Source organism: Lathyrus oleraceus, chromosome 1 (genome assembly GCF_024323335.1).
Source record: "Lathyrus oleraceus cultivar Zhongwan6 chromosome 1, CAAS_Psat_ZW6_1.0, whole genome shotgun sequence".
Classification (NCBI taxonomy): Eukaryota; Viridiplantae; Streptophyta; class Magnoliopsida; order Fabales; family Fabaceae; genus Lathyrus; species Lathyrus oleraceus.
Genome location: NC_066579.1, coordinates 450,984,045 through 451,128,223, shown reverse-complemented (window position 1 = coordinate 451,128,223; position 144,179 = coordinate 450,984,045). Strand labels below are relative to the sequence as shown.

General features: G+C 33.7%; 4 protein-coding genes, 1 non-coding gene and 1 pseudogene across 9 annotated transcripts; 5 read left to right on the top strand and 1 right to left on the bottom strand.

Moving 5' to 3' along the window:
* Positions 1 to 19,987: 19,987 nt before the first annotated feature.
* Positions 19,988 to 24,552, bottom strand: LOC127083228 (protein DESIGUAL 2). Of its 2 annotated transcripts, XM_051023526.1 has the most exons (4): positions 24,358 to 24,552; positions 24,067 to 24,272; positions 23,616 to 23,868; positions 19,988 to 20,331 (listed from the first exon to the last, which is right to left on the bottom strand). In XM_051023526.1, exons 1-3 carry the CDS (start codon positions 24,454 to 24,456, stop codon positions 23,646 to 23,648), a joined length of 528 nt encoding a protein of 175 aa, XP_050879483.1. In that variant the 5' UTR covers positions 24,457 to 24,552; the 3' UTR covers positions 19,988 to 20,331; positions 23,616 to 23,645. The 2 variants fall into 2 exon arrangements, with proteins under 2 accessions (XP_050879483.1, XP_050879475.1); XM_051023518.1 differs by lacking the exon at positions 19,988 to 20,331 and having other exon boundaries at positions 23,416 to 23,868.
* Positions 24,553 to 41,361: 16,809 nt separating this feature from the next.
* Positions 41,362 to 41,467, top strand: LOC127116711 (small nucleolar RNA R71). Its single transcript, XR_007801507.1, has one exon. It is a non-coding gene; the product is annotated as a small nucleolar RNA R71 (small nucleolar RNA).
* A 4,522-nt stretch (positions 41,468 to 45,989) lies between these two features.
* On the top strand, positions 45,990 to 59,239 carry LOC127083222 (uncharacterized). The gene is made up of 3 exons (XM_051023507.1): positions 45,990 to 46,069; positions 48,539 to 49,033; positions 58,540 to 59,239. Exons 2-3 carry the CDS (start codon positions 48,556 to 48,558, stop codon positions 59,175 to 59,177), a joined length of 1,116 nt encoding a protein of 371 aa, XP_050879464.1. The 5' UTR covers positions 45,990 to 46,069; positions 48,539 to 48,555; the 3' UTR covers positions 59,178 to 59,239.
* A 14,450-nt stretch (positions 59,240 to 73,689) lies between these two features.
* Positions 73,690 to 75,886, top strand: LOC127083217 (uncharacterized). The gene is made up of 2 exons (XM_051023494.1): positions 73,690 to 73,985; positions 75,338 to 75,886. Exon 2 carries the CDS (start codon positions 75,373 to 75,375, stop codon positions 75,652 to 75,654), a length of 282 nt encoding a protein of 93 aa, XP_050879451.1. The 5' UTR covers positions 73,690 to 73,985; positions 75,338 to 75,372; the 3' UTR covers positions 75,655 to 75,886.
* Positions 75,887 to 76,922: 1,036 nt separating this feature from the next.
* LOC127083200 (BTB/POZ domain-containing protein At3g22104) lies at positions 76,923 to 79,542 on the top strand. 4 transcript variants are annotated; one of them, XM_051023483.1, is made up of 3 exons: positions 76,923 to 77,174; positions 77,488 to 78,445; positions 79,092 to 79,230. In XM_051023483.1, the coding sequence occupies exons 2-3, from the start codon at positions 77,492 to 77,494 to the stop codon at positions 79,095 to 79,097; spliced, it is 960 nt and encodes a 319-aa protein (XP_050879440.1). In that variant the 5' UTR covers positions 76,923 to 77,174; positions 77,488 to 77,491; the 3' UTR covers positions 79,098 to 79,230. The 4 variants fall into 4 exon arrangements, with proteins under 4 accessions (XP_050879440.1, XP_050879431.1, XP_050879414.1 ...); XM_051023474.1 differs by having other exon boundaries at positions 76,934 to 77,174; positions 77,502 to 78,445; positions 79,082 to 79,542; XM_051023457.1 differs by having other exon boundaries at positions 76,934 to 77,174; positions 79,082 to 79,542.
* Positions 79,543 to 90,725: 11,183 nt separating this feature from the next.
* On the top strand, positions 90,726 to 117,185 carry LOC127115258 (neryl diphosphate diphosphatase, chloroplastic-like; annotated as a pseudogene).
* The last annotated feature ends 26,994 nt before the right edge of the window (positions 117,186 to 144,179 follow it).

The window sequence follows — 144,179 nt, the reverse complement described above, 5'->3', positions numbered from 1 at the left end:
TGCCTTGCAGAATAAGTTGGAGTGCTTCGAGAAATGTTTTGCAAGATTAATGGGAAAATTTTGGGGTATGACAGCTGCCCCTGTTCAATATTCTTGAACCGAGAGAGTTAGGATGGCAAGTATGCCATTCGTGGTCTGGAGGTGGAAGATTATTGAACACTAGAATGCCCCACAAATTTGCACTTGTCAATTAGTCTTGATGGAGATGGGCTTAAAGATGCCATCCAGGAAGTTTGATGATGAGAGCTTCAGATTGTGTCGTACGTTAGACGATATCTGAAGACATGGGTGTCATACCGGGTCGTACGTTAGACCGTATAGTGAGTCGCCCATCATGATGTCGACTTCGCTGGGGAGTCAGAGTGTGTTACACGCTGGGAATAAAGGATCAGGATGGATCATACGCTAGACCGCATCTGAATAGTAGAATGAGTTGTCCGTTAGGCGGAGGACTCCGCTGGGGATGAAATACCAGACTGGATCGTACGCTAGATTGTATCCGAGTTGCAGAATGGGCCGTCCATTAGGCAGTATCCGAGAGGGGTAGTCGTATGCTAGGCTACACGTCAGAATGTACCGTACGCTAGGTAGGCTCTGAGAAATGAAAGGTCCAACTGGGTCGTAAATTAGACCGTATTGGAGTAGTTGAAGGTCAGAATGGATCGTCCGTTAGATCGTATCTGAGTGGAAGGAGTCATATGTTGAGCTGAATCAGAATGAACCGTACGTTAGACTGTATCTGATCGTATTTGTAGATGCTGTATTTGCAATAAATGGTCGGGATGGGCTTAAAGATACCATCCTTAGGAGGATAATTAACCTGAAAAATAAAGTTAGCTTCATGCCATGTCATGATGCATGGGATGTTTTATGCTTTTGACAATAAATGCGAACAATGTATGCATGTGTATGCTGTGAAATGATGTAATGAATGAATTATGCATCTGAAAAGTTCTTCCCGAGGACTCTACTGGGGAAATAAATCTCAGTCTTCCGGTTGGAGATACTGGTATCGGTGATCCTTTCTTAGCTGGGGATACTTGATTCTTGTCTGATGGTAGAAATATTCGACAGAGCCTGGCTGGGGATGGAAGAGATGACCAGTCTGTCTAGTGATACCAATTTCTTCTGGGGAATAACTGGTTTTGTTGAGGAATAGAATTAGCACCCGGATTCATTGGAACGCCTGGTTAGACCTTCTCCTCGATCCTGAAGTCTCGTAGTAATCGTTATTGCTATTTTATGTATGTATTTTTGGTAAACATTGATCATATTCAAATGCATATATTAATTCAAATTAAATCAATGGACGTTTACGCAAACAAAACAGACAAAGTAAAAACAAAATCATCTTTTAGGAAATAAAATTGTATTGATTTTGAAAGAGGGCCTATAAATAGGCAATTTGTGTACAAGGAGACAGAAATCCTAGTAAGAGGAGATTGTCAAGAAAACAAAGAAAAAGCTATGCAGAAAAAGTCTTATTGATTTTAATTCCACTATTGTCATTATGTCTTCAAGCCTCTCATCTCCTGCTGTCGGATAGAAGTGATTGGCTTGTTCAGTCCCTTGAACTTGGGTGAAGCTGACCGAGAACGGGACATAGTCATACGCTTTAATCCCTAATTTTTGCCTGGACCGCCTTTTCAGGTTTTCAGTCCACCAGGATACCCTTTTTTGCCCAAGCCGCCTTTTCAGGTTTTCGACTTGCCGGGTGTACATTTTTATATGTTTATCCCTAATTTTTGCCCGAACCCTTTTTGGCTCGCCGGGATGCCCTTACTTTTGCCTAGACACGTCGACCTAGCGGGTCTTTTATGCGTAGTATTTTTTAACTATGTCCGCGTTCACCGGATGCGGGAAATCTTCACCATCCATCGTAGCAAGTATCATGGCTCCACCAGAGAATACCTTCTTAACCACAAATGGCCCTTCGTATGTGGGAGTCCATTTGCCTCTGGGATCACCTTGTGGTAGAACGATACGCTTGATTACCAAGTCACCAATTTGATACACCTGTCTCTTGACTTTCTTATCAAATTCCTGGGTCATGCGCTTCTGATATATCTGCCCATGACAAACAGCCGCAAGTCTCTTCTCATCAATCAAATTTATCTGATCGAGTCGAGTCTGAATCCATTCATCTTCATCTAAGCCCGCCTCTTTCATGATTCTTAGAGAGGGAATATGGACTTCCACTGGTAAAACGGCTTCCATTCCATAGACTAAAGAGAACGGAGTTGCCCCTGTCGAAGTGCGCACTGAAGTGCGATAACCATGGAGAGCAAAGGGTAACGTCTCATGCCAGTCTTTGTACGTTACTGTCATCTTTTGTATAATCTTTTTGATATTCTTATTAGCAGCTTCCACGACGCCGTTCATCTTTGGCCGGTACGGAGAAGAGTTATGGTGTTTTATGTTGAACTGCGTGCAGAGTTCAGTAATCATCTTGTTGTTCAAATTAGTACCATTGTCAGTGATAATTCTTTCCGGAATGCCGTATCGACAGATGAGATTATTCTTGATGAATCGTGCCACCACATTCTTGGTGACAGAAGCGAATGAGGCTGCCTCTACCCATTTCGTAAAGTAATCAATAGCAACAAGGATGAAACGATGTCCATTGGAAGCAGTAGGTTTAATCTCTCCAATCATATCAATGCCCCACATTGCAAAGGGCCAAGGTGCTGTCAACACGTTCAATGGAGCAGGAGGCACATGTATTTTATCCGCATAGATCTGGCACTTGTGACAAGTTCTGGAGTGATGGTGGCAATCAGCTTCCATGGTAGACCAATAATACCCTGATCTCAGAATCTTCTTGGCCATCGTATGTCCACTAGAATGAGTCCCAAAAATACCGTCATGCATGTCTTCCATAATCTTTTCTGCTTCCTTTTTATCCACACAGCGAAGCAGAGTCGAATCATGATTACGTTTGTATAACACTCCATTACTCAAAAAGAATTTAGCGGAGAACTTCCTCAGGAACTTTCTGTCATTGATGGACGCCCCTTCAGGGTATTCCCGAGCTTCTAAATATCTTTTTACTTCGTGGAACCAAGGTCTCTCCTCTACTCCCTCAGTATTAAGTTCATAACAATATGCTGGTTCATCTAATCGTTCAATGGTGATCCTGGGGGCTTCATTATCCCATCTGACTCTGAACATAGACGACATGGTAGCCAATGCGTCTGCCAACTGATTCTCTTCTCGTGGAATATGTTCGAATGGAATCTCTTCAGAGTATGGGATTAATGTCAACACCCGCTCTCGATAAGGGACGAGATTCGGATGTTTTGTGTCCCATTCTCCTTTGATCTGACTGATTACCAAAGCTGAGTCTCCGTACACGCTCAAAAACTTGATTCGCAGGTCTATAGCAGCTCTGAGTCCCAAAATACACGCTTCGTACTCAGCCATATTATTGGTACAATCAAAACATAGTCTAGCAGTGAAAGGAGTCTGGCCACCCTTGGGGGAAATGATTACAACACCAACACCATTACCCAATGCATTAGAAGATCCATCAAAAACCATAGTCCATCGGGATCCCAGTTCGGGTCCTTCATCCGGTCCAGGTTCTTCATAATCAGTAACAAGCATGACGTCCTCATCCGGGAACTCAAAATTCATAGATTGGTAATCATCCACTGCTTGATGAGCCAAATGATCGGCCAACACGCTTCCTTTAATTGCTTTCTGGGTAGTATACTGGATATCGTACTCTGTTAAAATCATCTGCCATCTTGCTATTCTTCCGGAGAGGGCAGGTTTCTCAAATATGTATTTGATAGGGTCCATCTTAGAAATCAATAAAGTGGTATGATTCAACATATACTGTCTTAGTCGACGAGCAGCCCAAGCCAAAGCACAGCAAGTTTTCTCGAGCAGCGAGTATCTTGTTTCACAGTCGGTAAACTTTTTGCTAAGGTAGTATATGGCATGCTCTTTTCGACCAGACTCGTCATGTTGCCCCAACACACACCCCATTGAATTTTCTAACACGGTCAAATACATGATTAGAGGTCTTCCTTCAACTGGTGGTATCAGAATGGGAGGTTCCTGGAGATACTTCTTGATTTTATCAAAAGCTTATTGACATTCATCATTCCATACCATCTCTTGATTTTTCTTCAGTAGTTTGAAGATGGGTTTGCAGGTAGCAGTCAAGTGGGAGATAAATCGGGCAATGTAATTCAAGCGTCCCAAGAAACCTCTGACTTCTTTATTTGTACGGGGAACTGGCATTTCTTGAATAGCTCTCACTTTAGCCGGGTCAACCTCAATTCCTTTACCACTGACAATAAATCCCAAGAGTTTACCGGATCTTACTCCAAAGGTGCATTTGTTCGGATTCAATCTCAGCTTGTATTTCTTCAACCTCTCAAACAATTTGTACAAATGATCGAGATGTTCTTCTTCAGTATGAGATCTGGCTATCATGTCATACACATATACTTCTATTTCATGATGAATCATATCATGGAACAAAACCACCATAGCACGCTGGTATGTTGCCCCGGCGTTCTTTAAACCGAATGGCATTACTTTGTAACAGAAAGTGCCCCATTGCGTCACAAACGTAGTTTTCTCCATGTCTTCAGGTGCCATCTTAATCTGGTTATAACCCGAGAATCCATCCATGAAGGAGAATACCTTGTGTTGAGCGGTGTTGTCTACCAGAAGATCAATGTGCGGAAGTGGAAAGTCATCTTTGGGACTCGCTTTATTCAAATCTCTGTAATCTACACACATTCGCACCTTACCCCCCTTCTTTGGCACTGGTACCACATTAGCAACCCATTGAGGATAAGAAGTAACAGCTAGAAAACCTGCATTAAATTGTTTCATAACCTCGGCTTTGATTTTCTCAGACATTTCAGGACGCATGCGGCGAACCTTCTGCTTAACAGGACGACAGTCCTCCTTCATTGGCAGACGATGCACTACTATATCAGTATCCAATCCTGGCATGTCTTCATAAGACCAAGCAAAAATCTCTACATAGTCATGTAACATCTGAATCAATCTTTCTTTGATACTGTTTCCCAAGCCTGCTCCTATTTTGACTTCTTTCTTGTCTACTTCAGTACCCAGATTTACAATTTCAATTGATTCCTCATGCGGCTGTATGGTCTTTTCCTCTTGCAGTAACAGTCTGGCAAGTTCACCAGGGACTTCACACTCTTCCTCACTTCCATCCTCGGCTTGGTAGATCGGATTTTCAAAGTCATAATAAACAGTAGTGGAACTATTATCAACAGGATCCAGAGTGGGTACGGATCTGCAATTTGTTACGTGAGTGTGTGTAAGAAACATAGCTTGTTTGGAAGATGACAGGAAAGATAAAGAGCGCAATATTTGAATGCAGAAAGTCCATTGATTTATTGAATGTGAATATGCTTATGAAATGACAAACCCTTAACAAATTAGCTATTGTGCCCCGGGCATAGACACAATGCTTTAAGAAGTTCAATTGTAAAACATTAAAATTAAAAATTTTGCAACACTAAAATAGACAATAACAATTACTCCTGACTAAAGGAAATCGGGATAGTGTCTTCAGCCGTCCAATTATTAAGTCCGTCACCAATTGTTGGGTAAATCCAGCTATCCAGGTCGCAATCGCTGTCAGCGTCTTCTACAGCATTAATCTGATCCTTGACTATCTTCTTAGAGCTAAACCCTAGGCCAAATCTATCAGACTTGTACGGTACATTGATCAGTTGACCCCAGCCAGTACGACCACCATCTTCAACCACGGCTTGAGCGTCCTTCAGAGAAATCATAGCAGGAGGAGCACGAATAACCTTGGGCACACAGGAAGTTGGCTTAAGGACAGGACTAGTCGGAGGAACTACTTCAAATGACTGAGAAGGAGTCTCAAAGAATTCACCATCCATCTCGACGTATCTGAAGGCCTGCACACTACTGACAATATATTCTTCTTCTCCACACACAGTGACAACTTTACCCTCTATTGGATACCTCAGCTTCTGATGGAGAGACGAGGCTACAACACTTGCCCCATGAATCCAAGGGCGTCCCAGCAAGCAGGAATAGGCAGGACGAATGTTCATTACGTGAAAGATAGTGTTGAAGACTTGAGGTCCTATCTTGATAGGGAGAACCACTTCACCATGGACAACACTCTTCGCACCATCGTAAGCACGCACCACAATGTCACTAGGCTTCAGTTCAATGCTTTTACAGTCAAGTTTATCGAGCACGGCTTTCGGTAGCACATTCAAAGAAGAGCCATTATCGATCAACACATGAGACAAAGTGATCCCCTTACACTCGATGGAGATATGCAGAGCCTTGTTGTGATTCTTTCCTGCTGATGTCAGGTCAGCATCAGAAAAGCCTAGGCCATTGTCAACAGCCAGGTGAGCAACATAGTTTTCGAACTGATCGACGGATGTCTCCTGAGGTACATGAGCAGTCTTCAGGAATTTTATCAATGCATTGGCATGAGATTCAGAAGATAATAACAAGGATAACATCGAGATCTTAGACGGAGTATGCCCCAGCTGTTCTACCACATCAAAATCACTCTTGCGGATGATTTTCAGCATTTCTTCCATTTCTTGTTTGGCAACCTCTTCGGTAGTAACTTCAACCGGTATCTCTGACTGAGAAGGGTTGACTGGTTCCTTTCCCCGGTTTTCGGGGACTGGAGGTGAGATCTCTGGAGAAAAGATCCTTCCGCTTCGAGTAATTCTACTAGTCCCAACAATGTCAACGTCATCAGAATTAGCAGAATTATCATCTTGCTTTACACCATGGATGTAAACATCACCTCCATAATTCCACGAAATGGCTTTGTTTGAGGAATACGGTACTGGGCCAGGCGCAGTAATGATTAGGGGAGCTACCTTGGGCTCAGCAGTAATCTTCACAGGTACTCTGGTAGCGGTAATCTTCACTGGAACTTTGGACCTAGCAATCACAGATATTTCTTCAATAGGGTTCTCCGCCTTGGGAATCTTTTCGAAGAGAATTGTACGATCATCCATCAGCCGTTGGATACCCTTCCTCAACCTCAAGCACTCATTGGGTCGGAGTATGCAGAGATCGCAATTTTCATCACAACCTGGAAATAAACCAGCTTGTACTAAATTCTTCTTGATGATCAGGAGAGGAGATGCTAAGTCAGCTACATTAGAAATGTGAGAATAGTCATCCACAACATTAACAGTTTTGTCATGATTAGGCATAGGTGCAGTGATGACGTTAGGAGTCTCCGGAGGCTCAAATTCAATTTCTCCAGCTTCGATCATATCCTGAACCTTATTCTTCAATGACCAGCAATCGTTTGTATCATGCCCGGGGCTATCGGAGTGATATGCGCACCTGGCATTGGGATTATAACGAGAAGAAGTAGTGTTGGGTTTCGTAGGAGGATCTCTGAGGGTGATCAGATTTGCCTTTAGCATTCCCTGCAGTGCCTGTGCCAAGGTCATATTGATCCTGGTAAACTGCCTTCTTGGCTTGTCTTGTTTGGGCTGGAAGTTTTGAGATGGCGGTGCTGCAATCGTAATCGCTCCAATGGTATGGTCACGATTTTTCTTGTTACGACCCTTTTGACCGTACACAGCATTTGGTTCATTCCTCCCCTGATGGGACCTTTTGGTGCTTGTAGAGGTAGCCGCCTGTATCTTTCCACTTCGGATGCCGCTTTCAACACGCTCACCTATCAATATAAGTTCAGTGAAACCTGATGAAGAACTTCCCAGTAGATGGCTGTAGAATGGGTCAGTCAGTATGCCCATGAACATGTCCACTAATTCTCGGTCAGTCATAGGGGGTTTGACTCTGCCAGCCAAATCACTCCATTTCTGAGCATATTCCTTGAAGCTTTCTTTGGATCCCATAGTCATATTCTGCAACTGTAGCCGAGTAGGCGCTAGTTCAAAATTATACTGGTACTGCTTGTAGAAGGCTGTTGCTAAATCGGTCCAGGTGCGGATGTCAGAGCTCTCGAGCTGATAATACCATTCCAACTGTGTGCCAGACAGACTCTCTTGGAAGAAATGGATCCATAGCTTCCTATCAGTGGTATGCGGCTGAATCTTTCTCACATAAGCTCTCAGATGCATCTGAGGACAAGACGCACCATCGTACATAGTGAAAGTGGGGATCTTGAATTTGCGAGGAATGGTCACATCGGAGACCAGACCCAAACTTTCGAAATCTAGGCCGGGCGCCTTCTGACCCTCCATGGCTAGCATACGTTCTTCCAGCAACTTGTACTTATCATCTCTTGGAGAGTACTGTTCACCTTCATAATCTTCATCGTCATCCTCAGGGTTGGAGAAATCAACATTCTCCTCCTCTGAATCATTCTCCGTCTCCTCTTCTGGACCATTCGGAATTCCAAACTTGACTCCCGCGGCCTGTCTTTTAAGCCTTCTTCCCGTGTTAATGTAACTCACAGCTTTCTTGTCTTTCTTCTTTTCGAGCAAAAGAGCCTTCAGTTCCTCCTGCCCTTTGGATAAGCTCAAGATCAACTCCTGGAATTGAGCATTCTGAGTCTGGAGATCTTTGACAGTTTGTTCGAGGTCCATTTTTCTGTTTGCAATAGGAAGACCGTGAGAACATAGATCCTTTAGAATACCTGTTATGCAATGTTATGTCATGCTATGCAATGTATGAGATGTTTTCAAGGACTTTTGGAATTTAACTTTGCGTAAACCACCAAAAGGAGGGAAACTTTTATTAATAATTTTTTTAATCAATGTTCATTACAAAAGGAAATAATAAAAATACAATGAAAGCTCAAATCTCCTAGGGACGGCTTCTTTTCGGACGAAGATATGTATTGAGTCTTCGTTCCTCATTAAGCTGGCTGGTGAGCTCTAATACTTTCTTCCTTTCTGCACAGAACTGAGCTTCAAAAGTATCCCTTTCCTCCCTCAACTGGATCCAGGATCTCTTCAGCTCTTCAACATCGGTAGGCATATTTGGATAAGGAATGATCTGAGGAGTACCTCCTTCAACCCCTGGTTCAACAATCAATGGTCCGACCGCAAGGTATGGCATGACAAGTTCACGAGCTCTGGCGCGTACCCATCTGAGATAAGGTTCCATAGGAATAGAGTTTTTCGGTCCTAAAGTACTTCTTTTCACCATGCCCCAGGCTCGTACAAATCTCTGACGGAGACCTTGGGAATCGGTGTCATAGTCAAACACAGTACCTTGAATAATTCTTTCATGTGGACCGTCTCTTCGAGCATAACCAAACTGGCGTAGGGCTAAAGCTGGGTTATAAGTAATACCTCCTCTTATCCCCAGGAGTGGTACGTTAGAGAATTCTCCACAACGGTCAATGATGATAACATTTTCTTTGAGATGAGGACACCAACGGATGTCTGAATGGGAGAGCGACATTATCCTTTGAGACCATTTCAGATTTTGCTCATTCTTCAAGACTGATTGAGGAAGGTGCGAAATAAACCACCTAGACAATAAAGGTACGCAGCACATGAGAGTCCCTTGCCTTTTCATAGTACGAGTGTGAAGGGAATGCAAAATGTCTCCAAGCAAGGTAGGCACAGGGTTATGAGTGAGAAATATCTTAATAGCATTCATGTCTATGAATTGATCCGGGTTAGGGAATAGCACCAAACCATAGATTAGTAATGCTAGGACATCTTCGAAAGCATGGACATTCATAATTTTTAGGAATTCTCGGGCCTTATTTATCAGAAATTTGGCAAGTAAACCCTTAATTCCACTCCTTGTTACCCAATTAGCTTCAATGTCGGACCTCGTCATGTGCAAAGCTGCGGCCACTTCTTCAGACTTCGGAATCTTTTCTAAACCACTGAAAGGTGCTTGATCAAGGATAGGTATCCCAAGCAGCCTGGAGAATTCTTCTAATGTGGGTACCAACTGATAATCTGGGAATGTGAAGCAATGATGTTTAGGATCGAAGAATTGGAATAGAACTCTCATCATATCTTCTTTGAAACCAGTGGTAACCAAATTGAGGAGATGACCATGTTTCTTGATGAACTGAGCATGATCGGGAAGCTCTGACACCAAATCCTTTAGTTGAGGAAAGATTGCTACAAGATTGATCCGGATGGTCTTCCTGGAAGCCATAACCTGTTTAACAGAGCAAAGCTAAATCCCTAAGTCCTTGAAATGGTTAGTACCATGTCATGATGTTATGATGTTAAATAAATAACAAGCACAAACAAGTCACACAACAATCATCCTTAGGTTTTAAGGCTTGCATGAGTTCCATAGGTAAATACCCTCCCCACTGAAGTTTGGTTGGTTCAACCTGTCCTAGAATAGTAACCGGGTTCTAGAAGGATCTCCAATCATTGACCTTCCTTTAAGTCCACTTCAGTGCAACACCAAGTGGTTGACCAAAGCTTCCCTAAAGTCCAATCTCAAAGAGTGTAGTATCGAGTCTCAACCAACCCCAGTCGAAACCGAAGTCAGTTATCTCACTACTTTCTAATGGCTAGGATGAGTCAATTAGGGTTCTAAAGGTCTGGTTAATGCTTTGATGACACCACGCGGAAGCCAAATCTTTCCTCAAGTAAACATGAGGAGCATCAGGACATCCAAAGTGTCGCATCAACCGTAGCCATCATTTTGACCATTCCAGTATACGCCGGATAGTCGCGATGATCTTTTGCTACTTACCTAAGGTACACTAGATCCGGGTGTAGGATCTTTCACTCAAGCATAAAATACCCAAGCAATCCCTTAAAAGTAAATCAGACAATGTAAATAAGTGATCTTGTTTTTTAAGGTAACCTCTCTTTTTAAGGTATCCCCAGCAGAGTCGCCAGTTCTGTCATACGGTGAACTGACTTTATGTGTTTTGCTTTGGAAAGCAAATGTCGCGGATAGCAAGAGTCGCCACCGACTTTTCTTTTATCCAATAAGGAAAGGTGGAAAAGAACAGGAAAGACCTTAATTAGATTTTGGGTTCGGGAGGTACATTGTACAAAGGGAAGGTGTTAGCACCCTTTGTATCCATGGTTATCCATGGGCTCTTAATTGCTTGATCATTTATGTTTGTCTGGAAAAAGTGGTTGTGCATTGTTTAGAAAGTGTTTTAAAAAGAGAATTTAACTTTGTAATGATTCTTGTATGAATGTATACAAAGTGGTTATCTCGTTTAGTTTTGAAAGTTGTTTAGAAAAATATAACTCGGTAATGATTCTAGCATGAATGTATACCAAGTGGTGATTTTCTAAAAGATGTTTTGAAAAGGTGTGAGGTGTGAAAAGTATTTCGATTTGTGAATAAGCAATTAAGAGTTATACCTACCCAAGGTCTTGATGGGCATTTCCTATCCTTGTGAGGGTAAAACCGTCCTTATTATTGAGAAATAAGTAGTTTTATCCTTTGGATGTAAAAGGGTCATCGTAGGGTCATCGATTGGTCATTGAAAGCAACGGTTGTAAGGATACCTTAGCATTCGAAGGGACTATCATCATTTAACCGTAGGCTACACCGAAGGGTCATCGAGGGACAAAATCATATATTCGAAGGCAACATCCGAGGGACTATGATTTATTTGATAGGGACATGATGATTTAATCGAAGGGTCTTTACTAAGCGTATCCCCACATTCGCGGGACATGACCATAATACCGTAATACCGTAAAGCAACAAAGAGAGGTCCAAGATCACATATTCAAAGGCCGTATTTTACAATCAATTAGGTAATTAGGAGGAATCCCCACATTAAAATTAATACATTAAGATCAATTAAGCAATTTAGGGTGGATCTTCGCCATAAAATTAATACATTAAAATCAATTGAGTAATTCAGGGTGAACCTCCACAAGGGTACCCCACAAATAAAGTGGGATACCTAACAAGCAATCTTTTCCTGGGATATGTGAACCTTTACAAAACTCAACAAAACATGTCAGAACACCAAATCAGGGTGCAATCGAGGATTACACCAAAAAAAAAAGATCACAACAGTAAATAGGGTCGGGTAAATGATGCATGGCTATGATAAAACATGAGTGAAAAATCAGAACAGAAAAGTCAGCTACTGTCACGTTCGCTCCTGCCTCGCCTAGCGAAGGCTTAGCGAATACTCGCTGCATGCTCGCTTAGCGATGTGCTAGCGAGCGGCTGCGGATTCTGGTTTTGATATCAGTACAATTTCAACCAATTTTATGCCTTATGGCTTTCATTACAGCAATTATATGGTTAATCATTTAAGGTATTCAGGTACATACTAAAATTCACATGCCAAACTTAAGATATTTTCATAAATTTAATCATAATGCCATATGCAAATTAAGAACATAAGGCAGTAATAGCAATGTAAACCTGTTTGCAACTGAATTGCGACTTCGAATCGGCAAATCGGATTGAATTGGGCAGAGGTAAACCTTGATGCCGCCGAGTTCCTTCAGGGTTTGCCTCCCGTGAGTGTTAGGGTTTGCTTGCTAGGGTTCTCCTTTCTCCGTTTTCGTTCTCCTCCTTTTCGTGACTGAAGTGTCGGTATTTATAGTGATTGTGGTGACCTAATGGGCTCAGAATGAAGCCCAAAAATTCTGATGTTCGCAAGCTTCGCTAGGCGAGCGTGTAACGAAGGTTCGCTAGGCGAAGGAGTTGCTCGCCTAGCGAGCAGGCCAGTTTGGGCCATTTTCTGGATTGGGTCTTTAGTGAGCTGGGCTTTTGTTCCTTTAAGGTCAGTGCCTTGCAGAATAAGTTGGAGTGCTTCGAGAAATGTTTTGCAAGATTAATGGCAAATTTTGGGGTATGACACATTTGGTCGTGATATGAACGTCCCCTTCTCCACTTGTTTTGGGTAGCCAACAATGTTTTTGTCGATTGACACAAAGCTTTTGCTAAAATTGACCAACAAACAAACATTTTCTATCCAAAACTACGTAAGACTTGAGTTCACTATTGCACTCGGAGATACATAGGAGCAAGATTTATAAACCTGGTTAGGCCCTTTTATAAAAAAACATAGGTTTAGTCCCTTTCGTTGCAAAATCCAAAAATATTTTCTCTTTTCTTTTGATCCCATTCTTATTTTCCCTTTTAATAACTCGAGAAGCCTAACATTTCAAGCTAATACTAACACACACAACTAACCTAATGGTTCTCGTTGAGTACAACGGACGTGAGGGATGCTAATACATTCCCCTTGCGTAATCGACTCCTGAACCCTGCTATTGGTTGCGACGGCCGTAATCATTGTCGTTTTTTCTTGGGCTTTATCAATATTTCCCCTTTCCACTTTTAGGAATAAATAAAGTTCGGTGGAGAATTTGTTCAGTCCATTATACGAGCGTGCGATTGCGCTTCGCTAAGTCTTGTTCTCATTTTTCGAGGTACGACAGACATTAATTCCCATCATATTCTGAGGTAGGAAAATCAAGTGGCAGACGCTTTGGCGATATTATCCTTAATGTACCAAGTTCGTTTCTATAATGAAGCCCTGCTCATCCAAATAGAGCGAAGATATAAGCTAGTGCATTGTCAATCAGTTGAAGAAGAAGCCGATGGTAAGCCTTGGTTTCCTGACATCAAAAGCTATATGAAAAATCAAGAGTATCTAGCGAATGTTACAGATCTAGATAAGAAAACTTTAATTAAGTTAGCATCCAAATTCTTCATGTGTAACAATATGATGTACAAGAGAAACCACAACATAGTTCTGCCTAGATGTGTGGATAGTCATGAAGCAACTATGTTAGTCAGAGAGGTTCATGAAGGATCCTTTGGAGCACATGTTAATGCATATGCCATGGCAAAGAAGATATTGAGAGCTGGTTATTATTGGTTGACAATGGAATCTAATTATTTCATTTATGCCATAAAGTGCCATAAATTCCAAATTTATGCTGACAAAGTGCATGTGTCTCCAACGCCACTGAATATTTTGATATCGTCTTGGCATTTCTCAATGTGGGCCATTGATATGATTGGCGTCATAGAGCCTAAAGCTTCCAATGGTCACCATTTTAACCTGATCGCCATTTATTACTTCATCAAATGGGTATAAGTTAATTCCTACACCAACATGACGAGTCAAGTGGTCGCCACTTTCTCAAGAAGTAGATAATATGTCACTATGGAGTTCCAAGCAAGATCATCACTGATAATGGGTCAAACCTAAATAGAAAAACGATGAAAGAGTTATGCAAGAGATTAAAAATTGAGCACCATAATTTTTTCCCATATTGTCCAAAGAAGAATGGCGTCGTTGAATCTGCCAACGAAAACATTAAGAATATCCTGCAGAAGATGGTGAAGGCTTATAAGGATTGACACGAAATGCTAACTTTCACACTGCATGGATATCAAACATCAGTTTGTACTTCAACAAGAGCAACCCCATTTTCCTTTGTATATAGGATGGAAGAAATTCCCCCAATCGAAGTAGAGGTACCCTCAATGAGAATCTTGATGGAGACCAAGCTAGAGGAAGTTGAATATGCCCAGAACAGATTTGACCAACTGAACCTCATAGACGAGAAGCGTATGACCGCTCAGTGCCATATACAGTTGTACCAGAAAAGGCTTAAGAGGGTGTTTGATAAGAAATTACGTCCTCGAGACTTCATAGAAGGAGATCTTATGCTCAAGAAGGTATTGCCCGTACACAAGGATTCACGCGGTAAGTAGACTCCTAATTATGAAGGTTCATACGTTGTAAAAAAAACCTTCTCCGAAGGAGCTCTATTTCTTACAACTATGGATGCTGAAGAGTTTTCGCACCCTGTCAACTCTGATGCAGTCAAAAAATACTATGCCTAACAAAAGCCTACTAAGTAGAAAACTCGAAAGGGAAACTTAGGAAAAAAATGGGTATCCCAGTGGACTGAAAACCCGAAAGGACGGTTCAGGAAAAAGTTGGGGATAAATACAAAAAATATAGCTCGCAAAATTGAAAACTTGAAAGGGTGACTTATGAAAAAAGGAGCGTCCATGGTGGACTTAAAACCCGAAAGGGAAGTCGAGGAAAAAATTAGGGACAAAAGGAAACAAATTCATCAAGCAAGACTAATCGACACAAAAGAGCCAAAAGTGGAAATATATCCAGCTACTCCCTTCAGAAGAAAGGTTTTGTGGAGTCATGGTTAATAGGGATAGTAGTGGTTATTGTGATTCAATGTAAACTCTTTCCCATTGTCATTTTCAAATTTGTAACAATCCATGGAGTTATACCATTTGTATACTAGCATTCTATGAATAAATACAAATTTGCATATCAATGGCTATCATTCATGTTTTTCTCTATTTTTCTTTGTTATGCAAAATGTCATTTATTTGTTAATAATGAAGTTTTAAATTTAAAAAGAATTTTAAACATATTGAAAAAACACAAATTGCTTTGATATGTGTGAGGTTGCAAAAGAACTCATGGATCACCATAACAAGAATCTCCATGGAGAAACAACCCTTCAATCCTCCAAAAGGATCCCCTTGGCCAGTTACCACTGTCAAGCTGACAGATTCTTCTCTGACTGCAACTTTCACAAATATTTGGTTTAATTCTTAGTGTTGAGGAATCAGAACCTCGATAAACAACCTCTATAAACTCCCAGTCTACATAGGTTCAACATTTTGCATATCATGATCATTCATATATCATGTATAAAAGCAAATTAAAATTATGCATAGCCCGAAGTGTGCTTCGTGCTCATTTTGCATTGACCCATGTCTTGTTGTTGATTATATTTCTCTTGACCTTAAAGTCCAATTTTATTTGGCCCCCTTAAACAAGTTTCCAGTTTTCACAAGCATCCTCAAAGTCTAATTTTATTTTGCACCCTTAAACCATTGTCCGGTTTTAGTAGGCATAAACTACAGCGCTGTCTGGCAACCTCCATTGAAGCCAATATATATTACAGATGCCTACAGGTAAAGTCCAACACTGTATGGCAATTTATTTTCAAAGTTTAGCGTCGTCTGACAGTTTATCTTTAAAGTCCAACGCCGTTCGGGATTATTATTCTTTCTACACTTAATTAGTACCTTAATCATCACCATTTTGAATGGAAACTCCATTTATTCAAATCAAGAGTTTAAAGTGTTCTTGAACTTCCATGAGCAAAAGTGATTAACTGTGATTTAATTTTCGTTTATTTATTTTTTTTATAGTTTTTTTTGCAGTATTCTTATTACACTTAATTAGTACCTTAACCATCACCATTTTGCATGGAAACACCATTGATTCAAAATCAAGAGTTTAAAGTATTCTTGAACCTCCATGAAGAAAAATGATTAAATGTGATTTAATTTGTGTTCATTTAATTTTCTTTGCATTACTATTCTTGTTACATTTAATTAGTATATTAATCAACACTATTTTGTATGGAAACTTCATTGATTCAAAATCAAGGGTTTAAAGTGTTCTTGAACCTCCATAAATAAAAAGGGTAATTGATGTTTGTTTTACATAAATAATGTATCCAATAGTTTCCCAGCATCACCCCCGAGCATGAGTCCATGGTTCGTTTATCATGAGGGTGGATAAAATGACTGAATCAAGCAAATATATGTTGCTGCATTTTTGTTGATTTTTCGATTTTTTGTTGTTTATTTGGTGATTCTAAATATATAATTATGTTCGTGAGATCGAGTAGATAAATTTTCATATTTCTTTGCTTAATTCCGTGAAAATTTGAGAAAATTATAGTGTTTTTACGTTTTCGTTGGAACCATTTTCTTCCATTTTTGTTGCCACAGGAATAGTAATCAAATATGAGATTGGGGAATATGAAGTCTCCCTCACACCCCCTGATTGCTTAGCGCACCCATGCGGGGCCCCCTTTCTTTGAGTCTAGAGCATTTTCCTAGCTATATCTCCAATTTTTATTATATTTTTGTCTTTTGTATATTTATTTATTTATTTATTTTTCTCTTTTATTTCTTTTAGTTTTTTTAAGGCTTAATTCATCTTTTAGTCCCTCAAGTTAATTTATGGTTTCTATTTAGTCCCTCAATTCAAAAATGTTACAATATAGTCCTTTAAGATACCTCTGTTAGACTTATATGTCCCTTATGTTAAATTATAGTGGAAAAACGTCAAAAAACGCCAATGTGGCATAGTGAATTAGTGACATGGCATATTGTTATTGTTGTTTCAGTTATTAATACGCATGTTGTTACTGTTGTTTCAATTAGTTCATACTTTTAGAAACATAATGTCAAAACACTAGTTCATACTTCACATTGCCTGAAACCTTAACTGTTGCGAAGAAGAAGAAAAAGAAGAAATTGTCTGAAACCCTAGCTGTTGCGAAGAAGAAGAAATTGAAGAAGAAATCAAAGACGTAACTCATTAACTTTCACCTTTGTTCATTTCCAATCTAAGGTACGTTTATGTGCTTACTATTTTAAAAATCAAACCTTTAACATTTTCTCCTACTTCGAAGATTCACTTCTGCATTTTCTTTTACATTATTAGGTCATGAGTGATATGTTTGAGTGTGTTATCCATCACGAGGGCGTGTTTTTTGAGTTTAACAAATTAGGTTACGATGGGTTAGAGGAGGTTTGGCAAGTTGACCCTGATTTCTGGAGTTATTTTGAGGTGTTGGGTGGGTTAAAGGATTTAGGGTACTCAAAAGTGGAGAGTTTATGGTATTATGATGCAATGGATGATAATGGGCTAGTGTTGTTGAAAGATGATGCATGAACAAATATAATGAAAATGATTACATTGATCAATGGGAATGTACATATATATGTCATGCATCCAGTTTTTGGGGAAGAGTAAATATTGTCTCTAGAAAACAGTGTAGGACCCAATGATGTAGAATAAGACAAATTGGAAGATGACACCTTGGATGATTTGAATAATGGTGTAAAATGAACTTTTGATGATTTGGGGAATTTTGAATATTTGAATAATCTAGGTGACAAGTTTGATGAAGGAAGGACCACTGATATATAAGATACAACTACAGTTGACCAAGAAGATTCATTTGAGAATGTTAATTTAGATGAGATCATTGAGGGAATTTACCAAAAAGATTCATGTCATGATGTTAGTTTGAAGGGGGGTGTTGTGTTTGAGGATGCAATAATGGATATTACTTTAGAGGGGACCACTGATTATATGCTATGTGATCAAGAAGCTGATATATTGGATGGTACACCGTATCTGATACGTGTTCAAAAAGATTTAGTAGCTGAGAGACTTATTTGTAACCAAGCTGAAGATGAGGGTATGGAGTGTAATGAAGAAGATGAAGATGGTGGTAGTGAAAATAACAGTGATTTGAAAGTGAACTGGAGCAAATCAAGGTTTAGAACTAGTCCAAGGTGTGATACTTTGATGAACAACATTTCATAGGCATTCAACTCAGTATTTGTAGCAGCAAGAGCCAAGCCTATTATGACTATGATTGAAGAGATAAGAGTGTACTTGATGTAAAGGTGGGAGTCCAACAGACAAAAGATTTGTAAACTTGATGATAACATTCTATCAAATATAAAAACGAAGCTGGAAATGGAATCACAAAGAACAAACAATTGGATTGTTAGGTAATGCTTCGTATTTGTTTGAGACATTAACAATTGACTTGATATATCATTGACTTCATAATTGTTTTCTGCATTTGTAATATGCGTGTAGGTGAATTTGACTATGATGTTAGGCATATATCATTCAATAGAGAAAAGTTTGTTGTTAATTTATCAAAGCATGAATGTTCATGTAGAAGGTGGATGCTGACAGAGCTGCCATGCTGTCATGCAATTTCATTTATGAAAGATCAGCATTTAGAAGTTGATGATTTTGTGCCTAAATATTACAAACAGGAGTGCTATGAGGCTTGTTATGCACTAGAAATTTATCAAGTCAATGGGGAATCTCTTTGGACAACCTAGTAGACCCAAGAAAAAAAGGAACAAGGAGACTGGAGAACAAGTTAGAAATGAGTCACATCTCAAACGAGTAAAGTTTGGTATCAGATGCAGTCAATTCCATAAGGATGGTCACAAAAAGGCCACATGAAAGCTGCCTACAACTTCAACTCAGCCTACCCCAACTGCTGCTGCTATTGGGCCTAGCCCAATTGTTGTTGCTGCTACTGAGCCTAGCCCAACTGCTGCTATTCAGCCTACCCCAACTGTTGTTGCTACTCAACCTACTCCAACTACTGCTACTGCTACTCAGCCTACTCCAATTGCTGCTTTGAGTCATCCATCACTGCCTTCTACTTCAAGTCAGCCATCACTGCCTTCTACTTCAAGTCAGCCAACATCAACTGGAGGTTCAACTTAACAACCACCAAAAAAGAAAAGGAGACTTCAAAAAGGCCTAAAACATGTTCTTAGTCAACCCTAATACTTATGCTTTATTCTTAATCACTTTTATTGGTTCTGTTATGTAACATATGACTTATAATGCCTATTTTATTGTTTATGACTTATGCCTTGTAATGCCATGTTTGTTGGTTGTGTTCTGTAACATATGGCTAACAATGCCTATTTTGTATTTTTCTGACTTATGGCTTATAATGCCACTTTTGTAATGACTTCTAATGCAATCTTATGTTATGATTTATAAAGAAACCTTTGGTTATGAATTATGGTTATATGGATCACATAGGTGTTCATTAGAAACAAAATTACAAAATTATGTATCTGTCAACATTGTTATCACTTATGATTATGTTCTGATATGCTCTGAGATGCTTATTTGTAATGGCTTATAATGCAACCTTATGTTCTGTCAACAAAATTATGGTTATGTCGACATTGTCACTAATAACATAATGACAAATTCATTTAATTCATAAACTCATTACACAAAATCACATTGGTTCTGAAATGTTCATTGGAAACAAAAATAACATTTCACTAACAACATCATGACAATTTCTTTTCATTCATAAACATATTACTCAGAGATACATTTCATGACGATACACATAAAAGACAGTGATTTCATAGATTGATAAAATCCAAACCTAAAAATACATTGGTACAAATACAACGTTCAACACTAAGCTCAATATTCCAACCATAATGGACACTTTCAACAATCCTCTAGTCTGACTGATTTCATTCTTCAATTTGTACACTTTCTTCTTTTTCCTTTGAATCTTCAGATCCCTTTCATCAATAATATCGTCATCTAACCATTTGAAATAATTGCATCCCTTATGCATATGATTTCTGTAATTTCTACAACCCCCAAATTTCCCCCCAAAATTTACATTGTTTTTGTCACCCACAGTACGAATGACACTTTCTTTTTCGCAAAAACACTCCCTCATCTTGCTTCTACGGATTACCGACCCAATTGTTCCAATAGAAGCAATGCTTGACAACTTCGACATTGGAGAAGATGAAGTTTAAAACCTGGAAACAAATTGAGGAAGAAGGTAAGCGCAAGAGTTTTTTTTCATGATGGGATTGAGGAACAAAGTAAACACAAGAGGAGGTTTAATTTTTACACGATGGGATTGAGGAAGACAATAAACACAAGAATGTTTAACATAACCTAGACTCTAATGCAGACAACCTTAAATAATAGTTTTTTAAATAATTTTGATGAGTCATTAAACAGTTGGCACGTAACATTGACAAAAACTAACGTTTTCACAGCTAAACTAACGAAAGGGGCCAACATCGTTAACAAAACTAATACTACGGGAGCAAACTGTAACGAAGTTTTATTAAGCGACTAAAGCGAAACTTAAAATTAACTTATCGGACCTATGGACTAATTATGCCATTTTTTTAATTCTTTTACCTATTGTATTGATAGTGTGCCCTTTCACTTTTATTATTTCTTTTATCTCTTTTTTATGACTTTGTTTTTTAGTTTCTTTTATTGTATTTTTAAGTTTATGCATAATTGTGAATTCAAAAAGTTAAAATGACCCTTAAAACTAATCTTTCAAAAATACTAAAATCAAAGTTGTTTGATCAACATCAAGTACATTTTTTTAAATCATACCAAAACATTTCTAAACCCAAATCAATCGCTTAACATCTATTAACCTTCACAAATAAAATCAATTCTTTGAAAAAAAATCATATTGGTCAACACCAAGCCCTTTTATTTAATAAGCACATAAAATCAATTCAAAACCATTTTCATAATGAAATTCATCCCTCAACGCAAATAAAACCTCGATCAACATCGAGTTTCTTTTCGTAATTAAATTCAAAATGATTAATTTATACTTTGATCATTTCAAACAAGAATGGAATAAAAAGACTACCTGGGTGAAAGGTCCAGTCATAGTCCTGAGTATTAGACCTAAGTAGTAATTGCTTGTAAGTCATAAATACCTCGTCTTTCACTAAAACTCGAATACGTCTCCTTTTTCGCAATAAAACGGAAAGAAAAAGACTACCAGGGTGAAATGTCCATTCATAGTCCCGAACGCTAAGCCCAATTAGTAATTGGTTACAAGCTCAAGTGTTCGTCTTTCATTTAAAACACTTGTAAATACTCAAACATTTTCGCAAACAAATTGAAAGAAAAAGACTACATGGATGAAAGCTCCAGTCATAGTCCTGAGTATTAGACCCAAGTGATAATCGCTTTTAAGTCATGAATACTCGTCTTTCAAGTCTAAAACATATCGAAACACATCAAAATCTTTTTCTCGCCGCCGTGCGATCGTTCAAACTCTTTTTCAAATGAAAGGTATTTTGTCTCGAGACGATGCAAGACAACGCTTCGTCCACTTATATGTGTGAGTAAGCTAGCGATGTTTCTCACAAATATTGATTTGTAAATCCATTTTTCCATGAAGTAAACATTCACTTCTCTACTTGTTATGGATAGCAAGCAATATTGTTCCATCGATTGAGACAAAAATAGTTTTCGCTAAAATCGACCAACAAAGAAATATTTTCTATCCAGAACTACGAATCCTTTAGTTCCTCATTGTACCAGAGGATACGTGGGAGCGAGACCGACAATCTCATCTAACACATTAATAAAAAACTTTTCTGCATCCCTTTTCTTTTCTTTTACATCTTTCATAATTCGGAGAACAATTAACATAAGCTAACATTCAATCACACGTTTAACTAAAAGGTTCCCGTTGAGTACAATAGATGTGAGGGATACTAATACTTTTCCCTTATGTAATCGACTCCCGAATTCAAATATGGTTGCGACGACCTCGTAGAGGAATTGCTAAAAAATGTTTGCTACATAATTATCATGAATTATTTATGGACAACTACCGTAATACATTACAAGCTAATTTTATAAGATTGAATTATGTCTCACCCAAATTCTAAGATAATATTAAAGTTTTATTTAAAATCCGTTAGATTATCTGTTACTAAGTTTTCACTATTGCAACACTCACCCTTTATAGCTAATTCTTAGGGTCAATAGTGTTGGGCGTAAGGAAGTATTTTAAAAGTCTCACATAACATAAGACAATATATGAAGTGTATATCTATTTATAAGTGGAGACAATCCTCACATTACAAACCAAAAGATTAAGTTAAACTCTTTTAAAAATCTAAGGTGGTATCAAAGTCTGATTAAAGATATGTTGAATCATCTGCTATTGGGTTTTCACTATCGAGTTATCCACCATTTATATTCATGCATCAAGTTAAAATTTTTCACCTTATTACTATCAGTTTTGTAAGATTGAGTTATATTCTACCAAAATTCTAAGATGGTTTGGACACTTAACACAATCAATCAAATAAGTTTTACATGTCTGTTATCGTTTTTCCGCTCTCGAGTCACTAACCAAAAAAGTCAAATGTATCAAACAAAGTCAAACTTGCTTATAATAGTGATCGAGATGTGTATATCCGGACAACAAATTCAATGTGTTCACTTTAAAAACCGATTTTGTAAGACTGAATTTGATCTGTCCCAAATTCTAAGATGATTGAGATTCTTAACACAATCAATCAATTAAAGTGATATACATTTTTATGGTTTTTTAGGTTTCCTCTAATTTTTTATATATACTTTTTAGATAATAGCCTAATCTTTAACACTAAACTTTTTAAAATTCGTTTAAACATTTATAATTGAAAAAAGTGAAAAGTGTTTTAGTTATTTCTTACTACATATTTGGATTGATTTCTACAGCCCAAAAGCATGTCTAGTTCACTTCAATTTGAAAACTGATTTTTTTTTATTTGATATTTTTCTAAAATCAATTATCCTCTTTCAAAAACAATTTTCTTAAAAGCTACAATTTTTAACTTTTGAGTTTAGTATAATCAATTATATATTTATTATGTTTTATTTGTTACAACTCCTTTTGATTTTCCTTTTTTACCCTCTTTAATTTTCTTTAATTATTTCTTTTTTTATTTGTATTAAAATTTATTATTATTTTATTAATTATACATTCAAAATCAATTTTGATAAAGTATTCAAACAACATTAATTGATAACAACTATTTCTATATTATTATATTCAAACATAAATCAATTATATTAAATTCAATTTTATCAAATTTAATTTTTTCGAAATTAATTTTATCCACAACCAATCTAAACACTTCCTTAGTTGTACATATATCACATATTAAAACGAATAGCGAATAAAATGAGTATAGTTTTAACAATAATAAAAAACTTAACTCTTGGTTAAATAAATTTAATTGGAAAAAAAAGTGTACATTTGATAAGTAGCAATTACCAACGTTTTGGCGAAAATGTGATGATTAAATTAAGTGCGTATTACGGCGGGTCCCAGTGTCTGTTGCCTCTTTTCTTCCCTTCTCATGGCGGTGATAGAAACATAATAAGGAAGAGTGAACAATCCATGTATGAAACACAAAATGCCACCTATGAATAGAAACCTGTGATTAAATATTCCACAATATTTTCTTGACCTTGCGTTTGCTAATGTGCCTATAATCAGCATAGAGAATGCAACTGCTAACACAATCCTGTAAACAACACAAACATTCAACATTTAGTAAAAGTATAATGTTTTATGACAACATTATTGTATTCATCAATCTTTGTACAAAAATCTTAAACAACAGTTGATATTTAAGAAGAAGACTCATCAGAAGATTACATCTAACATAATGTTTCAACTTCCAATTTGAATCCAAGGGAAAGTTATAAATAACATGATTTACCAAGAGAAGATTTGAAAAGCCACTGCCAATTGCCTATTAGCTGTAGCTGATCTGTATTGATCTCTAGACCAAATACAAATGCAACCTCCAAGTAAGTTAGCAATTGCGTGAGCAAGAAGCAAGAGAATAATAGCTGCAACTCCTAGTTTAAATGCTTGATGGCTAGGATATCTACAATCAAATAGCCATATCTTCATTGGTTTCTCCTGTTTTCATATCCCAAAACTAATTAATAAAGAATGGCTTCTGAGACGCGTGCGTGGTAGTGTCACAGACGTAGAGACAAAGTACCTTGTTTTGAGCTGTTTCTGCTTGAATTCCTAGTATGCCTGCAATAATATCCATCACCATGACAAGTATGCAAATAAGGAAGCCATAGTTTTTGGCCATGATGCTTCCTTGATAATGGTTTGTGAAATAAAGAGGTATACAATGTTGATGGTTCTAGACTATTATTTAACAGTGAATTCTTAAGCACTTGCTATGAAAGAATATGAATAAAGTTTGACAGCAAATAGTATGTGTGATCTTTCGGGTGAAAGGTGCTTTAATTTGTCTATACATTTTACTTTATTCTTGTCTTTCCTTTTCCTAGATTCTTTTCATGGGAGTCACGAAAAGAAGAGTATCACTAGCAAAAAAAGAAAAAAGAGAGACTTTCGTATATGTGTTTTTGAACTTGGCCATCCTCAAGTATTTCTTAAGAAATTCTATTTTTGAGATATAAATGATATTTTGCCCACACAAATGTTGTTCTATACTATATAATGATGCCATTTTAGGTTTATTGACAATGATGTTTAGTGTATTTTTATACAATATACACACAAAATCAAGTTGATAACTATGTTGAATGTATTTTTATACCTAATACATATACAATGTTAAACTTTTTAACTATATGTTTCAAATAGAAAACTTATCATATTCATTAGTTATTTATACAAATAAATAAAATTTTAGTATTCAATTCAAAATTATCATAATTTATATTAAGACTATGTACCCAACTTTGAGTCGAAAGTAGCTAAAGAACTTCTTAACCCACACAAACATTACATATTAGAATGATCCATTTGGTTTTTGCTAACGGAGAACGCCATGACATTCTCTGATGAAAATACCAATTCCTACTCTATTTTGAATAGAGAAAAAAGATGCAATGATACTACATTTGATTTTACTTGTCGGCAACTTGCTCGACACAACACAAAATCTTACATGAGGAGAGTGAGAGTGATCATGTTTTAGTTTCTTTGCAGCTTGCCAAGATTGGAGTAAATTAACTCCAATGTTAAGAACCGCCCATGCTATTCAACAACATTGTTCTAAACTATGGCGTTTCTTTGCTTTTAGCACAACAATAAAATATACATTTAGAGGTAAATGAAGCTGTAGAACTTTTATAGAGAAATATGAATAACTTTTCTCCAAGATTGATAATAGTAACTATGTTAAAAGTTCTTTCTATCTTTTTATTTTATTTTAAACTAAAAGATATAACATTTCCCCATGATATTTAATAGTAGCCTTGGTGAGAAGTTTCTCCTTTTAAATTAAAACAAAACACATAAATAAAGTCGTGGCTTATTTTTCTTCATAGCAGTTCAATGCCCTAGCAAAAACTCATCTCCATAAACATTTGAAGAATCATTTCTTCACTAACCTTCATCATATCTTATCTAACTTGTACGATGCAAGGAAAGGAAACACGAAAATCACAAGAAGGGTACACGAAATTCATTTCTTTGACTCATTCTTCACATTTCCGGTACGTGAAATATTTCTACTAATTATGTTACAATAATATTGTCATTATTGTTGTTAATACCATAAATCCTAGAGGCTTAATGTTGTTGTTGTCGTCGTCGTTTAGATTGAGATTCAATGTTATAAGTTGTTGTTTTTGTGAGATAAGTAATAGGTTTATTGTTGATGTTGTTGTTGTTATTAAGATTGAATGTTGTAATGTTGCTCTTTTGTTGAGTTGAGATTATTGTTATTGTTGTTGTTGTTGTTGTTTAATTATTGTGACTTAGAAAAGTTTTGAATGTTATATGTTATTGTGATTGAGATTGTTTTTTGTGTTTTTGTGTATTTATGTGGCAAAGCAAGGGTTTATAATATTAGCCTTAAATGTCGATCAATCTTTCATATATCATGGAGGAACAAAAGTAAGAGTTCGAGTTTCTTGGAAATTCATACCTTTAATGCCCAATACCTCAAACGTCATTTCAGATGTATCCTCATTATGATCCCTGAGAACTTTAACACTTGAGTGTCATGTGTAAACAACTTGAAGCGTTCATAGAGTCTATTTCCTTCGTATGTTATCAATGGAAGCTTGTTTTGTAGGTTATTTATCTAGGAAGATCAACTGAAGGCGAACATGCTTTTGATGATGACAACTAGTTCTTGATGACAACAACTAAAGTAATTTATAAAGCGGTTAAAGATGCAAGCAGATTAATAGAGGTTGATGAACTTGTCTATGAAGATGGAACCTAAAAGGAATATAACTCAAGCTTCATTTGAAATTAAAGTTCATGCAAGTTTCTACAAGACTTGAAGTGTGTGAAAGCTTACCCTGACGCGTCTGAATGAATAACAATATAAAAGTATAAAACCTTTATTATAAAGTTATACAGTTAATCACACACGCACACACATACGCACAGATAACCAAAATTTTAAACCTATTTTTCTCAATAAATATTTCTAAAAATGTCTTGAAGTCGTGACAGATGATTTGAGAACTGTTAGAAAAGTTATGGGGAAGTTTTTGTTCTTGTCAATCGGTTGGCACTTCACCCAATCATTTGGGTTAATGCAAAAAATATGACCTTAACTATTAGGAAAAAATATTAATGAATGGTAAAGACTAAATATATTTTCTTTCCTTTTTCACCTTTTTAATCGATTAGTTTAGGCCAACCAATCGATAGGTGCATGATGCCAACTGATTGACTCATCAATTCTGGCCCTGAAATTTTTCATTTTTGTTTCATCCTTCAGCCTTTAAATAGAGGCCTCTTCCCACATATTTTCACATTCATAAACGTGAGATTTCATACCTCATAATCACTCTTTGTAAAATATTTTTTCTTTACTTTCTCTTACTAAAATTAGTCGTAGCGCTTTTAAGAAAGTCGTTTTCTAAGTAAGGAATTTGTAATTCTGGAAGGGTAGTATGATAAATTCACCAAGGGAGTTTTTGTATACCTTATTTGAATGATTCATCTATTTAGGGATTATTTATTTGAGTTTTAATCTAAACCCTATGAAGAGCTTTGGTTTGGGGATTGTGTGGTCATATCTCCATTTAGGTTCAAAAGTTCAACCCGTTCAAAAGAATTCAAAAGTTCGAGATCATCCCGACATAAATCTCAAGTTGGTTGGTGGGTATCCTATAAAAAACCTATTTTTTGTTCTTAAGCTAAGCACAATCAAAATCTTACTAAGGTTGGATATCTTCCCGGTATATAATCTCCTAGGTTCGTGGTTAGATCGTGAAAACCCCGATTCGATTCGAGTTCATCCTGTGATAAAAGCTCACCCACGTTTAAGATCAGTCAGTGTAAAATATTTTTCTGAAGCTTGAAGACTAACCGCTCCAAGTTTCTTGTGGAAAGAAGATTAATCGCTTCGATCCATCGTTTGGAAGGAAGACTCACCGCTTCTCTCCATGTTTGATGTTTTGGTTGAAAATTAGCCACAAACTTCATTTTCATTGTATAAGGGGATTCGAGAGTTCAACATACTAAAAACTCTTAAGACTATTGGATACTCTCAAGAATAAATCTTGGATAGAGGATAATGTCTTTTTCTTTTGGCTAAACGTCTATAACTTTTGGTGTTATTTCTTTATCACTTAACCCTTTATATTTCTTCATCTTACCTTGTATGTGTGTGTGCGTGTATGTGTGTGTGTGTGTGTGCGCGTGTGCGCGTGTGCGTGTGTATGTGTGTGTATGTGCGCGCGCACATGTGTGTGTGTATGTGTATGTGTATGTGTGTGCGTGCGTGTGCACGTGCGTGCATGTGTGTGTGTGTGCGTGCGTGCATGTGTGTGTGTGTGTACGTGCGTGTGTGTGCGTATGTGTATGGACTCACATGTTCAATAAGTGGCATCAAAGTCTAACTCATGTTTAAGGACTAATCGTCTTAGGTGGAAGATGTCTTCCAACATACATTTAAATGGATCCTTTCTAAACACACCTCTAACTTTCAATATGTTTGATTTGTAAAAAGCTAGGTTTAGGACTTTTATCCAAAGTATTAATTGTGAATTCTAGGAAAATATAATCAATGATATGTTTACTCCTACTTAATAAGTAAATGGAGAAGTAATAGATAAATTCGGTATCCTTTGGACCAAAGAAGAAAATAGAAATTTTGAAATAGATTTTTAAACTAAGAGTTTAATAGTAATGCCTCTAGATGATAATAAATTCTTTTATGTTATCAATTGCAAAGCCGCCAAGGAAATGTAGGATACTCTTGAAATGATATATGGAGTTTCTCCAAGTATAGAGCAGGAGGAGATGAATGTGAGTGCACTATCCTCTTAGTTATATTTTGAATGGTGTCAAAACTAGAACGCTAAGTATTTTGTGTATATTGGATCTTATTGTCTATGTATAGACTTGCATTATCATAATAGGACACTTAAAATCAGATTAGATAGGCCATTACAAGTCAAAATTATGATTTTTCATCCCCCTTAAGCAGTTTATCCTTTCTCATTCCCCCACTGAGTTATTTCCTCGTGGATGATGATTATTTCAGTTTCTTCCCCAGTTTATTATCTGGATGGAACCACTCCTCCTGAGTAATATCCTCATTGGGTTGAGTCTTTGATTTACCGTTTTTTCTAGTTCTTACCCAGATAGATCTTTTGGTCTCCAAGAGTCTATTACCCAGTAATTGGTAATATTCTTCTTGATGTTGAGTACTTTACTTTTGCCCAATACCCGGTAAAATGTAATCTACTTCCTTTATTTTCCACAGCAGATTCATTTTCACGTTTCCCCGGTGAGTCTATCCTTGATATGTTCATCCTAACCGATGACAGATATTCTCTACTTTGTGGTTTTCTACCCAGTAAAAAGGTAGTTGTAATCCATACTTTTATTCCCCAGAGAGTTAATCCTTGATATGTTCATTTTAACCGGTGATATATTTTCTCCTCTTTACGGTCTTCTACCCAGTAACTGGTAGATATAAATCCTGCTTTTCCCCTCACATCTAGTCCTTGATATGTTCACTCTAACCAGTGATGAATTCTCTCTATTTTTTGTGTGGTCTTCTATCCAGTAATCGATAGTTGTAAATCCCATTTCCTCTGCTGAGTCCATCCTTGATATGTTCATCCTAACCGATGACGAATATTCTCTATCTTTGGTCTTCTGCCCAATAACCGGTAGTTGTAATTCCTATTTCTCCCTATCAGTTTATCCTTGATATGTTTACCCTAACATGTAACAGATATTCTTCCTCTTTCCCCAGGTGATCTATCCTTGATATGATCGTCCTAACCGATGATGAATATTCTTCCTTTGAGTTTATCCTTGATATGTTCATTTTAACCAGTGACATATACTCTCTTTTTGGTCTTCTACCCAGTAGCAGGTAGTTGTGAATCCTATTTGATCTTTTCTCTCAAGTAGGTTATTATTACCTAGTAACTAGTAATGAATACACCTCTTTTTTCCTCAGCGATTCATCCTTGATATGTTTTCCCTAACCGATAACGGATGCCCCTCTGTCCGAGTGTATTGGTCTTCCCAAGTTGATTTTGAGCACGTATTTCCTCAGTGAAGTCGCCATCCCCTGCAGATAACCTTATCCCTGGACCGAGTCTTTCCATTGATTTATTTTCATGGAAAATCCCTCGTATCTCCAGCAGTTTTCAAGTCATAGCCTGGCCTACGCACAACTTTTATCCCTAGAGTCTCTGTCTCCCTAGTGAGTTTTCCTTACGGAATGCATTACGCTCCTATGGACTTTCAGTCTCTCCGAATTCTTTTCCTTTATGGCAATATATTCCCCACATAGATTATTTTAACATTCATATCATATGTATCATGAGGTCACTTAGGGACCAAAATTTGTTTCTTGATGTTGTTATTTAAGTCCATTCTACTAAGTCGATACGAAGATTTTAACCTTCACATTCTCATTTAGAATATCCTTAAATAGGAGCAGTTGTAAGACCCCAATTTTGACCCTAAGATCCCTCATGTTATCTCGTCATTTGCATTGGCTTTGGGATCACACATTGGTATCCTCCTTACCCCTCATTCATTGGATTTGCATTGAGAGAGATCACCAAGCACATTTGATTGTATCATAATTCATTTTTCTTTGTTTACAAACCAAAATACCAAAAATATGTCTAAATATGTCTATGTATAACTTTGTTTCTTTTATAGGTAGTGTGTGCATCCACCAATACCCTATCAAGCTCACAACTAGGGTTTTAGACCCTTAGTGTAAGGAGATCAATTAAGATATGGTTAAAAATGGTTCTAGACATCCTATATGGATCCCCATGTTTTTCATTTATCATTTGAATCAAAAAATCATCAAGAGTTTAAAGCTTGTTTGCCTTGGAAACCCTAATTCATCAGGGTATCTTGTGTGACTTCCTCAACAAGTTTCTTCAACAATTGGTCCAATATATCAAGGGATACTTCATAATACATTATCTTATACATATATTATCCTCCATGAGTCCAAAAGATCAAGATAACTTCAAGTTTGCAAGTTGGTTCAAAGAGGTTGACCAAAGAAAGTCAACTGGTCAAAACCGGGGTTCCCTAGGCCCTATCTCCTATACTTTTTGTCATATGAAAATAATTCCAAGAGAAACGTTACTCCTTATGACATTCCAAACAACTATCATTTTGGCATCAATAACTAGTTTTGATTGGAAATTCATTTTTTAAGGTAAAATATTATAGGTCATTTTGTATGTGCCTTAGTTAGGAGGTCAACTTCCAAGGACCATAACTTGCTCAATTTTTATGATATGAAGGCCATCCAAGTTTCATGATTAATTTCAATATGTCCTATCAAACTTTTATTCTTTGATAAATGTCAAATTCAACTTGCAAGGGCATGTGCCAAGAGGGAACATTATAGGTCATTTTGGGCCATCATCATTGAACAAGCAATTTTCCTTAACTTATAAAATGCATAACTCCCTCATGCCAAATCTAAATGAGGTCAAATTTGTGATAAAATTGAATAGGATTGAAATATCTACAACTTTTATAAAGAAACCATTTTCATTTGAAACTCATAGAAAAAGTTATTAAAGGTGGAAGAAGTGGTCCTTTGACTTGGTACTTAGAAAATTTTCAATTATGTTTGATTTCTCAATCTTCCACTTTAAAATTCATCATGATACAAGCTTTAAATGGAAACGTGTTCAACATAAAAGTTGTTATCCTTGATGTCACCTTTCCAAAAAGTCCAATATCACTTCATTTGGACAAGATTTAAGGGACTTGCACATGGTTCCTTTCATAGGTTTGTTTTGGCAAGATTTGAATTCATTTGTCCATTTCCTTTTGCATGCTTACATGTTAATGATCCAGGATCCATTTTGCATAAATTGGAGCAAGATTACATCATGAATTGGGCCTAAATCATTGCCCATGCAGCCATGCACCAAAGTTTCTAAAATTGGTAAAGTTTCAAAGTGTGTGAAAAGCAACTTGCTAGGCTATATATACATGACCATTATGATCAGAAGGGGGATCCATGCTTGCCTAAGCTTTGAACCATTGCTTCCCTAACCTCCATTAAAGGATAAACTTGAAGATTTCACTTGAAATCGAGTTTCAAATCTCCTTCTGTTTTGAGATTGAAACTCCAAGAATCCAAGCCCATCTTTGATCCATTTCACTTGTTGCAAGCTTCTAGAGTCGAGTCAAGGCCAATTGGAAGTAAGATCAAGTTGAACTGGAGCTACCCGAAGGTGATTTTTCTCAAACTTCTCTTCTTCGATACTTCCTCATTTCTCAATTATTTTGCTTGACTATTGGTTGTCTGAAGTCCTACCAATGTAGGCAACAAGATTGAGTTGCTTTGAGGTCAAATCAAAGCAACTCAAAAAATAAACCTCAAATTCCAAATCCATGTATCTTTCAATATACTTGGAATTGGATGAAATGGAGGTCAGATTCGAGCTCTTGGGCATTTTTCCTTTAAAATTATGTCCATACTTTTTTTTGGTGAAGGTTGGTGGTGGACCAGTCCAGTGAGGTCCACCAGAGAAGAAGACCGGAGCTAGGGCTCCGGTGGTGTGTTGGCACTCTCCCAACCTCCTGATCCATTTGAAATGTTCTAATCCTGGTCGCTCCTTGTGATTACCATCCCTATGATGCGTTGACTGAGGTGTATGGTGTGAAATGCGTTGGCACTCTCCCAATCTTTAAATATTTTTCTCTTCCATATTCTGAATTAAAATTATTTTTTGGATTAATTTTGGTATTTTTCATGAATTAAATGTTTTTGTGCATATTTTTAATTGTTTTAAAATACTTCTGACTTTTTAAAAATTGTGAATTTTTTTGCCTAAGGTCATTTGACCTTGTTTGACCTATGATAAATCCCTTGGCCATTTATTTGGTGTTTTGAAGGAATTTGAGGTTTTGTCCAAATTAAAATGTATTTTAAATCATTTTAAATCTAGTTTTTAATTGATTAAATATTTAAAAATATTGTTGAGCCATTTTTATGGTCTTGTGATGTTTGACTTTCTGTTTGGGTCTTGGTCATGATTGATTTGACTTTTGTTTTATCAAAACCATTCGATTTAGGGGATTAATGAAATGTACATTTCATCTCCCAAAATGAATGGATGGTATTGATCAGATGAATTTCCTCTCATGATCAATTTGTGTTTCTATCTCCCCTTCCCTCTTCATCTTCATCCCCGTTCTTCCCCATTCCCTCATTTGACCAATGAAATCTCTAATGTCTAAATGCTAATTGATTCATCAATGACCTTATGTAAGATGAATCAATACAAGTCTGACTGAGATAGGTCCTTCCCATTTTCTTTTAATGTGTGGTATGTTTTAGGAGTTTGGTTCTTTGTACCAAATATCTAACATGCATTAACAACTATATTTTTATTGCCCATCCTCAGATAGTTGTAACTTCTACATAAGTCCAATTACGATTGCTTAACATAGAGCTAAATTTGATCAAGAAGTCATATCATTCTAGTAAGTGAGATTATAAGTCTCACATTCTTCATGGCATTGTGTGAGGACTTGACCTTTTTTCCTTTCATGAGAGCTAGTGGCATACTTGTTGAGTTATCCAAGTTGGAGCCCTTCTCATGGAAGATGTATTGGTTTAAGGATTCATACTTGTGAATGAATGGTTGAGTGTTCTCAAAAGAATGACTTAATCAATTAAAACTCAACACTAACATTTGACTAACCATTGACTAACTCTTATTCATTATGCTTTTACTTTCAAGTCTTTTACTTTATGAAATTTAAATTTCAGTCATTTACTATTCATCTACCATTTACATTTCATATAACTTGTTTATGCTTTAAGTCCTTTTCACTTTACTCATTTGAGCCATATCTTGTGATTGTACATATTTGTTTGTGGTCTTAGGACCCTAAAACACCTAATAACAAAAAAAAAACCTAAAAAACATTTGGTGGACTGTTGGGACTTTATCTGAGCTTCTGGACTTAGAATTAGGCAACATTCCCTATGCTAAAGTGTAGCGGGGATTTCGTTACCTTATGGTTTATTGACTAAACCAAAAGTAAACATACAATTCGAGTCGCCACCACACTTTTATTTGTCCAAAGGAAAGGCTAAAAAGCGAACAAAAGCCAAGTAAGAAGTTTTATCAAATCAAAAACTAATAAAAATGTAAGAGATCTAGGTAAGGGGGTTGGTTATGAAATGGGAAGGTTTTAAGCACCCAAAACATCCTTAGTACTCTAAGGGAACCTCTTTTTGCAAATGTGTGTTGTAGGTTGGTATTTGTGAAAATATGTGCAAAAGATTAGGGGGATGAGAAAAGAATAGATTATATTTACAATTTTGTTGTTTGAATGGATGAACCCATTGCCTACGTACCATCACAAAGATAGGATCAAAACCTCGTAGTTCGGGGTAAAAATCTCAAAGATTGGTGAATTGGTTTGATCAAAAGCCTTAAGATCTTTTGTTATCAAAGGGAGAAAACTCAACAAAAACCAACAATCTACCATGTGAGGGAGGTTTCAATATGCTAGTGAGGGGTTAACCCTATAATAAGCATGGAATACTTATAATCCAACACTAAGGATGAGGTGATATTTACATCAACCACTATGATAACTCAAACTTATGGCTAATGTTTATTAAAAAAGTTTTAACAAAGGTGGCCATTGGAACCACAAAAATAAACTTGAAGTGAGTTGTATTTACAAGTTAGATTTATTTACAAAAACTGAAGTCAAAGTTGGATTAAGATTTATTCACAATGAGTATTAATGAAAAGATTTTGAAAAGTCAAAGGCATAAGGCCTAGGTTTCTAATTTGAAACAAAGTCAAAGTTTGCACAAAAAGAGTTTGACTTGGGTTAGAGTGAGGAGAAGAAGAGAAGGGCTAGTCCTAAAGCATACAAAGATAAGAGAAAGGATAAAACCCTTGGAGTTCCTTTTCTTGAGATCATAGAGATGATTAAAGATGCTCCTTTCCTTTGGACTTAGCAAAAAACAAGCAATCACACAATTATAGATTCAAGCTCCTAGGATCTCCATTTGGCTTGTCTCTCTTAACTTGGCTACTCATGACAATGGTCCTTCTTACTATCTCAAGATGGAATCCCTATCACACAAGAGCAAACATCAAAAAGTTCACAACACAATAAGAGGAATGGACAAAGAATGAGTTTAGATTAGGGGTCCTTTGAAGTCAACTTTGAGATTTAGCATTCTAAAGGCATGAGGCTTAGTTGCTCTTCAACAAGTTTAGCATTCTAAAGGCATGGGGCCTAGTTGCTCTTGAACTCCTTTAAGCATAGGTATTGTCCTAATTCTAATTCCTTTCTCCTTTTTACATTGGGTTCACACAAACAAAGACAAAACAACCACAAGGCAACAATATATATATAATAATGTGCTCAAATGAGCAAAAGGAAAATGACATAAGCATAAAATATGTGCTCAAGTGAGCAAAGGGAAAAGCAATATAAATAAATGAGCAAGAAAGTAAATTGCATTAAAGTAAGTTGCAAGGAATTAAATGCTTGAATTAAAGTTAGTAGTTAGTAGTTATGTTAGTGTGTCATAAGACAATTTAGCGATATGTTAAACAATCGTAAGTGAACTAATGTAGTAGTCACACCTATCTGAGACCGGTCAATAAAATTATAGGCAAATAAACACAAGTTAGAGATCATGACTAGTAAGCCAAGCTCCTACAACTTGCCATGCCAAAAGAAAAAGAGGAAAGTCTTGTATGGACTTTAGGTTTTTTGCTTGACCAAGAAGCAACCTATCTTGGACTCAAAGCAACTGACTTGACCATAGATCAAATTGAGTTTGATTTGGATCAAAGAAGATTAAACCTCTCATATTTCAAGACCAACCATAAGACATTAACTCATTGGCCAAAATAAAAAGAAATAAGATGAAGATGAAATGAATAGAAAATGAAATAAAGTGTCAAACACAATTGGTCAAAAGTGAATCAAATCATCATCAACCAATGTTAAACAGAAGAGAAATGAAGATTAGAAGTCAAAAAGTCAAACATATTTTTTTGGTATTTTTGGAATTAAAATAAATGCAAAACTAAAATGGACAAAATATGGTCAAACCTCAAATTCAATTCAAATTAACTTAAACAAGTCCAATTAAATTCTCATAGGTCTAACATGGTCAAACAAGATTTGACAAATTTTTTCAACAAATTTTGAAATCAGAAACTATTTTAAAACAATTAAAAACAATAAAAATAACACAATATGAATTAAAATCTCAAATAAATCTCAAATCAATTAAGAAATTGATGAGATTATTTTTCCTTGACTTATCATGATCCATATTTGTTAAGAAATTATTTTTGGCTTTTTCAGATATTAAAAAGTATTTAAAATGAATTAAAAACTATTAAAAACTAAATAATTCACAAAACATATTAAATGAAGACACAAAAATAATTAAAAATCAAAATATGAAACTAGATTTTTCAAGAAAATTTTTGGTGTTGGTCTCATATTTTTATGACTTCAAATAAAATATTTATGAATTTTTGAAAATAAAAGGAATTAAATGAAATTAAAACAGAAATAAGAAAATAGCAAAAATCCAGAGCGCTTGGATCCGTCTCATTAATTGGCGTGGCATGATCACACGATTCAGAAGCGCTGATGCACGATGCTCCTTGGTCGAGCGCGCAACATATGGAATTAAAAGAAGTCAAACAAAGCAAGGGCCAGGATTATAACATTTGAAAGAGATCCAAGGGACCTGAAGCATCCACGTGGGGGTGGTGGTGGAAACCACCATCTTCTCCGGCCAGCTAACAATTTCCGGCCACCACGCGCAGGTTTTTGAAACTTAACGAAAATAAACAAGCAAGGTATCAAAATGAAGCTGGGGTGATGTACATCACCCCTGTAACCTTGGATCTTCCTCAATGTTTCTATTTAGAGAGAAATAAGAGGTTGAAGATCACGGTGTTTGATCTGAAATGTCATGATTCATGAAATTAAGACCACCACTGACATGCCTCTTGTTCGAGGACTTCAGAAAATAGTTCAAACTCAAGCAATTCACATTGTATTTCAAGATCTAGATCAAAATAGTTTGGTGATATACCTCTGAAATGCAGCTTTGAACATCATGATCTCTCCAAGCTTTTGATCCAAATTTGATCCGGAGATGTAATGATGATGCAAGGCTAATGAATTAAGACTTGAAGATCAACTAAGGATGTTGAAATTCAAGCTTGAAATCGAAAAATGAAAACTGAAATTCCTTTGAGTGAGGTTTGGGTTTTCACTTCTGCAGCATTTCAGATCTCCTTCAGGTTGGTTTTTGAATGAGCAAGCACTTCTATTTATAGCTGAACTTGATGCAATGTGGTGATTTGCTTGTGTGCATGAAAATTGGACCTTCCATGCATGGGCCTATACAGGCGCTTGCAAAGCCCAATAATGAATGGAAACGCATGCTAAGGTCAAGTAGAAATGATTTGGACGTGCAAATGGCTTGGCATTAGCTTGTACATTAAGTTATGAAGTGAAATGCCAAAATGCACATAAACATTCATCTCTTCGAAACTCCCACATGGAAAATCCAAAAATAGTCATGTGAGTAATGGTTGGAAAGTTATTGAAATAAGGAACAAAAGTTATGTTGGGCAAAAATCCATTTGGAGTTTGGAAATTTATGAAAACTGGCTGTGAAGTTTGAGGTACAAAACATGTCTAGGTTCCCTTTGATTTTTTTTTGCCAAAACCAAGCAACCTCAAGCCCTTTTGTTTCAATGATGCAAGCCTCAAATGGAAAAACCTCCAACATAAAAGTTGTATCTATTTTCAAGATGATAAATTTGGACTTAAACTTTGCATAATTTGGATTTTTAATGAGAAAGTTATGGGCACTTGAAGTTAGACATTTTTCAAATTCAATGACTTTGGTCCAAAGTGACCTATAATGTTTTGTATTATCACATGTGTTTCTTTTAGGATTATGAAATTTTGTCCAACATAACATTTTAAGTAGACATCTTAATATTTCCAATTCAATTGGTCTAACCTCAAAAAAATAAAAAACAAGGAAGTTGACCCAAAATTAGGGTTTCAGTCAAAATGACCTATACTGTTTTGAAATGAATGATGACCTTCCAAGTTTCAAATGGATTTTTGATGGACATGAAAGTTGTTCATATGGTTCTTAAGAATATTTTTCATCTTGGGGTAATCTTCATTTAACAAACACATAAAAAGTTAAGTCTTAGGGATCCTCAGTTTAGCCAGATGACTTAACTGGTCAACTTCTCAAGGTCAAACTTCAAATCTTGATGAATGAATGATTGAGGATCCTCACATAGGCTCATATATGCATAAAATAATGAATGAAAGAACTTCCCTTGATTGAATTTGATCATAGGTTGAGGTTTCTTCATGAGCAAGGCACAACCAATGCACAGTTGAATTAGGGTTTCCTTGGGAAACAATCCTCAAGCTCTTTGGGTTATCTTGATCAAATTGGAAAATTGAGATACTTGGGAGACATATATGATGATTAGGAACTTTTTGGACCATTTTCATGCTTGTTCTCACCTTCCTCTAGCCACTTCATTGAGCTTAGGAGCCTCATAGGAACATGGGAGCACATGATTACTTGAGCTTCAAAACAAAAAGAGTTAGTGACATATTTTTGTGCTTTTGGTTATTAAACAAAATAAGAAAAGAAATAATATACAATTCAAGCATGCTTGGTGGTCTCAAAACACTCACACAAGTCCCAACCCCTAGGGTAAAGGAGCCACACATGCTATGATCCTTGAGGCAATGCAATGAACAATGATATGATGCCATGAGGGATCTTAGGGTCAAAATTAGGGTCTTACATAAACGGCTTGGCCAATGCCAACATCTAAGACTGAGTTATCTTTGACAATGACTTTCATCTGATGCAAGACCTTAGATCTCTTTGGTTCATCTGATACTTTGTCTCTGTGTCTAATTATTATTTTGTTATTGCCTATGTCTGATGTTTTGTTCTGAGTTGATCAAGGAATATTTCATCTGATACATTGGAAGATACTGAAGACTGCTAGCTATTGGCATGCTTGCTTGGATATGGTTATCTTTATTTGATGCCTTGATCTTCATGATGTATGGATATTGCTCATTACTTATTGCTTATTGCTTGATCAAAGTCCAAAGGAGAATGGTTTCTATATGACATTTTTGTTTGGTGGATTGCATCCCATTGGTAAGATCTTTTCAACTCTTAACTTTTAAATTTTTTGCTTAGGGTAGTCTCTTCATCTCCTCCTACTTCTTTAATTTCAAAATCTCTCTCTCTTTTCAAAAACTTTCTTTTCTTGTAAGTTCAAACTTAAACATGTTTTAATTATTAGAAACTTTGGCCTTATGCCATTGAATTTTTAAAACTTCTTTTCTTAAATAAAATTTGTAAATAAACTTAACCATATTGACTTAAATTTCAAAAGACAAAAAGAACTAACAACCCCATTCAAAACTTTGGACTTTTGCGTCCTCTTCTTAAATTTTTGTTAAAATCAATTCACCAACTTTCTTTGAAATTTTTACCACGAACTACGGGGTTTCGATCCCTTATTTTTATGTTGGTACGTAGGCATAAGACCGAAGGTTTTGCAAAGCACAAAAATATAATCAATAAATTCTTTTCTCATCCCCTCATTCTATATTTTATCAAACATCATTTATATCCAAAAACATGTGCACACAAAAAGGGCTCCCTAGGAGTACCTAAGACACTTTGGGGGCTAACACCTTCCCTCTGTGTAACTAACCCCCTAACCTGTAATCTCTGAAATTTTATTAGTTTTGATTTGAAAACTTCTTATCTTTGGGTTTTGTTCTTACTTTTCCCTTTTCCTTTGGAAATAATAAAAACGCGGTGGCGACTCTGGTTTTACTGACGTTAAGCTTATCCATAACTTGATGGTCATGAATTTACTACTACACTTAAGCCTTGAACAAAAGTTGTAGAGTAACTCATTAGGAATATTTGGTTAATATAAGCTTGTCAATTGGTTGAAAATTAAGAAGTTATGGGGTTTGGACCAAAAGTAAGCCATACTTGCAAATTAGGTCAAACAAATTTGTGCCAACTTATGAAAACTTGAAATTCTCTTGCATCCCAAGCCAAAATTATGATGGAAGGATCATCCCTTGAATAAAACTTGAGTAAAGCTTGAATGATCTTGAGCATGACTTGAAGATTAGATGAAATGTCATGGAAATAAACACATGAACCACCCTTGAATCAATGAACCACGATTGCATCTTTCTTAACCAAAATTCATGGTGCCTATTTAACAGGGGATTGAAAAACTCCCCAGATCCTTAAGCTTAGAAGGCAACATATTTTTGATTACCGCACTACTATTAACATTCATAGCCACACTTTCATGAACCTCTAATTTTCTTTTGTTAGAAAGAATTTCTTTTAAGAACTTGGCATAAGTGGGCATTTGAGAAAATTTCTCGGTGAGAGGCATATTGATGTGGATCTTTTTAAGATGTTTCACAAAAAATTTAAATTGGGCCTCCACTTTTGCCTTTGCAAACCTTTGTGAGAACGTGATGAGTGGTTTATAAGGAGTAGGAGCAACATTGGTGCTTTCTTCTTAACCTCTTCAACAACCTCCTTTTCAGGTGGTGATGGTTCACTCTCCTCAAACTCTTTTCCTTTCTCATTAGGATCAACCACTTGCTTACAAGTTCTGGTTGTCACAATATTCATTTGCGCCTCGGGATTTTGCTCAGGTTGCCTCAGAAATGACCCTAGAGGGATGAAAGTTGAATCTTGTTGTTATGCAACTTGGGAGATTTGAGTCTACAACATTTTATTATGGGTATCAATATTTACAACTTTGGTGGTTAGCTACCTAAGTACCTCATTATTATGGAGGTTTTGATTTCTAAAATCGTCATTTTGACGAGTTTGCGTCATCATGAAATTTTCCACTTCAAAGTTCTAAATTAGACTTCTTAGGAGAAACGGTCACAAATTTTTAGAAATTCGGTGGTACTATAGCTTGTTGTAGTTAGTTGTTCTTATAAGAGAAATTTGGGTGGTCTCGCCACCCTAGGTTGTAGGTATTTGAATACGGATTATTTTGTTGATTATTGTTCACAAAATTAATGTTGTCTTGAATAGATCCTCCGGTAAGAATCATTTGACAATCATTAGCCATGTGCCAGTTTATTCCGCATATCTCATAGAAGAGAGTAGTGTGGCCAATAAAGGATACATGGATAGGTGGGACAGGTACATAAGGGGTGATGCTCAGACTTTTAATTTTCTGATAAAGAGCATTTACCTTTGTATTCATATGGTCATAGCGGAAGATTTAGCAACGACTTTTTACGCACTAACCCGTGAATGATGATTCTTAGCCATTTCTTCTATTTGATTAGTGGCTACATCTTTGGGGTTGTTCATGAGGGTGCCACTGACAGTCGCATCTAAGGTAAACCTTGTGGTCTAAAGGAGACCATTGTAAAAGTATGAATGACTAACCACTTTTCAATCCCATGGAATGGACACAATCTCAATAGATCTTTATAACGCTCTCATGCGTCAAATAAGAACTCTCCCTCATCTTGCCTAAAATTGTTAATTTCATTCCTTGCTTGGGTTGTTTTTCTTGTTGGAAAGTACCGCGAAAGGAATAAAGTTTTTAATTGAGCCCAAGAAGTTATAGAATTTACAGGAAAAGATTGAAGACAGGCCCTGACTCGATCTGTTAACAAGAAAGAGAATAACCTAAGGCAGATGGCACAATTACGGTACCACAATTATCAACAAAAATAGATATATCAAAATTCAAGTTTTCTGAAGGTAACCCTGAGAATTGGTCTTGTTGGACAATGCCTATAAAAATAGTTTGAGTTCAAAATTATTTTCCGTTATGGGAGGGTGCACAAGACTACATCGCATAATCCTTAAGAGGCTTAATGTTAACTATCGGTTCATCCATCACTTGTTGTCTTAGATTTCAACGTCTCTCGTGCAAGAAACGCTCGACTTTGTTCACATGATCGACTAAATTATTGGCAGAACTAGTTCTTTGCATACAAATATAGTGATAGAGCTAAAGCAGAAAAATAAAAATACTTTAGTCTTTACGGTGACTAAATAAAATTTCAATATTAAGCACAATTGGTCCTCAACAACGGCACCAAAAACATGACACACTGTAAATGTACGACAATGCGAAGTAGTATAAAAAGAGATTTATAGAACCACAAAGACCAATTGTTGAATATTGAATTCTATTTTATCGGAATAAATCTAGAGCAACCAAAAATTGATTTTTTTCGAAAATAGCTTAAGTGAAAAGCACTTATGAGAACAACTTAAATTAAAAGCACTTATATATTATAAAACAAACAAGACTGAGGATGCATGATTCTTGCTCATACAAATCCATGTATTAATTGATTTCAATTATGACAAATTCAATATGATTATAGAAAAATAGATAATTTTGGACAAGACCTACTTTCGTCAGCGTGTTGTCCCGTCTAAGATGAATAATTCGTCCAATTTAGCTATCATGGATTATGCATCAAAAAAACTTTTTTCGCACGATAATAAAAATTGAAACTTTTCTCAACTGAGTTTGGGCACTCTCGTGACTCGTACTCAATTGTTTAAAAATCTACTTTTAGGTACTGAAGCATGCCCTTTCAGTGTATGGTCGGTACATGAGTAATCTTCACTTTCGTGAAAGGTATAATTCTAACAATCAGTTTTTAAAATAAAATATTAACGATTTTCTCATAATCTAATTGCAAGAATTTCATGGATAAGTCATGAGACAAGTCTCATGACCCTTGGTCCTTAGAGAACTACTCATTTATGGTCAACAATAATCGAATTAGCAATCATGATAAACGGTAGAAATAAATTGACAATTATAATAAAAGGATAAAAGAAACTTGACTAACAACAAAGTAATCTAAAGTAACAATAATTCAGATGCTCCAAGGAGATTTGAGTACAACTTTTTGAAATAAGCAGAAATAATATGTAAAAGCTAAAAATGAGATCTTCCAAACTCATATAAACTATGAGTTTTTATAGTAAATTATAATTGTGGAATAATTTAATCTTGTCCAATGCCCATCAAAAGGAAAATATCACAAATCAGAAACAGAGATCTCAAAACACCAATAAAAGAGCCATAAAAGAAAACAAAAGTCCAGGAAGTGTGTCTGCAGCATGCGTCTAGAATTTATATGGGGACTCGACAATGGCCACTTTGACTCGTAAAATCTGTTACGGTCACCCGTAACATCCCTTTGGAAAATGCATGGCAAAATTTCGAAATTTTTCTTTTCTCGCATTTCGTTCCTTTTTGTTCCCTTTTCATCCGAAATACTTACTTAGGTCTCAAAACATCCGAAATAGAATACCAAGCATAAAACATGATAGAAATGAAGGTAAATCAAACTAAAACAAGAAAATAACAAAGGAAAATGTCTCATATAAACGATACGAAAACCACTTATCAGCTTATTATATGAACTTTGTTTAACCACTTAGGTACATGCATCGTGTTTGTATAAACTTATACAAATCAGATATTTATGGATTCTTTGACCCATTTAGTATTCAATTTATAGATAATTCTCCAAAAGCGATTGAATCATTCATATCATCATTGTTAAGAGAGGAGAATAAAGATTATTACTTAACACCACTTATCGATTCGTGAGTAATTTTGAAATTGTGGTTTCTCTATATTATTAATTTTAAACCAAATACTAATTATGCTTGTGTTCATTCAGTGGTCATATCAATTGATCGACATCTCTCTTCGGACGAATATGGTAATTATGCTATGTTCGTTGACCAAACCACTTGAATTAAATATGAGACGTCTACTTATTACATAAGTTTATATTTTATGAGACTTTTAGTAATACTTTTTATTACTTTGTAATTAGTTTAGCATGTAACATGTTTAAATTATTTTCAATATATAGAGTTAAGGAGGGACACAATATGTTGAACGAAGTTAGAATAAAAGACATGCATTTTGTATGCCTTTGGTAAGTAAATTACTTGTGACATTCATTTATATATTATTACATGTGTGATTATATATTCATGTAATATTTAAATTTGTAGATGGGGAAATAAAAAGGAGGATACGAGTGTAATTTATATATCATGAAACACATGTTAAACATTATCCTTGCGGCATTGTTGATTCTTGAGATCAAGTATATATATTTACAATAACTCATTCATGAATTAAACTGCATGTATAAAAGTTTGTTATTATTTCAAATCAATTGATCTTCCATTTCCTTCAATTTTTTATATAGATGTTTAACGATATTACATCATTCTCACATGAAGACTTTAAAGATGTTCGTACATGTTGGACATCTTGATTTAATGCCCTTTATACGCCAAAGTTATGACATTGAGTTAGTAATATATGTTAGCAATATTTTGGGTTTGATGTAAATAATATTTATAGTTGTTTAATATTTTGGTACTATATTGAAGTCATATTTTGGTGGTTACATATAATGTACACATATGAGCAATTCAAGCCATATTTTGATTTTAAAAAATTGTATATTTATTGGTTCATATTATATACCTACTTTTTCAATGATTACTTATTCAGAGAGTGTTTATGCACAATACTCCATCTCATTGGGGACCATAATTACTCTGGAGATCTAATCAGGTACCGTTTCATAGTTCTTCACGGTGAGATTCTCATATTGCTTACGTAGGGTTTGAAGCTTTACCTTCTTCATTGATGTGTCACCACCATAGCATCGTACCAGTGTATCCCACGTTGTCTTCACCGTCGTCGAATCAACAATTTTCTCAAACACCTTTGTATCGACACACTGATGGATATAGAACAACGTTTTCTGATCCTTCTTCCTTATTTCTGGTTGCGCAATTCTTTGCGCTTCTATTGCATTTTCTACAACGACATGTAACCATTATTGACGAGATCAAGAACATCTTGATCTCCAAATAACACACACATCTGAATCGACCACCGATTCTAGTTCTTTCCGTTGAATACTGGAAGCTTTGTGTTCAACATAATGTTTCCGTGCAAATCACTTTGTTCTCACCAACACTCGTGTTTTCTAAACCATGAGAATCAAGATTTGTGATTGTCTCTGATTTCGAACTTCAATTCAACGCGAATTTAAAAAATAAAATCAACCACACACCCCACTACATTTGTGTTTCCCTATGAATCGAACTAGAATTCTAAATACCAATTGTTGGAGTTCAACCATAAACATCCATTAACAATGCACAAGAATTTGAGAAGACGAAGATAAAGAGTGAGAAGAGAAAGATGATTTTTCTATCTAACTTTTCTCAAAATGGAAGAACATTTATAAATTCACTTTATTTGAGTTTATATAGATTAATCTAAACTCAAATGCACATTAAATACAAATACAAATTTAAATTTAAATAAAATTCAAAACTAAATTAACTTGAATATTATTTAACAATAACTTAAATTTATTTACATTTAACAATAACTTAAATTTATTTACATCATTCTTATAATATCATAGAACTTTTTTTAATAAAGTTTTACCATATTTGAACAACCGGGTAAACGTCACTAAATGAACAAATTTCAATTCCGATGTAAATCCGAATGAGGCTTATTGTTGGTATGTTTTCTGATTAGTTTTATCTTATTATTTCAAATTAGTTTTATTTATATCTTGTTGGTTCCAATCAATACAGTTTTTATTTCATTATAAAAATCAATATAAGTTATATTGTTTTTAATCATACAGGTTGTGTATTTAAAATGGTTAACTTTAATTATTAATATAAAACTTAAATTCAAATATATTTTTTATTAACTTAAAATATTTAAATTGATATTTTAAATAATAATAAAACTAAATATAAATAAAAATTAATATGTAAAATTATATTATAAGATCTAACATAAGTTCTTTAATGTTACACTATTAAAATAAAAATAGTAAAAATAGAATGAATTGTTTCAAGATAATATGATTCATTACAAAATAACTATGAAATGAATTGCACCATTAAAAATATAATGCTCTTAGTAACCAACTTATTTACTCCCTTTCTTATTTATAACCATGAGCCACTTCTCTATCCAAAATAAATATCTTAGGTCATCTTATCTGTTCAAAGAGTGAAGAAGTGAGAGCTTGAAGAAGATAGGTTGCTAGTATAAGAAGAAGTAAGTTTTTCTCCTTTCTTTTCTTCCTCCTCTTGGACTATAAGTTTTTCTCATTTTCCTACTCAAATTTATCGTTGTTGATGTTAATGATGAAATAAAAGATTGATGAATTTCTGAAACTACAAAAGCTTCCATTTTTATGTTAAATTTTATCCTATGAGTTTAGAATTTAAAGTTTTAGTTTTCATGTTAATTAAAACTCCATACTTTAATATATATCTATATCTATATATAGGGTTGGAACTAGAGAACTTCTTTTCAATTTCTTTTAACTGCTAAACCACTTAATTACTGTTATTCAGATTAAATTAGAAGCTCTACAAAATCTGATATTTATGTATCTAATAAACTTAGCTCTCTAGTACCTTGAGTTTATATATGTATCCATCATTCAATTATAATACTATTTTTATATTAATTCATTTAAGTTAAAATTAATTCTATTTCATATAAGGTATTCAATCAAACCCTAAAATATAATTTATTTATTTTTGAAAGCAGTCGTAATAGTATTTTATCCATTTGTTTCATAAAAAATGTTTAATTTGGATTGTGTATGATTATTAAAAAATCAATTAATTATATTAATTTCAAAAACAAAATAATTTTTTATAACACAGTTTTAATAAATATAGTAAGTGAAATTAGTTAGAGCAGTTGAAATATAAGAAATAAGAATGTATTAGGTCAGGAAAGAATAATTTATCTTTCATTTGTATTTTAAAATGATAATTACTTTGAGACCCTAAAATATCTAATTAAACTATATATTTTTTTATTGAATAATAGAATATTAAACTTTCAGATTTCAGAAGTATACACAAATCGGTTACTAAGAGCATTCTCAATAGTTTTCAATGTTGTAACTTATCTAATAGTAATTTTGTTTAATAATCATACTGTACTAATAAAACAAATTGTATTTAATTTTTCATAAAAATAATATTTTTCAATGATGTAACTTATCTAAATGTGCTATTTAAATATATATTTTTTCATAAAAATTATATTCTGCAATAAGAAAATATTGTAATTAAACTATATATTTTTTCATTAAATAAGAGAATATTAAACTTTGAGATTTCAGAAGTAAAAAAAAGTTGGTTACTAATTATTTTCAATAGTTTTGAATAACGTAACTTATCTAATAGTAGTTTTGTTTAAAGTAGAATGTACAATATCAATTTATAATTTTCATAAAAATAATATTTTTTACAAGCACTTGAAGTGGTTAGTCCTATTCAATTATTTTCAAAAATTTATTGATTTATAAGGATTAATAATATATTTACACTAACACATAATATAATTAATTATTAAATTCAAAACTAACCGTTTACATATATTTAATCCAATAAATAAATTTCAAGAAATGATATTCCTATACCACCTAAACTATATTTTACTGTTCACAAAAATACAGCAAACAATAAAATATTATAATAATATATTAAAATAAAATATTAAAAAGTATTATTTTTTATTTATTTTTATTTTTAAATTAAATAATATTGTTATTAAATTATGGGATTAACCAATTCTATAATTTTATTAACAAATTTTTTATATTATATTAACCAACTTTAATGATTGTTCAAAATTATTTTGGATATTTGGACGTTTAATAACTAACTTCATAACTTTATTTACCAACTTTTTATTTTTTATTAACCAACTTTATTGTATTAGTAAATATTATTTTTAATATTTTAACGTGTATTAATCAACTTCATCATTTTATTAATTAATTTTTTATATTTTATTAACCAATTTTATTTCGCTATTTTAAAGTCATTGTTTATGGTTACTGTTAATCGACACTGTTCATAACTATTCATATACTGTTCACGCAGTGTTAAAAAAAATCATTTAAAATAATATTCATAACTATAAATATAATGAATGGTGTATGATATATGTATTGATATACAAATAGTGTAGGAATAGTATAACTGATAAATATCAGTAGACTATCTCAGTTCTACTCATTGTTTTACGTATAAGTAATTAAATTAAAGAAGTTAATGGCTTGATGCTCTTATATATACACTGCCACTATTTTATATATAATGTTGTCACCACCTAAGTGTTCAAGGTTATTGATTCAATTTTATGCTTTAGTCTAATATGGACCTCCTAAAAGATTCAAAGGAGAATTATTCAATATTTTTAGTAAAAATATAAATTTTATAATAATAAAAAGAGATTAATTATTATAGTAAAAAAATTTATCCTATCAATTTATCATCATCCATTTTTATTAGTTTATGGATGGTTGAAATAAAAGTCAAATTTTTTTCAACATCTAATGTCTATAATTAATTGACGTCTATAATTAATTGACGGTATAAATTTTTTTCTATAGTATAATATATTTCAATTAAATACTAATAAAAAGTGAGGATATTTAATATTGTATAAAAGTTTATTAACAAATAAGAAATTATATATACATATATTGGTTTGAAGGGAAAAAAGGGCACAGCATGCTTGGAATTTGTGTTTCTTTCAAGAGGAAGTTACAATGCAAACCCGAGGCAAAACAAGTTCATGAACCAAAGACATCATGGCAGCAAAATGGCAACACTACTGCAAATAATGAGAAAACAAAGTCAGGTTTACTTGAGTATTCAAACATCATCCAAGGAAGCAAGAGGTACTTAAAAAAATCACTAAGTTTGAATCCAAAATCTGAAGGGATGATGATTGATATAAGTGATCCTATAAACCATGAAATTCTTGATGATGATAGTGATTTGGAAGGTTGTTATAGATCAATAACAAGGGCTTCATCAACATCTTCAAGGTTAAGCAATCGTGTTTACTATAATGAAGAAAATGTCTTATCTAATACAAGGTCGTTGGTTCATATGGATGGTCCTTCAATGTTGAAATGTTACAATTATGGTGACAAACTCAACAGCCATAATACTGTTGAAGCACACCATATCACCGAGCATTCAGGTAATCACTAATGTGTAAGTTTAAGGTTGCTTCTTTATGGTTATTTTTATTTGCTTATTCAATATATATATATGTTTTGGTAACGTAGTACTGTTTAGAGTATATTTAATTATTTTTAAATAAAATTTGTTAGAAAACACACATTGATAAAAGCAAGTAGATCTACGAACTAAATATATATATATATATATATATATATATATATATATATATATATATATATATATATATATATATATATATATATATATATATATATGGACAATAAATAAATATATACGGATATTAAATATCAAATTTAATAAATAAATAAATAAAGATATAATATTAAAAAATAATAATAAATACTATATTAGTATTATAAAAAAATAATTATTTTGAAATATAAAAAAAGTGTAAATAAGATATATTAAAAATTATTGTGAAATAGTCCCTTCGTTTCTTTATAAGTCTCACTATTTTGAAGAAAAAAGATTATTTATTTTTAATTGTCACTTTTAAAGTTTAAGATAGTATTAATTGTTTTTTTTTTAAAATTATCTCAAAATAATTATTACAAATAAAATAAATGTAATAAATAATTAAGAATGTTATAATTAAAAGAAGAATTATTACCCCCGTTTCTTTATAATTGTCACTTTCCTTAAAAAAATTGTTTCTTTTTAATTGTCACTTTCAAAGTTCAAAGTAGTATTAATTACAATTTTGTCAAAATTATCTCTATATAATTATTACATAGAGAGAAAAAGTAAAGTGAATGTAATAAATAATTAAGGATATTATAGATAAAAGAAGAATTATTATTTAAAAAATAATAATAATGATTAGCTTCTTTAATATCTGTAAAAAAATAAAAAAATAATATTTAAAAAAAATGAAAAAAAATATTTAAAAGGTAATAATAATGATTAACTTTATATAAAAATATATCCAATAAATCAAAACAATAACACTTTTAAAAAGATAAAAAGAAAGTATGAATTAACTAGAAGGGGGTGGTGGACGTCGACCATACATGGCTTTAATTGAAAAAGCACCCTCATCTCATCTTATATACGTACAATAAATATGATAGCATGTTTTAATTATTGTGGTGGACGTTGACCATTCATGGCTTGAACTATAAAAGCACCCTCATATTAGTTAGGAGGGATGGTGGACGTTGACCATTCACGGCATGAATTGAAAAAGCACCTATAAATTAGATATATTTAAAATACATCGAGGTATACACAAATAAATTTAAGTTTTTATATTTTTTTGTTAATGTATTTAATCTACCTATAAATTAGATATATTTAAAAATAAATAAATTTATTTATAATAATAATAATAATAGGAGGTCGTATATTTCTATCTTAATGTGTTTGATTCTATATATATATATATATATATATATATAGAAAGTAAGGTACGTATCTCTTTATCTCCTTTCTTTGCTATCATAGTCACGTCATGTCAATAGATTGTTCATTTGTTTTCTTTTGATATGACAAACTTCCCCTGCACTTTTGATTACCCTTACTTTTTTCCCGCATCATGATTGACATTGTAATAGATTTTTTGTATTGTACCCTTTAGGTTGAAGACCTAAATACAGTAAATATATATAAAATGGTTCAAATAAAAGAAGATTCTAAAAAGTGGAAATTACATGAAACTAAAAAGAAAACATTATTTTTAATAACAAATTATATTTTTCCGATATTTTATTTACATATTTTTTATATTTCAAAATGATTGTTTCTTTATAATATTAATACAATATTTTTTATTATTTTTCACTATTATATTCTTATTTATTCATTTTTTTATTCAACTACTTTATTACTTATAATTAATAAGAGTATACTAATAAATTATATTAGATTTAGTAAATTTGTATGAAAAAATATTAAAAAGATTAATTATATATTTTTATTTAAATCAGTGTACGATTTTTAAAATAATGTTTATTTATCAAATAATGCTAACTTGTGCCCTAGTGACACATGTTAAGAAACCCCAAATAAAAAATTTGTTTTGAAAAAATAAATAAAATTATTAATGATAAATTTTTAATAAATTCAATATACAATTTCCAAGAATTTATTTCTATATTTATCTCTTAATTTGTGCCAAAAGGGCACAAGTTAACATTGCCCTTTATTTATTTAGTTTTTAATTTGTACTTCTAGAACATAAATTTGTATTATCCTTAATTTTATCATTAAAATAAACATATCAAATCATTTTCTTAAAAATCATACATTGTTGAAAGATGATATTTTTTATGAGATGAATGAAGCATATAATATATAGATATTTTTCTCGTAAAGATATAAAGAAAGGAGTAGCAGGGATACTAAAATAAAATAAAATTGAAACAAACAATAAGAATGTAAGGGTGGACAACTAAAAAAAATCATGTCTAATTTTGTAAATTCAAAATCTTTAACTTTTATTAGGTTATACATATATATTACAAGCCTTTCCAAATGTTCCAAACCATCAAATATTAGACCAAAGTCAAACTTGCTCTAACTCTAGATCCATGTCCCATCATCCTAAATAAATATCAAACTATGACTCACTTGGTAAAACAATGCTTCATCCTAACCATGCGTCTAAAAATTTCGTACAAAATATTTGCATTAATGTCACAAGATACAAATAAATAACCCATCGACTCCACATACGTCTAATCAAACTCACAAAAGATCTCACTAGGTTCTAGTAAAACCATTTTCCTAAACATATTTTCAAATGTTAAATCCTTTTTTCTATAATAATTGCCAAGAAAATGTTATCGTTTTAGAAGGCATTAAGCTCTTCTTGTAATAACAAGTTCCTTAACACTAGTTAAGAGCTCCTCCTTTAAATTTTGAGAAAGAATAGTAAGGTATCCTGACCTAACTGAGTAGCCACCCTTAGGATTGTGAAGTTATACTCAGAGTCAGAATCGATCATGTGCAAATGCAGCATGTGCTGCAGCATAGGATCTCAAATTTTAGAGGATTTCAAAGTTTAAAATTATTATTATTTTTTCATAAATATTAATAAAAATAAATAAAATATTATTAAAAAAATTTAATAAGTGAAAGAAATGTTATGATAAAAATTTAATATATATAAAAATCAAGATTGATCAAAACTCAAAATAATTATAATTAAATTTATTTTTAAATAATACATAATTGTATTTCTGATATTTTTTTAATGATTATAATTGTATTTTTTTAAAAATTTGAGCCCATTTTTAAAATTAAAACGGGATCTCCGATATGATTGGGGCGACCCTGGTCAGAGTCCAAATCTTTAGTATGAGTGACACCCTGAAGATATTATATCAAACTAATTACCAATTTTTGCTCCCAAACAAAAGACCAGTCATCCACATAAAGTTTCAAATCTAGATTCCATCCAGGGAAGAGCTAATCCCATCAATCGAAAGACTTTTATGGCTAGAAACATGAGACAACCTTTAGAAGAAATTTTTAAGAGGAACAAAGCCCACCGAGGACTCTTCTAAAAAAACAGTGCGAAGGTCGTCACCAAGCTTGTATAGTGACATCCTTAGAGAACTAATATAAATTAATTAACTAGTCATATCCAATAAGAAAAACACCCTTCCTCAAAGACACGGTCCTTGTAAAACACACTATCACACAACAATAAGACTCGATATAGTCTAAGAACAATAGCGATCTAAGATGATCTCACGCCACATGTCAACACCGTATATGATCAATCTCTAATGCCACTTATCGAGATGAGCCAAGTTAATCAATTGGATGCCCTTCAAATCGAGCTCATCTATATTCTTATACTTACACGTAATTGACCATCTAACCTAGGAAATATTGGACATCCTCGTTAGCTTACCCCACATAAACTTCCTCTGGAGTCTAATAATCTTCTTTCACACTTTTAACGACATCTTCATGAGGACAGAAAAAATAGAAATTAAGTTCAAAATGGAAATAATCAACACCCATTTTATTCCCAAGGCTAACAAATCTATTACACCACGAGTTTGTTTAGTCATCAATTTGGGGATCATCACCATGAAGCATTTTACATTGGAGCATTTCTTATGAGCAACTCACCTTATGAGAGACGTACCACATATTCATCCAAAATCTTAAGATGATAGGTGTGTGGATTCTCACATTTATAAATGCTCAAGTATCCATTTTTCTAATCAATGTGAGACTTCTCCACACAAGACTTTCAACTCACACTTGTTTTTCTCAACACTCTCCCTCGAGTGTGAGTCTATCCACAATACTCCTACTCAAGCGGAAGCTCTTTCATCCACATACACTTATACCACCATTGACAGTTTTCCAACGGGACATGCCTCTTACTCACCATCGTGTGTGGAGGACTTTCGATATAAGTGAGTCGGTCATTCACTTGAACCTCGCTCTGATACCAATGTTCATCATTAATTTGGGGGTAATCACGAGGGAGCATTTTTCATTAGGAAATTTCTTATGATCAACACACATTATGAGAGACACATCACATATTCACACAATACCGTAAGGTGATAGGTGTGTGGATTCTCTCACTTATAAATGCTCAAGTCTCCACTTTACTAGTCAATGTGGGACTTCCTCACACAACACTTAGAACTCACACTTATTTTTCTCAACGCACATTCCCCCTTAAGCGTGAGTATATCTACAATATTCTTCCTCAAGCAGAATCTCTTTCATCCACATACACTTATACCGCCATTGCCACTTTTTTAATGGGACATGCCTCCTACCCATCACCATGTGGGAAGGACTTTCGTTATAAGTGAATTGGTCCTTCACTCGAACCTGACTCTGATACCACTATTTTGTCATCAATTTAAGGGACATCACGAGGTAGCATTTTTCATTAGGGCATTTCTTATGAGCAACACACCTTGTGAGAGACGCACCACATATTCACCCAAAATATTAAGGTGATAGGTGTCTGGGTTTTATCACTTATAAATGCTTAAGTCTTCACTTTTATAATCAATGTGGGACTTCTCCACATAACATTTTCAACCCACATGTGTTTTTTCTCAACACTCTCCCTCAAGTGTGCGTCTATACATAATGCTCATCCTCAAGCAGAAGTTATGCCATTAACATACACTTATACCACCGTTGACACTTTTTCAACGATACATGCCTCCTACCCATCAACATATGGGGATGACTTTCGATACAAGTGAGTCAATCATTCACTCGAACCTGACTCTGATACCACTGCTTGGTCATCAATTTAGGGGTCATCACGAGGGAGCATTTTTTATTAGGGAATTTCTTATTAGCAACACACCTTGTGAAAGACAAACCTTATATTCAACCAAAATCTTAAGGTGATACGTGTGTGGGTTATCTCACTTATAAATGCTCAAGTCACCACTTTTCTAATCAATGTGGAACTTCCCCACACAAAATTTTCAACACACACTTGTTTTTATCTACATAGTCAAGTAGTTATTGGAGAGATAATTTGGCTCCCACGTTGACTCGAGACGAGAATTATCCTCCATCAATAGGCCTATATATCTAAAAGGAAAAGCCTATATTTTGCAACTCAAGAGGTGTTTTATCATCCTAAATGAGTTAATATGAACACTAAACCCATTGAGACTACTACAAATAGTTTTTATACTTAAAATGTTGTCTGTAATAGCTTTCCCAAGATAAGCATATCATATGCATATTAGAGATGTGAAGCAACTAGATTAGAAGGGACAATTCAAAAACCAGAAAGAAAATTAAAACTACCTCTTTTAGATAAGGACCCATTAAACCCCTTCATAACCAAAAAGATAAGAAACTAGACAGGAAACCTCGTTGCTTGAAACCCCCTAAACCCAACCAAGGTCCTAGAAGATATATTCTTTTCAAGACCCATATCAATCGAGGCATGGTCTAACACACCCTTAGGAAAAAAAAGTAATAACAAACTTTAATATGTCTTGGTTTACCCAATCACATGAGATATCCCTACTGGACCTCCTGGTAGAGGTTGAACAATTTTCATGATTAAAAATATAATGAAAAAAACGAATGCATGTAAAATTTGCCAAGCAAGCGAGCTTAAACATATTCACCCTTGGAAGAAAACACCAACAATAGAAGAAATATCACAGGGAAGAAGGTAAGAGATCAAACGTTCACTATTATGAAAACTATAGAAAAGGAGGGCGGGGGAAAAGAAAAACATTTAATTTTATCTTAAAGAAGATGAAGCAATTAAACATTCCTCGATTGTACCAACGAATAAGATCATACAAACTTGACCAATTACTTGAACAATGAAGCTCACGAAGAAAATGATGGAGGAAGAAGAAAGTATTCTCTTGCAGGTTACTAATAGCAGAAATTTCCAAAATGGCGCTTTAAAAGCTTTTTATTACCCTATTCATCCATCGAGGATCCTACAATCACCACACACCAATAACAACTGAAATCTCTTATAAAATTGTTCAAAATACTATAATGCTCTATTGGAGAGGAAATAAAAAACACTTTCCATTAGATTATCTAAAGCATCTAGGCTCACACTTTTCACATCCCTCCACCAAATGTAATATTTGCTTCCTTTGGCCGAATTTGCATCCTCCAAATAAGCTCTTGTAAATTGCCATACTTGAAAACCAATAAATCATACTACCTAGATTCACGGTCATTTAGAATTATCCAGTGCCATTTACATAAAGGTCCATATTAAATCTTCCAACATGTTTAACACCTAAACCACCTTCTGATTTGAATTTACAAGAATCTCCCAATTGAACCAGTTTCCTTTCCTCTTCAATTCAGGGCCATCTCATAAAAAAATCCCTATGAATCTTCAATATTTCCTGACCTACTAGCTTAGGATCCTTGAAAATTGATAAATAGCAATACGAATATTGCTTAAAACTGCATTAATCAAGGTAACCCTTTCTCCCACAGACAGGTGTCTTCCATACCAAGCAGATAACTTCCAATGTAGTTTATTCAAAATAGGAACCCACGCTGATCTTTTTCTAGAAATGCCCCCTATATGTATCCCTAAGAACTTGAAGAAAGTGGAACCAGTTTTACAAGCCAAGAAAAGTGAAGATTCATGCAAATCCACGTCACTAACATTTATACCAAAAATATTGAATTATGAAAGTTTATACTCAAACCTGGAGCTAATTCAAAGCCTCTCAAAATAGCTTTGATGCTATAAATATTATCTAAAGAACCATCACAAATGATGATTGTATCATATGCGAATTGGAGGACCTTAAAGTGAAGATCATCGTCAAATTTTAACTTGTGAAACTCTCCTTAAATGGTGGAATTATGCAAAATCCCAACTAGCCCTTCAAATACCAGTAGAAAAATAAAAGTAAATAAGGTATCTCCTTGGCGCAAACCCATATTAACAAGCATGGACATTAAGCTAGAAAAAAATTAAAGCTTCCATCCAGCGAATCCAAGTTCCACCAAACTCAATCGTCTTTTGCATGAATTTGAGAAAGTCCCGTGACACATTGTCATAGGATTTTTCATAGTGTATCTTCACTATAAGACATTTATTCTTAAATCTCTCACAGTAATCCAATAACTCATTCAAGAGCATTATTCCATCATACATCTTCCTTTGGCTCAAGAAAGAAGATTGAGACTTAGAAATTAAGCCATTCAAAACCTTCTTAATTCTATTAGCCAGAAGCATTGCCAAGATTCTATATAATATACAAATTAGACATATATGTCTAAATTCATCAAAGGATTAATAATTATCTTTCTTAGGTATCAGAACCTAAAAAGAAGCATTTACTGCTTTAGGAACCTTAGAATTCCAATCGATTACATTCACAAACCTCATGATATCCCCCTTTAAAATCTCCCAACAAGCCTTGTAAAAGCTTAGGTTAAAGTTGTATGTACTTAGGCTTTTGTCCCCTACACCACTCCAAATAACATCTTTAACTTCTTTAATCAAAAATAAAACCTCAAGGCTCATACTCACTTCATGACTCAACTGCTTGAAAGGAACCCCTTCAAGGATTGGTCTCTTCTTACAAGGTTCTTTAAATCTACCTTGAAAATGATTTTTCCTCTTTACTTCCTCTACTTGGACCATCCTACCATTAACCGTGTTAAGACTCAAAATTTAATTTCTTCGAAATCTTTTCTTCATAGAGTTATGGGAGAACTCGATATTTGTGTCCCCTTCTTTGATCCACTTGTGTCTTGAATTTTACCTAAGGATGATCTCTTTGATGTGCATTGTTTCCCAAACCTTACTAGATGCCTTGAGCTTACTGGAAGCCAAGCTACTAGAATCTTTGCACTGGAAATCTTCAATGTCTAAGTGGTCTAAGTCATCAAGAGTCTTCACATCTTATACCACTTAAAAAATATAAAATTCCAAACATATTTATATTCCAGGTCTTTATATTTTCCTTAAAAATATTTAGTTTTTCTTTCATCACAAAAGTAGTTTTACCATTAATCTCAGCTGAGTTCCAAGTCTTCTCCATAAAAGGAACGAACTCTTTTATGATTCAGCCATCAATTAAAAAAATTGAATGGTTTAGGACCCCAATTTACCTCATTACCTTTGATCCAGACGGAGCAATGATCAGATAAATCCATATCTCCTACAAATTGACAAGCAATCTTCCACCTATTAATTATTCCTCCAAAGAGAAGAAAATTGTCGAGTCTCGTAATAACACTATCTTCCAACTTAAACCAATTGTACTTACTTCTTGACATAGGGATATCTATAAGATCTAACTTTTCAATGATCATCTCAACTATGTTTACAATTGAACTCTGGCCTTTTCTTTCACTATTCTTTTTTATTGCATTAAAATCCCCAACTAGAAACCACTCACCCTACAAAAATTTAGATATGACAGAAGTTAAATCCCTCCAGCATTTTCTCTTGTTATGAATGGAACATGAATAATAAATATTAACTATGTAAACATAAATTACATTCTAGAACACGTCCATTCCCACAAACCTCTCGCCCACAAAGTTAAAGTTGAGAGTAAAAAAACATGATTTCCAGATTATTTAAGAACCACTATATTTTCCTTGCACTCTTAGAAGTCCACTCAACATCTTTGGAACTCCATAAAGAAAATATTCCAGCTTCATCTATTCGTTGAAGCAAATAAATGTCGACGTCCCTCCCTTCAAAGGCTTCTTCTTTTTAAAGATATAGCCCATCCTCAAATGATGAGAGTGACCTTGAATGGATGCTTACGTTTGTCTATGTCAGGCTCGATCCTTGGCTTCCATGCAATTAAACTGTCTCTTGTTCCATTCCTAAGAATTCAAACTTGTTAGCATTTTCATAGATTTTTTAAGATACTTGGACACACTTCTTCTCCCAGAACTTTTTATTTCCCTGAACAACATCTTCATCTGATAAGGATTCACAACATCTTCATCTGATGAGAACCCAACTGAATTTGAATTTGAGTTTGAAGTGGTCGATGTCTGGACACTTAGGATAGCCTTATTATTTTGCAGTCACGGAAATTGAAGAAGAATCATCCCGGCAGATAGTAGAAACAATATGTGGAAGAGGAAGAAGCTTGGTTAGTTCAGAATTGTGGGAGATCGATTGCATGTTAAAAGTCCACAACAAGCCAAAAACACTAGCATGCTTTGACAAGTGTAGAGAAATGGTGAAGATTAAGGCAAACACTAGCAAGAACCATCCACGTTGTCTTGCTGATGGAAATGAGCTTCTAATGTTCCATGGCACTAACATTGCATGCTCTCTTGGCACAAACAGTTGTTATAGTTTGTGCAATTTAGACTACTGTGGTGTGTGTCAAATTCTAAGAAATGGTTTCTCGGCTAACAAAGAATTTCAAGGTGTATCAGGTGTTTTTACGAGTTCCACAAGGGGAAAAGCCCTTGATTCTGTTATGATATTTGATGAGAGTGAATGTACAAGAAAATCAGTTATAGTTTGTAGAGTAATAGCTGGGAGAGTTCATTATCATTTTGAAGAAATTCACGAAGATTTTGAATCAAAATTTGATTCATTGGCAAAAAAGGTAAGTGATCATTCAGATATTGAGGAACTATACTCGTTGAATCCTAAAGCTCTACTCCCTTGTTTTGTGGTAATCTACAAACAACAAACGGTGAATATTTAAAGGTTCCATACTTTTAACCATGAAGGTTCTCATGTTAGATTTGTATTTCTTTTCAATTTTAGTTCGTGAAAGTGTTAAATAGTGTCATTGTAGTTATTGAATATGTTGATATTACAATACCATTCTTGAATTGATCTTTTTAAAGTTAGTATGATAATAGAATGTATTTTTTATTATTTTATTTGTTCATCAAATATGACAATTTAATTCATAAAATTATTAATCTAGAAATGAGGAAGTAACAACTTATTAACTTCACTAGGCCCTTTTAGCCTTTGTTGTAAGGCCCATCTTTGTATTCTTGGCCCTTTCATTCTAAGCCTAGTTAGTTAGTATAGCAACGATTGGTTTGTTAAGGCTAGTTACAAAGATAGTTAGTTAGAGTTAACTAACTTTGTTTTCTTCAACCTATTGCTTTATAAACTTGTTCTTTCACTATTGTAATAACACTGAATTTTGATCAATAATAAATAACAATATTTTCTCATCATATTCTCTTTGTGCATATGTATCATTGCACACAAGGCCATTGTTCTTCGGTGTCCTCAATCAATTCACAAAAAATTTGCATCATTTTCACTATCTCTCCTTTATCTCTTCCATGGTAAATCAGAGCTAGTCTGATTTTTTTTACAAATTCTGCAAATCTATACTATCTACATTCATTGTGGTTTTACAAACAAATCTATTGAAACATAATTTGTAAAGCATGGTTATCCCGTTGGGTTCAAGAACAAGCCTAAGCATTTACATTCAACTAGTGCTTTTGCAAATAATGCTTCAGACTATCCTCCTCCTAATTAAACAAAATCTTCTATTGGATTTAGACAAGAATAGTACAACAATATCATGGAGGTACTTCAACAGGCAAGGTTCACTCCCAATATCATGACCAACTTTGTCACTAGCTCCTCCTTTGCTTTGAACTCCCAATATTCCAGGAGCATGGTAAGTATTTCGCCCTTTGGATTCTTGATACCGGGACAACCGATCATATTACCTATAATCTTGCTTCCTTCATTAAAGATAGGCATATTAACCTTGTCCATGTCACTTTACTTAATGACTCACAAACACCTAACTTTCATGTTAATATCATTTCTATTACCAAACTCATGACTAATCATCAATGTCATTTGCATTTCCATGCTGATACGTGTCATATTCTGCATAATATTTAAAAGAAAATAATTTATATAAGTAATTTGTGAAGAGATTTATACATCCTAGACTCTCCTATTCCTTCCTCACTTTGTAAACTTGTTGATAATAAATCTTATGAAAATAATATGCCTTTAAATGATGGCTAAAAATAGTAATAATATAATAAGAGATTAATTTAATATGCACACTAAGAATATGTCCCTTTTATGTTTGACCCTCTTTAATATAATAATAGATTAATTTAATATGCACACTAATAATAGAATGATACCTAAAGAAAATATGATAGATAATGTTATTATATTAATGTTACTTCCATTCAGATTGTTTTTTTAGTAAGTAAAATTGATTTGAATTAAAAGAACAGAGGTGTACTCCAACTCGTATAACGATTGGTCTCAAATTAGCATCTTAATGGAGGACATGTTGCCCAACTTCTACGAGAGGTTGTAGAGTTTCCATCAAATTATGTGCTTGAAAGCCAGACGGAAAAAATATACATAAGTTCTATCAAGAAAGGAATAACCTACCGATACAATATTCTTGTCCATTTACTGTGCAAAAACACACCATCCATTGATACAATATTTCCTGCAAGCTTTAACACAAATCACTAGCGCCATCTAACATCATCAAACTCTTGTCACAATTCCATTGCCCTTGCATATTGAGCATGTTGGTGCACAAATATCAGGAAAATGAAGATGGAAGAGAAAGAAAGAGAATATGTAATTAATTTTACTATCAAATGCAAAATAGTTACACAACTGAAATTTCAGTTCAGCATTTATATCATAAAAATCACTGAAATGAAATTTAAATGCAAATGAAATTGAATTTGAATTACAATTAATATCATCCCTTAATTCATATTTAATTAATTAAAATCAATAATACCAATTTCATTCCTCAAATGGATAAAGTGTTCAGTCTTGATTGTTTTGTTCAACGAATCTGCAAGTTGTTTATAAGTGCTACAGTGAACAATTTCAAGCACTCCATTCTAAACCTGATTGCGCGGAAAATAAAACTTCGTGTCAATGTGTTTGCTCCTTCAATGTAACACTAGATTTTTGACAAGGCTTATAGTTGATTTGTTGTCAATCATCAACATCACATGCTTTCTCACCTTGATTTTCATATCCTGTAATAAGTTCATAATCCAAACAGCTTGACAAGCATATAAAGCATCTGCAATGTACTCAGCTTCACAGGTTGACAATGTAACCATTGGTTGCTTCTTGGAGCACTAAGAAATGGGACCTCCCAGATACTTGAAGAAATATCCAGAAGTACTTCTCATGTCAACTCTATCTCCACAACAATCAGAGTCTGAATAGCATATCAGCTCTGAATCAGATTTAGCACCAGAAGGGAACAAAACTTCATACCTCAGAGTCCCCTTAATATACCTCAGTATCCTGACAATAGCATGATAATGTGACCATTTTGGTTTGTTCATAAACCTACTCACAAATCCAACTGCATAGCAGATGTCAGGTCTGGTGTTATAGAGATATCTCAATGAGCCCACCAACTATTTAAAAGTTGTAGCATCTACATCATCACCATCAACATCAGAATCCAGCTTGTGATTTATTTCAGTAGGTGTGATTGCCGACTTGTAATTTATTATCTCAAATCTCTTTAGAAGCTCAAGTTCATACTTCAGCCGATGCAAGATTATACCTTTATCAGAGTACAAAATATCCATTCTTAAAAAATATATCATATTTCCTAGACCAGTCATCTCAAACTCATTCATCAACACCTTCTTGAACTTAGTTATCTCATATGAACAACTCCTTGTTAGCAATATGTCATCAACAAAGAGACACACCAAAATCATATTGCTATCAGATGTATGTTGAACATAAACACCATACTCCATCTCATATTTTATGCATCCTTGAAACTTGAAAAATGAATCAATTTTCAGATTTCAAGCTCTAGGAGCTTGTTTTAGTCCATACAAGGCTTTATGCAACTTATACACCATTCCTTCCTGATTATTTTTCACCAATCCAGGAGGTTGTGACACATAAACTTCCTCTTGTAAAGTACCATTCATAAGTACAGATTTCACATCTAAATGCGTCAGAAGCCAATTTCTATTAGCAGCTATAGCAATCACCAATCAGATCATTTCATGCCTAGCTACATGTGCAAACACCTCAAAGTAATCTAATCCATATCAATGTAGAAATCCTCTAGCTACTAACGTTGTTTTGTGTTTTCCAATTGTTACATCTGTCCTCAGTTTCAACTTGTAAACCTGTCTCACACTAATGCCTTTCTTGTTCTTTTGAAGCTCACTCAACTCAAATCTCACACTTTCTTATTAAGAGCTTCTTCAGTACTAATTGGTTCAAAGTCTACCAACATGGCACACTGAATGATTTCTCCTTCAGAGTTTATCTCAGTATCTTGCAACATGTCAAACTCTGTAAATCTTCTTGGTATTTGTCTTATTCTTTGTGATGTCAAAACTTGTTTTGAATCTTATTTAGATGTTGTAACAATATCATATGTTTAATTACCTTCAGAGGAATGATTACCACAAGAGTATGGATAATCATCAGAATCTGGATCAAATCAGATTCCCCTTCAGAGTCGGACTCTCCTTCAGACTCACTTCAGAGTCAGAGTCACCTTCAGACTCTGAATCATCTTCAGAGGAAGAATCTCCTTCAGAGTCTGAAATATCTTCAGAAGTTAACTCGGATGTTAACACTGCACCAGAGTTGGATTGAGACTTATTCTAATTACATGCTTATGTTTCCTTCACGATGACATCTCTTCTGAATTCCACCTTGTTAGTGATTGGACAATAAAGCTTATAATCACCTGTATTGCGGTACCCAATCATAAATATTACTTTGCTTCTATCATCCAACTTCTTTCTAGTAGCACCAAGAACGTTGTTTGTAACAAACATAACCAAATAATATGAAATGACTCACACTTTTCTTATCAACAGTCCACTTCTCAAAAGGAACAGTTTTCTTCAACTTCTTAGTTGGATACCTGTTAAGCATATATGTTGGAGGGGCAACAACTTTTCCTCACAAGGTGTAAGGGAGCTTCTTCTCCTTCAGCATGCTCCTTGTCATATCAAGAAAATTCATGTTTCTTCTTTCAGCAAGACCATTATGTTATGGAATAGGGATAGGAAACTCCGAGTAGTGGCTTAGGAATTAACGTTCTATTGCATTGCTTAATCTTGCTTATGATGGTGGACTAGGGATAGAAAACTCCGAGTATATATTAGTGAGCTATACACCAAGGGATTGGGTATAACCATTTTGTTAATCTGTTGTGGGATTATAGGGACGATGTCATTCATGTAATACATCGAACATCAACAATAGAGAAATAGGGGATTCTATACACAACCTGATCGCTTTCGTATTATTGTCAACACACTTGATTTTTTTTGCAATTAAAACTCACCCCACCCCACCCCCGATCTAGTATTTTCTATGCATTGCACAATATTGTCTTGTTAAATAGCAATCCCTATGAATTCGATATTTTTTATTACTGCGACATTATCGGTACACTTGCCGAGAAGTCATCAAGTTTTTCATGTTGTTAGCGGGGACTGTTGATAATTTTAACAAGGTGATGCTTGTGCAACGTTTAATTTTTTTTATTTTATTTATGTTTTCAATTGTAAATATTATTTTTTTGTAATTATTTATTTTTATTTCTTCATAAATTTTCTTTCCCTATTCTTTCTCTTTTTAGTTTTATTTTTGTTTAATTTTTTTATCTAGTGTAGTGCTACTAAGATATTCTTTTGTTTGTTTTGTATGTGAGGTCAAAACAGTCATGCATGAAGACATCTATGTTAACTTGGAAAAGTTTGAAGCTTATTCAAAGGAGGTTATAGCAAAAACGTCCATTCTGGAAAATGCTAGAAATTATTCAGAGTCATAACCTTACGTCAACACTGATCATTCATGGGAGGAGGATTCATCATCTCAACTTGAAGAAATCTTGACTCAATTTATAAAGGTGGCTCAAGTAAATTTCGAGAAAATCAACATGCATCAAGAAACCATGCTAAGTGACTTTGGAAACATCCTTCGAGAATTTAGAGATGCAACTTGGTCAAGTATCTAGCCAATTAGCATTAAAATTGAGATCTAGTGGGTATTTCTATGAAAATATGTTAGATAGTCCTAAAGATAAGGAAATTGAAAGAGAAGTCAAACATGAAGGCGAGGTACTCGATGAACGAGGAGTTGAAAAAGAGAAAGAAGAAGAAAAATGCACAATATCTGATAAATAGATAGAAGCAAACGAGGTGAAAAAGATATGTGGGACATGAGTAAGAATGCAAGATAAAGATTGTATCATTTTGGAGGAAGCTTCAATTTCAATAATTCGTTCAGACTTAGATATCAAACTACAAGATCTTCAACAAAAGAATAGTCTTGAACCTAGCAACGCAGCTGATAAAAGAGGAGAAATAGATGAAGTATTGGATGAGATTTATGCCTTGTTTGATAATATTAAGCTAAAGAGAATATGGAAGAAAAACCTTTAATTTCTGAAAGTAATGGAATTCTTACCAAACAAAAGAAAGAAGAAGGATGATGTGTTTTTCTTGTCATATATGTCGCCCTAACACAAAAAATCAAAATGTCAAGCTTAGGACCTTAAAGAAGCGCTTAATGGGAGGCAACCCATCAGATAAGTTTTTATTTCATTTGCAAAATTTTAATTTTAGTTTATTTCAATTTATGGTTTTGTTTTGTAGCATGTCACATTTAGGAGTGCTAGGATAAAGACTTGAGAAATGGATTGAAAGAAGAAAGAGAGACTAAAAACTCTCTCTAATGCTATTATTTTTTCTAATCTCTTTGCACTTTCTAGTGTTATTGTTGTTGTTTCAGGAAATGGATCCAACGCGAAGTCGTTCCTCTCGAGCATAATCGTTAATTAGACGAGGGAAGAGTATACCAAACAGAACCAATACTTTAACAACACCATGCAAGACGTGCAAGACTTTTTCCGATCCAATGACATGTTAATTTGGAGTTTTATGAATTTCTATTAACTTCAGTGATTCCCTTTTACGTACAACAAGTCAATCTAGAGTATTAGCTACAATATTTGGTTCCCCTTTGTGCCAATAAATTAATTAATGTTGTCTTTAATGAATAGGTTTGTAGTTGTTATTTCTTTCAGATTTACAAAATTTGCAACTACATCATTGAACAAATGAACCAAAAGGAAACTTGATCATCAGGAAAGCAACTTACAACTTGAAGTCAAATGACGAAAAAACAATCAAGGGACTTGTACTCAGCCTTCAGATACCTTAACTAGTAAGGTTTGAGCCAAAGAAATTCTATTATTTACTATTCCATTTTTATTAAGTGTATCCATACTTTATTGTTTTACCAAGTTTGAGCTATTTCCGATTAAATTTTCCTGGTTTGATTGACACACACTGATGCAGTTGTTTGCTTTTAACTTTGAACATTTTTAACCACCCTATAGTAATAGGTACATCCATTTCTAACCGCTTTGAGCTTAGCCTTTCTTTCGGTGACATAACTTTAATTATTAGCCGTATGACTTGATAGATCTTATCTTTCCACCCTCTCTTTGGAGTTAGGTAGAATTGTAGTTTTTAAGTGGTATGAAAAAGATTAAGTTTAGGGTTCCTCTTGGAAGTGAGAAATGCTTTAAATTTGGGGTTAGGGTACTAGAAAAAAATGGTCAAAATTTTAAAATTTTGAGAAAATAAGAAGTGGAAAAAGGAACTTCTTCAAAAAAAAGATTAAAAGAATGAAAAGTGAATAATAAGGACCACAATAGTAATATCTCTAGTACCATCAAGAAGGAACAAAGGGGTATGATGATAGAAGGATAACTAGGCATCTAACTCCAAAGGTTTAAACCTACTTTCCCAAAAATATCCTACCAAACATAAGCCAAGATACAATCGAAAAAGCCCCAAGATGTGTGTGTTTTGATTTCTTTGATGAATGATATTAAAACATGATCAAAATTAGTATAAACTATTTTGCATGTTGATTGAGAGACTGCCTTATCCATTAAGTGAGTCAATGTGAGATGAGAGACACGTTGAGTACTTGTCAAAGTTTGAGGATGTTTTCTGAATTTGTCGGATGGAAGTTGAAAGCTATAACATTGGTCAAGTAAATAAAAAGTTATAGGGTGATGCTCAATTGTTATTGTGCAACTTGTTTTCTGTTTTGAATTGGCAGTGCAGGCAAGTTACTTAAGGACAAGCAACGATTCAAGTTTGGGATTGTGATGACACTCCGTCATTGCATATTTTCGATCGAAGAAATGGATCAAAACAAGTTAAAGAGGAGCAAAAATAAAGAATAAATGCCAAAGAAAGAGGAAAAATTACTAAGTGTGGAGAAATATGGACTTAGTGAAAATCAGGTGAAAAGAGGAACAAAAGTGTGCGTCTATTTGAATAATCACGCGCGTGTCATAGGAGAGTAAATGATGCATCGCGCGCGTGATTACCCTTTTTCTGAGCTTTTTCTGACACATTTTGATTCATTCTAAAGGCTTTAAAAGGGTCATGGTGGTATTTTTTCAAGGGTTCTAAATCTGTACACGTGAAGGAAGGGTTTACAGCACCAGATGGCAAATTTGAAGAGCATTTAAAGCCATTGGAGACCAATTCTATAAGGGATTTCTTATGAAACCTTCTTATTTGATTTTGGTATTGTAATTTTCACTATGAGTAGCTAATTCTCTTTAGGTTAGGTTGTGTTTGATGAACCTATTTTGATATTTTTGGGATATATGTTTGATTTGACGTTGCATGGATAATTTGATCTATAATTCTATTCAATTGCACCTTGTTCTTAATGCTTTTTATGTGAGATACTCTTTTAATATGACTTTGGGCACATAGGGAATACTTACCATTAGTCTATGTGTTGGACCTATGGCAATTGTTGTGCTTACGCTAGTGGACTAGGGATAGGAAACTTCGAGTAGTGGCTTAGGAATTAACGTTCTATTGCATTGCCTAATCTTGCTTATGCTGGTGGACTAGGGATAGAAAACTTCGAGTATAAATTAGTGAGCTATACACCAAGGGATTGGGTATATTGGTTTTGTTAACTCACCGTGGGACTATATATATGATATCATTCATGTAATACATCGAACATCAAGAAATATGGGATTATATACACAACCTGTCCACTTTCATATTATTGTCATCACACTTGATTTTCTTTTCGCAATTAAAAATTGATCCCCCCCCCCCCCCCCCGATTTAGTATATTCTACACGTTGCACAATATTGTCTTGTTAAATAGCAGTACATGTGGAGTCGATCTTTTTTATTACTGCAATATTATCAGTACAACTAGGTGGGGTATTTTTTCTGTAATTAATCCTACATAATATAGTTTTTCCACTTCTTCATTAATGTCAACACTTTTCTCCTCGCCTACTTTTCTCTTCCTCTATGTTGCTGGCTTAATAGAAGGGTGGATAGCAAGGTGATGGCTCACAACTTTGGTGTCTATTCCTAGCATGTCGGAGGGAGGCCAAAAGATCATGTCAACATTCTTAATGAATTGGTTGACTAGTTCTCATTCCTCTTCCACGGTTAATAAATTGCCTATATTCATTACCTAATGGACGTGAGGACCTATATGAACCTCCTTCAAGTTTTCCTTGGGTGTGAACCTCTCTGCTTCTGCACCCAATTTGAGGTCCCAACACTCGAAGTTAGTATTTGGAACTTCTAAAGGAGGGACACCAACAAGGGCAGGCTATTCTCTAAATGTATCCAAGCTACTTTGATAGCACTCTTGAGCAGCTTGTTAGTCTCCTCAGATTGTACTGACTCGCCCATCATGGAACATGTAGTTTAAGGTTAGGTACAATGTGAATACGGCTGCTCCTAGGGTGTTGATAGCCCCATAATGATGTTGTAAGCTGATATGACATATACAATGAGGTAATTAACGTCAATCTCCTTGGCATCAACTCCCTCACCACATGTGATTTCCATGGTTATGTGGCCCATTATTTGTACATGTTTGCCTGATAACTCTATCAAAAAACCATTAGATGTTTTTATGTCGTTCTGGTTGAGTTGTAGTTTTTGGAAGGCATCCCAAAATAGGACATCATCATAGCTCCCAAGGTTTATCAGAATGCGCCTGATGTCCCAATTGACATGTTGCACAATGATGACTAGAGGATCATCATCGAGAGGGTTGAGGCCGAGGGCGTCCTCCTAAAAAAGATGATATTAACCCCTATTTTCCCTTGAGAGCTTTTAGGAAAGCCAAAAGATATTAGATTTGTTACAAACACCTGCCTTGTGTATTTCCTCTGGGAAGATCTAGAGTTACCTCCACCAGTGAAACCTCCAACGATGGTGTTTGTGTTGCAAATTATGGTTTTACCGACCATCTTCGAAGGTAAGATAAAATGAGTTAAAGTAGGAGTGTGGCCAAAGTTAGTTTTTTCCAGAGCCCCACGGTGGGCGCCATGGTACTGGTCAAAAAGTACAAGTGTGCGTGTTCCTTTTGCACGAGAAGAGGTACCCAGAGGTCTTAGTAGGTTTAAAACAATTGAATATGGTTAGTGCTTGCCCATGGCGGAGGGAAGCTATGTATGGTGATGTTTTACAATGCTTTAGGGGTCTCGCTCACATGAGGTGAAAGACCCTGTTGTTGGACAATGTGCTTAAGTATAAGCTTTTGAGGGATGTGATCATGTGAAGGATGGTCGTTGATAAGCGTTATTCTTAAGTATGTAGTGATATATATGCCTTAAGATTTGTCCCTTCTTCTACATAGGATATGTATTTATAGAGGCCTCTAGGGCCTAGGATTCTCTTGGGATGGGTCATCGCTCACTCACTTAATAGTGGACTGTTGAATCCATATTCCCTAAGAAGTTGTAGATAAGTTATTGACCCTGACTTCTCTTTTCCCCATAAACGTCTTATCATACATTTCCCACTACCCGACGATAGGAAAGTCCTAGGGCGAGGCGATACCTCCCTTTGGGTGACATTCCAACGTCGCCTCTTATGGATCACTTTAAAGGCATCACCCTAAGTGAGACCTTTTACAATTATAACACTACATAACCATTCAATAATACCATCTTCATATTTGTATTTGACTCCATTAACAAAATAGGTAAAATAGCCCCTAACCAAGAGCTCTAATGCCATTCTGATGGGAAACTAACACACAATAATAAACCAATACGAAGCGGAAATAAAATTCCCCAAACATTTAAGAACCTATGAGGATTAACAACAAATATATGGTAGCAAATTGAGTAAATAAATACACAAGAGAACCCCTATATTTTAACGTTGCAAAACCTCAATGTGAGAGTAAAAAACCATGGGTTATCCAAACCAAAGAAATAACTCCATTATAATAAAATAAGGATACAAAAGAGTCTCAAAGTGATTTTCAAAGTAGTGCTAACAATAGGAAAATCACAAATCTCACTAGTGTAAAAATAAGAAACAAATGTCGCATCTCGAAAAATACGATCCTTCTCGATGGTCGTGGGAAGAATGATTCGAAGAGAGTCGTCACCGAACTTTATTTATTCTGATGAAGGAATAGGAAAATATTGATAAAACTTTTAAGAGAAAAGAAAATGATCTTCGCAACCATATTCAGGTTCGGGAATCGATTACACAAGGCGAAGGTATTATAGCACCACCCCTCACATCCGTTATACTCAATGGGAACCTTTTTTCTAAATTTGCGATTTGAATGTTATTTTATGTTATTTGGTTTCTTCGAATTAAAAAAGTATAAAAGAAAAGGGGTCGCAAAAATATTTTTATTATGGTGCTTGACGAGATTGTGCGTCTCGCTCCTACATATCCTCGGGTACAATGAGGAACTCAAAGCTTCGTAGTTTTGGGGAAGGCTACAGTTTGTTTATTGGTGCGTTTTATTGAACAATTGTTTAGATCGCGTTCTAACGATTAAACATTGTTTGTGCTTGCAATTGGAGACTTAAAGCATTTGTTTGTATTCGGATTAGAATGGACTAAATAATGCTCTTTCTGAAAAGGTTTTTAGTTGTTGATCGCACGGGGGAGAGAAATTAGGTTTGATGTGTTGAATATTTTTTAGGCGAAAGACGATTATTCAAACAGGGAGCTCTACAACAGTGTTCAAATAATCGGAGATTGAGGAATGTCTAAACCCAATCAATTTTTCTTCTTCTCAAGTATCTTGAAAGAATATGTGGCGAATTAAGTCATGGTTCATTAATGGAATACGATTATTCCCATATGGAGCTCTACATCAGTGTCTAAATAATCGGAGACTAAGGAGATTCTAAGCCCAATCAGTCTTTTTCCTTCTATAGGAGAACCAAACTTAATTCTAATAATTAATGTGTTTCTAGAATAGAAGACGAATGTTCGGACAAAGATCTCTACAGCATTGCCCAAATATTCGAGGAAGGAGAAAGATCTAAACCCAATTCTTCCTTTTTCATCCAAGTCATTGTGAAAATAAGATAATAAGTGCTTAATTTAATTAAAGAAATACATTCGATAGAGATTTAAATTTGATTTGCATTGTGGGAATAAGAAACAACTTAATTTGACTTTGCAAATGATTTGAACTTGTTTTGTTTTGTTTTGTCTTAAGGGCACAAGTTAGCAAGACCCATAAAAGAAATCAAACTACCAACTGTTCAATCACTCGCTCTTTTTCCATAAAATCTTGACCAATTCAATTTTAGTTTGCACTCCATTAACTGTCATATAAAAACCCGATTTCATGAGTAACAAGTGATGAACAACCATGGTGTTCATCCTTGAACCCAAAAATTGTTCATTTCGTCTCAAACAAACATCCAACATCTCATAAAAAACAAACAAAAATTACTATAACATCACATCCATACTCAGTTTAAGCAAACTCAACAAAATCAAACACAAGCAGAAATCATACAAACCCTACTCCCGTATATCCCCCTTTTTCATTATTTTGAGCATGGTTACATGATATAAACAGAAATCCAAGGAAAAGAAGAAAATCAAAGCGAAAATGGGAACAACAAATTAACAATACATCAAGGCCAATAAAGATCTACCGAGTTTGACGCTTCAACGGCTGGTGAATACTTTTCTTCTTCTCCCTTGCTTGCTCTTCTTCTTCTTACTAATTTCGATTCAGATTTGGCTTTGATCTGTCTGGATTTCGTCAACATTTCGTGAGAGTTTTGTCTTCCTCTTTTTAGAGTGAATCAGAGCACTCTTATATAAGAGAGTTATTTGGGTCAGATTCGTGTGAGAGATTTGATCATATCCTTCCCAAGTGTGTGAAGGTTGTAACATATTTGCGAGCTGACATGTGCGGGAAAGAATCGCAACTCAAAGTGCTGGAGGGAATTTTGCAGCGGAAGTCTCGTTTGGCATAAAATATATTGTTGTTGTTAATTTTCTTTTTACTGGAATTTGTGATTGTAACTTAAGTGATTTTTACTGAATGTATATTTTTTTTTGTTACTCCTACTGATGCAATATAATTAGTTAATTATTAGGATGTAATGACTTTGTTTGCTTGAATGCAACATGTGTTAAATGCAATGTGTGTTCCTTACTGATGCAAATCATTCTTTTTCTTTTTTTTTTATGCGTTGGTTTTTGTGGTCACGAATGCAAATGAGTTATTTTCTACTTACTAATGCAAATTAACTTTACTTAACTTTTGTGCTGACACAAATTTTGTCACTTATTGATGTATGCTTTTGGTTATTTTTACTATTGTGATGCGTTTTAACCTGGTTCAGATAGTTATTCCTCTTACTGATATAAGTTGGTTATTACTAAAATAAAAATGAAATTAAAATGACATAAAAAAATGATCTTTATTAATATGAAAAAAGAAATAAAAATGAGGTAAAGATAGTTATTACTAAGAATAAAAAACAAAATTAAAACGAAATAAAAATGGTCTTTATTAAAATGGAAAAAATGAGATGGAAATGGTTATTACTAATGATTAATAAAATTGAAAATGTGTATGATTATTAAAAACAAGATGAAATGATTATTTAAAAAAATAAAAATAAAATGTTTTTTAAATGAGAATGGAATAATTATAAAAATGAGAATAAAAATGGAAAAGAAAAAAATGAAATATTTACTAAAATGAAAATGAAATATTGCAATAAAATGGATATAATTTGAGTTTTACTATGGGGCTAGATGCAATGTGGGTAATGAGGTGTTACTTTAGCATTATGAGTCCAAACCTCTAAAGATATAAGGACCAATTTATACGGTGAATGATACTCGGAGCCAAAATGTCTCACATCAATGATGAGATCACGCGGTGTATGACATGAATAATTAATGAATGCAAATAAACTTATATGAGAATGCAAATGAGAACAGTGTAAAAAGATGAAAATATTTAATCAAGATAAAAAAAAGTCAAATCTTTGACTTTGACTTTATTTGAATGCATGCAGATGGATTATTTTTTTTAAGTGATAAAAAATGCATGATCAAATGCAATGATCATATTGATGTAGATGAAAAGAAAATAGATTACAATTTTAAGGTATGACAAAAATTGAAGTATGACAGTAAGAAACTAAAAAAAAAACCCAAATATACATCTTCAGTACAAATCATTTATCTCTAAGCTCAAACTTTGTTTTGAAGATCCAAACAGTCAAAAGTTAGACTCGAATGTTGCAAACATATTCTCTAAAAATGAACTCGATCCAACATATTAACAAATTTAGAATTGTCGATTTATTGAAACTGATTGAAAAAAAAGGAAAATTGATTTCTCTCATCTTTTTCTCTTTTTTGAAATTAATTTTTATATCTTCATTTCTCTCTTAACCTTAAATTGATTATCTCTGTTTAAATAAATAAGAGTCTTTCTCCGAGTAAAAAAGAGGAAATCAAACTCAAGGATTAATTCTCATATTATAAAAAATTATAAAATTATAATTTATAAGACTTTATAATTAAATAAAATAAAATAATTACAATATTAATTTTTAGAATATTATTTGGCCACTATTATAAAATAATATATTTTTTTTAAATTTATTAAATAAATAATATATCTAATCATTATTATATATCGAATATATCATTCAATAAATTAAAAAAAAATTGTATTATTTTAATGTGCGTTGGCAATCACTAACTAACCAGTTTGCCGAGGATCCATGTCTCATTTCATTGAGTTCCCATCCATAAGGCATAACGACACATGTCATGATTATTTATGACAAATATTTAATTAAATTAAATCAATAAAAATAAAATAAAACAGAAAAGGAAAAGAAAGGAAAGGAAAGGAAATTAAGAATAGGATTAAGAGATAATAATAGAGATGAATGAGTTTCTCACGCGTATTGACCGAACCTTTATCTATTAACTGACCGCTGTTTTTTCTTATTTATTATTCTCACTTTCACGCCAATTAACTTTTGGGCGGTGAGCGAGCGAGCGAGCGAACGAACAAACGGTCGTTACGTTCTCCACCGTCGCATTCTTCTTCTTCTTCCTTGCGCCTCTTTGCTTTTCCTGGAAAAATTAACACACGAAGCTATCGTTTTTGTTAACGGAACCAAACGGGACGTGACTCTAGGGTATGTATCTATCTATCTTTCTCTTTTTCGTTTTCGATTTATCAGATCTGTGCCTCTTTTTCAAACCTAATATTGTTATGTAATGTAATTAATTGATTATTGTTTTTGAGGATGGTTGTGTTCTTGCAATTTAGGATTCTTAGCTTTTGATTTATGGTGAGTTATGTGGAAAAAAAAGGTGGAAATTGGTTTGTGTAGAGGCTCAACGATTGAAAGATCCTTGTTTGTTGATTGTTGAATGTTAATATTAGTAGCTGATTTAGGAGTAAGGCGCTTGTTTTGGTTTCTTTTGGCGATTTACTGTTGTTGTTATTGCATCTTGATAGTTTGTATTGTAGTTTGTTTGTGATCTTTAATATTGCAGAAAATTGCAATCGAATAAGGCCGGTGTGTTTGTGATTATGGTTGTGGAGACAAGAAAAACCTTGGCGTTGTGTTGTGTCCATAGTTGTTGTTGTAGAGAAGTGTAATCAAATATCCGCCGTGGCGGATATACACGGCGGTTTTTGGGCTCGCACGCAATTGGAAATTTTGGCCTATATTGCGGGTTTTTGGCTGGCTCTCCGCCATAAACTGCAAGACATGCTAGTAATATTTTGAAAAAAATGAATAAATTGAAAGTAATAGCATGGAGTGGTGTCATGTCGGACACGATTTTGTTCAAAGGTGTTGGCACTACAGAGCTCTTTATTCAAATGAAATGTGGAATTTTTCTTGTTTTTAAGAGGTTGTGTGGTGATTAGTATTTCTTTGTAGGTTTTGCAATTGGCATATTTGAATGTATACTAATGGTTTGATTTTTTCCTTATCCCATTGAGTTAGTATCCAATATGTTAGTGCTATAGTGTAGTTGAAGCGGCAATTAGAAAATACTTATTAAATTGCATACAAAACAAATATGGTTTCTTAAAATTCTTCTTCTCTATAGCGTTATAATGCCTGCGATTTGACAATACTTTATGAAATTGCATATCACAAAACAAATATACAAATATGGTATGGTAAATTATACTTCTCTATAGCATTATAATGACGGTATTTGACAAACATTGAGCATTGATCTTTATGAAGGATTAGGTGAAAGACTCAGGCGCATCTTAGAATTCTAAATTTCTCATTTCACATTTTTTTTCAGTTCTGGAAGTAACTGCTATTCATTTGCCTGTTAAAATTTAACTGCCAAATAGTTGATAACTTGTTATTAAAATTCTTTATAGTATTTTCTGTGAAGTTAAAACTCGTGCTGTGATGTCTGCATGGTTATATATGAGAGAAGTCAAATGGCAAGCATCGTCTCATTTTTAGCGTTTTGTATAATCACATCTTTACTAGTTTTGTGGCATGATTTGCAGCTTCAAGTGCGCAGAAGAAGGTTGTTGCAGAAGCCATGGTTCTTGACACCATTCTGTCTTCTTCTTCTCCTCGTTTAAAGTCTCCATCTTTCCGTAGACCTAAGGATGGACTTGGTAGTTGGTCAACACTTTTCCAGAGGCACCGCTACCTCTTATCTGCTCTCGTGCTCCTTACTATTCTATGTACTGTTTATCTTTACTTCGCCATCACTATAGGAAGTGGCTCCTGTTCTGGGTTGAGTGGAGCACAGAAAGCTTCATGCCATATGGAGCTTGTCAAGGATTCTATTTCCAATGGCAAACTGAAATTTCTTTAATATTTCAACTATTATTATCGGAGTTTTTGTTGCTATAATCTCTCCACCCCAGTATAGGTGTGACATGAAGTTCAAATATAGTCTTCTGTTACAATATCTGTGATTTGTTAGTGTGTAAGATACAGGCAACAAGCCATTTCTTAGGCACATTATGTTAAGGTTGATGACTGGTTACTATTGTAAAAGTTTGAATTTACCTATTGTTTATGCTAGTCTGAAACCTCTTTTTGAACATTGTCAGCAATAACGGTCTCTTGAATTTTGGGTCAAAGTTCTTTTTACCCAAAAGAAAATAATTGTGTTGATTTTCTTGTTCATTTTATGTGTGATCCATTGAATGTCCACTTAGTGGCTATATTGCATTGGTGAAGTAAGCAATAGCATGAATTGGTGGCATGAGTAACGGAAAAAGGGAAAATGTTACATTTGGTCAATTTGAATTGTGAACTGGTAGAATAATTATATGACTAATGCACATGGTCAATGTTCTAGCACATGTTTGTAACATGAACATGTAGTCTCCCACCACGTTTCCTTTTTCTATTAGGTTTCCTAAAATTAAATGAAGTGATGCCCCACTAGCTAAAGTTACTATTTTTAATATAATGATTTATCTTGTTTTCTAATACTTTTAATCATTTATTATTTTATTTTATTATTTGTTCTACAATAAAGAATAGGGGTGATATTGACAATATTAATCAATAAAAATTAAAATTTTAAAATGATAACTAATACATACATAATTTATTTACAAATATAATAATTTGAAAGTAGCACTTGAGATATGAACACACGAGAAAATATATACGATATAAAATGATAACTAAATACATGATTTTTTATGTACGATGTTTTGGTTTTAATAGAAATTATTTAAAGATAAAATTGATAAGAAAATAGATTATGCCAAAATTAATTTTGTCTTTATATATATATTGTTATAGATGGTTAAATATTTAAAAAAAACTCATTTTGTAATATTAATAAATCAATGAATATAATGTGTTTGAAAATATAATTTTAAAATTTTAAAATAATTAAATAATCAAAATTTAAAATATTATATATAAACGAGTGACACATTTTGTAGGGTTTCTTGTTATCCTTTATGACTTGAAAGATTAGTTTTTAAGTTGTGCTCTGAAAATACCCAATTTATAAAAAAATATTAATATTTTACTATTAAAATACAAAATAAAAATTAAGTAAAAAGGTTTTAGTATTAATTTGGTCAATCAAATAAAGCTGGTATATTAATCAACACCTTTTTTATTCACATTTCACACTATTCTTCTCTTCTGGCTAAGCATCCTTTACAGCATACATGTTCCCATTAACTTCCCTTTTTTCATTGCTCTTTCATCATTCACACAACATCTTCATGCCCCACAATATTCCTATAGCTAGTCCTCAAATGTTTATTTTTTAAATACATACACATAATTAGTACTTATTGATTTAGGAGAAGAAACTTGAAGTGAATACCAAAGTAGAAGAAACTTTTCATTGTAAACAAGGTGAGAATATTTGTTTTTAAGTAATCAACATGTTGTTTTTCTCTTTAGTGAAAGATTGATTACTTCCAACATAATAATAAAATTAACACACTTAACATTGCATTACACCATGATTAAAATATTGCAAGCATGTCACAAAGTGGACCTTCTTGTTAAAACCTTCATCATTATGGATTCCACGAAGTTCATTATTAATGTTTCAAATTCTCAATATTTTATTATGTATTTAATTTTGTATAATTTAATTTCATGATGGATTTCATCTCATGCTTTGAGTTCATTATTAGTCTAATTAATTTTGCTACTATTGTAGCAAAATGGAGTTAGCTTCATCCAATGTTTCCATACCATATTCTGCTGCTCAAATTTTGGAGATGGAAGAATTTAGTAATAGTCTCGAAACATCGATTTCAAAGCGACATGTTGAAAATTTTCTCGAAGGGATTCGTTTTTGGACTTGGTTTGAGCTCATGGAAGCATTGAAACAATGTCAGAAACTTTTTCATTCCAATGGTTACTTAGCAATTCTAGACAAAATCATGGATGAATTCATAGAAAGGTTAGCTTCTCCATGTGCTATTACAAGTCCATACACATGCTCTTCAAACAGATCAAGTTTCAAGTTTTCTTGCGACACAAGTAGTATCATTAGCTTCTCCGAAGCTACATGGTGGTTTGAACATCTTCTGTTTTTGAAGATCGATTTGTTGGAAAATGTTATAAGGAAAATGATATATAACGATTTCGATCATTACGTTGTTTCGAAGTTTCTATTCTATTATCTCAATTTGAGTTGTGATAGTGCTTCACAAGATGTTAAGATTGAGACAATGAAGGTTGTAATCAATCTTCTTTCATTGCTTGATAACGGATCGATTTCTTGCAAGGATTTATTCAATCTTAACCGGGTCACGATTAGTTTGAAAATAGGAAAATTTTGTAGAAACAATATAGAGAGACTTATAGGTCCTATTTTGGATCAAGTAACAATTGATTATCTACTTCTTCCATCTCCAATTGGAAAAGAACATGCTTATGATGTTGAATTTGTTTTAAGGGTCATGAAGATTTTTTTGTTAGGAGGAGGTAGTTTTGAGTTAAATTTGAATAGAGTTAAGAGAGTTGTTAGAATGATGGATTTGTTCCTTGTGGAAGTTGCTCCTGATCCTCATCTTCAACCTTGTGAATTTGAAGAACTGGTTATGGTACTTCCAGATTCTGTGAGGGAAACCCATGATCAATTATATCTAGCCATGGACATGTACCTAAAGGTAAGCTACTACTTTATTAATCTTGATTGTTTATATTGTAATTTACAACGTCACTTTTTAGGTCTTGTCTAGATTAATCACACTTAAATCTTTTATAAAATAGTAAAACATCTTATTTAACCATATTTTAACATAATGATACGGATTTAAGAAGATCATATTTATGTCTAGTTTAACTATAACAAATTTTAGATTAGGTGTGATAGTCTGCCTTGCACGTCTTTAAAGAGAGTATGTGTAGTAACATGTCTTATTCACCCTAAAAGACGACCTTGTACATTAAATTAGATTAGTCATGGTCCTGATGATATTTAATATTGCGAAGAATCACGAGTAAATGTTACTTCAATCATGTTCGTTGGATTGTAATTGTTTTAAAAACGAGACTGCGTCAGCCGGTTGAATTAGGAACCAACCAATTTGTCCATTAGTTTGATCCCAACAATATTGCAGGCTCGTTAAATCAAAATAAACAGGAGATTTTATTGGTTCGATCTCTAGTCTAATTTTTAAAACATTGAGGTAAACTCTTTTAAAACCATGTATTGATTAAGCTATTTTGTAAGCTTTTAGTATTATACTAGGAATTAATAATTATCTTTCATATTTGAGAGTTTAACTAATAAAGATCCATAGGTTCATGCAGGAATAGATGTAAAAGAAAAGATGAATATCTGTTGTACATTGAACCATGAGAAGCTGTCACCGGATATTTTGAGACATCTTACTAGAAACCTAGTATTTCCTTCCGAAACAAAACCAAGAGCTCATGTGACTAGACAGAGTCGAATGAAAACATTACTTCAAGAAAATGATCATTTGAAAAACTTCTTTGACTCCATGTTTGGTAAAAGCATCAAGAACATAGATGTGAAAGAGGATGTTGTTGAAAAGATAATTTATGATGGTGAAGAGGTAAAGAGATTTGTGGAATTGGAAGGTGGGACCCATCTGGCTTGTGTAAAGAAGTCAGGGGTACATACTATGAACAATAATATATATTTGCCAAAATTTTGTTCATGATTATTAGTTTTATTATATATGGCTATGAATTTTGTGTTTATATTAAGATTCATAATGAATTGTTTAGTGTCTAATTTCTATGCATCTTTGATCTTGTAATTCTCCATCCTTAAGAATGTTGGCATACCTGAACCCAAAACATCAAGAAAAGAAATAGAAAGACATTCTAATCTAAAAAACCTAGATTTACAAAAAAATTGGGAAACTTTTATTGTTCGTATTAATTTTTAGTTAATAAATTTAAGTAAATTTATATTAAGATTAAGTAAATTTGACATTTATGGGAGGTCCTTATAAATCTTTAAATGTTAGAATTAGGGTTGAGAGTGAACCGAACCAATTTAAATATAATTCAAAATTCGATTCGACAATTAAATTATTAAATACAGTTTATAAACCAAATGAATTGAATATAAGAAGAAAACAAATGGTTTCCTTAACTAAATAAGTTGGACTTGAATTATGTATAGTTGAACTCCTTAAATTCATGAATCAACTCGATTATATATATATAATAGTTAAAATAAATTGAATAATAAAAGTTAAAATAATTGCGGAAGTAAAACCGAAGGTATTTAAAGACATGTTTTTATCGAAGATACTTACAATAGTTGATTACAAGAGTTGTTTGTAAGTTCGGAATTTCTAAATTGAGAGTCTCAATTTTTGAATGTCCTTCACAACAAACTACATTCTCTTATATAGAGAATAAAAGCAGCCAGACTTCAAATGAAATTCAAATCACCATAAAACTATAAAAACAACTGCCCGACAAGGCCTAATGATAAAAAACATAATCAAAGATGATGTAACCCACATGACCTTTAATTATATACAACAAGCCAAAAAAGCAGAAGAACGTAGTATGGGCTGATAAATATCAATCTTATCTTGAGAAAAGTAATTTGATCTTATCTTCAAATATAATTCTTATACTTCGAGATATGTAATTCCATAACAGTTATCTTCGTCGTCATTCAAGTGGTCAGATGTGCTGGAAACATTATCACATTCTGACAAAGTAGACATAATATTTTTCAATTTATTTAAAAATTCATTATGGCTCGTAGCAGTTGATAAAGTAGCGAGCAACTTAGAACGATCCATAAGAAATGCAGTATCTTTTGCACTAATATTGGTATTTTTGCAAAGTTTGGGATAAGTTTTACACCAGGCTTCCAACTTTGTTATTGTTAGCAGATCTGGATTAAACTTAATCCACCACTTAATAGATTTTTTTTTAATTAATTGACAAATTGGACAATCTTGCCATAGTTGTTCAAAAGAAAAGGTTGAGGAGGTAATCCAAGTAATCCTAAAATCTGCACAAAAAGATAATAAAGCCTTGTGCGTAGGACAAGTAGTAGTTATGGTAAAGTCTTTGAAGGCTTTAGAAGCATAACTGAGGAAAATATCCAAATTAGATCCAATAAACTGAAACCATTGGATAAACCAATAGGGAAAGTTTAATGAAATATCTTTATTAAACCAAATAAACCAAGTGTGGTTAAATGATTCAATTGCTAAGAAATTGGACCAAGCGTCCATGTAGTCCATATAATTGTATGTTTGAGGAGAATAAGACCTTAGGAAGGATTTTCCTTCTGTGGGGGTTGCTTCTAATTTGATGGAGATAAAACTTTAATAATTTTGAATTTGGAGAACTTAATTTTTGATTTATCATTCTCATCATATTGATGACTAAAAGAAATAGAATCAATATCAACCAAAATATATTCATAATATTCTCGAATTTTTAATCAGTCTTTTGGTAAAAAGAAAAATCCAGGAGGGAAAATTCTTGAAATAATTTGTAATAATGACGCATCTGAAAGACAATACCTAGGCTCCAGAGGGATAATCAGTTATGAAAGATTTTTTTTAATAAATAAAGATTTTGTATAATACAGAGAAATGTATAAAGCTAATTTTGAAGGGGGTTTAATTTGAGTAGATAAGGAAGTAGTAATTTTTTAAGTAAAAGATAATGAAGATAATAATGCAGGCATAATCATAGGCCTAAGGGAAGAAGGTATTGGAGAAGTAATTTTTGTAATATATGAATGTGATCCTAAAACTATGGTAATGGAAGTACATAATCATCTCTGTGATCACTTTGTTACTTGCTTATTTTTATCCTGTAAAAATTCTCGAGTTAAAATATCTGGTAATTTTTTTTAATTCCTTTGTTGTGTTCTATTTCAAAATCAAAACAGGATAACAAAGATTGACATCTAGCAAAAATACATTTTGAAACCAAATTTTTAACATCCTTCTTTAAAACACTCTTAGCAGCTTTGCAATCTGTTTTTAATAAAAATAATTTTGAAAATAAACCATCTTAAAATTTGGTAATGCATAAAACAATGGTTAAAATATCTTTTTTAATAGTACTATAAGTTAATTGGCTGAAGACCAAGTTTCAAAATAATATCTAACAATTTGTTCCTTATCCGTGTCCAAAAATAATTGTTTTAATATACCATCAAATCCTAGTGCTGAGACATCTGTTTCAACAATAAGATTAACCCTTGGATCATATATTTCTAGGCAAAGAAATATCTTAATTATCTGCTTTAATTGGGTGACACTTTTGATCATGGAATCATCCCAAGGTGGGAGATCCTTTCTAAACCTCTTAAATAAAGGAAGTCAAATAGTTCTAAGATTAGGAATAAAGTCTAACACATAATTAAGACAACCTAAAAATCTTTGTAACTGAGTTTTATCTTTTAGTTCGTCTAAGAATTTACTAACAAATTCTAAGGACCTACTAATAGGAGTGTACCTGCCCTGACTAATATAAAAACCCAAAAATCTTGCTTTCCTTTGAAATAAGTTTAATATCTTTTTGGATAAAACTAAACTGTTATCTTTAATTATTTCATAAAACTGATTAAGGTGTTATAAATGTTGATTAATGGAATATGAGAAAACTAAAATATCATCTAATTATACTATAGTAAAGTGAGAGTAATCATTAAATATATAATTCATTATATTTTGAAATTATGAGGGAGCGTTTTTAAGCCCTAAGGGCAAAACATTCCATTCATAGTTCCCAAAGGGTACTACAAAAGCATACTTATATTTATCGATTTCTTCTAATTGAATTTGATAATATCCAGATTTAAGGTCAAATTTAAAAAATATACTTTTATGATGTAATCGGTTAATTAAATCTTTTTTATTAGGAATAAGATACCTAATCTATTATAAAGCTTTGTTTAAAGGTTTATAGTTTATTAAAAATCGGGGACTACCTCTTTCTAATTCAGCAACATTAATAACATAAAATGGACATCAACTCCAATGAGACTTACTCGGTTAATGGTTAAATTATAGCTTTTAATGGAATTCAATTTATTCTTAATTATAGCTTTTAAATTGAATCTAATCTAATAATTAAATTATTATTTTACTTAATTAATCATTCGACTAAATCTATTTTAAAGGTTATGATTTGTATGAAGCTAAAAAAACTTACATATATATATATATATATATATATATATATATATATATATATATATATATATATATATATATATATATATATATATATATATATATATATATATATATATATATGTAAAGAGTTATATTCACTTCAATAGAAATTTAAAGACTTCCTCTAAATCTTAATTTTTCATTTTCCTTCAATTTTATAATTTTTATTTTATTTCAATATTTTTCTTTAAAAAAATATTAATTTAAAATATTAAATATTTTTAAAAACAAGACTTTAAAAAAAGAATTTATAAGTCTATGAACTAAACGAGCTGAATATAACAAACTGAACCTAACGAGTTGAATCATTTTGTTCTTGAATTTAAAACAAGTCTAATTTCAAATTTGAGCTTAAAAAAATTTGTATCGAACTCGAGCCGAATTTCGAACTGAACTAATTCTTTTCGAGTCGAGCCAAACTAAGACGAATTCGACTTAACTAAACTCATTTCAAATTCTTATTAGAATGGAATCAACAATCTTGACATGCTTGTCAGATTTTTAGTTTCATTGTAGGAGTAAGATGGTAAGACCTTTTAAATTGACTTTGAAACTAGATGATCATTAATTATATGGTAAAAGTGTTAAGGTGGAAATATATAACGACAAACGAGGGCTTCAACATGAAGAGTTATTTTATTTCCTCTATATTTCTTTAATATATTAAACAATGTCCAACTTTAATTGAAATTTTGTTCGATCAGTAATAGAATGTCATACATAATGTTGTTACAATGTGTATGACAACAAGATGACCTAATAACAAAAACCAATAAGCAAAATAAATAACACAGGTAATTGTTAATCCAGTTCAGTGTAAATTTACATACGTTAGGAGGGCATTAGCCCAATAAAAGAAAATTCACTAATCAGTGGTCAATAGTACACGACGATCTCATACGAAATCTCCTAGTTCAGTGTATTTTTCCTAATACTACCCGTGAACTTCGATCCATGCCCTCCCAAATCTGAAACTCCTATCGTTTTGATTCAAACACTCTCCCAAGTGTTTGTATAGTTATAGAAATATATCGAGTGATAAATCACAGTTACAAACAAATACTCTATTCTTCTAACTTATGAAAGATATCCCCATAATAGTGTATTAAGTACAAACCCAAAACAAAAGACTCAATAAAAACAATAAAATGACAAGCTTAATTATACAAAGTTTGAGTATTTACACGAGGTATAACCTTTCCTTAAAATAGTAACAATATTTAGCATAAAAGTCCAGTAGGGTTTTGGCGAGAAAGCGGGTGGTTATACAAAACACAAGAAGAATCAATATTCATAAAACTAATTCTAAATCTTGAGTAAGTCAAATCTAATCAAATCTTAATTTTACATAAATAAGAATTCCAATATCTTCAGCAAAGATTTTGGAATAAAATATTTTCCAAATAGAAACGCGTTAAAAATTAAATCCTTGATTGAATTTGATTGAACCAAAAAGGAAACAAAACATGTTGGAATGAAATTCAATCATTTAAGAAATACACGCCAAGTAAGAAGTCCGAGACAGACTGTCTCACATAAAGTTAGAACATCTTACTTAACATGTTGCCTACAAAAATGTGCCACATCAATCTCTACCCTTTCAACTATATCATTATCATTTTCTACATCTACATTATGAAATGCATCAAATATGTTTTGGTATTCTACCCAATGTTGTTTGTACCTACTTTGTCATGCATAGGTTGCACTAGTGTAGAATAGACCATCACTTCCTTTCCTTTTTTCAAGGCTAGTTCTACTTCAGTTGGATTCTCAATACTTCTGCTTACTTCTTATGATGTATCTTTCTCCCTATCTCCCTTGATAGAAGGTTGTGGGAGTTGAGACACCAAAATGTTGCAAACTTTGGAAAGTACTTGAACAAAGATTTTTTTTAAATTTTTTGTAGTTAGATTCCACATACCTAGTCATTCTTAGGATCATTGAGGAAAGGCTATGGGGTTAAGAAGGTGGACATGACAATCATTTGGTGTTGCGTCCAATGATGGTTTGTAAGCAAGGGAAGAACCATGTGTGCCTATTTACTGGTATTTTTAGTAAACAATCACGAGTTTTAGTTCACTAAATGGATTAAACTCGAAAAAAATTGTAAGAACAATTTTTTTGCATAAAAGTAAAACAAAAAAGTGTTTTTGATTGGACCTTAGATGTTTGAATGTTGACAAACTAAACATAAACTCCAAATTAGACAATGTAAAATTTCTTTGGAAAAAGAAAATAGACAAAAAGTATAATAAATATCATAAAAGTAAATGCTTCAATTGAAAAGGGTTAAAGAGTTTAAAGAAAGGATCCAGAGATACATTTCCTCACAAATAGTTTCTCTCAGTGATTTGGATACTTTAGTTCTATAGATAATAAATGAAATTCGTGACCCCTGATCACAACAATAAGATCAACTTATATACTAATACAATGTTAATCATCGACAACGATTATCTCCACAAAACTTGACAAATATCCCCTTACACGGGCTTCAACTTTCTAGTTTGCTTCCATGCATCTTCAATGTTAAAACTTCTATAAACCACCCATCATTTGGGGATGTTAAAATACACTATGTCCCAGATCATTTAACAAGATGGTTGAACCATCTTTAGTCTACATGGTTAATTTTTCGAAGCTATGTTTGAGACTTTTGACACTTGTGGTTATTACCATTCTTTGTCAAATTCTTCAGCTAGAATTTCCAAGCTAACATATGCCCCCTCCCCCCCCCCCCCCCCCCCCAATTTTTCGAAGCTATGTTTGAGACTTTTGACACTTGTGGTTATTACCATTCTTTGTCAAATTCTTCAGCTAGAATTTCCAAGCTAACATATGCCCCCTCCCCCCCCCCCCCCCCCCCCCCCAAAAATGTCACTTTCAATCATATACAAAAGATGGAAGAAAGGTGGCGTTTTTAGTAACTGTTTAACACTTTTCAAGATGGTATGCACACGTCATAGTCATGATGACCATTTTTCACCAAACCGCCACGTCAAGGAAGTGCATGCAAATTATCATCATTACCCTTGTTTTTAAGACGACGTGGGCCACAAAGTCAAATTTCTAATAAAATAAATCATTTAATTGATTTTTCAAATCGAAAAATTTAAGTGCCACTTGTCCAATTTTGGTGGAGACACTGAAACATTTTTGTCATTATAAAACAACCTTCCTTTCTCATTTTCCTTTTCTCCCAATTCTCAGGTTTTAAAACCCTAAGCATCTCCAACCTCTGTGTCCTCATCATCTTCGTTTTCCTCTTAGAAATTACAAAGGAAAAACAATGGCTTCCAATTCTCTCACTAAACTTCAACCACAGGTTCCCTCTGCTATCAAACTCAAAGCTGCCATTTTTAGAAATGGTCGCACTTACGTCCCAGAACCTCCAATGCAAAAAGAAAAATATGAAATTTGTTATGGATTTCTGGATATAGGAGGCCATGGTGATACTTATGGTAAGAATATCTCACAAAACAGAAGATGCAGGAAAGTATGAAATGCAAGAAAAAATGAAGAGATGTATACCGATTTATAGCGTGCCATATGAGGATTTGAGCGTGTATTCTTGGCAAGCATTTAATGTAGATTGTGCTTATCAAAAATCAAATCAAAATCTTTCCTTTTGTGTCTTCTAATTGATTGGCTAAGAGGTTAAATCGATTAGATCTTCAATTTTCTCAAGATTTTGTGCAATCTTCATAAATGCAGGGATTTGATTTGCTTGAGGCGAAAGGTAAGGTTGGATTTGATATGGAACTTTTTGTATCAAGATTTTCCAATCGGTTGTTGTTACATGCCAATCGATTGGCCTTACGTGGTTCAGCCTCCTTGGTGCATGTTGGGCCTTATGTTGGATTTTTGTCTTTTCACCACCCCCATTTATTATTTTTGCACCCCTTTTGCTAGAAAATTATTAAAACTACTCATCTTTATGGGTTATAAAATAATTTAAATGGATGAGTAAAACATTATAGATTATTTTAAGGTGTTAATCAGATTTTCCTGGTTATTTCAACCTTAAAATAATTTTATCTCTTTTATCAAGAAGTCTTGATAAATATTTCCCAAAAGGGAGGACACCAAATGGTTTATCTCTACGCGTAGTTGGATGCGAGAGTCGGTAAATCCACAAAATGGATCAGTTCAATACAAACATATTCATTCAATTGATCATTAAGGATCATATACCTTGAGATATTCTCAAATAATTTGTTTTGATCACAATGATTGACATTTACCATCATCATTTTATCGTTGGAATAAAGACTTCATAAATATTGTATACTCAAAGGTATATCATTCTTTGCATAGATTCATTAATAATATTCAAAGCTCCATGTTGCAAAGCATACCTGCAAAACTCTACGATTTCACCTTTGGCACCCATATCTTTTTGGGCCCAAGTGCATTAGTCACAGAAGATCTAAGGTGGTTACCTATAGATTCTTTAAATTTATCAAAACAAAAGGGTTCTAAGTGTCCTATTATTTTATAATGTATGCATTTAAAAATTGGACGCTTATTTTCCTTTTGATATACATCTTTCCTAGGTTATCTATCCTTTTTAAATCCTATTCCATTTATATTTAGAGAAGGATTTTGATTAGATAGAATTAGGTTAAGTTTTTCTTTCCCTTGGGTAAACTATCTTAAGGTTTCATAAATCATGGTTACTTCTTTTGTAAGGGAGTCACACCGCTTAAACTCTTCTTTCGAGTTTTTACGCTTAGCTATCTCTATTTTGAACAATTTGTTTATTTCCTTAAGATAGTTTAGGGATTCCTTAAGACCTAGGGTACATTCTCTTAGTTTATTATTTTCCTCGACTAATTGACCACTCACTTTAAACAATTGTGCATAAGATGGTTTGATACCCGGAACAATATCTCCCTCGTAGGATGCCTTTAAGTAGATTTCATCTTCTTAGTTAGAAGAGGATCTTTCCATATTTTTCCCCGAGGTTGTTGTTTTTCCTCCTCTTCTCAGTTCGAGTATTGAAGAAACTTCTTCGTCTTCTTTATAATTCTTTGAATAAGAGGGTCCTTCATTTGATGTTGAATCTTTTGAGGATCGATCAACTACTAAGTGTATTCTTTTGAAAGATTGCACTGAAGTTGTATGATAGGAGTATGATGAAGTTAGTGATTCTTTAGTTTGGATTCCTTCATCTTTGAGTAGTTGAACTAGATCGTTCAACTGTTCTAAAATTTCCTTCTTTCTTGATTTTTCTTGAAATTCATGAAGGTTCTCATCTTTTTATTTAAGGATATTAAATTTCGAATCTTTAATTATTAGATATTTGTTAGTAATGCAGTTCCCAACAAAACTTCCAATATTTCTAAAATTAGAAAAGTATCTATGATGGGTATCATTATCTTCTTCGCCTCGTGTGTTCATCTTCATTTGTTCGATACTTGGAGAACCTCTGTATATCCTTTCAAGTGCATCCCACATTTTTTTAGCAGTTTTACAATGACGGACATCATAAAATTTACTATTATCTAGAAACATTATTATGAAGTTATTTGTTTGAAGATCTATCCATATCTTTTTCTTTTCTTCTTCGGTTAAAAGGGAATATGGTTTATGCCACTTGTTGGACTTGAAACTTCACACACAAGAGGGGATGGATTATGTGGTTTGGTAAAACGTCATTTTAAAAATCTTTGTGAAATAAAATCAGAGTTTAAAAATATTTTTCAAAACATAGCAGCGGAAAAGTAAGAGCGGAAAATAAAATGCGGAATTTAAAAGGGTTAAGGGAAAGAGATGAACACCATGATATATAGAGGTCCGGTCAAACAGTAAAATGACCTATTCCTCTCCCCAAAAATTGATCTTGAGAATATCCAATAAATGTTGACAGCTTTTAGTAGGAAAGACTCACGAATCCCCTTATACAAGGAAATGATGGTTGACCTCCAACCAAATATTACAAGACTTTGGAATCTGGTTGTTTGACTATTCTCTTCCAAACGGTGGATTCGTGGCCAATCATTTCTTCACAAACGAGAACCTTGGAGCGGTTAGTTTTCAAATTCCTTAAACCTTGCAAGCTCTTATACGGGTTGAGCTCACGAACCTTAAACATGGTTTTACACGGAATAGCCAATAAACAGTGAGATTTTAACACCATACTGATCTTGAGCATATGAAGCTTTTAATACCGGGATGAGCTTCAACCTGTCTTGGTTTAATACCAGGCTAACCAAGAATCTAAGAGATTTTATCACGGGTTGATCTCCAACATAAACTAGGACTGAATCACACACTCTCAAACCAAAGCTTTTTACGGGTTTAAGTTCTAACCCAAACAAATCCCTAAATGGATAATATTCAACCAAGGTGTATACAAAAGATTCGCTAGGTGAATTTACTATTCTACCATTTTCAGAATTACAATTATATCCTCACTCACAAAAGAAATTTTCTTACAAAAGCACTTATGCTAAACAATAGTGAGAGAAAGTTAAATAAAACTTTAGAGAGAGAGAGAGAGAGAGAGAGAGAGAGAGAGAGAGAGAGAGAGAGAGAGAGAGAGAGAGAGAGAGGTCAAAACATGTTTCTGGATGAAATCAAATGAGAAAAGGGACCTCTATTTATAGGCTAGAGGTTGTCCCAAAATGGAATTTTAATTTAATGATTTTTATGAGAATCTAATCGATTGACACATATTCACAATCCATTAAAAGTTTGAAATACAATTGATTATAAGTTTAAAAAAAGAAGGAAAATATATTTAGTCGTTGCACATCATTAAGGCGTCGTCTAAATATCTTGTGGCTCAATTTTGAACTGAGCTAATCGATTAGACAAATGTTTCAATCGATTAGATAAGTCAAAATTTTACCTATAACTATTTTGACATTTCCTAATTCATCTGGCACAATATTAAGGTACTTCCAAAGGTATTTTTCTTTGGTAAAAACATTTTGAAAAATATTTTAGTGCGTGTGTGCGCGCTTTAGCCATGGACTTTTACGATAAAGCCCTTAAGATTTTACAAAATGTTCAGTCACTACTAAATTAGGAGGACCCTAAGTACTTCAAGACTTGCCAAATAATTCACTTGTGTCGACACTTGCTTGATTAGCTTGAGATGAGGCTTTAGATTTCATTCCATTTGATTTGCCATCATCAAATAGTCAACTCCATCAAACCCTAATAATACAACATTAATTGTTCTCGTTAAAAGCATATCACCTGCAAAACAAAATTTCACACCCTAAACTAACGACCAATCCTTTACTCACTAACTTATATAAAGAACTTATAAAAAAAAGAAAAATAGACCTAAAAGTCAACGAATACGAAGCATTACCTCCTATTATTATAAATTACCTACCAACTAACACACCTGAATTCACACAAACTAAAGAGATATTCAAGTTGGATTTAAAGAACACTCTGGATGACAAAGAATATTATAAATTCGAAGAGAGATTCGTTTTAATCATAGATTCTTTTTTATTTACCAATCTCACTTATTCATTAAATAACCATACTTCTGTCTCAAACACCTATATAGTATAACTTGTAATATTAAAAATAAGGGAGATTAAGAGAGTGTCAACTATAAGCAAACTTTATTTGCCTAATTTATATTTTCGATCTGTTGGGCACGACTTGTTGTAAAATAAACGTGTTCCTGAATAAAACCATGTGAACAGTTAATTTATAAATAATATTCACACATTTCTTCAAAATATACATCTTCCTTTCCTTTGTAAACTGCTTCAGTCAACCATTACACAAGTTAAATATCAACCAGAAGCTAACACCAAAACAAAGACTCTTGTATAGTTCTGATAAAATCAAACCAAAAATTCCAACATGGTAAGTGTGCTAAAGTATGATACACTTTCAGTTTCAAGATATACATAAAATAAAAATATTTTAATATTATATTTTGATCACTATCTTTTCAGAATGTTATCTATGTCAAACAAGCTTTGATATTGAAGGAAGCCAAACAAGTTTATAAGAAATTACTTGCTACTGACGAAGAACCAATGAAGAGTTTGTATATGATTGACATCATCCAAAGGCTTGGCATTGAAAATCACTTTGCTGAGGAGATTCAAGCAATTCTTCAAAAGCAATATATAATTTTGAACATCAATCCCACTGATTTTGTCAGTAGCCATGAAATGTATGAATTTGCTCTTACATTTCGCTTGCTAAGACAAGGAGGTCACTATGTTAAGCCAGGTTAGGATTCTTCATTAATTCTTCCAAAAATTTATACAAGTTGTTGATAATTAGAATCATGTTTAGTTAGTTATTTTTTGTTTTTGTCTTGTAACGATTTTTATGTTATAGTTAGTTTCAACTCTTAAAAGTTTGATACAATTAGAGGAGAATTCATCATCCTGTCACCCTTTCAATTAAATCTGACATCTCATAGTTTCATAATTTCAAAACTGTCTCTAAAAAAATTGAAACAAATTTTCTTACGAAATTTTCGATAGACATATCAGAATTTTCGGTATACACTAAATTTCCGATAGTATTATTTATAATTTTCGATATACTAAATTTTTTAAAACTTACATGAATTTAAAAATATTATCGAAAATTCTAAATATTTCATTTTATATCAGAAATTTCAACTAAAATAAAATTTTCGGTAGCTCATATTTAATTTAAAAAAAATAAATTTAATCCTATCGGAAATTCCAAAAATTTTGAAATTTTCGATACTATACCTGAAATTTCGAAATTTCCGATAGTGTACTAGAAATTTCGAATTTTCCGATAGTTTTAAAAAAAATTAAAAATTTTGGATTTTTTTTTTTAAATTCCGATATTCTTTTTTTTTTCAAAAATTTCAAAATTTCCGCTAAAAAAATAAAAAATGCAAAAATTTCCGTTACATATTGCAAATTTCCGATAAAAAAAGGTAAATTTCAAAAAAATCTGTTTTTCTACAAAGGGATATAATGATAAAAGTGCTATAGATGGAGGGTCTCAGGTTTAATTGGAGGGTGTCAAAAAATCTCGATTTTACAGAGTCCTAATAATTAGGCCCCATACTTGGCTCTTTTTTTAGACCCCATACTAAATAAATGTTTTTTTTGCCCGCAATTTTTAAGTCCTTTCGTATTTTTGTTTTTTATGAGGCTTAAGTGAGTGACTCAAAATCTAATTTGTTTGAAACAAAATATTATAGTTTTTTTAATTAAAAAATCAATAAATTTAAATAAATAAATGGTCAAAATGGTCTGTTAGAGGCAGAAGTAAGAAGCATGAGTACAAGGGTGTTGGTGCACAAGATGAAAAAGATGAAGATGAAAGAAGAGAGAGAAGAGAGAATAACAAACTTCCACTACTCTGCTAAAAACAGTTACAACAAAATGGTTGCACACATACTGCATTATAATACTCAGCGGATACAATTGTTGACAGCTACAATACTATATATACACAAATAATAATACCATGTAGGCGAAATACTAAAATACTGAATTATCCTTCAACACCATCCCTTAATTCAGAATTTAACTAATCAAAACTAATAACACAAATTTCATCCCTCAAGTGGAGAAATTGACCAGTCTTGATCGTTTTTGTCAGAACATCTACCAACTACTTCTGGGTGCTACAATGCATAATTTCTAGCACTCCATTCTAAATCTGACTTCTTAGAAAGTGATATTTAGTCTCAATATGCTTGCTTCTCCCATGCAGCACTTGGTTCTTGCCAAGATTGATTGCATACTTGTTATCAATCATCAGCATCAGAGGCTTATTTACCTTGATCTTCAGATCTTATAGTAAACTTAGAAGGCAAACAACTTGATATGCATCCATATCATCTGCAATATATTCAGCTTCACAGGTTGAAAAATCAACAACTGATTGCTTCTTGGAACACCGAGAAATATGCCATCAACATAGAGACACACCATAATGATATTGCCTCCAGAAGTATGTTGAACATAAACGCCATACTCCATCTCACACTTTATGAATCCTAGGTTCTTGAAAAATGAATCAATTTTCATATTCCATACTCTAGGAGCTTGTTTCAGTCCATAAAACGCTTTATGTAACTTATACACCATCCCTTCATGCTTATTTTTCATCATTCCAGAAGGTTGTGACACGTATACCTCTTCTACTAATGGATCATTCAAAAATGCAGATTTCACATCCAGATGCATCAGAGGCGAATTCTTGTTAGCAACTATCATAATCACCAATCTGATTGTCTCGTGTCTCGCTACAGAATAAAATACCTCAAAGTAGTTTAACCCAGTTTTCTGTAGAAAACCTCTTGCCACTAAAATTTCTTTGTGTTTGCAGATTGATCCATCTGGCGTCAGTTTCTTCTTGAAAATCCATCTGACGTTGATGGATTTCTTTCATGGACTTCAACCATACTTTCTTCTTGGAGGATTCTTCAATAGTGACTGGTTCAGAGTCTACTAACATGGCACATTAAATGACTTCTCCCTGAGAGTCTACTTCAATATCTTGCAACATGTCAAGCTCTTTAAATCTCCTTGGAATGTTTCTGATTCTTTGTGGCCTCTGAACTTTTTCAGAATCTTCTTCTGATGCTGGAACAATATCAGATGCTAGAACCCCAGAAGTACCACCTTCAGAGGCATGACCACCTTTAGAGTCTAGAATATTCTCAAAGTATGGATCTCCACCAGATTCTGAATCGCCATCAGAATCTAGATCAGAATTAGATTCACCTTCAAAGTCAGGCTCGCCTTCAGAGTCAGAGTCACCAGAACCCTCAGATTTTGACTCTTCTTCAGAACCTTCAGATTCTAACTCATATTATGATTCTGACTCATATTTAAAATCAGACTCGACTTCAGATTCAGAGTCATATTCTGACTCTGACTCATATTCAGAGTCTCCTTCAGAATCATAAATCGTCAATAGCACATGTTCATCATCATAATATCCTCTGGCTATGTTTGCTTCTTCTGACTTCCTTTACTTGTTTGACCAACAGTCTATAGAAATGTGGCCAAACTTATTACAACAGTAGCATTGAACCATTCTCTTGTCAATCTTCTCCCTTCCATTATGATGTTTCCTCTCATCGAAATTGTAGGCTTCTGACTCTTGAGACCTACCATGTCTTTCTTTGGCCTCTGACCAAGACTGCTTCTGGTCCTTCTTGACAAAATAAGCTTTTAGAACCTGCTCTACCTCTCTCTCATAGGTTCTTTTAGTCAGATGCAACTCTTGTGCTTCTAGACTGCTTTGTAACTCTTCAATTCTTATGGTGTTAAGTGTAACACCCCGATAATAATAAAATAATTATTTAAAATTGAGTTAATAATTTATTTATTAATTTAATTAAATAATTGGGAATTTTATTATTATTATTATTTGTTGGATTATTATTATTATTATTATTATTTGGAAAATATATAAGTTGGAAATAAGAGAAAAGAGCCTCATTTTGGAACAGAAGGGTTTTCACGTGAAAAGTTGAGAAGCTGCAGAGAAGAGGAAAAAGGGCAAGAGAAAAACTGAAGAGCACGGTTGAAGAACGGAAAAGCTAAAGCTTAGAATCGCCGGATTAACTCAGGTAAGGGGGGTTTATCGTCGATTAATGGGTATTATGGGATAATATGTAGTGGGTAGTGATAAGCCGTTAAGTTAGCCCTAATTGGAACTGTATATGCTGAAATTGATGTTGGTTAAACTGTGTAAAATCTGTAAATTGAATCGGTAGTTGTGTGAGTCTTGAATGTTAGACTAGGGCAAGAACCCCAACCAAAAACTTGAATCGGTACTACCAATTTACCAAAACAAATTGTTATGTTTAGAGATGGTTTCAGATGAGGAAACGGCCGGAAAACCGGATCTGCGTAAGCTGACAGAACCCTGGAATAATGCAGAAAATCTGAGTCTGCGCGCGAGCGGTCGACCATAGGGTCGGCGTGCGCTGACCCGTGAGGCATGCGCCGACTGCATGCGTCGACGCAAGGGATTTTGCGCTGACCCGTGAGGCATGCGCCGACTGCATGCGTCGACGCAAAGGAGTTTCGCGCTGACTCCCTCCAGTTGGGCAGAGTGGAAAAATTGGATATTTAATGTGGTGTACATAATTGAGAGCTGAACTATGTTGGTACATGATGTGATAGGGAATTATACCCCTCTGTTGTGAGCAGTATAAGTATTAGTAGAGAGTGCTAATACTGTGTTTAATTGATTTGCATAATAATGATGTGTTGATGATGTATGATGGCATGCATAGTGAGGTGAATGTATATATTATGCCTGTGTTGTGAATGGACTGCTGTATGGCTTATATGTGTGAGCTTATGTCCGTTGTGAATTGTTGTTGATGCTGCATTGCTAGATGATTAGCGTGCATAGCATAGCCTTCGGGGCTGTAGCTAATTCCCATGGTGAGGAATTAGTGAGTGAATCATTGTGGAGTTGTTGTTGATGTTTGCATACTAGATGATTAGTGTGCATAGTCTAGCCTTCGGGGCTGTAGCTAATTCCCATGGTGAGGAATTAGTGAGTGAGTCATTAGATCTCAATGAGTGGAACTAATGAGCTTAGTAGCCGTATCCGGAGGGATCGGTGAGCTTGAACTATATGTTCAAGAATAGTCGGTACCGCACGTGTAGAGTCTCATTGCATAATGAATGTATGGCATATAGTATGAATGGATGTATTCCAGTATTATATGTGGGTGGTGTGTTGTGTTGTTGATGTTGATTGTGGTCGAGAATCTACTGTTAAGTATGTTGTTGGAACGGATATTGCTGTTGCTGAATGCGTAGTATGATTAGGGTGATTTAATGCGTTAATTACTTAACATTACATAATGTTGTATAATGCTTATTTATAGATTGAGGAACTCACCCTTACACCTATTTTTCAGGTAACGAGAAATGAATCGAGTAGAAGCTAATGCTTGGAGTCTAGAGTAGTTCTTATGGGTCATGCTCTGATAGATGTAACATCGGGAGGGGGTGTTTTAACTAAGTTGTTATTGGTTGTTGAATGATTTACATGTATTGTGTTACATGTTTTACTTGATGTAGAATTTATTCCGCTGCGAATTATGCAAAGAATCTTATTTTAATTGAATAAATGAGCATGACATGATAATATGATGAACGTTGAAAAAAATGATTGTGTGACACCCTTCGGGGCATAATTACTCTGATGAATATATTGTTATTTTAATTATAATAATTTGGGGTGTTTAGAAGGGTGTTACATTAGTGGTATCAGAGCATAGTCGGTCGAGTCGAGTCGTAATTATTCTGTTTCCCCTGTACGGAATAGGTGTTGTGTAACCCTATCAGTACTTATTGTTTTAGCTTGTTGGGTTTTCAGAATAGAGATGGCTGGAAGAGGTAGAGATGATGCTGCGATTGCTGAGGCTCTGGGTATGCTGGCTGGAGTACTTGGAGGGAATCCAAATGTTATGGGAATGGGAGCTGCTCGTCAGTTGAGTGAGTTCCAGAAGAACAATCCTCCAATGTTTAAGGGAGCATACGATCCAGATGGCGCTCAGAAGTGGTTGAAGGAGATCGAGAGGATCTTCAGAGTAACTGAGTGTGCTGATAATCAGAAGGTCAGGTTCGGTACACATATGCTGTCAGAGGAAGCTGATGATTGGTGGGTTGCTACCCGCACTGAGTTGGAATCCGCTGGGAATGCTGAGATTACTTGGGCTGTGTTCAGAGAGAGATTTCTGAGGAAGTATTTTCCCGAGGATGTCAGAGGAAAGAAAGAGATAGAATTCTTGGAATTGAAGCAGGGTAACCGGACTGTTACTGAGTATGCTGCGAAGTTCACCGAGCTGTCAAAGTACTATACTCCCTATAATGATGCTGCTGGAGAATTTTCGAAATGTGTGAAGTTTGAGAACGGGTTGCGTCCTGAGATCAAACAAGCTATTGGATATCAGAGGATCAGAGTGTTTTCTGACTTGGTTGACTGTTGCAGAATTTTTGAACAGGATTCCAAGGCTAGAGCTGAGAGCTATCAGCAGAGGGTTGATAGGAAGGGTAAGAATCAGATGGATCGTGGAAAACCGTATGCAGCTGGCAGAGGTTTTCAGAAGCAGAGTGGGATGAAGAGGCCTAGTGGGGGAGACTCTAGTGCTCCTGTTAAGTGTTACAGGTGTGGTCGGGCTGGACATCGTGTTCATGAGTGTACCAGTGCTGAGATGAAGTGTTTCAAGTGTGGCAAGGGTGGTCATTTGGCTGCAGAGTGTCGGTTGAAGACTGTAACTTGTTTCAACTGTGGAGAGTTGGGTCATATCAGTCCACAGTGTCCTAAGCCGAAGAAGGAGAATCAGTCAGGAGGCAAGGTTTTTGCTCTATCAGGTTCTGAGGCTTCTGCAGATGATCGTTTGATCAGAGGTACGTGTTATATTAATGGCTTTCCTCTTGTAGCTATTATTGACACAGGTGCAACTCATTCTTTTATATCGTTGGATTGTGCTGTGAAACTTAAGTTAGAGATATCTGAGATGCATGGAAGTATGGTGATTGATACTCCTGCGAAGGGTTCAGTGACTACTACTTCGGTTTGTTTGAGTTGTCCTTTGAGTATTTTTGGTAGAGACTTTGGGATAGACCTTGTGTGTCTTCCATTAGTGCAGATCGATGTTATCTTGGGTATGAACTGGTTGGTGTTTAACCGAGTTTCTATCAATTGTTTTGATAAGACTGTGATATTTCCTGAGGTTGAGGAAGGAAAGGATTTGTTTCTATCAGCTAGGCAGGTGAATGAGGAAGTAGCAGATGGGGCAGAGTTGTTTATGTTGTTGGCAACTTTAGAGGCTAAAGATAAACTGGTGATTCGTGATCTAGCAGTGGTGTGTGATTTTCCTGATGTATTTCCGGAAGAGGTGAATGAATTGCCGCCAGAGCGTGAAGTTGAGTTCTCGATTGATTTGGTACCTGGTACTAGACCGATATCGATGGCTCCGTATCGTATGTCTGCTGTTGAGTTAGCTGAATTGAAGAGTCAGCTGGAAGATCTGTTGGATAAGCAATTTATTCGTCCGAGTGTGTCACCGTGGGGTGCACCAGTGTTGTTGGTTAAGAAGAAAGAAGGTACGATGAGGTTGTGTGTGGACTACAGGCAACTGAATAAAGTGACGATCAAGAATCGGTATCCTTTGCCGAGGATTGATGATCTGATGGATCAGTTGGTTGGTGCGAGCGTGTTCAGCAAGATAGATTTGAGGTCTGGGTATCATCAGATACGTGTGAAAATTGAGGACATTCAGAAGACTGCTTTCAGGACAAGGTATGGACATTATGAGTATTCTGTAATGCCTTTTGGTGTGACTAATGCGCCTGGAGTATTTATGGAGTATATGAATAGGATTTTTCATCCGTATCTAGATCAGTTTGTTGTGGTGTTTATTGATGACATTTTGGTGTATTCGAAATCTGAAGAAGAACATGCTGAGCATTTGAGAGTGGTGTTGGAAGTTCTACGAGACAAGAAGTTATTTGCTAAACTCTCTAAGTGTGAATTTTGGTTAGAAGAAGTTAGTTTTCTTGGTCATGTGATTTCAAGAGGTGGTGTTGCTGTGGATCCTTCTAAGATAGAAGCGGTAGCTAAGTGGGGAGCTCCTAAGTCTGTGGCTGAGATTCGAAGTTTCCTTGGATTGGCTGGTTACTATAGGAAGTTCATTGAGGGATTTTCTAAGTTGGCGTTACCGTTGACGATGTTGACTAGAAAGGGGCAAGCGTTTGTTTGGGACTCGAAATGTGAAGAAGGTTTCCAAGAGTTAAAGAGAAGGTTGACTACTGCTCCTATTTTGATATTACCGAGTTCGTCGGAACCATTTGAGGTTTACTGTGATGCTTCCTTGTTGGGTTTAGGTGGTGTATTGATGCAGAATAAGCAGGTTATAGCTTATGCTTCGAGACAGCTGAGGGTTCATGAAAGGAACTATCCGACGCACGATTTGGAGTTGGCAGCTGTAGTGTTTGTTTTGAAGTTGTGGAGGCATTACTTGTATGGATCAAGATTTGAGGTTTTCAGTGACCATAAGAGTTTAAAGTATTTGTTTGATCAGAAAGAGCTGAATATGAGACAGAGGAGATGGTTAGAGTTTCTGAAGGATTATGATTTTGGTTTGAATTACCATCCAGGTAAAGCAAATGTAGTGGCTGATGCATTGAGTCGGAAATCATTACATATGTCTATGTTAATGGTTAGGGAATTGGATCTAATTGAGCAGTTCAGAGACTTGAGTTTGGTGTGTGAGGGCACTCACAATAGTGTTAAATTGGGAATGTTGAAGTTAACAAGTGGTATTCTGGATGAGATCAGAGAGGGTCAGAAATCTGATATGCATTTGGTTGATAAGTTGACCCTCGTGAAGCAAGGTCAAGGTGGTGAATTCAGAGTTGATGAGAATGGTGTTTTAAAATTTGGTAATCGGGTGTGTATTCCGGATGTTACCGAGCTTAAGAAGAGTATTCTTGAGGAAGGACATCGTAGTGGCTTGAGTATCCATCCTGGAGCTACGAAGATGTATCATGATTTGAAGAAGTTATTTTGGTGGCCGGGAATGAAAAGAGAAATTGCAAGTTTTGTGTATTCCTGTTTGACTTGTCAGAAGTCGAAGATTGAGCATCAGAAGCCGTCTGGACTAATGCAACCGTTGGCTATTCCAGAGTGGAAGTGGGACAGTATCAGTATGGATTTTGTTTCTGGTTTACCGAGGACGAGTAAGAATTTTGAAGCTATTTGGGTGATTGTTGACAGATTGACGAAATCGGCTCATTTCATTCCGATCAGAATGGATTATCCGTTAGAAAGATTAGCCGAGTTGTATATTGAGAAGATCGTAAGTTTGCATGGTATTCCGTCGAGTATTGTTTCGGACAGAGATCCTAGATTTACATCGAAGTTCTGGGAAAGTTTGCAGAGGGCGTTGGGAACTAAGCTGAGATTGAGTTCTGCATATCATCCGCAGACTGATGGTCAGACTGAGAGGACGATTCAGTCATTAGAGGATCTGTTGAGGGCTTGTGTTTTGGAAAAAGGAGGTGCTTGGGATTGTTATTTGCCTTTGATTGAGTTTACCTACAACAATAGTTTTCATTCGAGCATTGGTATGGCACCGTTTGAAGCTTTGTATGGTAGGCGATGTCGGACACCTTTATGTTGGTATGAGTCCGGTGAGAGTGCTGTGGTTGGACCAGAGATTGTTCAACAGACTACAGAAAAGATTAAGATGATTCAGGAGAAGATGAGAATTGCTCAGAGTCGTCAGAAGAGTTATCCTGACAAGAGGAGGAAGTCACTTGAGTTCCAAGAGGGAGATCATGTGTTTCTTCGTGTTACTCCGATAACTGGTGTTGGTCGAGCTTTGAAGTCAAAGAAGTTGACACCTCGATTCATTGGTCCTTATCAGATTTTAGAGAGGATAGGAGAGGTAGCCTATCGTGTCGCTTTACCGCCGTCGCTTGCGAATTTGCATGAGGTTTTTCATGTGTCTCAGTTGAGGAGGTATATTCATGATCCGTCGCATGTAATCCAAATAGATGATGTACAGGTGAGAGATAACCTGACTGTTGAAACATCACCTATGAGGATCGAGGATCGAGAGTTGAAGCAGTTGCGGGGTAAAGAGATTGCCTTGGTGAAGGTAGCTTGGGGAGGACCAGCAGGTGGCAACGTGACTTGGGAACTGGAGAGTAAGGTGAAGGAATCTTACCCAGAGTTGTTCGCTTGAGGTATGTTTTCGAGGACGAAAACTCTTTTAGTGGGGGAGAGTTGTAACACCCCGATAATAATAAAATAATTATTTAAAATTGAGTTAATAATTTATTTATTAATTTAATTAAATAATTGGGAATTTTATTATTATTATTATTTGTTGGATTATTATTATTATTATTATTATTTGGAAAATATATAAGTTGGAAATAAGAGAAAAGAGCCTCATTTTGGAACAGAAGGGTTTTCACGTGAAAAGTTGAGAAGCTGCAGAGAAGAGGAAAAAGGGCAAGAGAAAAACTGAAGAGCACGGTTGAAGAACGGAAAAGCTAAAGCTTAGAATCGCCGGATTAACTCAGGTAAGGGGGTTTATCGTCGATTAATGGGTATTATGGGATAATATGTAGTGGGTAGTGATAAGCCGTTAAGTTAGCCCTAATTGGAACTGTATATGCTGAAATTGATGTTGGTTAAACTGTGTAAAATCTGTAAATTGAATCGGTAGTTGTGTGAGTCTTGAATGTTAGACTAGGGCAAGAACCCCAACCAAAAACTTGAATCGGTACTACCAATTTACCAAAACAAATTGTTATGTTTAGAGATGGTTTCAGATGAGGAAACGGCCGGAAAACCGGATCTGCGTAAGCTGACAGAACCCTGGAATAATGCAGAAAATCTGAGTCTGCGCGCGAGCGGTCGACCATAGGGTCGGCGTGCGCTGACCCGTGAGGCATGCGCCGACTGCATGCGTCGACGCAAGGGATTTTGCGCTGACCCGTGAGGCATGCGCCGACTGCATGCGTCGACGCAAAGGAGTTTCGCGCTGACTCCCTCCAGTTGGGCAGAGTGGAAAAATTGGATATTTAATGTGGTGTACATAATTGAGAGCTGAACTATGTTGGTACATGATGTGATAGGGAATTATACCCCTCTGTTGTGAGCAGTATAAGTATTAGTAGAGAGTGCTAATACTGTGTTTAATTGATTTGCATAATAATGATGTGTTGATGATGTATGATGGCATGCATAGTGAGGTGAATGTATATATTATGCCTGTGTTGTGAATGGACTGCTGTATGGCTTATATGTGTGAGCTTATGTCCGTTGTGAATTGTTGTTGATGCTGCATTGCTAGATGATTAGCGTGCATAGCATAGCCTTCGGGGCTGTAGCTAATTCCCATGGTGAGGAATTAGTGAGTGAATCATTGTGGAGTTGTTGTTGATGTTTGCATACTAGATGATTAGTGTGCATAGTCTAGCCTTCGGGGCTGTAGCTAATTCCCATGGTGAGGAATTAGTGAGTGAGTCATTAGATCTCAATGAGTGGAACTAATGAGCTTAGTAGCCGTATCCGGAGGGATCGGTGAGCTTGAACTATATGTTCAAGAATAGTCGGTACCGCACGTGTAGAGTCTCATTGCATAATGAATGTATGGCATATAGTATGAATGGATGTATTCCAGTATTATATGTGGGTGGTGTGTTGTGTTGTTGATGTTGATTGTGGTCGAGAATCTACTGTTAAGTATGTTGTTGGAACGGATATTGCTGTTGCTGAATGCGTAGTATGATTAGGGTGATTTAATGCGTTAATTACTTAACATTACATAATGTTGTATAATGCTTATTTATAGATTGAGGAACTCACCCTTACACCTATTTTTCAGGTAACGAGAAATGAATCGAGTAGAAGCTAATGCTTGGAGTCTAGAGTAGTTCTTATGGGTCATGCTCTGATAGATGTAACATCGGGAGGGGGTGTTTTAACTAAGTTGTTATTGGTTGTTGAATGATTTACATGTATTGTGTTACATGTTTTACTTGATGTAGAATTTATTCCGCTGCGAATTATGCAAAGAATCTTATTTTAATTGAATAAATGAGCATGACATGATAATATGATGAACGTTGAAAAAAAATGATTGTGTGACACCCTTCGGGGCATAATTACTCTGATGAATATATTGTTATTTTAATTATAATAATTTGGGGTGTTTAGAAGGGTGTTACATTAAGATCCTTAGAATGTTCAATTGCTACAATGATGTAATCAAACTGAGGAGTAAGAGATCTAATTAATTTCTCATTGATACTTTCTTCAGAGAGAGTTTCTCCACACTAATTCATATCATTTGTGATCAGAATCACTCTGGAGATGTATTCAGGTACCTTCTCATTATTTTTCATGTTAAGATTCTCATACTTCTTACTTAAAGACTGAAGCTTTACTATCTTCACTGATGCATCACCGCCTTAGCACCGTACTAGTGTGTCTCACGCAACCTTCTTCATCTTCGAATCAACAATTTTCTCAAACACTTTCATATCCACACACTGATGGATGTAGAACAACGCCTTCTAATCCTTCTTCCTTAGATCCCACTGAGCATTTCTTTGTGCATCTTTTGTATTTTCTGGAAGTGCAACCGGAACATAACCTTCGTTGACGAGATCAAGAACATCTTGAGCGCTAAACAACACACGTATCTAACTCATCCATATATTATAGTTCTTGCCATCGAACGCTGAATCTTGATACTCAGATTACCATTTCCGTTCATTTTCAACCTTGTACGATACACTCAGATCTCACCAAACACCTGTGTTTCCTAATCCCGAAGAATCAAGATATGTGATTCTGTTACGATTTTGATTCAGAAATTCAACACGAATTTAAGAAATGAAATCAATCACACAATGCATCACAGTTCACTCGTGTTTCCCCGTGGATCTGAACCGGAGCTCTAGATGCCAATTGTTGGTTCACAAGATGAAGAAGATGAAGATGGAAGAAGAGAGAGAAAAGAGAATAACAAACTTATATTACTCTACAAAAACGGTTACCACAAAATGGTTGCACACACATTGCACTACAATGCTCAATGGATACAACTGTTGATAGCTACAATACTATATATACAAAAATAATAATGTCACGTAGGCGAAATACTGAAATACTGAATTACCATTCAACAAAGGGGAAAAACAAGTCAAGATCAAAATCAAAAGGAACAATAAAATGCTTCATTTGTCATAGAGAAGGTCACTTCAAGAAAAACTTTCCAAAAAGAAAATTCAAGAAGAAGAAGAATGGATATGTGGAAGGAGATGCTTCAATTGTTTCATATGGTTATGACAACTTTGAAGTCTAGTAGATAGCACCGTGGCAAATAACAAATGGGTTATGGCTCAAGTTTTTCATATCATATGTTTCCCAACCAAGAGTGATTTTAAGATTACAATGAGTATCAAGGAGGTCAAGTTATGATGAAAAACATTGCTACTTGCAATGCAGTAGGAATTGGTTCAATCATGATCAAACTAGAAAATAGTACTGAAAAAAATTGTAACAAAAGTTAGACATGTTCATGAACTAAAGAGAAGTCTAATATCCCTAAGAATTTTGGAAGAATTTAGTTACACTTTCAAAGCTGAAAACTCAATCATGAAGGTTTTGAAAAGAGAAAAGAAAATAGATTATCTCTATACACTTAAGGAAGATCCTATTACTTCAATTTTGGTAGTGGTTAAAAACATTGAATTAAGCATGACACAAATATGGCACCAAAGGCTGAGGAGTATCATTCAAAGAGGTATCCATGAGCTGAATAAGCAAAGAGTGTTTGATGAAATTTTGCTTAAAGAATTTGGATTTTGTTAGCACTATAATTGGAAAGGAAACAAGAGTGAGAAATGTTGGACAAGTGAGTCCAAACACGAGAGGGGTGGCGACAGTGAATTGCGAAGGTTTAAGAATTGAAGTCAAATTAAAATTTCTTTGTTATTAAAATGTTTTAGTTGATTTTATAAAAACAAACAGAGTTTAAGCCGCGAAATAATTAAAAGAATGAAAATCAGAGAGATAAAGATAATGAAATACAAAATAAATAAATAAATAATAAAAATATAAAGAGATAAGGGAAGAGAGAAATGCACCATCGATTTATACATGTTTGACTTAACCCCTTGGCGTACTCATATCCCCAAAAATGTCTTTTTGCGCGTTTCCACTATATGAGATGTGATTTTTTTATAGGTTATGCTCACAAACCTTCTTACAACCAAACAAGATATTTTACACTGGCTAATCCCTAAACCAAACATGAGATTACATCGGGTTAATCTTAGAACTGAACATAAGTTTTACACCAAAAAGAAAAACGATCCACGAGCTTTTTAATACTTCTAATTGATTAACCCTAGTTTTTAATCAATTAGACAATCCACAAAAGGAAACTTTTTGCGCTGTCACTAATAGATTAAATATTTCTCTAATTTATTTAGAGGAATTACAAATGCGTTAATTGATTAACCCTAATGTGGTAATCAATTAAACCATGTGAAAAAACACTCTTAATTGATTAAACATGTTTTTATCAGTTACATGAATTAAACATTTTCATGTGATTTATAAAATAAGAGAGGCTTCAAAAACATTCTGAATGTGTGTGAGAGAGTTGCCTTAATATTTTAAGGGTTACTCCTATACATTTAAAATACACTTATCACTCAAACTTATGCTAAGAGAAGAAAATGACGAGCTTTCACAACTCTGAATCTTCAAGTCCCTTTGTTAGATCCATCATTCTCTTAAGTACTTCATCTAGCACTTGATTATGCTGATTGATGAGGATTTATGATGCTTGAGATAATTTCATGGTTGAATGCCATCATCAAAGATTGTGGGACAGTTGTTACAAAATACTTCTTTGAACGTTATTTGACCTAAGGTTTTGTCATCATTTGGATAACTTTGTTATTTTGATCTCAGAAAAAACATCTTAGCTATTTGACCCATCTTGATGAGTAAAGCTTCATTGAATGTCGTTTGACATAAAGTGTTGTCGTCATCAAAATCAACTTAATCAAATAACTGTTGCAGATAGTTATACCTACAAGTACATAGATTCAAAAAATTCATTATTGTTGTTAAAAACACCAAAGATAAATTGGAATGCATCCATTCTGATCTATATAAGCCAACTAAGAATCCTTCTTACAGAGGTAACAAATATTTCATCACTTTTATGTATGAAGTTAGTTGGAAAGTATGGGTTTATTTGCTTATCAGTAAATATCAAGCTTTCAAAATATTTGTTCAATGGAAGACAATAGTTGAAAATCAATTTAATAGGAGGATTAAAACTCTTGGAGAAAACAATAAACTAGAATTCTGCAATAAGGAATTTAATCATTTTATTAATGAGCATATTATATATAAAACCTACACTATTATATATACCCCATAACAAAATGGTTTGAATGAGAGAATTAATAGATATCTACCTAAGAAGGTTATATATATTGTATAATGCAAACTTATCAAAGAATTAATTGGGAGGAGTTGTCCACACAAATTGTTATTTGATAAATAGGTCTCTCTCTACTGCACTAGGATGTAAAACTCCTAAAAAAAATGGAACAAAAGGTCGGTAGAATACAAAGACCTTAGAACCTTTAGTTGTGCAATTTAATACCATTCAAATGTAGGAAAAACTATATCCAAAAGTTAAAAAGGATTGTTTATTGGGTATCCAAATAAGGTCAAAGGCTACAAGATATGGTGCATAGAAAGAAAGAAATGTGTCATAAGTAGGGATGTGATATACAATGAAAAGGAACTTAATAGTAAGATTAACAAGATTGCAGAAGTGATTAACCATAATAAAGACAAAGATATAATGCGATCGAAGTGGAGCCTTGATAGAGTAAAGTTTTTTAATACAACAAAATTGATACTAATGATCAACCTACTCATAGTTATTTGGGTCTAGGCGATGAAATTGCATACGATTCTGATTCAAATGAAGAAAAGGACTATGTTTTGTAAAGAGACAAAGTCAGAAGAATCATCAAGCCTCCCAAAAGGTTTGGCTACAAGCATTTTATAGATTTATCCTTGAACACTAATATTTCATATTGTGATGTAAAACCCCACTACTACATAATACATATATTATTATGGTTGATAGAAAGATTCTACTATGGATGATGGTCCATGGTAAGTTAGTGTGATTGTATGTTCCCTTTTTACAACCATGGACCACTAACCATGGTAAAAAGACAATAGCGCATAACATACCACTACAGTTGTTTAAAACAACCGTAGTAAATGGTTATGGTCATGCGTTCGATTATCAGTGCCTTCATTTTTTTTCTTCAGATTTCAACATATATCACGACGGTTCTTGAAACCAACCATGGTGAAAGACTTAGCGCACAACATATCACCGCAGTCCTTGATTACAACAGTTATGATATGTTTACTTGAGTTTATTATAACTTACGTGGAATACTTGTTTCACCAATTTCTCACTAAACATATAAACTTTCAATATGATTTAGAAAATAATAATATAAAATATGAAATCATATTAGAAGAACAAGTTACACTAATCAATGTTATACAAGCTTTCTGCCGCCCATAATCCACATTTTGCTTTTTAACGGTTAGATCTTGTTTCAGTATTTCTAGTTCTTCAACTACCCTTTCATTCACCTCTAGTTAATTTTACAAAATATTATTTACTTTGCAAACAAAATTATAGGTGAAGGAAGGAGTAGTTTAAGAGCTCCAAGCATCAAACCAAATTTTAATCGTTAAAGAGCGAAATGCAGATAATGGACTTAATAAATCTCGTATAACATTGATTAGTGTAATTTATTTTTTAATATAAGTTAATATCTCATATTATAATTTTTTAATTCAATTGAAAAAAATAATATATTCGGTAAGGGGTTGAAAAAACACTCAAACCACATACGATATAATAAACTCATCTTCTATGACATGTTGGCTGAACGTAATGAAGCTGAAATTTAAAAGGTATATCATTAAAAAAAACCTTAACAACAACAAACATCAAGAACAAATCTTAAACAACATACAACATACTACATATAACTTTTATTAAAAAAATAAAAATCATCAACAACATACAACTTTTATTAATAATAACATACCTTAACAACATACAACTTTTATTAAAAACAGAAACGAAATCATCAAAAACACACCTTAAACAACATACAACATACACCTTTTATTACCAACAGCATACAACTTTTATCAACAACAACATACCTTAAACAACATAACACATACAACTTTTATCAATAACAACATATCTTAAACATCATACAACATACAACATACAACATACCAAAAACATCTTACAACATACATTACAAACAACATACAACTTTTATAAACAACAACATACAACTTTTATAAACAACAATATACCTTAAACAACATACAACACACAACATACCATAAACAACTTACAACATAACATAAACAACTTACAACTTACATTACCGACAACATACAAGTTTTATCAACAACAACATACCTTAAACAACATACAATATATATAACAAACAAAATCATCAACAACATACCTTAAACAACATATAATTTTTATAACCAACAACATAACACCTTTATCAATAACAACATACATTAACAACAACAAACAACATATATACACAAAAATAAAATCATCAACACCTTACAACTTTTATCAATAATAACATACCTTAAACAACAATGCTCAGTGGATATAACTGTTGACAACTATAGTACTTTATATACACAAATAATAATGGCACGTAGGTGAAATACTAAAATACTGAATTACCCTTCAACAAAGGGAAAGAACAAGTCAAGATCAAAATAAAAAAGGAACAATAAAATGCTTCATTTTTCATAGATAAGGTCACTTCTAGAAAAACTTTCCAAAAAGAAAATTCAAGAAGAAGAATGGATATGAGGAAGGAAATGCTTCAATTGTTTCAGATGGTTATGACAACTTTGAAGTCTTGGTAGTAGATGGTTATGACAACTTTCAAGTTTTTCATATCATATGTTTCCCAATAAAGAGTGATTTTAAGATTACAATGAGTATCAAGGAGGTCAAGTTATTATGGAAAATATTGCTACTTGCAATGTAGCAGGCATTGGTTCAATTATTATCAAACTAGAAAATAGTACTGAAAAAATTGTAACAAAAGTTAGACATGTTCCTGAACTAAAGAGAAGTATAATGTCCCTAAGAACTTTGGAAGAATTTAGTTACACTTTCAAAGCTGAAAATTCAATCATGAAGGTTTTGAAAGAATCAATCGTAGTGATGAAAAGAGAAAGGATAATAGATTATCTCTATACACTTAAGGAAGATCCAATTACTTCAATTTTGGTAGTGGTTAAAAACATTGAATTAAGCATGGGAAAAATATGGCACCAAAGGATGAGGAATATCATTCAAAGAGGTCTCCATAAGCTAACTAAGTAAAGACTGTTTGGTGAAATTTTGCTTAAAGAATTGGGATTTTGTCAGGACTATAATTGGAAAGGAACCAAGAGTAAAATATGTTGGACAAGTGAGTTCAAACTCAAGAGGGGTGGATACAATGAATTGTGAGGGTTTAAGAATTGAAGTCAAATTAAAATTTCTTTGTTATTAAAATGTTTTAGTTGATTTTATAAAAACAAACAAAGTTTAAGCAGCGAAATAATTAAAATAATTAAAATCAGAGAGAGAAAGATAATGAAATACAACAAAAATAAATAATAAAAATATATAGAGATAAGGGAAGAGAGAAATGCACCAATGGTTTATACAAGTTTGACTTAACCCCTTGGCGTACTCATATCCCCAAATATGTCTTTTTGCGCATTTCCATTATATGAGATAGGATGTTTTTATAGGTTATGCCCACAAAACTTCTTACAACCAAACAAGAGAGTTTACACTGGCTAATCCCTAAATCAAACATGGGATTTTACATCGGGTTAATCTTAGAATCGAACAGAGCTTTTACACCAAAAAGAAAAACGATCAACGATATTTTTAGTGCTTCTAATTGATTAATCCTAGTTGTTAATCAATTAGACAATCCACAAAAGGAAACTTTTTGAATTGCGCTGTCACTAATCGATTAAAGGTTTCTCTAATTGATTTAGAGGCATTACAAAAGTGTTAGTTGATTAACCCTAATGTGGTAATCGATTAAACCATGTGAAAAAGCACTCTCAATTGATTAAACATGTCTTTATTAGTTACATGAATTAAACATTTTCATGTGATTTATAAAATAAGAGAGGCTTCAAAAACATTCTGAATGTGTGTGAGAGAGTTGCCTTAAGATTTTAAGGGTTACTCTTATACATTTACAATACATTTATCACTCAAACTTATGCTAAGAGAAGAAAAGGACGAGCTTTCACACTTCCTCTCTTTCACAACTCTGAATCTTCAAGTCCCTTTGCTAGATCCAACATTGTCTTTAGTACTTCATCTAGCACTTGATTTAGCTGATTGACGAGGATTTACGATGCTTGAGATAATTTCATGGTTGAATCCCATCATCAGAGATTGTGTGATAGTTCTTACAAAATACTTCTCTGAATGCTATTTGACCTAAGGTTTTGTAATCATTGGGATAACTTTGTTATTTTGATCTCACAAAGAACATCTTGGCTATTTGATCCATCTTGATAAGTAAAGCTTCATTGAATGTCATTTGACATAAAATGTTGTCGTCATCAAAACCAACTGAATCAAATAATTGTTGCAGATAGTCGTACCTACAAGTATATAGATTCACAAAATTCATAGTTGTTGTTAAAAATATCAAAGATAAATTGGAATACATCCATTCTAATCTATATAGGCCAACTAAGAATCCTTCTTACAGAGGTAACAAATATTTCATCACAAGTTAGTTGGAAAGTATGGGTTTATTTGCTTAACACTAAATATCAAGCTCTCAAAATATCTGTTCAATGGAAGGCAATAGTTGAAAATCAATGTAATAGGAGGATTAAAACTCTTAGGAAAAATAATAAACTAGAATTCTGCAAGGAATTTAATCATTTTATTAATGAGCATAGTATATATAAAACCAACACTATTATATATACCCTGAATAACAAAATGGTTTGAATGAGAGAATTAATAGATCTTTACCTAAGAAGGTTATATATATTATATAATGAAAACTTATCAAAGAATTAATGGGGAAGAGTTGTCCACACAAATTGCTATTTGATAAATAGGTCTCCCGCTACTGCACTAGGATGTAAAACTCTTAAAAATATGGAACAAAATATTGGTACCTTAGAACCTTTAGTTGTACAATTTAATACCATTCAAATGTAGGAAAAACTATATCCAAAAGTAAAAAAAGGATTATGATCTACAAGATATGGTGCATAGAAAGAAAGAAATGTGTCATAAGTAGGGGTGTGATATACAGTGAAAAGGATCTTAATATTAACATTAACAAGATTGCAGAAGTGATTGACTATAATAAAGACAAAGATGTAAATGTGATCGGGGTTGAACCTTGAAAGAGTAAAGTTTTTAAATACAACAAAATTGATACTACCTCCGTTTTTTATTATAAGTCGCTTTGGAAAAATATTTTATACTACAATATAAGTCATTTTATAATACCAATGAATAATTAATGTTATTTTTCCTATTCCATCCTTAAATATTTATTGTTCTCCCTCTTTTCAATTATATCAATTTATCTTTCCAATACCATTAATGAAGGACAATTTTGTAAAACCCTTCATAATTTATCTTTTTCATACCACAATTATTACATCTCTTAATACGTGTGAAAAGTCAAAAACGATTTATAATAAAAAACGGAGGGAGTACTAATTATGAACTTACTCATAGTTATTTGGGTCTAGGCGATAAAACATCATAAGATCCTCATTCAAATGAAGAAAATGATTAGGCTTGTAAAGAGACAAAGTCAGAAGAATCATCAAGCCTCTCATAGCTTTATTCTTGAACACTACTCCCGAATATATATATATATATATATATATATATATATATTATCACGGTTGAGAGAAAGATTCCACTACGGATGGTGGTCTATGGTAAGGTAGTTTGTGGTTGTATGTGCCCTCTTTAGAAACATGAATTACTAGTCATGGTAAAAAGACAAACACATAACATATCAATACGGTTGTTTAAAACAACCATAGTAGAAGGTTATGGTCATGTGTTCAATTCTCAACATCTGCATTTTTTTCCAGATTTCATCACCATGGTTCTTGAAACCAACCATGGTGAAAGATTTAGCGCACAACATATCACCATGGTCCTTGATTACAACGTGATATGTTTACTTCAGTTTATTATAACTTATGTGGAATGCTTGTTTCACCAATTTGTCACTAAACATATAACCTTGTTTCAATTTAGAAAATTATAATATGAGATATGAAATTATATTAGAAGAACAAGTTACACTAATCAATGTTGTACAAACTTTATGCAACCCATAATCCATATTTCTCTTTTTAATGGTTAGATCTTGTTTCAATACTTTTAGTTCTTCAACTACCCCTTCATTCACCTCTAGTTTATTTTGCAAAATATTATTTACTTTGCAAACAAAATTAGAGGTGAAGTAAGGAGTATTTTAAGAACTATAAGCATCAAACCAAGTTCTAACTGTTAAAGAGTGAACTGTAATGGGCTTAATAAATCTCGTATAACATTGATTAGTGTAACTTGTTTTTTAATATAACTTAATATCTCGTATTATAATTTTATAATTCAATTAAAATGATAATATATTCGATAAAGGATTGGAAAAACACTCAAACCACATACGATATAATAAACCCATCTTCTATGACATGTTGGCTGAATGTAATGAAGATGCAATTTAGGAGGTATATCTTTAAAAAAGACCTTAACAACAATAAACCTTAAACAAAATACAACATACAACATATAACTTTTATTAACAAAATCAAAATCATGACCATTATACTTTAACAACAAACAACTTTCATTAACATTAACATATCTTAACAACATACAACTTTTATTAAAAACAAAAACGAAATCATCAACAACATACAACATACAACTTTTATTACCAACAACATACAACTTTTATAAAAAAAACATACCTTAAACAGCATACAACATACAACTTTTATCAACAACAACATACCTTAAACAACATACAACATACAACATCCCAAAAACATCTTACAACATACAACATACAACATACAACATACCATAAACAACTTACAACATACCATAAACAACGTACAACATACAACTTTTATCAACAACAACATACCTTAAACATCATACAATATATATCAACAAATAAAATCATCAGCATACTTTAAACAACATACAACATACAACTTTTATAACCAACAACATAACACATTTATCAATAACAACATACATTAACAACAACAAACAACATATACACACAAAAACAAAACCATCAACAACATACCTTAAAAAACATACATAATATATCAACAAAAACAAAATCAACAACAACATAAAATATACCTTAAATGTGACGAGTAAGTGAAAGAAATGAGTTAACACCTTTCCTTGATCCATAAGAGATGTAGAAGATATATTAGAATTTTGTGAATAAGTGGTATGCAACCGTTCTTAGAGTTAGGATGAGGCGTGAGGGAGAGTTAGACTTTCGTTTTGAGAGAGACGGATGTGTTCTATCCTGAATGAGCGAACTTTTGCTTAAATATATGTTATACTTTTTCACCATAGTTGTTATGAACGACATTGATAGCATGTATGTACATTTAACAACTGTTGCTTTTATGGACCGTGGTGAAAGATACTTTAGTTTTAATATTAATATTATGTTTGTAAGTGACACACCTATTTTGTAACCAAAAAAGGAAAAATGTTGGTGCTGCGATTCAAAGCTTGTATGTTTTAACATATCACTACGGTTATTAATATGGACCGTAGTGAAATGCCTTTTAATAAAAGAAAATAATTTGCAGACGCTTGATTAAGAGCTCTTACTTCAGTTGGCCTAATAACTGAGGTAATAACATGTCACGTCAAATGTTTTTTCTAGTAGTGCATGAATCTTATGAAGAAGCCATAAGTGCAAAGGATTTGTTAAATGGTCTACTACTATGAAAGGAGAAAGTAATCAATTGAATATATAAGAATAAGGAATGAAATTCTAAAAATGAACAATCTAGGTACAAGGTTAAGCTCTTTACCAATGGATACACACAAAGAGAGGGAATAGACTTCCATAAAATTATCTCTAAAGTGGTAAAACCATAGCTCAATTCGAGTAATTTTAGTTATGGTAACTCAATTTGACATGAATTTGGAACAACTGGATGTTAAAAACAACTTTTTATATGGTATATTCGAAGTTAAAATCTTACAAAACAATGTCAAGACGAATTGGGTATGTGTATTTATTAGAGATTGACCTAATTGATTCTTACAAAATTGACTTGAAAGATGAGAGGTGTCACTATATATAAACTCTTTTACAACTTTATCTCTATAAAATATGGGATTTGATAGCCTCACGCCCAACAGTCTTTTGGGCTTGGTGTGTGGGAAGTAAAAATCTTCATGAAACAGCCTTAAGGTTTTAAGGTCAAGGGCAAGGTGAATTGGATATGTGTACTTAATAGATTTTAAGTTAACTCATATTTACAAAATTGACTTAAAAGATAAGAGGTGTGACTATATATAAATTTTTTTAGAACTGTCTCTAATCAATATGGGACTTGAGATTTTTTCAATATACCCCCTCATGCCTAATTTTTTTTGGGTTTGTTGTGTGGATATAAACTCCTACATTGTACATTAGAAATAGAAATCTTCGTGAAACAGTCTGATGGTTTTAAGGTCAAGGGCAAGATGAATTGAGTATGTGTACTTATTAGAGTTTGAGCAAACTCATTCCTACAAAACGTACTTGAAAGATGAGGGTTGCCAGTATATATAAACTCTTTTGTGGCTTTATCTCTAACCAATGTGGGAATTGATATTTTCTCAATACACCCCTTACACCCAACACTCTTTTGGACTTGGTGTATGAATATACACTCTTACAAGGTACATTAGAAGTAAAAACCTTCATGAAACAACCTGAAGGTTTTATGGTCATGGGCAAGGTGAATTGGGTATGTGTACTTATTAGAGTTTGCCCTAACTTATCCTTACAAAATCGACATGAAATATGAGGGGTGTCACTGTATATAAACTATTTTAATGCTCTATCTTTAATTAATGGTGGATTTGGGTTTTTCAAAATACACACCCTCACGTCCAACGCTCTTTTGGATTTGGTATGTGGATGTAAATAGTGGATGACCCATGATCCGATCAATAGACTCTAATACCATATTAGAGTTTAGTTTAATTCATCCTTACAAATTAGACTTGTAAGATGAGGGTGACACTTTATATAAACTCTTTTAAGGTTGTATCTCTAATCAATCTAGGATTTATGATTTTTCCAATAATACAAATAAATCTCTACATGGCTAAAGTAAACACCTAGATAATGTTATAAGAGATTTGATTCCTTTATCTTGAGTATTAAGTATATTAGAAGTAACTATCATAGTTATGTGTAGTACAAAAGACTTGATAAGCATAATTTCATATATTTACTTTTGTACCTAGATGACATGCTTTAATACTTTTGAATGATTTAGTTACTAATTAAACATCAAATGTAATGAGTGGGCAGATTTATTTGACAGCTTGATGAGTAACAAAAGAAGTTTTAGAGAAAAATATGGTGAGGATGTAAAGGGTCTCATTGCTATGCATGAAGCATCCAAGCTATGTATTGAAGGAGAAGACGGTCTCGATGATATCGGACTTCTTTCTAGTGAGCTTCTTCATGAATGGTTGTCAAGACATCAAAATCAAAGTGAAGCTATATATGTTAAAAACACTCTTCAATATCCACTTCACTATGGCTTATCAAGGTTCATGGACAAAAGCATAATCCTAAGTGGTTTGAAGGCCAATAATGAATGGACATGTTTAGAAGAACTGGCTAAAATCAATTCCAGCATAGTGAGGCTCATGAATCAGAATGAAATCATTCAAGTTTCCAAGTCAGTTTCTTAACTTCAAAGGACGCGTTTTGGATCATTTTGTTTATATTTTATGACAGATAAAGTATTTTAATTATAAGTATCACATAATGTTTATTTATATAACAGATGGTGGAAAGACCTTGAAATGGCTAAGGAGCAAAAGTTTGCTCATTACCAACCACTCAAATGGTACATGTGGCCCATGGCATGCTCTACTGATCCAAGTTTTTCAGAGCAAAGGATTGAGCTTACCAAAGTTATCTCTCTAGTTTATGTTATTGACGACATTTTTGATGTTCATGGGACATTAGACCAACTTACTCTATTTACAGACACAGCTAAAAGGTAGAAATTTCAACAAAATCAAAAATCAATTTACGAAATGCTTGTGAAAATTTATTCTCGGAGACGTTGATTATACGTGCACATGTTTAAGTTTTACTTATATATGATGAATTGATCTCTTGATTCAGATGGAAATTGACTGGTATAGAGGAACTTCCAGACTTCATGAAAATTTGTTTAAGTTTTACATATAAGATTACCAATGATTTCGCTGAAAAGGTCTACGAAAAGTATGGATTGAACCCTATTGATACACTTAAAAAATCGGTAAGTTAGTCAATTAAGTGTGATTTTATATACTTGATCATGTCAATTTATTTTTAGAAATTACATGTGGATAAGATATTTAAATTCTGTGTTGAAAGATGCACATTGGTTGAATTCTGGTCAGTTGCCAAAGGCGGATGAGTACTTGAACAATGGAATGATCAGTCCAGGGGTGCATGTTGTACTTATCCATGCATTCTTCCTCTTTGATCAGACTCAAGAAATAACAAAGGAAACTATTTCAATTTTAGATGATGACTTTCCAAATATTATGTATTCCATTGCAAAAATTCTTCGTCTTTCTGATGATTTAGAAGGAGATAAGGTAAAATAGTTTATTCTACGAAAGATGATTTTACACCCATTTTTTAGACATATTACACCATTGTGATCAGGTGTAAAATGTAAGAAGAATTTACACCTATTTTAGAATAGGTGTAAAAAGAGGATATGTTACACCTTATTTAAGAAACAATGGGTGTAAAATGTCTCATATATATATATATATATATATATATATATATATATATATATATATATATATATATATATATATATATATATTGAATCCTACAAAAATTTGAGTTCATGATTATTTTACATCAATGAGTTGTTTATTGAAACATGACATATTATTAAATGTTGAATTCTAATGATTTGAATTATTTTTCTTACATGAATGTAGAGTGAAGATCAAAATGGTTTAGATGGATCATATCTTGATTGCTACATGAATGAACACCAAGATATTTCAGTTGAAGAAGTGCGAAAACATGTTACTAACATGATTTCAAGTGCATGGAAATGTCTCAATCAAGAAAGCATAAACCCAAATCCAATATTTTCCTTATCTTTTACCAAATTTTGTGTTAATATTGCAAGAATGGTTCCTCTCATGTACCATTATGAGAGTAATCCAAGTGTAACCAATCTACAAGAATTTGTTAAGTCATTGGTTAGTGGTGAACCTCTTGAATAGAAGAATAAGCAGTTATCAATGGAAAAACAAGAACAACACAATAATTCCGAGTAACATTTGAACACTGATTGGAATTTTGGAGGTGGGAGGCAGAGAAAGATTGCTCCATAAATAAATAGTAATTTGATTTTGATCATTGTGTTGTTTCCAAGTTTATATTCTACTATAACAACTAGAGTTTGAGACAATTAAGGTTGTAATTAATCTTCTTTCAATTTTTGATATTTTATAAGTTTCTTTCAAAATTCTTGAACAAATGGGATAGAGTCCCCTATGTTATATAGGGACTAGGTTAGATATTATTCTGATTGGATATGTGTAAGAATGTGAACTGCAAATCAACATAATTTTATACAAATTTATGTGCTTTTTACTCCAGAGAAAGTGTAGGTGTAAACTAAGCTACACAAACAAATCGAGTGATATGTTTCTGATTATAAAATTCAGACTGTGCCAAAAATCTATCAGCATGAATTCAAATTACAAAATTCAGACAATGTAAAAGAAAATCTACTTGGATGTGTATTATAGAATCTAGAGTATGTCAAAAATTCCTCAGTTGTTGGAAGGAAGTTTTGGTTAGGTGGAGAAAGTGTTCAAGTATTTTGGGAGATAATAAAAAACTTTTGGGGAAGGAAATAATACTTCTATATTGTTGGGTGTTTATAATTTTTAGTTTGATTCCAACTCAATTACATCACATGTATTTATATTAGCGGAAGTTCTAAATCAATGACTATGATTTTGCCACCACATACTTCTACAAAAAAATATATTTTACCTCAAACACGAAGTTGATTTAACCTCGGTTATAAAGACGAGGTAACGAATGACGTCATGGAAATTCTCTATTATACCCCTCGATTTTAGAATAACTAATGAGATAGTTGAAATGATCATTGATTTGATCCCCAGTAATAGGTTTTTTTATATTTTCAAAACTAGCGTCACATACCTCTTAGTTTATGGCCAAATCCAAAGGAAAATATATTTTTTTTAAATACGCATTACATTGTTTAAATAGAATATTAATAAATTAATTTGTTTATAAACTATATTGTTTACACATAATATTACATTGTTTACACGGAATATTAAAGTAAAAATATATAATAAATTTTGAATCTTATTAATCGTCATGGTTGTCGGTGAAGAACAAATGTTGGAGATCCTCGTTTCATTAATTTTGGGGAAAATAAAATGTTGGAGGCAATATATTATCTATGATTTTTGCATTCATTTATTTATGATATAAAAAAAGTTAAATAAATAAAATAAATATTCAATTATATGATTATTTAAGAACACAAAGTTTGAACTCAAATAACTGTATTCTCTTGCAATCCATCATAGAGAACTTTTCCCAAATAAAATAAACGTTTCTTTCAACTTCAAAGTTTTCAAGTCAAAGGTTTAATTATCAAATTTTAATATTAAGAATGCTTTTATAATATCATTTAGGTTTCACGCGGATCACTAATGGCAGTGTCATGAACATTGATATTCATTACATGAACGACAAAGATTTGTCTAAGGACAGTGAAAAAACTCAATAAACATGTTTGTATTTTCTCTCATTTATTACGCCACATATCTCTCGGATTCTGTAAAAAAAATTAAGGGGAGTAAACTTTTTTAAAATATTTACATTATTTATATAGAGTATTAAAATAAATTGTTTAAACAAATCCAGATTTTGACAATGGATTATTGGAGAACAACAAATATTTTCAAGTTATTTTTGGAGAACAACAAATCTTTGTTGTTATCCAGATTTTGTAGTATACCCTTTGTGCACATTCTTTTCAAGTTCAATGCATTGCATGCATCCAATTTTTGATAAGTTATATGTTTCTACGAAGGAAATTTTTTTATGCACTTGCAATCCATCCAGAGATTTGTTCAAAGATTTCATTATCTTCGGCAAACGTTTTCATGACAAATGATTTCACAAGAAATAGAACAAGATAGATGTGCTTTCCATTTATAGCATATTTAGGAATAAATTTCTCAATGTTGTCAACCGAGAAAAATAATAAATTATAGAATATTTTCTTTGATTGACAACATATGAAGGTTATTCCAAAAATATAACAACAACAACATCAACACCATTATGTTGGAATGAATTGCAAGAGCACAAAAAATGTTTTGTTCAAGATAAAAGATAAAAGAACATTGGAGATTTTTGTTGTCTTGCAATTCATCCCAAAGTATGATGCGCACAAGTTTGGAGCGGTTACATATAAATTAGATTTATAGTAAAATATGATTAACGAGTGTTTTTATAGTAAAATTTTATTATCTAATCACTTTGTTATCAAATATAACTGAAGTAATAGATCATTAACTTAAAAATATAAAATAAAATAAAAAGAAAGACACCACTTTTAAAGAAATAAAAATATAAATTGTTGTTGCTGAGATTCGAAGCATGTCTTAAATTATTTTTCTCCTCGGTTATATTTAGAAATCAAGGAAATATGTGATATTTATTTTATAAAAAAATAAAACATGCTACGTCTTGGCATTATACCTCGGGTTTTTTTTTTGTGTGATGTGAATTCTGTTGTGAAATATATTATTTATAGTAGTGACAAACTTAATCTAATGGCTACAAATCACTTTCTAGAATTTTCTCAACTATTCTACAAAAATCCTAACTTATCACTTATCATAATCCTCTAGAGAACTCCATGGATCTCTCTAGAATGGACTTTTAGATGTTGGACCAACTACAACATAAATTTGAGATTAAAATCCCTAAGACCAAAAAACTAACATACCCAAAATCAACTTTAATATTCAACCCCCCCCCCCCCCCCCCCCCCCCCCCCGAAACTTGATTTTGCTACTCCAAGTAAATATCTTAACTTGACAAAGTCTTCGCGCTTAATAGGCTTGATAAACATATCAAATGCTTGGTCATGCATCTTCACGAACTCCAACTGCACATCATTGTTAGAAACACTCTCTCTAATATATTGATAGTGTGTCTCAATGTGTTTACTTCGATCATGGAAGACAAGGTTCTTTGCCAAATTTATTGCTTACTTGTTGGTCACGAATATCTTTGTCGGCTCCTTTTACAACAAACTTAACTCCTTTAACAAATTTTGTAACCATATTGCATGACAAACAAATGAAGTGGTTGTCACGTACTCTGCCTCACATGTGGAAAGAGTTACAATCAGTTACCTCTTTGATATCCATGTGAGAGTTGTGCTTCCAATGTAGATTTGAGATTAAAAAAAACATGGTGCGCATTGCCATTATACCTCGGTTTTTTGTTGGGTGATGTGAATTATTTGTCATGAAATCTATTATTTGTAGTAGTAACAAACTTAATCTAATGACTACAAATCACTTTCTAGAATTTTCTCTATTATTCTACAAAAATCCTAACTTATCCTAATCTTCTAGAGAGCTCCACAGATTTCTCTAGAATTTACTTTTAGATGTTAGACCTACTACAACATAAATTTGAGATTAAAATTCCTAAGACCAAAAAATTAAGATACCCAAAACCAGTTTTAATATTCAACAACCCCCCCCCCCCCCCCCCCCTAAACTTGATTTTGCTACTCCAAGTAACTATCTCAATTTTACAAAGTCTTCGCGCTTAATAGGCTTGGTAACGATTTCAAATGTTTGGTCATGCGTCTTCACGCACTCCAACTGCACATCGTTGTTAGAAACACACTCCCTAATATATTGATAGTTTGTCTCAATGTATTTACTTCGATCATGGTAGACTAGGTTCTTTGACCAAAGTTATTGTTTACTTGTTGGCCACAAATATCTTTGTCGGCTCCTTTTACGACAAGCTTAACTCCTTTAACAGATTTTGTAATCATATTGCATTACAAACAAATGAAGTGGTCGCCACGTACTCTACCTCATATGTGGAAAGAGTGACAATCGGTTACTTCTTTGACATCCATGTGAAAGTTGTGTTTTCAATGTAGATTTGAGATTAAAAAAATAAAACATGGTGCGCCTTGGCATTATACCTCAGTTTTTATTGGGTGATGTGAATTCGTTGTAATGAAATATATTATTTATAATAGTGACAAACTTAATCTAATGCCTACAAATCACTTTCTAGAATTTTCTCTACTATTCTACAAAAATCCTAACTTATCCTAATCTTCTAGAGAACTCCATGAATTTCTCTAGAATTGACTTTTAGATGTTGGACCTACTACAACATAAATTTGAGATTAAAGTTCCTATGACCAAAAAACTAACATACCCAAAATCAATTTCAATATTCAACACCCCCCCCCCCCCCAACTTGATTTTGCTACTCGAAGTGAATATCTTAATTTGATAAAGTCTTCGCCCTTAATAGGCTTGGTAAAGATATTAGTTGCTTGGTCATGCGTCTTCACGTACTCCAACTTCACATCCTTGTTAGAAACACACTCTCTAATATATTGATAGTGTGTCTCAATGTGTTTACTTCGATCATGGAAGACTGGGTTCTTTTCCAGAGTTATTGTTTACTTAATGGCCACGAATATCTTTGTCGGCTCCTTTTACGACAAACTTAACTCCTTTAACAGATTTTATAACCATATTGCATGACAAACAAATGAAGTGGTTGCCACGTACTCCGCCTCACATGTGGAAAGAGTGACAATCAGTTACTTCTTTGATATGCATGTGAAAGTTGTGTTTCCAATGTAGATTTGAGATTAAAAAAAACATGGTGCGCATTGCCATTATACCTCGGTTTTTTGTTGGGTGATGTGAATTCTTTGTCATGAAATATATTATTTGTAGTAGTGACAAACCTAATCTAATGGCTACAAATCACATTCTAGAATTTTCTCTACTATTCTACAAAAATCTTAACTTATCCTAATCTTCTAGAGAGCTCCATAGATTTCTCTAGAATTGACTTTTAGATGTTGAACCTACTACAACATAAATTTGAGATTAAAATTCCTAACACCAAAAAACTAACATACCCAAAATCACTTTTAATATTCAACACCCCCCTCCTAAACTTGATTTTGCTACTCAAAGTAAATATCTTAACTTGACAAAGTCTTTGCGCTTAATAGGCTTGGTAAAGATATCAGTTGCTTGGTCATGCGTCTTCATGTACTCCAACTGCAGATTGTTGTTAGAAACACACTCTCTAATATATTGATAGTGTGTTTCAATGTGTTTACTTCGATAATGGAAGACTAGGTTCCTTGCCAAAGCTATTTCTTACTTGTTGACCACAAATATCTTGGTCGGCTCCTTTTACGACAAACTTGACTCCTTTAACGGATTTTCTAACCATATTGCATGACAAACAAATGAAGTGCCTGCCATGTACTCTGCCTCACATGTGGAAAGAGTGACAATTGGCTACTTCTTTGATATCCATGTGAAAGTTGTGTTTCTAATGTGGAAAATAAAGCCACTTGTGATTTTTTTAGTCATCTACACCTCCTCCCCAATCGTTATCTATATATTCAACGAACTGGTAATCAATAGAAACAGAGTAGTACAAGCCTAAGTTTGTTGTACCTTTGATGTAGCTAAGAATCCTCTTTACCTCCTTCAGATGAGTTGTTGTTGGCTACTCCATGTATCGACTTGCAACTCCAACCAAATACAAGATGTCAGGCCTCTTGCATGTTAAATATCATAAGCTTTCAACCAAGCTCTTAAATAGCGATTGATCCACTCTTTCTCCTTCCTCGTGCTTGAACAGCTTGATTCACGTTCCATTAGCTTGCTGACTGGGTTTGTATCATCCATCTTGAACTTTTTTAGTGCCTCCATAGCATAGGCTTCCTGAGTGATTAGAATTCCTTGATCTTCTTATTTCACTTCAATGTCTAGGTATTAAGACATGAATCCAATGTTGGTCATCTTGAACTCATGTGTCATCTCTTTTTTGAACTCTTCAAACATGGTTGGATTGTTCCCCGTGAAGATCAAATTATCTACATACAAGCACACAATCAAAATATATCCACCTTGCACTTTAATATAGAGTTTATGCTCATATTGACACTTGGTGAATTTCTTCTCCTGCAAATACTTGTCAATTCGAGCATTCCAAGCTCTTTGGGCTTGTTTCAAATCGTATAGTGACTTCTTTAACTTCAAGAAATTATCTTCTTCTCCCTTTACTTTGTAGCCTTGTGATTTCTCAATGTAGGTTTATTTGTCAATGACCTCGTGTAAGAAGGTTGGCTTGACATCTATTTGATATATCTTCCACTTGTTTTGAGTTGTCGATGAAATGATTAATCTAACCGTTTCTAGTTGAGCAACTTGAGCAAATACCACGTCATAGTCGATATTTACTCTTTGACTATATCCTTTTACCACCAATCTTGCCTTGTATCTTTCAACCTCTTCTTTAGAGTTCTTACTTTCTTTATACACCCACTTCATACGGATCTCCTTGTGCCCTTTTGGAAGTGAGACTAACTTCTATGTGTTATTCTTGTTTATACTCTTGATCTCTTCGTCCATGTAAGCTCTCCAATCCTTCTTCTCCAATGCTTCTTGGAAGTTCATGGGCTCGTAATCCCAAAATAGATAAAAAAAAAGAGTAGGATTGTCTTGATTTTTGGTTACCTCGTAAATCCCTTGATAACTTCTAAATGATGAGTCCTTTCATTCGAGCTTTCTCCTTCTTCAAAACTCGGGATCAGTGAAGTCGGAGGGGTAGTAGGATCATCTCTTGGTTCCTCTAGTTCCACGACAGCTTCTTCAAATTGTGGAAAGAAGTTGTGATCTTCATTTCTCAATTTCCAATCACATTCTCCTTCTTTATCAAAGACGAAATTTCAACCGACGATAGTCTTCCCTGTATCAGGATTATATAGCTTGTAGCCTTCGGAGTTGTCTTTGTAACCAATGAAGATGTACTTTTCACTTTTGTCATCCAATTTGCTTCTTTTCTCGTCCAGTACATGAGCGTGATCTATGCTTCCAAAGACTCTTAGATGGTAAATTCCAGGATTTCTTCCACTCCATGCTTCTTGTGTGTCATACCCCGATTTTGGCCCTGAAATTTTTTCCCATCAATCAGTCATTTGCATTTCTCTTCATGACCATTTCACGTTTAATGATTTCTACGAAGTCATTCATCTAGAAAAACAAGGAAAAGTTGAAGAAGCCATAAGGGTATTCTCAAATGTCATTCACAAAAACCATGCCACATATAATTCCATGATAACCGTGTTTGCAAAAAATGGCAGAGTTATTGAGGCACAACAATTGTTTGATAAAACGTCTCACAGAAACATTATTTCATGGAACACCATGATTGCTGGGCATCTTCACAACAACACGGTTGAACAAGCCAATAAGTTGTTTGAATTAATGTCTGAAAAAGACAATTTGTTCATGGGCTTCGATAATTACTTGCTATATGCATCAAGGGAAACCTGAAAAGGCTAGAAAGTTGCTTGAGTTGGTTCCTGAAAACTGCTTGTTGGAATGCGATGATTGCTGGTTATGTAAAGAAGGGTCAGTTTAACGGTGCTGAGAAAGTTTTGAGGAGATGCCTATAAAGGATTTGGTTTCTTATAACTTCATGTTAACTGGTTATACGCAGAATTGAAAAATGGGAGAGGAATATTGTTTCCTGGAATTCTCTTATTACAGGGTTTTTTTATATAGTTTATACTTGGATGCTCTTAAGAGCTTCGCTTTAATGGGGCGGGAAGGAAAGAAACCTGGCCAATCAACTTTTGCATGTTCCTTAAGTGCATGTGCTAATCTTGCTATTTTGCAAGTAGGCAAGTAACTCCATGAATTCATCTTGAAAAGTGACTATATAAACGATTTATTTGTTAGCCATGCTCAGATTGCCATGTATACAAAATGTGGAATAGTAGAAAGTACTGAACAAATGTTTAAAGATATTGACTGTGTTGATCTTATTTCTTGGAATTCCTTGATTTCGGGCTATGCTTTGAATGGATGTGCAAATGAGGCATTTTTGGGCCTTTGAATAGATGTTATCCGAAGGGAGGATTCCTGATGAGGTTACCTTTATTGGAATGTTGTTGGCTTGCTGTCATACCGATTTAACCGATCAGGATTTGGATTTATTTAAATGCATGGTCGAAGTTTTTGCTACTGAACCTTTGGCTAAACATTACGGTTGCCTAGTGGATTTGCTTGACCGCATGAGTTTGTCAGAAGGGAAATGATGCAAATGGAGGTGTGAAAGGAAGTGCTATTTCACAAAGACTTGAGCAAATATACAAGAGGCTCGAGTTAATTGATGCTGATGCTGCCAAGTCACGAGCAACATCTTTACTTGCAGATATGAGGTTCTCTCCTAAGATGCAGAAGAAGGCAACAAAAACATTTTTTGGAGGGTGGAGGATGCGTATAGCTCTTGCTTATGCACTGTTTATAGAGCCTGATATGTTGCTTCTTGAGCCTACGAACCACTTTGATCTTCACGCTGTCTTATAGCTTATATGGTACTCGGTTAAATGGCCAAAAAACATTTATTGTTGTCTCTCATGCTAGAGATTTTTTTTTAAACACGGTAGTTACTGATATAATTCACTTACAAAACCAAAAGCTAACCACTTATAAAGGGAATTATGATACTGTTTGAAGGACAGATTAAAAATCAACAAAAAGCAATAAAGGCACATGAGCGCTCAAGGGCTCATATGCAGACCTTCACGGTTGCTTCGTCGCCGTCAACACATATTCTTGGCTCCACAAGGGCGCCCTTTCTCGCAAGCACTGACCTCTGCAAAGTTGAACAAGAGAACAAGCGTGTTAGGGTTAGAAAAGATCATTTTGAATGTGCAGATGAACATGATTTGAATGGAAATTCTACAGCTGCCTATGAGTGCTACCAGAAGGCTGCTGATATTTTTTACCTGTGATGGCGCGGGAACTAATTCAGTCGACCATCAGGCATGTTTCAGTCTTTTCTTAGACAGCAGTCCTGGATAAATGAAATGCAGCTTTTACAAACAACACGTAATGCTCAACCGGATGCAAGAACTGCAAAAGCAACATTCGTGGAGAGAAGCAGATGTTGCAAGAACAATACAAGCATACATCAAGGGACCGGTTGCACGGTACAAGTTCTAAGGATGTAGCTCCCAAGAATATGTCATGACTCAAAATCCTGCATAACACAAATTACAACAATTCTACATAAGTTCACCAATCCGTAACACACACGAAAGGCTTGAGCCAAGATCAAGAAGCTCACCATTTTGTTAAACCCCGGGGGTTCTGAAGAATCTTGCATTAACCAGTTGTATATCCGTAAATGCTTCTGTAGTCGCCTCAGTTTTTATTGCTTCTCGTCTTCCATCAAGACTACATGTGTTTGCCATCATGTTATTCTCGTTACAGGAGTACAAGTTTGAGATCAATGGACCTTGGGACGAGGCTAAGCTTTGTTTTGACCCTACAGACTGAAATTAGAACATGATTATTTTGTTGAGAACTCAGAGCATGCTATTCAATGTTGTTACAATCAAATCAACTAGTTTTGGTTTTATTGAAGCCTATAACAGTTGAAGGATACAGTTGAAGGATGAGGCTAAGTTTGGTTTTATTCAAATCAGAACATGGTTATTTTACTTGAATCCATCTCCAATTTTACTCTTCTTTTTCCTGCCCCTATTCATGATGACACTCATATTCACTCTCAGTTGCGTCAACACATTCATCACAAATGTTCAAAAACCTGATCCATCTGCAATTTTACAAGTTATTATTGAATCATCTATGGCCATTGGATCAGTTATCCAACATGTCAGATAGAGAGAACATCTAGCTTTGCACAGTCAGGTTGCAAGGGCCTGTACCTGTGAACATTTCACATAATTTAGTCAGGTTAGGATTAGGTGGAAATTCTTTGACAGGAGAGATTCTTTCGAGTACCTGCAATGAAGTCGGGCATAATTTGACATACTTAGAGCTGGATAATAATCAGTGGACAAGTTTGACACCTCCTGAATCAGGTTATCATAAGAAATTGGCCTTGATGAATTGGGCTGAGAATCAATTGACCGGTGCATTGCCACCATAACTTGGAAATTTTATCAGTCTTCAAGTCTTGAAGCTTCAAATGAACAAGCTTAATGGGGTAACAATGAGCGTGTACAGGCAAGTGAAGGTGAAATTTTGACCTTCAGATCATCCAGAGAAACTTGTTAACTTCAAACGGAATCCATGGATCGAACATTGACTTCTCCAAGACCATGGAAGTTGTTGCAACAACAAAAACACAGAGATCAGTTTACATCAAAAATACATCCTATTTTCGTCTTAGTGGGTTTACAGCGGTAAATTCACCTGTTACCAGTGGTGAGGTTTGGAGATGGAAAGGATTGAAGGAGGGACCACCTGTTGAAAGAAGACAAAATTCCTCAGGCAACTCCGTACTATGAGACTACGAATTCACTCCTGTGGTCCCTGTTGTTCATGCATATAAGAGCACACAAACCCTAATTTTGGGGGAGGCGCGTCCACTGTTCACGAAGAGGAGAGAAGTTCTGCAAAACAACAAAAAATCAGCCGAAAAACCCTAGGAGTCATTGGAGACGGCGAGAAGAAAGTCTAAACCCTAATCAACGAAAAAGGAGAAAGAGGAGTAAGGAATCCCATACCTGTTGCACTCGCCCCCAAAGTGTCCCTATCTGGTAGATTTTTCACCTCTTCATCATTTTCCTTTTCAAATCCACAAATGTTTGTATAGTGCTTTTATGCGTCTGATTCACTTCTCTACAAAGGATTTGTTCCTTCTTGTTGCTTTGGTGGTTAGGGTTGTTTCTTTTGTTGTTTAAGAGTTCGTTGACTTTGGCGATGATTGTTTGCCTCTGCGTTGCCTGTAGTGATGAGTTTGGTCTTAGATTAGGAGTAATGGTTTAGGTTCATCTGTGAGTTTATTTTGTTTCGAGTGAGGGAGGAGATGAATGTCTCAAGCAGAGAAGAGGATTTGAGGCGGAAGTGATTATTCTCACCGTCTGTTGGTGTTTTATTTGGATCTCATCAAGGCTTCAAGGCCATGAATTACGTTGCCTTTCCAAATCCCAAAGCCGGCTACTTTGTTCAGCGCTCCCTCACGTTCGTCCGAGTTCCCATGTGACCGTTGTACTTCCCTTCCGTTTTCGCCCTTGGACTTTGCTGAAGTGGGCCTCAACTACCTAAGTTGAGATTTAGGTTCATGGGCCTTAAACAAACTTAGCCCATGTTTGGCCTTTCCCGTTTTCTCCCTTGGGGAGTTTTTCAGTTAGAACATAGTTTTTGTTGGTCTTAATCTAGCAGTAATCTAGTCATGGCCTGGTGGAGATGGAGATAGCTCACCTCCTCTTTGGTCTTGGGTTTGATACCCAGTTGTGTTGTGTTGGGTTCTCTAACATTTTTTACTGTCTCATATTTTCCTTCAATTCTCACATTTAATTATATACTCTTACTACTAACATGTTTCTATTGTTTATTCATTTTTATTATTTTATTTTTAACATAACTTAGGTGATTATTCTTTCTTTGGGATTTATGTGAATTATTTATGTGAATTATTCATTTTCATCTCAATTTCATTGATAAAAAGAAAAAACCATTCAAAAAAAATAATAATGATAAATATCACTTAATTCTCGATTCGACGTCGAGTCCCCATTTCCATACCCTTGTAAGTCGATTGCTTTTAAGCATCGCCATCAACCTCACATGGCTTACTCTTGGGCCTTCTTAAAATGAGCTCTTAAGCAACGTCAACTTAACTTTCAATAATTTCAAACCTCTGTACTTTAATTGTTTTAATTTAATATTCAAATCGTTTTCTAAATAAAACGTGAAGAAAAAGATTATCCTGGAGGAAATATCCAGTTATAATCCCGAATATTAGGCTCAAGCTGTAAGAGCTTGCAAGCCATAAATGTTCGTCTTCCCTTCCACACTCTAATATTCAAATCGTTTTCTAAATAAAACGTGAAGAAAAAGATTATCCTGGAGGGAATATCCAGTTATAATCCCGAATATTAGGCTCAAGCTGTAAGAGCTTGCAAGCCATAAATGTTCGTCTTCCCTTCCACACTCTAATATTCAAATCGTTTTCTTAATAAAACGTGAAGAAAAAGATTATTCTGGATGGGATATCCAGTTATAATCCCGAATATTAGGCTCAAGCTATAAGAGCTTGCAAGCCATAAATATTCGTCTTCTCTCCAAAATATTTATAAATATTAAAACCATTTCCTTAATAAAGTTGGAAGAAAAAGATTACCTGGATGGAATATCCAGTCATAATCCCGAATATTAGGCTCAAGCCGTAAGAGCTTGCAAGCCATAAATATTCGTCTTTCCTCCAAAACATTCGTAAATATTCGAATCATTTTCTTAGCAATATTGGAAAGAAACAGACTTCCTGGATGGAATGTCCAGACGTAGTCCTGAGTACTAGACCCAAGTTGTAAGAGCTTGCAAGTCATAAGTGCTCGTCTTTCAAACTCCAAAACACCTAATCTTTATTAAACACTTTTTTCAAATAAGATGGAAATGGAACGTGGTGTATACCGCGCACTCCTGAGACTAGGATTCGAGATGTATATCTCGCTCATCCAAGTTCTCGCCATTATTTAAAACACCTCAAACCAATCAATTCTTTTTCTCGCCGTCGTGCGATTGACTCTTAAACCTTTTCTCAAAACGAAAGGTACTTTGTTTCAAAACAATGCAAGGCAATATTTTTTCACCTGTTTTGGGTAGTCCAACAATGTTTTCGTCGATTTAACACAAAGCAGCTTTCGCTAAAATCGACCAACAAACAAACATTTTCTACCCAGAACTACGTAAGCCTTGATTTCTCTTTTGAGATACGTAGGAGCAGGATTCGTAAATCTTGTCAGGCCCACTAATAAAAAACTTAGGTTTAGTCCTTCGTCAAAAATCCAAAAACATTCTCTTCTCATCCTTTCTTTCTTTCCCACCTAATAATTCGAAAAGCCTAATATTTCAACTAACACTAACGCACACAACTAACCTAATGGTTCCTGTTGAGTACAACGGACGTGAGGGGTGCTAATACCTTCCCCTTGCGTAATCGACTCCCGAACCCTGATATTGGTTGCGATGACCATATCTTATCCTTTCTTTTAGGGGTTTTATCGATATTTTCCCTTTCCCATTTTTGGGAATAAATAAAGTTCGGTGGCGACTCTGTTCAGTCCATCATTGTGAGCGTGCGATTGCGCTTCGCTTAAAGTCGTATCCCTATTTTTCGAGGTGCGACATTGTGGTGTTTTTCCCAACATGCTTCTTGTCAGATACCGATTTGATAGATAGACTACACATGCAACAGCTTCTACCCACAGTTCCTTTATTAGTCTTTTGCTCTTGCCATCTCTATGGTTTTCCTATTTTTTCTCTCTACTACTCCATTTTGTTGGGGGGATATCATGAAGTCGTCATATGTCATTGTTTTCATAATACTTTAGGAATTTATTTTAAGTGAACTCTTCACCTCGGTAGGATCTCATGGCTTTGATCATAAGACCACTTTCCTTCTCAACACGGGCTTTAAACTTTTTGAAGTTCTCAAACACTTCAGATTTCTTCTTCAAAAAGTACACCCATGTTTTCTTCTTCAAAAAGTACCCCTATGTTTTTCTTGAAAAATTGTCAATAAAAAGAAGGAAGTAGCTACCTTTACTGAGTTATCTTGGCTTGATCAGACCGCACACATCTGTGTGTATGAGCTCCAATGGATTTTGCACTCTTGAGCTAGACATCCTTCACATACTTGATTGGGGTGGTTAATGTAATGCAATCCTCTAAACATTTCCTTCTTAGAGAGCAACTTTAATCCTTCAAAATTGAGATGCCCAGATTGAAGATGCCAACTCCGTGACTCCACTTTGTAGCACATCTTGAGATATTGCGGGACATCATTTTGAATGTTGAGCATGAACATTCTATTTCTTGACAGTGGCACCTTAGCAATGGACTTGCTTGAATGATCTCTTATAGAAAGGTAATTATCCTTAAATTGAATGTCATAACCTTTCTCTAAGATTTGTCCTAGACTTAAGATGTTTCTATTCATGTTTGGAACATAGTAAACATTGGAAATGAATTAATGATCTACATTCTTCAATATGACGATAATGTTGCCTTTATCTTTCACTGCCACTTTTGATTCATCTCCTAAAGCCACGTTCGCGTTCACTGATTCATCTAGCTCTATGAACATGCTTATTCTCCCACACATATGGTTGCTTGCACTACTGTCAAGGTATCATTGATTATCTCCACCTCTTTCATTGTCTTTGTGCGCCAACAATAGTGTCTCGTCTTCTTGGATTATTTCTTCAACATAGTTGGCCTTCTCTTCAGCTTTATGATTTCCAGGAGCTCTACATTCAAAAACATGATGCCCAAACTTCTCAAATTTGTAGTATTTGACTTGTGATATATCGTACCTTGGTTTTGGAGCTTCACTCCCACATCCTCCTAATGAGATTTCTCCATTTTGGTTGTTGTCATCATTATGCATCCAACCTCGTCTGCCTCCATATCCATGACCACACCCACATTCTCAATCTCCACCTCGTATATGCTTGATTCTACTATGCTCTTCTCTAGGTGAATAAACTCGCGTCTTGAGTACTTGCTCCTCCATATCTTCCCTCTTATTTTTCTTTTCTTGATAAGCTTATAACGACCCAAGAAGTTGCTTCATTTTCATGGTATCTAAATCCTTTGTCTATTATATGACAGTGACAATATGCTCAAAATTTGGATCTATCAATCTAAGAACTTTCTCCATGATTCTTACATCATCATACTTCTCTCCATTTCTTTTTAGGTTATTAGTAACCTTCAAAACTCTTGAGAAGTGATTGGAGATAAGTTCTCCTTCTTTAATATGTAAAGCTTCAAATTCTTCTCTTAGTGTTTGAAGACATACCTTCTTGACTTGATCGAATCCCTTGTAAGAGGTTCGAAGTTTCTCCCATGCTTCTTTGCTTGTATTTTCTCTAGAGACCTTCTCGAACGTGTCTTCATATAATCCTTGATAGATTATACAGAGTGCCTTCTTGTCTCTCTTCCTTAAGTCTCTCAAACTATCCTTTTAAGTTTGAGATTGAGTTCTTCATTCTCCGGCTCGACAGGGCCTTTTTGGACTATCTCTCACATTTCGTGTGCGCCAAGGAGAGCCGTCATTATTACACTCCAATTGTCGTAGTTTCTATTTGTGAGCAATGGAACTTGGAAAGGAACATTGTTATTCACCATCTTTAAGAGGATCTTCAAGCTCTACTACCACTTTGTTGGAAGAAAGTTTTTGGTAGGTGGAGAAAGTGTTTAAGTATTTGGGAGAGAATTGAGAAAGGAAAGGTTACTTGTATTATTGAGTGTTTATAGTTTTTGACTTGATTCAAACTCAAGTACATCACCTATATTTATAATAGTAGCATTCCTAAATCAATTACTAGGATTTTGCCACCACAAACTTAACTTAACGGCTACCCATCATTTTCTAGAATTTTCTCTACTATTCTACAAAATTCATAACTTACATTTATCTTCTAAAAGGCTCCATAGATCTCTCTAGAATTGACTTCTAAATATTGGACCTACTATAACATAAATTTGAGCTTAAAATTCCTAAGACCCAAAAACTAACAAATCCAAAATCAATTTTAATATTCAACATCACCAAATGTAAGCATTATAGAATTTGAAATTTCATGTTGTTACAATATAAGGGCTTCTACCTTTGATAATAAAACATTTAAAAAATTACACTAAAATAAATAATAACTTCAAAAAACATCCAAAAATAAAATTGAACCAAAAATATCTAAAATCATATATATACTATAATATGTCGAGTTAAATACATTACTATCTCCATTTTTTAATATAAGTCGTTTTGGAAAAATATTTTGTACCACAATATAAGTCGTTTTATAATATCAATGAATCATTAATGATACTTTTCCTATTATACCCTTAAATATTTATTATTCTCTCCTTTCAATTATGTCAATTTCTTTTTTCAATACCATTAATGAAGGATAATTTGTAAAATCATTCATAAATTCTCTTTTTCATACTACAATTATTACATTTCTTAATACGTGTGAAAAGTCAAAAATGAATAATAATAAAAAACTGAGGGAATATAATATTGAACACATGATACAACCAAATCCAAACAAGTCAATACAAAAAAAATGCATCATGCTTGGTCACATGATGCCTACTTGGCATTTTTCTTCATCCTCCTCATTATGCATGACAATAAAATTTGAAATGGACCGAATCCGACGGATAAAACTCAAATTTAAAAAATGGGGGAGACAATTATGATACATGCCCCACACTCACTCAACCTACTCAAAATTACCAATTTATCATAATTTTTATTTTTTTTACACCTTTATCCTTATTAAGATAATATGTTGTTTTGATGATTTAATTTATTTATTTATCACATATTTAATATTGAGATTTTTTATTTTTTTTAAACTACAAGTTGTATGATTAGTTTATGTTGAATGTTGTTATTAATTTAATAATTAGTTTTTGATGCTATAAAGAAATTAAACATGAAGATTCAAAAACATGTATACACATTTTATTTTGATTAAAAAAAGTAAAGTTTCTAGGAGCAGAGGCGAATGTTTAATAATTAGCTTTGAAAGAATTTGGAGGAGGGGGAGGTACTCAAGGTTTTCAAACATGTGAAGAGTTTGTATAACCAACTCGTGGACTTAAGTTTAATTATTTCTCTCGTCTACAAAATTGGGAGAATTGATATATATGGAAACTCAGACTTAGGGGTGAATTTCTCATTTGATTGGTAAAATTATGAGTTTATAATGATGGTTTGTGTTGCGATAGAAATAGAATTGACCATTAGTTTAGTTTTACACACTATAAAACCTTTGAAAGCTGCAATAGAATATTCTCAGATGTTGGGAAGTTCCTTCTAGCGAAGCGGACACCCTTGCAATTTAAGACTCCCTTATTTTGGGAGGTTAGGTGGTTGTAAATTTGTGTTTTGTAAAACATTATTCTTATTTACTAGTTTAAACTAAAAACAATCAAAGTCTTTTTACTAGTTTAAGAAGTGGAAATACCTATACTATTAATTTTAATAAGTTACTTTCATATGATATTTGTCTTTTAAGTAAAAAGGGTGAATTGTGGCTATGACATATGAGAATAACTCATACTCACATGGACCATTTGAAAAAATTGATCAGCAGGGTTTAGTATGTTTTCAAAACTTGCATTTTAAAAAGATTCGGTTATGAAATATGTGCAAAGAGGGTAACCAAGTAAATGTGTCCTATAAATTGAAATAGTATTTCTACAAGTATGCCTTTCAAACTCATCCATACCAATCTATTTGGCCTGTCCAGAACCATATCTTTTTGCTAGAGTTATGATGCTCTTGTTATTATGATGACTATCATCGCTATACTTGGATGCATTTCTTTAAAAGATACATGTTTGTTGCCTTCTGGGAATTAGACAAAGTCATCCAAAAATGCTTAAGCAATACATATATCTGAGGTGATCACATAGGTGAATTTAAAAATGTTGAATTAGATAACTTTTGTATTGTTAATGGCATAAAGTATACTTTCTTTGGTCCACGAACTCCCTAACAAATCAGTATAGTGGAAAAGAAAAATAGATCTCTGATAGAGCTAGCAAGGATGATTCTTAATGAAACTAACATTCCTAAGTATTCTTTAGCTGATGTAGTAAGCAATGTTTTTTGTGTAATGAATCATGTCTTGATAAGGTCAATTATAAAGTTGACGCCCTACGAATAATACAAAGGAAGGAATCTTAATAATTCTCACCTCCATGTCTTCAGATACAAGTGTTTTGTCCTTAAGAGCGGGAAAGATAACGTCGGTAAATTTGATATTCTCTATTCTTATGATATTCCACTCCTAGTAAAGTTTTTTTAGAAATTTTAACAAATAAACCTTGACTATAGAAGAATTTGTTCATGTTACCCCAAGTTAGTAATGGTAAAAGTTTTTGATTGTGCAAGTATTTTGGAGAAAATTCTCTTAGAAGACCAAGATCAAGACAAAGACCAAAATAAGACAAAGACCAAGATCAAAATAAAGACAAAGATCAAACTTAAGATAAAAATAACTATCAAGATGAAGAAACAAGTCAAGACAATCTTCAAGATCGACCTAGGGAATGGAAACAACAAGAGATCATCCAGTTTAGAACGTAATAGGGGACATTCCTAAGGTGAGGAGGCAACCACCATACGCCATCTTAACCAAGTATGTAACTTTATGGATTTTTTTTACCAAATGGATCCAAAGAACGTCAATGGAGCTCTCATTAATGAACACTGGTTTCTTTCTATGCAAGAAGAGTTAAATCAATTTAAGAGAAACAATGCATATGAACTTGTACTCATACCTAATATTAATATAGTGATTGGGACCAAATGAGTCTTTCAAAACAAACTAGATAAAAATGGCATTATTTTAAGAAATAAAGCAAGAATTGTTGCGAAATGATACAGTAAACAAGAAGACGTAGATGTCGATGAAAGATATTATCATGTAGCTAGATTATAAGGCATAAGAATTCTTTTAGTGTTTTATCAATTTTAAATTTCAAACTCTTGCAAATGGTGTAAAGAACATGTTCTTGAATGGTAACATTCAAAAGGAAGTGTATGTTGATCAACCTCTTGGGTTCCAAAATTTCTTTTCTCCTAATCATGTCTTCGAACTGATAAAAGACTCTATATGGTTTAAAACAAACCCCTCATGTTTGGTATGATAGTTTGAACAATTTTCTACTTGAAAAAATTCTCAAAGAGGAATGTTGATACAATATTTTTTATTAAAAAAATCTAAGCATGATATTTTACTTGTGCAAATCTATGTTTATGACATCATATTCGATGCTACTAACGAGTATCTTTGTAAGGATTCTCTAAGATGATTCAAAATGAATTTAAAATGTCTATGATGGGGGAACTTCGATATTTTTCTCATTTTGTAAATATATCGATCAAAAGAAGGCGCCTCATCAATCAAACTAAGTGTTGCAAAGAGCTGCTAAAATATTATGAATTCAAAAAACCAAAAAGATTCACACCAAAATTAATAATACCCCGTCAGTAAATATAAGACTCTCTTGATAAATTTTTGTGTCCATTTATAGAAAGTATCTATGAGTTTTCAATTACATTAATTAGTAAATTTACCAACATACACCCCATATTTATTTTTACATCATTTTTGTCAAATATAAATCAAATCTCTTTCTTCTATAGAAAGAAAGATAAGAATATCCCGACGGAGCGAGTAACCTTGAATCGATGGCATAGAATTTCAAAGCCCTTGATAATACCCCAAATGTGGGCGTTATTTTGGAAGGGGAAACATTGTAAGTCGACAAGACTTCGGCCTTAAATTATGTGAAAGGTATTAGGACCTCTAAATCATATATAACATGGAGATGAAAGTATAAATATGGAACACGCAAACCATCTGTAATAGCCATGGTTGCTCTCTCTTCTTTCGAACAGGGTTACAAGATCACATCTTCTTTGCGCCTCGTAGTGGAAAGCATAACATGCCATGGAGAGGTTGCTACCATTTCCTCATCATAATACAAGGATGCAAAGTCCTGCACTTTAACATGTTTATCATATTTCCTCCATTAACTTCTGATATGAACCAGAGAAGTATGGATGTTATTAGCAAATATTTCTGGGTCAGAATCTATAATATTAAAAGGGAAATTGTTCCTTATGGGAATACCAAAAATAAGTCAAGAATAGAGTGGAAATTATACCTATAACTATGATAAAAAAAACTTGGAAGACGCTGCACACCCATATGGAAACAGATATATTGGAAAATGTTAGGGTAGGGAAAGCATAGGTTTCTTTTATAAGAGGAAAAACAATTGTATGGGCAACCTATCCACATATGAGTATCTCAACAGTCATAAGAAAGGGAAAAATCTCAGGTATTTGATACACGTATAGGGAGTAAGGCTAAACTTGGCTTCCTAAGAGAAGTCATCATCAACTGTATTTAATGTAACACACATTTTTCCTAATTGGTGCTTCAAGCCCTCTTGGCTAACTGGTGTTCAATATATTTCAATGATTGATGTTAAAATTCCCACAGTTGATGTGTGGGTAGTATCATTAAAACATGGGTTCATGCTCTAGGCCTAACCACACACTAGGAGACACCTCATATTTGAAGTCTTGCTGGAGCCTGAAGGGACTCAACTAAGTCTCGCATGAGGGACTCAACCTATTCTCTCATGAGGGACTCAATTAAGTCTCGTCGGAGGGACTCAACTAAGTCTTTCCAAAAATGATCATTCAATACCTAAAGGAGGGAACAAACCCTAAACGAGGCTCTTCACGAAAATCTGAAGATGAGTCAAGGGTTAAAATATTTTGGCTCTATAAGCCCTCGTGCTTGAAGGAATGTCTAGTAGTATAATTCACATGGATCTTGGGAGAATGGAAATTTCCTCACGCTTGGTTCCTCTCCCTTCCCGAATCTCCATTTCATTAGTTTGAACACCCTCTTTTAACTCGAGCACCTCTTGTCTAGATGTGTCACCAGAATCTCCAATTACTTCGTCCATATTGTCTGATCGTGCATGGAGCCCATACGGGGTCAAACAATGTTACATAAGGGGTCATGGGATTAAACCTCACCTCCATGGTTTTAGGGAATCAACCATCCACACTTAAAGTGGTTAATAATATTCTAGGGATACTTGGTTTGGACCCATTGGCTATAAATACATTAGTATTATCATACTGAGGGAACACCTAACAACACATAGAAATACACATATACAGTAGTCTCTCACCTCACGTGAGTCATCTCTCAATATCTTAACAACCTTAAATACTCTTATATCCCTTATGTGATAGGGGTTTGTCATGCTTATTATACTTTTAGCGAGTACATAATGTAATTTAATTCATAATTATAGTTTGTATATCTTCTCTCATAATGTGAAAATCTATTTATAAATATTTTGTTCTTGAATAGAATACTTGATTCACGTCTATATGGATAGTACTTGAATTGTCATAGTAAATAACATAAAGTTTTGAGCAAGTGATGCTAACATCTTTGAATAGGTATGAGAGTCATAAAAGTTCACTAGTGGCAACTGCAAGGGGTCTACATTTCACCTCAAAAAATGATCTTGCTATTATTAGTTGTTTGTTAGTTATCTAAAGTATTAGGGATTCACTAAGAAAGAAACATTTCCCCGAAACTAATATTTGAGAATCTATGCATCCAACCCAATAAGCATCAGTAAAATCATATAGTTACAATGGGGAATTTATGTGGAAGAGCATACCATTGATTGTACATTACTCCCTCCGTCCCATAATGAGTGACCCATTTGAAATAAAAGAGTGTCCCAAAATGAATGACTCATTTCAATTTCCAATGCATTTTTTCCAATTTTACCCTCTAATTAATATTACTTTCACGATTTCCAATACATGATAAGGATACTTTAGTAAAAATATCATTCTTTCTCTTTCATTTATTCCTTTTTCTTAATCTGTGTAAAATAGTCAACTAGGTCACTCATTGTGGGACAGAGGGAGTATTTGAGATACTTGGTCACACAAACTGATGCTTGGTGGTGGATAATAGTATGATGGTGTAAAAAAAATGATTTGTTGTGTGATATAGGTAATGACAAGTCTTTTTGTAATAGGGTACAATAATATTCATATGAGTTTTCTATATCAAGGAATATCATTAAATGGACCCCCACGATCCTACTCTAATATCAGTCAGTAATAAGATGTTGTGCATACATGTTTATACCTACAAAACATGTGTTTGAAATAAGATCGAGGCAATAATTTATTTGACAAATGGAAATTCTTTATTTGTAATGGGTAACTTCGATGTCGATGGAGTACTTAAGTTGGCTCAAAATATTTATCTTGAAAGAATTATGGAGAACAAGTTTGATGTTTTTAAATTCAAAAAGGGAACTACCAACTAGTATCACATCACCTACATATACTAGTATTAAGGTGGAGGACTAAAGTTTATGTTATATGAACAAAGAATTTTTAGATGTGGCTTAGTGATAGTTGTGTCGAATGAGTAATGAAATGAGTTTCTCATACAATTTACTACTAGCTTGTTTAAGGTCAAGTATGGATTTGATGAGTTTGCACACTTGGTTTGGTTTAGATAAAGTAACACCATGGGATAAAGTCATATACACATCTTATTGAACATATCCATGTAAGAAAGCATTGTTTACATCAAGTTTATGTTTCTACCTATTATGGATAAAGTTGAGATCAATTTCTAGTCCCATAATGGTCCTTTTTGTTGATCAAGTGACTCCAAATACAAGAGATGTGAGGTGAAATGTGATAAAAGAATTTGGAAAACTTTCTATAAAAACATTATTTTAAATAGGTTCATACTAAGGAAGATGTAAAAGCAAAGATAAATCATCATGAGAGATAAATGGAAGAAATATAAAGAGAAAGGGTTAAATATATCACATTAGAGATTATTTTGGTTCATCCTAAACCACACAGCCACAAGTTCATCCCAACAACCTTACAAACAACTTGAGCTTTTGTACAAATTTATCCCACCAACCTTTCACAAATAATTTGAGGTTTTACACATGTTTAGTCCAATAACCTTTCACAAACAACTTCAGACTTTGTATAGGTTCTTACCATCAACCTTACAGCAAGATTTTTACAGGTTTATCTTGCAACCATCAAAACTATTACAAACTCATAAGAGAACTGAGCTCTTGAATAAACAAATACAGCATAGCACTAACACAACAGGATTCTCAGATGAATTTTTCCTCTCTCTCAACACTAAGGCAACCTCTAGTGAATAAATAACTTATAAAAGATAGAGAATGAGTGAGATAAGAGAGTACTAGTTCAGAAGACTAGTATGTTTAGAAGTGAAGAAAGTATTCCTTCATATAAGAAAAAAATATGGCTAAAAAAGGCAACAATTCATGGCCTTTTTTGCTTCTTAATCAATCAGAATCACTACCTAATAAACAAGTAAAGCCAAAAAAGGAAAATTTAATTTACAGTGTCACTTAATCGATTAGAAGGCTTCCTAATCGACTATGGAGAATTACTCTTGATCTAATTGATTATATTGTGAGTTTTGTTTCCTAATTGATCTTAAATGCTTCTTAATCATTTAAGTACTTGTCCATATTTGTTTTTAATAAGTTTTAATAAAAAGATGAAGAGTTTGAACTACTTTGTGTATGTGTGTGTGTATGTGTGTGTATGTGTGTGTATGCGTGCATCGCCTTAGTACTTTGTGACTCACTCTAACTTCAATTACATTTAACTAATAATGAACATGATAAAAATGCCAAGTTTAGGATCGCACAAGCTTTCAAAACATCGCGGTTATAGTTCCTTTAGATTACTTGATTTAACTTTGTTTAGCACTTTCAACTAGAACAAGAAACATTTTATCTTATGAATGCTTCTTTACTGATGCCACTTGTGATATATTCTTTCTTGTTCAATAGTCATCATCAAAATCATTAGAAGATATTTATGGGTATAACACATAGAATCACATTCTCTCCCTTTTATGGTGACAACACATCTCTCAAGGAGGTGTTAAAACATAAACATATAGATGAAAAATAATGGAGTGTTTAACTCCACCTAACATATAAAAATTATATTTTACTCTCCATGAGAGTATATTTCTCCCCTCTTTGTCGTTAATAAAAAGGCAGAAAATGGAAGAAGAGGAATAAGAATTAAACATTAAATAGAACACAAATACCACATACTTGCATTGCGCAAAAGAAACTTAATATCATATATGAAAATCATTGATTATAAAATGATAAGGAAAGATAGAAACATAAAAGGACAAATATAAAAAAAATACATAAAAAACAGGAAAACACAACCAACAAGACAATTGCTCATTGTTGCCATTATCATCAATGTTAAACAACCCTGGAGGAATTTGCACATCAGAGTTAGTAAGAAGGTTTGTGAGTGAGGAAACTTGAGAGTACATTCTATGAAGGGAATTGGTGTTGATTCAAAGCATCGTGTTGTTGTCTAGTGTGCTTGCAAAGATGGAGGTCAATAAAGCTTCTGTTGAAGGAGTGTGAGGAACCACAAAGTCAAAAGCTTATGTTTGTTGGATCATGCTCTAAGATCCAATTGTTGTCTCTAATCTGCATATCTCCCTAAGAGTTTCTTCCAATCATTAAGCAAGTTAATTTAGATAATTCCCCTTCTAAGATGACCCCATCATGACTCAAAATTTTCGCGATTAAACCTCGATATGCACTACTACAAATATTACATTTTATGACAAATCTTTCACCTCACCCAACAAAAACCCGAGGTAAAATTCCATGATGCTATGTTATTATTTTTTTCAAGAAATGTTCATTTACTCCCTAGGTTTAAGAAAGAAAAATAAGGGATAAACTAATTCAGGGTACATGCTTCGAGTCCCAGCAACTACAACTTTTATTTTTATTTTCTTTAAAAATGGTGCCTCTCTTATTATTTAAGATTTTATTTTATTATTAAATATTTTATTCTTTCGGTTTCTCAAATAACTGAGGGGTATGATACCTAAATTTTACTATAAAGGATTCATTCACTAAGTTTTACCCTAAACCTAACTCACAAGTTCAACTGCTTCATACTCTTAAACATCATTTTGTATGATGGATTACGAGACAAAAAAAAAGATTTGGTTATTTGTTGTTTTTCTTCTTACATCAACCTTTAACAAATCATTTTTCTATTCTTGCAATCTATTTCATGTAATGGTGGTGGTGTTGTTCATGTCAATGTTTAATGGAATAATTTTCTAATGTTGTTAATCAAAGAAAACTTTCTATAATATATATTGATTTCTTCGGTGGACAACATTGAGAAATATATTCTCAATCATATTGCAACACATAAAGAAATTGGTAAATGGTAAAAAATGGAAACAATACATGTTACTTTAATTTTTTCCATTCACCATTTTTTGGCAATATATTTCATCTATTACCTCGGCTCTTTTAGAAACCGAGGTTAAAAGTACCAAATTTATTATAATTTTTATTTAAAAGGGAAAATATTTTACCTCAGGTTTAATTCATAATTGAAGGGAAAAATAAGTGTGTTTATTGAGTTTCTTCGCAATCTTTAAACAAATCATTTTCGTTCATTTAAGGAGTATCAACGCTCAAGACACTTTCATTAGTAATTTACGTGAAACCTAAAAGACATTCACTCAGAAGTCTCATGCCAAATTATAAAAGCATTCTGAATATCAAAAATTGATCATAAAAGCATTTGTCATGAAAATATTGAAACTTATTTGTTTTATATCAGAAATATTATTTTCTATGATGGATTGCAAGAGCAAAAAATATGTGCTTAAGGTTTGTGTTCTTAAATAATCATATAACTGAATATTTATTTTATTTATCTAACCATTTTTATGTTTTATATTAGAAACAAATGCATAAAATATCCAATATTTGATCTTCCCCAAGATTCAATGAAATGGGAATCTGACATTTTTTATTCACCAAGAACTAACATTTGATCTTCACTTACAGTGACGACGATGAATCGTATTCAAAATTTGTTATATATTTTTACTTTAATATTTTATGTAAACAATGTACTATTATGTGTAAGTAATGTAATTTTTAAACAATTTAATTTAATATTTTGTGTAAACAATATAATTTGTATAAAAAAAAATTCCCCTTAGTTTTGGTCATAAGCCGAGAGGTCTGTGGCGCTAGTTTTGAAAATATAAAAAATAAGATTGTTGCGAATTGAATCAATGATCATTTCAATTATCCCCCGATTATTCAGAAACCAGGGGGTTGTTACCTCGCATTTTCGACACAAGTCTTGATTATAAGGGTTTGGAAATTTTTGAAGACTTTGATGATTTCGGATCTACTTGGGTCGAAATGGTCATTCGACCATAAGATCAAGCATGTGTTTTCGATAAATTGATACCATCGAATGATGTTGGTGACTTTGGTTGAATTGCCAAGCAGTTAAAGACTAGCTATTTATTAGTTTTTGGACTTAGTGAAATTCCAAATTTTTAATATGATGTTACTCTCCACGCAGTCGAACGAGGCATAAACGGATAAGATCAGACAGTTATTCTAGAACACGTGGAAGCTTGTCGAGAGCGAAGATTGCATGGAGACGAAGACTGGTGTAATTTGTTGTGTCGACCGTTACCGACGGTTATGATAGGAGTAGAATATAAATAGTTTTCACTTGTAGTTTGGGGGGTCCGCAATCTCACACAAATTCTACAAACTCGAAGTATCCAAGTGTTTAGTATGAAAAGAGTGATTTCTGAAAATATATGTATTTGTGTTCTACTTTATTAATTAAATTCTTTATTTTTAAGTCATTTACTGCATTAAAGTTATTTTCAAGTTATTTTCATTTTTCGACTTTAACGTCAAATGTGTTTCAAACTTATGATTTTTGCGCAATATGTCCTGGAATCTTTTCGAGTTTAATCCCCTAAGTGAAATAAAACTTGTTTTTGCTTACCAAATCTCACAATAAATAAATTGGCACGCCAGTGGGACCTTTTATGCAAAAATTTGCATTTTTCTTTATAAAAACTGCATAAGTTCTTCATTTGTGAAACTTCTCAAATTTGTGAGTGTGCATGAGATTGAGGAGTGGTAGGATAACAAATAAAAAACGTTAGAAAACCAACGAGGAGATATGTTAGGAGAATAGTGAATTCCATAAATAACAACAACAATGGAGAAAAATTATAATAACATAGGGGAAGGCACGGTCGTTGCAAATTCACTTGAAATAATTCCCTTCATATCTAGCATGACGGCCATGTTGTCGAATACACGGGAAGGGGTGGTATTCTCCCCATCAATAACACAGAGTTACCCTGTGACTCCTAGGCCAAC

Excerpts from the sequence above, each read along its gene's own strand:
- LOC127083200 (XM_051023457.1), top strand. The coding sequence starts at position 77,492 with ATGGAGTTAGCTTCATCCAATGTTTCCATACCATATTCTGCTGCTCAA. Across the intron at positions 78,446-79,081 it reads CCATGGACATGTACCTAAAG|GTTCATGCAGGAATAGATGT; the intron begins GTAAGCTACTAC and ends AAAGATCCATAG.
- LOC127083217 (XM_051023494.1), top strand. The coding sequence starts at position 75,373 with ATGGTTCTTGACACCATTCTGTCTTCTTCTTCTCCTCGTTTAAAGTCT.
- LOC127083222 (XM_051023507.1), top strand. The coding sequence starts at position 48,556 with ATGCTTGGAATTTGTGTTTCTTTCAAGAGGAAGTTACAATGCAAACCC. Across the intron at positions 49,034-58,539 it reads CCATATCACCGAGCATTCAG|TCACGGAAATTGAAGAAGAA; the intron begins GTAATCACTAAT and ends ATTATTTTGCAG.
- LOC127083228 (XM_051023526.1), bottom strand. The coding sequence starts at position 24,456 with ATGGCCAAAAACTATGGCTTCCTTATTTGCATACTTGTCATGGTGATG. Across the intron at positions 24,273-24,357 it reads CAGAAACAGCTCAAAACAAG|GAGAAACCAATGAAGATATG; the intron begins GTACTTTGTCTC and ends ATATGAAAACAG. Across the intron at positions 23,869-24,066 it reads GCTTTTCAAATCTTCTCTTG|GATTGTGTTAGCAGTTGCAT; the intron begins GTAAATCATGTT and ends TGTTGTTTACAG.